The sequence below is a fragment of the Haliotis cracherodii genome, unplaced genomic scaffold (genome assembly GCF_022045235.1).
Source record: "Haliotis cracherodii isolate W230 unplaced genomic scaffold, xgHalCrac1.p SCAF_1, whole genome shotgun sequence".
NCBI classification, from domain to species: Eukaryota; Metazoa; Mollusca; class Gastropoda; order Lepetellida; family Haliotidae; genus Haliotis; species Haliotis cracherodii.
The window spans coordinates 38,841,886-38,959,927 of NW_027266264.1; the positions used below are offsets into that span (position 1 = coordinate 38,841,886).

At 41.5% G+C, this 118,042-nt stretch overlaps 1 protein-coding gene and 1 pseudogene across 1 annotated transcript; one reads left to right on the plus strand and one right to left on the minus strand.

The window, feature by feature from the left end:
• Window positions 1-13,112: 13,112 nt before the first annotated feature.
• On the plus strand, window positions 13,113-103,974 carry LOC139477672 (sacsin-like). Its single transcript, XM_071260051.1, has 9 exons — window positions 13,113-13,193; window positions 22,550-22,599; window positions 40,992-41,098; window positions 43,325-43,438; window positions 47,728-47,875; window positions 68,994-70,514; window positions 71,277-82,237; window positions 83,043-83,331; window positions 90,772-103,974. Exons 2-8 carry the CDS (start codon window positions 22,590-22,592, stop codon window positions 83,328-83,330), a joined length of 13,149 nt encoding a protein of 4,382 aa, XP_071116152.1. The 5' UTR covers window positions 13,113-13,193; window positions 22,550-22,589; the 3' UTR covers window position 83,331; window positions 90,772-103,974.
• Window positions 88,059-88,790, minus strand: LOC139464380 (uncharacterized; annotated as a pseudogene).
• Window positions 103,975-118,042: the final 14,068 nt, after the last annotated feature.

A 118,042-nucleotide genomic window follows, 5' to 3' on the forward strand; every position in this document is an offset into this window, starting at 1 on the left:
ATCATATAATGGGTAGGTTTCTCAGCAGAATAAAGCCAATGGATAAAAACAATATCCGTTGGGGTCATATGCGGATAGAGATGCAAATATCAAAGGTCAAGTTGGGACTACTTTCACTGTTTATAAACAAACATGGCATCGCCCTTGTCATTTGGCGATCAAGTCGGAATTAACCATCGGGAATCTGGAGAAATATCAATTACTATGTATTTAACAAGCCAAGGCTCGCTTAATACAATGTTTATTCCTAATACAGGATATTTACCATCCCAAAACACACTCGCGTGATAACCTCTATTTATCACTCATATCACCTCAACCAGAAGTGGGGGCGGTCGGGTAGCCTAGAGGTTAAAACATTGGCTCGTGACGCCGAAGACCTGGGTTGATGACATGGGTACAATGAGTGAAGCCCATTTCTGGTGTCCCCCAGTGATATTGCTGGAATATTGATAAAAGCAGCATAAAACCATAGTCACTCACTCGCTCAACCATAAATGTTAATGGCATCTTAAGATTTGTTCTCGGCTGATGATAATTAATAACATTTCACACTTGTGAGCAGAATGTGAATGCAATGGGTTAATACTGTTAATTTTACAAGATTTTTGACTATATTAAGACTCATATTGCCTCGACGATAAATGGAATAATGCCTTTAAAATCTACAATTAATGGAATCTTAAGATTTCTCCACGACTACTGATAGTAAATTCTTGTGAGCATAATCTGAATGCAATGGGTCAATATTTCTAATTTTAAGAGATTTTTTTTACTATGACTCGGATCACCTTGACCGGAAATGGGATAATGCCTTTAAAATCTACAATTAATGGAATCTTAAGATTTCTTCTCGGTTGATGATAGTAAATAACATTTCAAACCTATGAACAAAGGTCTAAATGTAATGGGTCAGTATTTCTAATTTTAAGAGATTTTTGACTATATTATGATGCATATCACCTTGACCAGAAGTGTGATAATGCCCTCAAAATCTACAATTAATGGAATCTAAAGATTTCTTCTCGGTTGATGATAGTAAATAATATTTCACACTTGTGGACTGAATCTTAATGTAATAGGACAATATTTCTAATTTTAAGAGATTTTCTACTATATTAATACTCATATCACCATGACCAGAAATGGGATAACACCTATAAAATCTACACTTAATGGAATCTTAAGATTTCTTCTTGGATGATGATAGTAAATCACATTTCAAAACTGTGTGCAAAGCCTGAAGGCTATGAGTCAAGATTTCTAATTTTAAGAGATTTTTTATTAAAGTTTATATTATCATTCATATAACCTTGACCGGAAATGGGATAAAACCTACAAACATGACAAATAATAGAATCTTAAGATTTTCTTTTGGCTGATGATAGTAAATCATATTTCAAACTTGTGAGCAGAATTTGAGTGCTTTGGGTCAATATTTCTAATTTTAAGAGATTTTTACATGGATCGGAGGTTCAACGTCTTCCGGGGGCGATCGGGTAGCCTAGTGGTTAAAGCGTTCGCTCGTCACGCCGAAGACCCGGGTTCGATTCCCGACATGGGTACAATGTGTGAAGCTCATTTCTGGTGTCCCCTGCCGTGATATTGCTGGAATATTGCTAAAAGCGGCGTAAAACCATATTCACTCACTCACTCACTCATAGTCCTCCGACGTGCTGGATGTTTGCTTATAATATCAATCACTATTTTGCTCTCTGCCCATGTGGACCAACATTTTACTGCAAGAACCAGTAACAGCAAAGCTGACCATGCAGGTAATATTCCCTTGATCGGATGGGGAGTCCGGCTTAGAATCTTATAATGAGAGGCGACTAACGAGCCTCGGGTAGTCAGGTTCGTTATTTGGTTGATTGCGAGACATCGTACATGTCGGCGTGGGACGTTGTTCATACTTAAACCAATCGTTTACTTACATGTATTTATATCGGGGTACATGACACACAATTAACGAAGTCACTGTACAAGCATGCCCACCCGGTCCATCGATTGTGGTGCCCGTGAAGACCCGGGGTAGAATAGGTCTTTTCAGCAATCCATGCTTGCCCTAAAAGGCGACTATGCTTCTCGTAAAAGGCAACTAACGGGATAGGGTGGTCTGGCTCACTGACTTGGTTGATGCATGTCATCGTATCCCAAATGCATGGATCGATGCTCATGATGTCTATCACTGGATTGTCCGTGTTGTCTGGTCCAGACTCGATTATTTACAGACCGCCGTCATATAGCTGGAATATTGCTCAGTGCGGCGTTAAACAACGAACCAACCAACCATCGATTGTCGCCTAACATGACAAGCGAAGCGGTGGGTATATTTTAAGCAATGCCCAACATAGACATACACAATGCACTGTCCATGGATTTTAGGCTAGATATATAAATATATTATTTCGACTTGCTTCAATATATCTTTCCTTTATTTCAAATTGGAGCTGCCTGGTTCCTAAAACACTATGGAGTAACTATATACTCCTTTCTGTTAGGCCCGTCTTACCGCTTTATATCTGTTAGTTATACATTTATATTTATACATTTATTATAAATTTGCACACCAAACTTCTGAGCTTGCATTACCTGCATCATGTATATGTGATAGGGTTAAGTTAAGGAGGTATTTGAGGTTACCACTAACTTGTATATGTGGGTAGAATGCCATTCTGAAACAATCGTCAATATCCAGCTTTGATACTTCTTAGCATGTTTCAAAGCTTACATTGGTCTGCATCTACAGCATTCTGAAGTATGTATAATATAATACATCCGATACAAACCCTCTATCGTTATCCATCGTTCGAGTGATGTATAGTTTATATCCGACATACATACTCCCCCGCGTCTTTCATTTATAATGATGTATATAACATGTCTGATATACAACACCCCGCGTTTCATTCTGAGTAATGTATATTTTATGTCCGATGTACCTGTGTACTTCCCCGTAACTTTGTAAAGAAGAATTATAAAACACTTTCATCTTGTGTAATTTTCGCCTCAATCTTCTGGCAAACCATATACAATTAACCCATCGAACTAATTAAAAGAAGTGGAAAGAGCTTGTCTAAATGCAGAGGCAAGTGAAATAATTGTTTTGAAATTATATAAATATGATTTCTCACATCTACTCATGTGTGAATTACAAGGATTCCCTTCAACACAGTTACATTAAATAAATTAATGAGGATACATGTTTTGCATTTCTATTCACATCGTGGGATTGGAGGAGACCGCACGTTAAATTGGGCCACAAACAACAGAATACGGAAAATTGTTTACAGTTACAAACAAAACAAAATCTAAATGGAATGCATAATGTGTCGGGGCTCTTTTATTTAACGGCCACAATCCGAAATATTTCAGAAACCCCTCGAGTTACCGCTTTTACTTTTGTAATATGGCCGATTCCATTACATGCTATACACTATTGTGACCACAATGTGATGTAGAAACACATCCTTGATTTCAATTATTGATCTAATTATAACATAATTTGTTAAAAGAAATATCGCACAGACACTGTGACATTTGTGCATAAATGTGAATTGCCGCACAGAAAGGCGTGTGAATATTTGTCAAGTACAAAATAACAAAATAATAATAATAACTAAAGATGTTTCCAATTTATAGTGAAGAATTTAATGTGCGTTATTTATTTGGAATGGGACATGGAAATATACAAAAGATCATATTCAGTACGGTCCCCCCCCAAAAAATATAAACTAAATCATATTCCGCATATATATCGCCATGTGTTTTAGAGCTAACCGAAAGCATTACCGTAGTAAATGGGGTTTTGCGAAATTATGGACTGTTTATCCCAGTTCTGGTCGTATCCCAGTTCTGTTCGCTACATACGTTGACTATACATAAGTGGTGTGTGCATTGAATTGGGTTCAGTACAAGCGTAACCATGCCAGCAGACGGTTGGAAAGTGTATTTGTCTAACATCTATTATGACCCGAAACACCCAGGCTCCTTTTCCGGACCGACTAAGCTTTATCATATTGTCAAGAAAGAGGGAAAATTTGATATCAGCTTACAGCACATTAAGAAGTATCTTGCTTCTCAAGACGCTTACACGTTACATCGACCATTGTGATATAAATTCAAAAGGAATAGCGTCGTGGCTACTGGAATGAATGACAGATGGGATATAGACTGAGCAGATGTATCTAATATCGCTGCAGACAATGGTGGGTTTAAATATTTACTCATTGTAATTAACATTTTTACTCGGTATTTGTAGGTTGAACCATTGGAAAATAAAACTCCTGATAGTGTCATCAAAGCTTTGAAAAAGATATTTGTTCAGGCAGATTTACCTAATATTATTCGATCAGATAAAGGGGGTGAGTTTAACAACAGGAAAGTGAAATCCTTTTTTAAACAAAAAGGCATCGCTTATTATGTGACACAGAATGAAACCAAAGCTTCTTATGCTGAGCGGGTTATTCGAACTCTTAAGACAACCATGTATAGGTATTTTACTTACCAACAGACCTATCATTATTTAAACATTTTACAAGATTTGGTAAACGACTACAACAATAGACCTCATAGATCATTGAAAGAGCGTGCGCCTACTGACATAACACCAGAGAATGAAGCTAAGGTATGGACAGAACAATATATTGACCTATGAAAAAATCTGTAAAACCTAAATATCACCCAAGGCAAAGAAAGAAACCATTCAAGTTCAAACTAGGTGATCAAGTGAGACTGTCTCATTTGAAACATGTATTTCAAAGGGATTATCAAGAGAAATGGACAGAGGAGATTTTTATTGTTTACAGACACTATTATAGAGGGGGTATACCTGTATATCGTGTGAAATATGGCAGATGAGCCTGAGACAGGGAGTTTCAATGGAAATGAGTTACAAAAGTGCATAAACCTGAAGATGCTATGTGGCGGGTAGAGAAAGTATTGAAAAAGAGGAAGAGAACGGGCAGAAAGGGGGTATTAGTCAAATGGATGGGCTACCCAAAAAGGTTTAACAGCTGGATCCCAGAGGCTGACCTGCAAGCTATATAAGGAACAGACAATGCCATACGTCACTCATTTGGAGCAAGACCATCGTTCCGTCAATGAGCTGGAGATCCAGCTGCCCCCAATATTAATGTGGATAACCGTCCCATCTTGTACAAAACAAACAGAAGAACTACAATGATAGTGTACATATTCTCTGCAGCAGATTAACCTGTTATATAAAACAAAATTTTGTATAATAACAGTGTCAGTTGGATATAGACTGTCATGGAGTCAACATCATGTTCAGAATGTGACAAGACATTTTCAAGAAGAGATGTCTTACTTCGTCATAAGAGACATATTCATGGTTTGTCACCTGTGACACCGCCGCCGCCGCAGCAGCGAAGTTCAAATGAAGCGTTCACGTTTACAATCCCGTCTAATGCAGTGATCGTTGGTCCAAGTGGGAGTGGCAAGAGTGTATTTGTATATAATACGTTATTGCAAGGGTTAATTCAACCTAAGCTTACCAATATCATCTGGTGTTATACTCAATGGCAACCCCTCTATCAACTAATCAGTGAACAGTTACCTCATGTCAAGTTTGTGAAGGGAATTCCATACAATATTACCGACGATGACCTCTTGGATTCTAGAAACAACAATATGATTGTTTTGGATGACCTAATGGCTGAGGCTAAATATGACAAACGTATCTCACACGAAACTCTCATCACAAGAATGTTATTATCTTCTTGTTATTACAAAATTTGTTTCCTAGAGGGAAGGAATCACATGACATTGCTCTAAATTCTCATTACGTGACTTTATTTAACTCTCCTGTGGATCGATATCAAGTTCACTTGTTTGCCAGACGCATCTATCCTAATAATTCTGATAGGTTCATGTCAGCATATGAATCAGCTGTCCAAAAGCCATATGGAAATCTAACCATTGACTTACGTCCTATCACGCTGGAAGCAAACAGGTTACAGTCAAATATATTAGCCAGGTTAGATCAAGAGAAGCCTATACCAACATTGAGCTGGAATGAGAACAAGCCTGTAGTCGAGAGGTCGCCTAACACAAGCCAACAATTCATACCAGAGACTGAACCTATAAGTCAGAGAACACCACATAGCACAGCTATATAAGGGAAGCAGCCTGAACCTCCGCACCTCCCATGTGCGAAATACGCATCAGTCGGAAAGCGCACGTTAAATCTCCAAAGTAAGTAAGTAAGTACCTCCGCACCATTTCACACCAGAAACTCCAACGGAGCACATCTCCGAACTAGCTGAGAACACTGTGGAGTCAAAAGACGAGACCATGCCTTCCTGTGACGAGTTTGGTATTATGTTTGAAATCAATCATGACCTTCAACGTCATGTGAGAACCTGGTGCCCAGAGATTGAAGGGCAACCCTTGAAGAAACGAGCTAAAGTGGATAACGCAAATAATGCAAATCACCATGATGATATTATGAGTCCAGTTGACGCACATAAATCTAATGAAGCTGATAAAGAGAGGGAAGCCAAAGGACTGGAATATATGTGGGAACAAACACTAAAAACGTGCAGGGAAGAAATCTGGAAAAAGAAAGAAGAGTATGAAGATGAAGGAAAGAGTGAGAGATGGATTGAAAAGAAATTGACGAAGTGCTGGAAAGCTACTTTCCTTGAAAGGCTCGTGAAAGCTATCAGATATATTGGCTACTTTGGAAATGGACCCCTCTTCAAACCAATTCTAGAGAAAGTGAGGACACAGCTGGATCCTGTCACAGAAACAGAAGAATTGGATCGTAAAATCTCTCTGTGGATGAAACCAGTGGTCAAAGATATCCTCTCACATGTGGACTTGTCACTGGCCGAAGATTTAGAACTGGTCAACCAATCTGATGATGACCAAGATAATGATAATGATGATGAGGATATTTAATAATAATTAAGCTCTTGTACATTAAAAAACGGTTCTGTAATTATGCGACTCTACAAATCATATTGTTATATGTATTGTACATATGTAATAAAGTCATGTATATAAAAAAACAAACTAGTTGGGTTATGATTTGAATGATACAATCTTTAAGTATTTTATTTGAATTTACCTATCAGTTGAAATGTTAAGTCTCCGAATCATATCATATTCTATTAGCATATGGGTCGAATCATCACATCACACTATTATCAACTGTGTACTCTAAATATGGATAAAACACACAAACGCACCAGATACAGTTCAAACATTTATTCAACAATCATATTTTAATAGCAGTACATTTTATATCCATTGATTACAGCACAATATATTCCAACACAATGCATTTTATATATCATTTTCAATGCAATAAGACATATATAGCTGTATAATACATAATGAACAAACATAAATCATTGAGATGATATATTTGGGTATTTTCAAGAGTAATGTAGCATCATATTCAAACAGAAGCTTTTACATCATAACATGTACATGGCTGTGTCAATTTATCTTAATACATCATACACACAAGGAACGAAACGGTTTCTAAGACTTGATTCTATAGTGTCCATGAGCGAATGTGTTTAACCCATCTTCCAAGACATACCTTTTGTCATCAAAGGGGGAAAGGCTAATTTTATTGATTTGAACAGTATAAAGCTGATGGTTACGACTTTGAATTTGGGTCATCTGGTGTCTAAATTGAGTATGCTTCATGAGACAATGTGTGTACAGTTCATTTCTTAATTGTCTCTTAATCACAGTTTTAGAAATTCCCTTGGCTCTTTGTTCCTCATTGATGACATAATCTATTATTTCATCAGTTTTCTCATCTTTCTCTGGGGTTTCAACATCATAAGAATATAATTTAGGTCGAAGGCCGCAAAATGAAACCATGGGGGAACCTTCAGCTTCATCTTTAAACTTGCCTAGGACTTTTTTGTTAGACTCTGAGTAGAGAGGGTGGGTTTTGTGATAGTTTGAAGTATCGAACAACTCCATATGTTCTCCAATGTCAGAATAAACATTCTCTGTCTCAATGTGGTAACACAATGAGTCTGTGTCAGTGAAACAGAGTTGGGCCTTGTCCCCGTACTTTGGTATGATAAAGTTATAATGAAAATCATACATGTGTATTTTTGAGAGGTCCAAAATAGAAAAGCCTGCATACAGTGGTTGATTCAATTTTAATGTAGCCTTTTTCAAATGCACAGCAGCCAAATCAGAGTTGAAAATTTTGAAAGCCTCAAAAGTAGGTTTAGCACACAGTTTCTTGAGACGCTTGGCCGAGTTCACCAGCTCAACATTGACATGTTTGCGCACATTCATCATGCTACGGTCAAAACAAGAATTGTTGAGCAGTTTAAAAAATGCTTTATCCGTTTCATTCTTAGCTTCTTTTCTTTTCTGTGTATTAAACTCAATCAACGGTTTCAACCAGGGAGATTGAGTGAATTGAATGGCTCTGTGAATTTTGACGAGCTTTAATCCTTGAGATATATAAAACTGTAAATTTCTATAGTGAATGACATACTTTTCTTTATCAAATAAATTGGGGACTAGGTTTTTGCAAGGTTTCCCTTTGATTTTCAATTCCTTTTTGAAGTTTTGAGAGATCATTTCATGACTGACCCCCATGGGTTCAGGGGCAAGGGGATAATCACTATGAGTGTCATGGAGGTTTTGGGAAAATAACCGTGGGTATAGACCATACAGTATCGTACCAGTGTCCCCCAGAAAATGGCACTCCCCAGGGCAGCATCCTCAGCCCAACCCTCTTCAATATGATGATAAATGATCTACACTTCAAAATTCGCGGATGACGGAGCCCTATGGATCCGCACTAAAAGCATTAAAATGGCAGAAAACTTAATCCAAAAATCTCTAAATAAAATACAACAATGGGCAGACAAATGGGGCTTCTCCCTTAACTCAGATAAAACAACAGGAGTAGTATTCAAACATAAAAACACGAAACCTGCCTACCCAATCCTCCAGCTAAACAACCAAACAATCAAATTCCAAAAACAAACCAAATTCTCAGGACTCATTTTCGATCAACACCTCACCTGGGAGGCTCACGTCAAAAACCTAAACACTAGATGCAGCAAAGACCTTAACACACTAAGATGTCTCACCGGCTCTAACTGGGGAGCCTCCAAAGATACCCTCCTCTCACTCTATACAGCACTAATTAGATCAAAACTAGACTACACCTGCGCCATATATAATACCTTAAACAACTCTCTATCTAAAAAACTTGACTCAATACAATATCAAGCCCTTAAACTAATTACACGCACCCAACATGGCACCTCCTACACCTCACTTCAGGCACTTACAGGGGAAATGCCACTAAATCTACGCAGGGATCATCTAAGCCTTAATTTCTGGGCCGCGTCCCAAACAAACCCTCTCATCGAAAACTTAATTAACCAAAACATTAGCCCAAGAAACCAAGCTCTAGCTCGCAAACACCCCTTACTCACCCCTATATCCCAAAGAATAAATAACTACCTCAATGAACACCAAACTCAAAAACTCAAATATCTTCACCCCTAAACTCAAAATACCCAAAATAGACACAACGCTAGCTAACCAAATAAATAAACAAACCGACCCAAACATAGCTAAAACCACCACACTTGCATACATACACGAATATTGGCCAAATTGGTGTCACATATACACTGACGGATCTTCAGACCCGATCTCCAACCACACAGGCTTCGGAGTCCATACCACACAACCAGTTAAATCCACACAATCTTACCGACTCCCTAACAACCAATCTATATTCACGGCCGAACTTATGGGCATGGCCTCAGCCCTGCATAACCAACAATCTAAAAACAACAATAAAATCCTAAATCTCACCGACTCCCTTAGTGGATTACAAGCCCTCCAAAACAAAAATACAAAAAAACTACCTAAATTAATAAACCAAATACTTAAAAGCTCCAACGATCTAACAAAAGCAGGCAAACAAATAACCTTCTTGTGGATCCCCGCCCACGTAGGAATTTACGGCAACGAAAGCGCCGATAAAGCAGCTAAATTATCTCTTAAAATACCAGAAATAAGCCTAAACCTACCCACCTCAAAATCAGAAATTAAATGTGTAAACAAACAAAAAATAACCAAACAAATGGCATAATCAATATCAAAACTCATATAGCCAAATCAAAAAAGTGCTCAGAAAACCACTAGCCAAACCTAAAATCCTACACCCCTCTAAAAAAATTGACAGATTAATTACAAAACTCCAAACAGGACACACGAACCTAAATAACCACCTAAAGCAACTTAAAAGACACAACACAGGCAACTGCCCCCACTGCAAACAACCCGAAACCACAGAACACGCACTCATCCACTGCACCCACTATCAAACACACAGAACCACACTACAAACCACCCTCAATCTAAATAAGGTTCCTACTCTAGATGAAATACTAAACCCTCAAAATAAACTAGAAAACTTCAAGGCCCTAGGCGTATTCCTAATCAAAACAGACCTAATTAAGCGCATCTAAAAACTAATTAATCTACCAATCCAAAATCCAATAAACATACAAACACCCACCTCACCCGGCTCCCTTAGTTCCCTCCTCCACCCACCTCGGCATTTATTCCAAATTTAAAAATTTCAAAAAATCAATATAAGCAACCCCTAAAAGCCCCCTCTTGGGTTGCACACACCACTTTCACCCTTCTCGGAATACACTAAATGGTCCGGCCAGGCCCGTGTGCGAAATACGCTGCAGTCGGAAAGCGCACGTTAAATCTGCTATATCAGTCAGTCAGTTCATTCATTAAACCCACAAAATAAACTAGAAAACTTCAAGGCCTTAGGCGTATTCTTAATCAAAACGGAACTAATAAAACGCATCTAAAAACATAATAACCTACCAAATCAAAATCACATAAACAAACAAACATCCACCATACCCAGCTCCCTTAGTTCTCCTCCCCAACCCCATCGGCATCTATTCCAAATCTCAAAATTCCCAAATTATATATAAGCAACCCCTAAAGCCCCCTCTTGGGTTGCACAGACCACCTTCGCCCCTTTCGGAAACACATAAAATGGCCTGGCCGGGCCCGTGTGCGAAATACGTATCAGTCGGAAAGCGCACGTTAAATCTCCAAAGTAAGTAAGTAAGCAGATCATTCACTGCAAAATGGCAAATGCACATGTGGATATTCAGTTTATTCCCAACAGTCGTGGTGGCAGAAGCCTTGTGTATCAAGGTTATAAGTATCGTGTGAAGAGGACTAGAGCTACCAGCATCCACTGGAAGTGTTGCTTATCAACATGCCCAGCTACCATCAACGTCCAAAATGTCCAACGGTTTGGTCTACAAACCAGTTTCTCTTCAGATCCTGCTGTGAATCTTTTTGTTCGCCGCGCCTGTGCCCTGCCTCTCCTGAGACTTTGTGACATTCACGATGTGTGGCTAAACGCTCTTCAAGGTGCCGACTTGTTCAACCCTGCCATCCTCCAGTTTGCAGATTACATGACAGAAACTTGGGTGGAGGTTCCTGGCCGATCCATGTGGAAACACTTCAACAACGACGGTGCCAGAACAACTAATCACGTTGACGGCTGGCATGCCCAAATGAATAAAACTAGACATTCCCACCCCAACAAGTTCATCAACATCATACAGAAAGAACAATCCAATACTGAAATGATCATCAGCCCACTCCGAGCAGGTGGACGTCAGCCTCCACGTAAGAAGAAATACAGAGAACTAGACCACCGTCTTCAAAGAGAAAAGGACTTTCTTCTAGCTGGCACCAGAACATCCACTGAGTATGCCGATTCAGTGTCACATCTCATTGGACTGCAAATATGTGTATGAATGTATCAAAATGCTAAATGTAATGTTATTTAATGCTATGATATGAAGTGCTATATAGAATAAAATAATGAAATACACTGTAAATATGTGTATGAATGTATCAAAATGCTAAATGTAATGTTATTTAATGCTATGATATGAAGTGCTATATAGAATAAAATAATGAATTTTTTGTGCATATCATATATCAAAATTTTGAGATGACCCCTGGTGCCTTCTATTGTTTAACCAATTAGCATGCCTGACTGATTTTCATACTGGTAACAATAGGTGGTGGCAAGGTGAGGAGATCCCTCCCTATGCCAGCACTCGGAATACCAAGCCTGACTAACACCCAAGTAACAGTGTAATGGTAGCACATATATAGTAATGAACAACAATGGACAGACAAAGAGACAACGACGTTGCTTTGGACATTAGACATGTGGGCGTGATTAACCAACACAGTTCATGGGATGATCAATTAGGGCAATAAATGCCATACTATAAAAAGCAGTAGTTAAAGGGAAGTGACATGGTAGTCCAGGCTGACTGACAAGTCAAAATATAATGCAATGTTGGTGAGGATTAACAACGGGGATTAGTGTCTTATTAAAAATGACTATTAAGTTACGGAGACATATACATGTACATATACAGGGTAAATAGCCTTTGCAATCAAATATACTTCAGACAATGGTAGTCGTAAATCAGTCGCTATGACAATATGTTTGAACTTGTAATTACCTTCATATCACTGACAGAAGCACAAGTAATGATCAATCATGTCAATTTTGTAACTGCACAATTAACACCGCTAGAAATATCACTGTGCCATTAGTGTCAATAATGAACAGTAATAAAAGTAATGTTGATTATTTATTTCATTTTCACGTTGTATGTTCGTCGGCACGGTGTTCTATGGACCCCCACCCCACCTTCCACACACCACACACGTGGTTCGGAGTAGCCTACATAGCTAGGGCCTAGACAGATTGAAATGTATATAACCAGCTAGCCCTTCATGTATGAATACTTATCGGCCTACACATAGGCATACTAAAGGAATGCATCAATCCACATACTTGTATATAGGTCCGTGATCACAGCGTAACTATGATTGACGTACGTCCCCGATTTCAGACTTAATGATAGCGTATGCCTGTATAAGGTATTTGCAACTCACTCCCCGTACCGAGTACAATTAAACTGTACCTTCCATGTTTGGCAACTGTTCCAGGAAATGCATTGCGTGAGGTTGTCACGTGATCGTAGTCAATATAGCGGACATTCTCCCCTTCAGAAGTTGTTATGTAAGACTCAGGTCGACGTCATGCAGTTGGTTTAAAACCGACAGTGTCTATATATAGACGGTAGACGGTGAGTATTATATGCCTATATATTCATTGATTTGCAAGATACATGGATGATTAGTATTTGATTCGAATGGCTCTTCTAGTGTAGCATGTATAGCAGGCGCTATGATCATCATGATCTTTTCATCAGGCCCGGGCGTTTTTTCTCTCCCCTCACCGCCACCCCCACACCCCCACCCCACAAGCGTGGAAAGAGCGGTAATTCTTCAGTCGTAGTCCTCATACTTTGTCGGCAAATTTGCCTTGAGTTTTAATGATGATTCGAAAGATACATATGGTCATATGGTCATAAAAATCATATGTGCCCTAGGGTCACACCCGCACAGGATATTTTTTTTCTGGAAGTGCATATTTCCAAATGTCATGACACCTGTTAAAGGGGCACTGATCTAAAGCAATTCCCCAGGACTGGTTGCCTTTGTTATTGTTTTTCCCCGTGAGTACCCAGATTATACGCAACGCAAATGAGCGTGACAAGAGACTGGGCGACCGTCTGCAAGGATAGCTAAATCTAAATCTAAATCCTGGTTTGAAGTGAGGTGAAATGTGTGTTATGTAATATGCACGTGGCAGCCCAGCAAGAGATGAATGATCAGTTGATTTACTTTTTTGTAAATCAACGGATTGTTCCTAGTCATCAAAGGATTAACAGAAAATATGTTGATTGATTAATCACTGTTATCTTGCACAGTGGATATGTCAAAAGTGAGTGATTACATGTCAAGGTTTACTAAAACAAAGAGAATACACTCATATCATGGCGTGAAGTGCCGATGTAAAAACAACATACTTTGTTCAAATAATAGGTTGATTGATTGCTTATTGTTATCTAACTCAATGGATTTTTAGGATCTGTGGATGTTGTGAAAATAGGTGTCACGTGGGCTTTCTCAGCCGACCTTTGAGACTTGACACCTATGTGAAACACCTGAAACAATCTAAGAGATCAGTTGAGAAATGAACAGGGGTTATAATATCCCGAAACGATATATATTTTAAAATATTTGATTTATACAGAGACACGTGACATCGAATAAATTTCTTTGTACAGCTTTGTAGTGTTCCTTTGTGTGGATATTCAAGGATACATTCCTCGAACAAGGAAGCTGCCAAAAATTATACACATAAATTTGGTAGGTTGTAATTATGATATTCGCATTTTGTTTTCCTTCATTTGCTGTAGCATTGAACAGATTCATTCTTGTTCCTCTACGTCTTGGTTGGGAAATTCTTCGATGTGCGATAGACGTTGTTTTCACAAGTCTTTTCCTTTGTAAGCATGTATGTATTACAGTCAGTTTGTAAAATGTGATTTTCTCGGGCAATTTATAAAATGTGTAAATATTTCGGTCATTTTGACTGTAAAAACTGTCCATTTCTTTAACAGATTGACTAAAATTGATTAAGACAATCAAAAGAGCCTAAAAACATCACAGTAGATTATCATGTATGATGGATTAGAAGCCAAACAATATAGAAATGTACTTTTCATCGTAACATTTACAGTCTCTTGGTGATGATATTAAACATAAAGATCTTTGGAATTTGTTTTATAATAATACAGATGGACATATTTTTCAGTCAATTTGTAAAATAACTGAATATTTAAGCATTTAATAAATCTCCTAAGTGAAAATTTTGCACATTTCTTACTGTAAAAATATAAACAAGATAAAATAAGCAATGCTCAGGTGAAATATTTACTTTGTGTTGCAAGTCAAAATAGTGTAAACGAATATCGCACAATTACCAAGCAAGTGACTTTTCAAAACTTCATCACCATTACCGATGCTTCCTTCAAAGATACCTGCATTTCCTTATTATTTCCAAACCTGTATCTCATTTTGTTGATCATTGGGACCATACACCCTTATACTATCAATAAAAGTGACAAATGTGCCTACGAATTGCGCAGCACAGGTCGCGAACTAGTCTAGATTTCTGTTTTATCATCTGGGTACTCACGGGAAAAAACAATAACAAAGGCAACAACCAGTCCTGGGAAATTGCTTTAGATCAGTGCCCCTTTAACAACTCAAGCACCTCCAGCACTGTTAAAGTTACTAAAAATATAAATAAAAAGAAATGTGCATTCTTAAAAGTGTCTATATACATAATAAATTTTCACCATAAAACTCAAGTGTCTACAAACTCACAATTCAAGCATGTATTTTAAGATAATCAACTAATGAGTTTTACATGCTTCAACAAATGTGTCACTATGATGCTATATTCTTTATAATGTTACAATAAATACTCTTGACAATGCATCCATTAAAGTGAAGCTTTTCATGTTTGCAAAACACTAAACACTGTATAATCAGAAATATGTTTGTACAGGATTGAACCAACAAGCAAAACAAACTAAAACATCACAGGTGTATCAGAATGCGTTTAGATTGATAGAATAGTGTTATATGTACCTACCTACCACTTCACATCACATCACATTGTAAATTAAAAATATGTTACACTAGAGACATTTTCCACTCTATCGTAAGCTTTTGGTTGGGCTTGACCTGGGTTTTCAAAAGAACAGGGCACACTCCATACATCCTTCACCTGCAGCATACAGAGGGCACACTCCATACATCCTACACCTGCAGCATACATATGACACACTCCATACATCCTTCACCTGCAGCATACATATATGACACACTCCATACATCCTTCACCTGCAGCATACAGAGGGTACACTCCATACATCCTTCACCTGCAGCATACATAGGACACACTCCATACATCCTACACTTGCAGCATACATAGGACACACTCCATACATCCTTCACCTGCAGCATACAGAGGGCACACTCCATACATCCTACACCTGCAGCATACATAGGACACACTCCATACATACTACACCTGCAGCATACATAGGACACACTCCATACATCCTACACTTGCAGCATACATAGGACACACTCCATACATCCTTCACCTGCAGCATACAGAGGGCACACTCCATACATCCTTCACCTGCAGCATACATAGGACACACTCCATACATCCTTCACCTGCAGCATACATAGGACACACTCCATACATCCTACACCTGCAGCATACAGAGGGCACACTCCATACATCCTTCACCTGCAGCATACATAGGACACACTCCATACATACTACACTTGCAGCATACATAGGACACACTCCATACATCCTTCACCTGCAGCATACAGAGGGCACACTCCATACATCCTACACCTGCAGCATACATATGACACACTCCATACATCCTTCACCTGCAGCATACATAGGACACACTCCATACATACTACACTTGCAGCATACATAGGACACACTCCATACATCCTACACTTGCAGCATACATAGGACACACTCCATACATCCTTCACCTGCAGCATACAGAGGGCACACTCCATACATCCTACACCTGCAGCATACATATGACACACTCCATACATCCTTCACCTGCAGCATACATAGGACACACTCCATACATACTACACTTGCAGCATACATAGGACACACTCCATACATCCTACACTTGCAGCATACATAGGACACACTCCATACATCCTTCACCTGCAGCATACAGAGGGCACACTCCATACATCCTACACCTGCAGCATACATATGACACACTCCATACATCCTTCACCTGCAGCATACATATATGACACACTCCATACATCCTTCACCTGCAGCATACAGAGGGTACACTCCATACATCCTTCACCTGCAGCATACATAGGACACACTCCATACATACTACACTTGCAGCATACATAGGACACACTCCATACATCCTTCACCTGCAGCATACAGAGGGCACACTCCATACATCCTACACCTGCAGCATACATATGACACACTCCATACATCCTTCACCTGCAGCATACATAGGACACACTCCATACATACTACACTTGCAGCATACATAGGACACACTCCATACATCCTACACTTGCAGCATACATAGGACACACTCCATACATCCTTCACCTGCAGCATACAGAGGGCACACTCCATACATCCTACACCTGCAGCATACATATGACACACTCCATACATCCTTCACCTGCAGCATACATATATGACACACTCCATACATCCTTCACCTGCAGCATACAGAGGGTACACTCCATACATCCTTCACCTGCAGCATACATAGGACACACTCCATACATCCTACACCTGCAGCATACATAGGACACACTCCATACATCCTACACTTGCAGACCTCAGGGGACATCCTTCCCCTGCACCATACAGAGGGCACACTCCATACATCCTACACTTGCAGACTACAGAGGGCACACTCCATACATCCTACACTTGCAGACAACAGAGGGCACACTCCATACAACCTACACTTGCAGACCTCAGGGGACATCCTTCCCCTGCACCATACAGAGGGCACACTCCATACATCCTACACTTGCAGAAAACAGAGGGCACACTCCATACATCCTACACTTGCAGACCTCAGGGGACATCCTTCCCCTGCACCATACAGAGGGCACACTCCATACATCCTACACTTGCAGACCTCAGGGGACATTCTTCACCTGCAGCATACAGAGGGCACACTCCATACATCCTACACTTGCAGACTACAGAGGGCACACTCCATACATCCTACACTTGCAGACCTCAGGGGACGTCCTTCACCTGCAGCATACAGAGGGCACACTCCATTCATCCTACACCTGCAGCATACAGAGAGCACACTCCATACATCCTTCACCTGCAGCATACAGAGGGCACACTCCATACATCCTTCACCTGCAGCATACAGAGGGCACACTCCATACATCCTTCAACTGCAGCATACAGAGGGCACACTCCATACATCCTACACTTGCAGACGTCAGGGGACATTCTTCACCTGCAGCATACAGAGGGCACACTCCATACATCCTACACTTGCAGACTACAGAGGGCACACTCCATACATCCTACACTTGCAGAACTCAGGGGACGTCCTTCACCTGCAGCATACAGAGGGCACACTCCATTCATCCTACACCTGCAGCATACAGAGGGCACACTCCATACATCCTTCACCTGCAGCATACATAGGACACACTCCATACATACTACACTTGCAGACTACAGAGGGCACACTCCATACATGCTACACTTGCAGACCTCAGGGGACATTCTTCACCTGTCACCATACAGAGGGCACACTCCATACATCCTACACTTGCAGACTACAGAGGGCACACTCCATACATCCTACACTTGCAGACCTAAGGGGATGTCCTTCACCTGCAGCATACAGAGGGCACACTCCATACATGCTACACTTGCAGACTACAGAGGGCACACTCCATACATCCTTCACCTGCAGCATACAAAGGGCACACTCCATACATCCTACACTTGCAGATTACAGAGGGCACACTCCATACATCCTACACTTGCAGACTACAGAGGGCACACTCCATACATCCTACACTTGCAGACTACAGAGGGCACACTCCATACATCCTTCACCTGCAGCATACAAAGGGCACACTCCATACAACCTACACTTGCAGATTACAGAGGGCACACTCCATACATCCTACACTTGCAGGCTACAGAGGGCACACTCCATACATCTTACACTTGCAGACCTCAGGGGACATCCTTCACTTGCAGCATAGAGAGAGCACACTCCATACATCCTACACCTGAGGACTACAGAGGGCACACTCCATACATCATACACCTGCAGCATACAGAGAGCACACTCCATACATGCTACACCTGCAGACTACAAAGGGCACATTCCATACATCCTAAACCTGAGGACTACAAAGGGTACACTCCATACATCCTACACTTGCAGCATAAAGAGGGCACACTCCATAAATCCTACACCTGAGGACTACAGAGAGCACACTCCATACATGCTACACCTGCAGAGTACAAAGGGCACACTCCATACATCCTACACCTGCAGAGTACAAAGGGCACACTCCATACATCCTACACCTGCAGAGTACAAAGGGCACACTCCATACATCCTACACCTGCAGAGTACAAAGGGCACACTCCATACATCCTACACCTGCAGAGTACAAAGGGTACACTCCATTCATCCTACACCTGCAGAGTACAAAGGGTACACTCCATACATCCTACACCTGCAGAGTACAAAGGGCACACTCCATACATCCTACACCTGCAGAGTACAAAGGGTACACTCCATACATCCTACACCTGCAGAGTACAAAGGGTACACTCCATTCATCCTACACCTGCAGAGTACAAAGGGTACACTCCATACATCCTACACCTGCAGAGTACAAAGGGCACACTCCATACATCCTACACCTGCAGAGTACAAAGGGTACACTCCATACATCCTACACCTGCAGAGTACAAAGGGCACACTCCATACATCCTACACCTGCAGAGTACAAAGGGTACACTCCATACATCCTACACCTGCAGAGTACAAAGGGCACACTCCATTCATCCTACACCTGCAGAGTACAAAGGGTACACTCCATACATCCTACACCTGCAGAGTACAAAGGGTACACTCCATACATCCTACACCTGCAGAGTACAAAGGGTACACTCCATACATCCTACACCTGAGGACTACAGAGGGCACACTCCATACATCCTACACCTGCAGCATAAAGAGGGCACACTCCATACATCCTACACCTGAGGACTACAGAGGGCACACTCCATACATCCTACACCTGCAGAGTACAAAGGGTACACTCCATACATCCTACACCTGAGGACTACAAAGGGCACACTCCATACATCCTACACCTGCAGCATAAAGAGGGCACACTCCATACATCCTACACCTGAGGACTACAGAGAGCACACTCCATACATCATACACCTGCAACATACAGAGGGCACACTCCATACATCCTTCACCTGAGGACTACAAAGGGCACACTCCATACATCCTACACCTGCAGCATAAAGAGGGCACACTCCATACATCCTACACCTGAGGACTACAGAGAGCACACTCCATACATCATACACCTGCAACATACAGAGGGCACACTCCATACATCCTTCACCTGAGGACTACAAAGGGCACACTCCATACATCATACACCTGCAACATACAGAGGGCACACTCCATACATCCTACACTTGCAGACTACAGAGGGCACACATCCTACATCCTACACCTGCAGACCACAGGGGACATCCTTCACCTGCAGCATACAGAGAGCACACTCTATACATCCTACACCTGCAGCATACAGAGAGCACACTCTATACATCCTACACCTGAGGACTACAGAGGGCACACTCCATACATCCTACACCTCCAGCATACAGAGAGCACACTCTATACATCCTACACCTGAGGACTACAGAGGGCACACTCCATACATGCTGGGGCGGTCGGGTAGTCTAGTGGTTAAAGCGTTCGCTCGTCACGCCAAAGATCCGGGTTCGACGCCGTGATATTGCTGGAATATTGCTAAAAGCGGCGTAAAACCATACTCACTCACTCACTCACTCACTCCATACATGCTACACCTGCAGACTACAAAGGGCACACACCATACATCCTACACCTCCAGCATACAGAGGGCACACTCCATACATCCTACACATGGAGCATACAGAGGGCACACTCTATACATCCTACACCTGACGACTACAGAGGGAACACTCCATACAACCTACACCTGAGGACTACAGAGGGCACACTCCATACATCCTACACCTGAGGACTACAGAGGGCACACTCCATACATCCTACACCTGACGACTACAGAGGGAACACTCCATACATCCTACACCTGAGCACTACAGAGGGCACACTCCATACATCCTACACCTGCAGCATACAGAGGGCACACTCTATACATCCTACACCTGAGGACTACAGAGGGCACACTTCATACATGCTACATCTGCACCATACAGAGGGCACACTCCATACATCCTACACCTGAAGACTACAGAGGGCACACTTCATACATGCTACACCTGCAGACTACAAAGGGCACGCTCCATACCTCCTACACCTGAGGACTACAAAGGGCACACTCCATACATCCTACACCTGAGGACTACAAAGGGCACGCTCCATACCTCCTACACCTGAGGACTACAAAGGGCACACTCCATACACCGCACAGGAATATGTATTTTGTCTATTTGTAAACTTTTACAAGGCTCACTTGTCAGAAGGCTCTATCGTTAGATAGGAAGTCTATGATGTGAATTAACTGAAGACCAAAACAACTGACCCATCTTTGATTTTGTAGATCATTGTTGATACTAGAAATCAGGACAGGTTGCATTGTGAAATTATTGCGAATGGCTAACAATAGCCTTAACTGCATCTGGAAAGTTTTGCAAAACCCTGTTGATGAGATTACTGAAGATCATAGCTGGTTTTGCATGTATTATGGTTTATGAGTAGGATGAGGCATGATGAAAAGGTAGCTCAGTATCAGCCAATGTTTTTTTTAACTATAGATGCATGTGCTGTTGTGGTTGACAAGGAATGTTGGAGTAGCCTGTTAATCTCACAGTAGTTTTATATAAGACTGGCATATGTCGGCACCACTGTTATGTAAGCAACTTGATGAGTTGAGTCAGGTTAGTGAACTTTTCTGATTAGACGATTGACACCAAGTGACAATGTGAAATTTAGGAAACTGGATGTGAGGGATTATCTATTTAATCATGTTCTGACTGGTTTGACAATGTGTGGAAGTAAATAAATTTTGTTGTTGTTAGTCTGCAAAAGTAGCTCCTTCGTGAAATTATTGCGAGTAAGTGTCACTTGCAGTTTTTGCAGTGCTTCCATGCTACAAGACTCCTCAGAATTATAGTATACAGCAATATAGATCATCAATGGTTTTTGTGTGTCAACTGGACATTCAACAATCATGGCTGAATTTTGTAGTTTTGATGTCTGCAGTCCACCACATAACACTTTTGGTTTCTTTGTGATATCTTGATTAAGTATTGAGAGATTATTCAGATGACACATACCTGCAATGGAGCAGAAATCTTTAAAGGATCTTTCCAGTGTCATTTATCTATACCAGTGTTGTTATACTGTGTGCAAAACTTGAAGAGCGACAAAGGAGGTCAAACATTAAACTGAATTCATTATTCCCAAAAGTGAGCCACAGGACATTCATAAGATGGTTAGATGTGCCCTTTGCAGTTAGAGTGTGCCAACTAGAAGGATAATCACGGAACTCAGTGAATGTCACCAAGGCTGATAATGAGCAGATGTAATTTAGAAAGTTTGCCCCTTACCTTTTCATTGATATTGACAATTGTCTTTTATTCTTTTAGGAATACCCAAATCTATTTTGTGAATGAATCAAACCGTGCATTATATATGTTGCCATGTTCTTCAAACTTACTTCAATATTTCAGTGGTGAGAAGTGAACCAGTCTGAGGGAGTCAAACATCACCATGAGTCAGGGTAAGTAGACAGATACCAAATGGTATACATGTTCATCTAGGCTGTGCACATATTCCAGAAGGTATACATGTTCAACTAGGCTGTGAACATATTCCAGAAGGTATACATGTTCATCTAGGCTGTGCACATATTCCAGAAGGTATACATGTTCATCTAGGCTGTGCACATATTCCAGAAGGTATACATGTTCATCTAGGCTGTGCATATATTCCAAAAGGTATACATGTTCATCTGGGCTGTGCACAGATTCCAGAAGGTATACATGTTCATCTAGGCTGTGCATATATTCCAAAAGGTATACATGTTCATCTGGGCTGTGCACAGATTCCAGAAGGTATACATGCTCATCTAGGCTGTGCACATATTCCAAAAGGTATACATGTTCATCTAGGCTGTGCACAGATTCCAGAAGGTATACATGTTCATCTAGGCTGTGCACAGATTCCAGAAGGTATACATGTTCATCTGGGCTGTGCACAGATACCAAGTGGTTTACATGTTCATCTAGGCTGTGCACATATTCCAAAAGGTATACATGTTCATCTAGGCTGTGCACAGATACCAAGTGGTATACATGTTCATCTAGGCTGTGCACATATTCCAGAAGGTATACATGTTCATCTAGGCTGTGCACATATTCCAGAAGGTATACATGTTCATCTAGGCTGTGCACATATTTCAGAAGGTATACATGTTCATCTTGGCTGTGCACAGATTCCAGAAGGTATACATGTTCATCTAGGCTGTGCACAGATAACAAGTAGTATACATATTCATCTAGGCTGTGCACAGATTCCAGAAGGTATACATGTTCATCTAGGCTGTGCACAGATAAGAAGTAGTATACATATTCATCTAGGCTGTGCACATATTCCAGAAGGTATACATGTTCATCTAGGCTGTGCACATATTTCAGAAGGTATACATGTTCATCTAGGCTGTGCACATATTCCAGAAGGTATACATGTTCATCTGGGCTGTGCACAGATACCAAGTAGTATACATGTTCATCTAGGCTGTGCACATATTCCAGAAGGTATACATGTTCATCTGGGCTGTGCACATATTCCAGAAGATATACATGTTCATCTAGGCTGTGCACATATTCCAAAAGGTATACATGTTCATCTAGGCTGTGCACATATTTCAGAAGGTATACATGTTCATCTAGGCTGTGCACAGATTCCAGAAGGTATACATGTTCATCTAGGCTGTGCACAGATACCAAGTACTATACATGTTCATCTAGGCTGTGCACAGATACCAAGTAGTATACATGTTCATCTGGGCTGTGCACAGATACCAAGTAGTATACATGTTCATCTGGGCTGTGCACATATTCCAGAAGGTATACATGTTCATCTAGGCTGTGCACATATTTCAGAAGGTATACATGTTCATCTAGGCTGTGCACAGATACCAAGTAGTATACATGTTCATCTGGGCTGTGCACAGATACCAAGTAGTATACATGTTCATCTAGGCTGTGCACATATTCCAGAAGGTATACATGTTCATCTAGGCTGTGCACATATTCCAGAAGGTATACATGTTCATCTAGGCTGTGCACATATTTCAGAAGGTATACATGTTCATCTAGGCTGTGCACAGATTCCAGAAGGTATACATGTTCATCTAGGCTGTGCACAGATACCAAGTAGTATACATGTTCATCTAGGCTGTGCACATATTCCAGAAGGTATACATGTTCATCTAGGCTGTGCACATATTCCAAAAGGTATACATGTTCATCTAGGCTGTGCACAGATACCAAGTAGTATACATGTTCATCCGGGCTGTGCACATATTTCAGAAGGTATACATGTTCATCTAGGCTGTGCACAGATTCCAGAAGGTATACATGTTCATCTGGGCTGTGCACAGATACCAAGTACTATACATGTTCATCTGGGCTGTGCACATATTCCAGAAGGTATACATGTTCATCTAGGCTGTGCACATATTCCAGAAGGTATACATGTTCATCTAGGCTGTGCACAGATACCAAGTAGTATACATGTTCATCTAGGCTGTGCACATATTCCAGAAGGTATACATGTTCATCTGGGCTGTGCACATATTCCAGAAGGTATACATGCTCATCTGGGCTGTGCACATATTCTAAAAGGTATACAAGTCCCCAGACACCATAAGCGGGTTAAACGGCCAAGCCGTAGTCACGTCAAAATAGTATATATTTTTATGGACCTTTCCTGTAATATCATTCATTTATTAAATCTATCACATTTCACAATGTCTGAAATACGTATTCCTTTTGAATTTATAATTTTTTATCGATAAATTAAAAACTTATTCACTATTTCCCCGCGATGTTATTGAAAATAAAATTCTCGGACACACTTTTCGACAACGGGTCCACATCGAACATGTCAAAGAGCAAAATAAAGACGTTTTAAACAAATCTTTAAATATATTATACAAAGTAATAAATAAAATCAACAAAAATATATCTAAAAGTAATCAAGCTTACATCTAAGTTATTATTTCCATCTTTTCGTGCGATCGCGTGTAATATAAGACATCTCGGCTTTCGTCGCCTTGAATTCTCTGCTCGGACACAATGTTTAATGGAAAAATATATGCATGAAAAAGCTCGTAACCTAGCACGATATATTCACGAAGTTCCATATTTTTAATATATATCGTGATTTCCTGCTTAAAATGTTCAGAATAACACAATTTAACAAAAACCTTTTGCCAACTTCTGAAATTTATCAAACACGAGCTTGGTATCACAGCTGTAATTTGATTGGCTGCCTTAGGTCACGTGCTCAAAATTGACCAATCACGAAACTTGTAGCAGATTTCGGCAAGAAAGCGTAATTGGAAACCAATTTTAATCCAATGAATTCGCTTGTTATAACTACGAAAAAAAACAGCCGATGTTACGAGCATGTAGATAAAGGAATAACCTTTCCAGCGATGTGTCATTTGCCATTCTTCGACGAACGTGTTATTCATACGAAGCCTCGAAAACGGGGGTATTTCTTCATGTTACAGAGCGGACAGCCGCTGTTATCGGGAAATGGGTATAATTCTTTTTAAAATGATTTTCCAATTACATAAACAATGAAAATAAAACAGAAAAAGGTAAGTAGTAGTATAGGTAATGGGGGTTCTGGACCACTTCCACTGGAGCAGGATTCATATACCTATACTGCTACTACAGGTGGAATTTTTTATGCGTAAATGATTATGCGATTCAACGATAGTCATGAGATTCAGCTAAATTGACCACCACCTGGAGTCTATGATATAAATTTTTATAGGTAATGGGGGTTCTGGCTCACTTCCACTGGAGCAGGATTCATATACCTATACTGCTACTACAGGGGGGATTTTTTATGTGTAAATGACTATGCGATTCAACGATAGTCATGATTTGTATTAAACGAAACATCAATATTAATTAATAATGAATAAAATTTACTATAGCCCACGAGGATATTGGAAAGGTGTAGGAGCAATAAAAAAATTAGCCACCGCGGCTAAGGTATCTAAAGATGTGGCCAAGGATTGGTTAAAGAAACAAGCGTTGTGGCAAATATATTTACCGGCACCGCGTTATATACCGAGGAAGAAGTTTGATATTTCTACGACGAATGAAGTTCATCAAGAAGGCGTCTTTTTCTTGTTCGGCACCCCTGATTTCGGCACCCCTACAATATTTTTTTCCACTAGAGCAATAGGATGTGTCCAAAGCATACATCTGTGCCCAACGGATTTCCAATTGAACATTTGTGCCCAACTACAGTATAGAACAAAAATGGAAGAAGCGAAATATACAACTATGGAGAGCATGGGAATACGCGCAGAAATGTCTATATTCCAACATATTCTAGTGGAGAATGCATACGAAGACAACTTGCTACCAGATATATACAAGGTAGACTATTTGGAAGGAAATCTGGGTAGAACACATCTAGAACCTTTGGATGGCCTGCCAACATTTGTAGACGATATGTATGTATTTGGCTATCTAGAAGAAAACGATATAGTATCTCTACGGGGATCTGTGTCTTGTACAACTGGAGAAAGTGGATCTGCAAAACGTATACTACAAGAAATACAAATAGCAACGCAGAAAGTATACGGATGTCGCGTGCATGCTACTATTGCAAATACAATTTCCTATATAGGAGGCTCTGGGAGCAAAATACGAGACACAATACAACAAATACAAAAACAGAATACAAAGCAAAGAAAAAATGGATGGAAAGATTTTCCAACGAAGAACCCAAAGGTATATTTGTGTGCAAAATAGATGTCTCCGAGTTGTGAGGAAACACAAAAAGGGTTGGATGCACTACACACTACATATGGAAAAACTCGGAGAACCCTGTAGAAAGCACGACACAGGTGGAACCATACAACCCTATAGAGCGTGTGTCTCGCGAAGATATATTGGGAGATATATATAGAGTATTGTTGGATATACGAAACAATATTGCGAAGGAGAAAGAAGAATTGGAGACCTTGGGGAAGGATGTGGAGGATATAGAAGAAGAAGTAGAGTCCTTGGAAAAGAATGTACAGAAAGCGCAATGGTTTGCCAAATACACAAATATAGCGGGATATATTCTCCTTCCAATTGTTGTACTATGGAAGCTACGGAGAAAAAAGGAAGCTCCCATTGTTCCACCGCAGGTCCCTCCCACAAAACAGGATGCTTTTTGAATGCTATAGATTTTCCATTTGGATATATGCTATATATAGTATAGTATAGAAACAACGATGGAATATGTCCAAGAAAATGGTATGCCCAGAAGATTTTGTGTAGAAGATTGGAAGAAATACGATTTTGGAAATGCCAAACATGTATATACTGCAAAAGAATACATAGAGAAAAATAGAAAGCATCCTTGTGGAGAAGGGGGATGGGAAATAGATGGATACCTTGGAGAAGGAGAGGAAGAGAAAGTTTGGGGTAGGGAAAAATATGGAGGAAAGTTGTATATTGCTACAAATAGAATAGGGCACTCTAGACTTGTTTTGCCTTGTGGTATGTTTGCGTACTAGTGTTTTGCAAATATAGATACCAATCTATCTTTCTTCCTATGTATTGTTCTCTTTTCTCTTCCTATTTTGCATAGTATTGGTGCTGTATATGTATCCAAGGGATCCAATTTTGCAACTTCTTCTTGCAAAAATGTTCCATATACTGGAATTTCCGATCCATCTGTTGTTGTAGAAACAGAATAGTCCTTTCCAATCCTCGAAATATACCTTTGGCAAATTTTCTACATGTATATTCTCCTTCCAAATCCAATGCTTTTGTACATTTTTTCCATGCTGGCGCTTTTTCTGTATATTGTATGGAAGAATATTCCACTTCTTCTTCGAATTTGTCTATCTTTGTATTTGCTGCTAGTAGTTCTTGGTTTGGTGTTTTTTCTACAACTAGTGGATTGTATTCTATTTTTTTGTTCTCGTTGTTGTAGAACATTTTTGTTTCTTCCACGTGCAAAGACAATTCGTCTCCTTCTACCATTGGGATCCAATACATAGACTTTCCATATCTATCCGGTTTTGTGTGTTGTGCAGCTGTTTCTAGCAATTCTAGTATCTTTCGCAGTCTTTTTGTTTGCCAAATAGCGGGAAAACAATATACATCTACATTTTCGATACATCTAGCTACAACACGTTCTCCTTTCCATCCGAGTATAGAAATAGTTTTTCCCGAAAATTCGGACACCTTTCTACACCAGCTTCCCAAATTTTGTTCTACAATATTTTTGGTATCTGTAGATCTAGTTCTATATTCTTCTATATTCTTGTATGTTTTTTGTATTTCTTCTATTTCTTGTTCTCTCTTTTTCCTTTCCTCCTTTTCTTTTTGTATTCTTTGTTCGTGTATTTTTGCAATATTTTCTTTCCATAGATTGCTATCCAACCAGTCTTCTATGTCTTGCAATCTTTGTTCTCTAGTGGATCTGGAAAGAGTGGATATTTGTCTTTTGGTTTCCATTTCTATTGCTTGGAATTGGGAAACTTCTTTTCCTATTCTCTGGGATTTGTTTTTCCGGAATATCCATTCTATGTGTTCTGTGCTTGGGAGAAGCATGGAAGGGTTTGTATCTGCCTTGGATATTTTTGTTGGTTGTTTGGATGGCGCAAGAATAGTTTTGGAATCTTTTGCTTTTGTATAGCATCGAAGTGGTCCAAACTCTACACCTTCGTTTGTGGAAGATAGGATGTCTATACGAAATATTGGACAAGCGCGAAACCCAAAGTCTCCAATTGCAAATTCTACTGCTCTTTCCCATTTCTTCGTATCTTCTACTGTCTCTTTTTTCGGATGTATATGTATCCCTGCTATTCTCCTAGTTTTTGTGTGTGCATACCATGCTACAAATATCTTCCCAAGAGGTCTAGAGGCGGCTATACAACATCTATCCAGTTTCTTTGCCAAGTTTCTCCATTGGTTTTCTGGTGGTTGTTCGAGAAATAGTGGTTCTTCTTTGGGGGATACCAACTCTAGAATTTCGTCTACAACCCAAGGTCCTATGTCTTCGTCTGGTGCATATACAGATACTTCTATTCGAGAACAACCTCTTTTCTGTACGTCTGGATGCAAAAATGTTTTTCGTAGGTGTCTATTTGGACAATCTACATATTCGCAAAGATGTGCTCCTATTGGATTCCGAACGTCCCCCGCTTCGAAATTGGAAACAACTTTGTTGTATATCTTCGCGGAAAATGTTCTATTGTTCCTACTGTATACCCAAGTACATACATGTTCTCCTACAGACGCTGTATTGTCTAGAATTGTTCCTTCTCTTTCTCCACAATCGTATTGTATACCTTGTAGAAAGTATCCCTCGCTTTGTAGGTATTCCAATAGTTTTTTCCTATCTAGTACACCAGAAAAGTCTCTAGTATAGTCTATGGAATATATCTCGTATCCAAAAGAATATAGTTGCGTGTGTAGTGCATCCAACCCTTTTTGTGTTTCCTTTAGGGACAACTCGGAGACATCTATTTTGCACACAAATATACCTTTGGGTTCTTCGTTGGAAAATCTTTCCATCCATTTTTTCTTTGCTTTGTATTCTGTTTTTGTATTTGTTGTATTGTGTCTCGTATTTTGCTCCCAGAGCCTCCTATATAGGAAATTGTATTTGCAATAGTAGCATGCACGCGACATCCGTATACTTTCTGCGTTGCTATTTGTATTTCTTGTAGTATACGTTTTGCAGATCCACTTTCTCCAGTTGTACAAGACACAGATCCCCGTAGAGATACTATATCGTTTTCTTCTAGATAGCCAAATACATACATATCGTCTACAAATGTTGGCAGGCCATCCAAAGGTTCTAGATGTGTTCTACCCAGATTTCCTTCCAAATAGTCTACCTTGGATATATCTGGTAGCAAGTTGTCTTCGTATGCATTCTCCACTAGTATATGTTGGAATATAGACATTTCTGCGCGTATTCCCATGCTCTCCATAGTTGTATATTTCACTTCTTCCATTTTTGTTCTATACTGTAGTTGGGCACAAATGTTCAATTGGAAATTCGTTGGGCACAGATGTATGCTTTGGACACATCCTATTGCTCTAGTGGAAAAAAATATTGTAGGGGTGCCGAAATCGGGGGTGCCGAACAAGAAAAAGACGCCTTCTTGAATTGCATAATCATTTACGCATAAAAAATTCCACCTGTAGTAGCAGTATAGGTATATGAATCCTGCTCCAGTGGAAGTGGTCCAGAACCCCCATTACCTATACTACTTAAGTGGATTTTATGAAATCTTATATTTGCCGAAAATCGTAAAGTTTTCGCTTCCTTGGTTCTTAATCTGGATGTTAACAACGTGTTAGCTTACATTTTTATTTACAACGAACTTAATTAAGTTGTAAATGCATTATTTTATATAATGTGAAAAACATAACTTTCATATTCATAAACCATAGGCTCAAACCTTTCAAATGGTGTATAACATGTAGAGCGCTCTAGTGGCAAATATATTTTACAAGCAGGTATTTTCTTTGATAAATGTTGGCTTCATCTATCACACAAGAGTCTCTGGGAACTCGGTGTCCGAGCAGTAAACACTTCTGGTTGACTGGTGTTGAAAGAGTTAACGAAGGTGGTAGACGACCAACACAACAGTATACATGCTCTGCCTAGTACCTATCACGATCTACGTTGCACTTTTCACAGTTTCCAAAAAGATTAGAATAGAAGTTATTTTTGTCTAGGTGCCCCGGAGCACCCAGCCTAACCCTAGCTAGGCTAAGGGTAAGACCTTTTTTTCTTCTCTCTGGACCAAGGCTTATATAGCCAAGGTCACCTGACATTTAGTAAGTAATAAATATAAATGTAAACAGTAGGATTAGCATCTAATAAATAACAGCAATTAAGTGTTTCAAGGCATATAGATGTCATGGCTCCAGGGTAATGAGCCTTTGCAATCAAATGTTCTTCAGACAATGGATGTCGTAAATCAGTCGCTATGACAACTTCCCTCCGTTACGTGAAGCTTGGACCCCAAGCTTACATGAGTCCAAATTGATATGTGTGAACTTTTTCACCAAGGAAAACAACCATGCAAATGTTATCAAAATCAGTTATATGAAATCCTTATGCAACAAATATATCTATGCAATGACGGTATGAAAGTGATCATCTAGCCAATTTGAATTAGTGCCAGTTTGAAAACTAACCAAGTGATCTTTATAATGTGCAATTTCACTACAAGGTAATTACTGCTTTGCACAGATTCAATAAATATATATCACTGAAGGTTCTTTGAATTCAGGAGTCTGGCTTGGCGGTGCGACTCAGTACCGAATAGTGATAATGAGTAATGTCATAAAAAGTACAAATTAAACATCTCAGCAAATACTTCGCATAAAGAAATTTGGCTGTGCACAGATTCCAAAAGGTATACATGTTCATCTAGGCTGTGCACAGATACCAAGTGGTATACGTGTTCATCTGGACTGTGCACATATTCCAGAAGGTATACATGTTCATTTGGAATGTGCACATATTCCAGAATGTATACATGTTCATCTGGACTGTGCAGACATTCCAGAAGGTATACATGTTCATCTAGGCTGTGCAGATATTCCAGAAGGTATACATGTTCATCTAGGCTGTGCATATTTTCCAAAAGGTATACATGTTCATCTGGACTGTGCACATATACCAAAAGGTATACATGTTCATCTACGCTGTGCACAGATTCCAGAAGGTATACATGTTCCTCTAAGCTGTGCACATATTCCAAAAGGTATTCATGTTCATCTACGGTGTGCACATATACCAGAATACCAGATCTGGTTGTGATGATGTAAGTTCTCATTGTGATGACGTAACTTCCGGTTGTGATGATGTAAGTTCTGGTTATGGTGACGTCACTTCCGGTTGTGATGATGTAAGTTCTGGTTATGGTGACGTAACTTCCGGTTGTGATGATGTAAGTTCTGGTTATGGTGACGTAACTTCCGGTTGTGATGATGTAAGTTCTAGTTATGGTGACGTCACTTCCGGTTGTGATGATGTAAGTTCTAGTTATGGTGACGTCACTTCCGGTTGTGATGATGTAAGTTCTGGTTATGGTGACGTCACTTCCGGTTGTGATGATGTAAGTTCTCATTGTGATGACGTAACTTCCGGTTGTGATGATGTAAGTTCTGGTTATGGTGACGTCACTTCCGGTTGTGATGATGTAAGTTCTGGTTATGGTGACGTAACTTCCGGTTGTGATGATGTAAGTTCTGGTTATGGTGACGTCACTTCCGGTTGTGATGATGTAAGTTCTAGTTATGGTGACGTCACTTCCGGTTGTGATGATGTAAGTTCTGGTTATGGTGACGTCACTTCCGGTTGTGATGATGTAAGTTCTCATTGTGATGACGTAACTTCCGGTTGTGATGATGTAAGTTCTGGTTATGGTGACGTCACTTCCGGTTGTGATGATGTAAGTTCTGGTTATGGTGACGTCACTTCCGGTTGTGATGATGTAAGTTCTGGTTATGGTGACATAACTTCCGGTTGTGATGATGTAAGTTCTGGTTATGGTGATGTCACTTCCGGTTGTGATGATGTAAGTTCTGGTTATGGTGACGTCACTTCCTTGTAGTGGTGTAACGATACGGCGATACAGTATTGTATCCCGATGCACAGCCCACGATACGATGCATCGATTTGGAAAGCATGTATCGCGATACATACGATATTTTCATAACACAGTTTTACCTACCGTATTTTCGCACTTTACTGCGCACTTTTTTCCAAAAAAAACACAGCTGTGTAGAAGGGGTTGCGCATTATACACGAATTAATGAGTTTTGATGTTTTTCCCCCATGGAAAGACATTACCTTGAGCACGTAACACCGGAAATACCATGTCAACAAATCCATACTGAAGTTCGCAAATTATTCATGTAATTACACTGTCTGGCTATAAAAAAGTGTTCTTTGTATATATGGACTCATGTTTGTAACTTATTTGATTAATTTTATTCAAAATTCCTTTTAATATTGTTTTAATTAATTTCCGCGAAATCATGTGTGAAGTGATCGGAAGATCGCACAACTCACCGTTATTAACAGCAACCACGGTCAGATTACCGCTATTGACGCCTTGAAAGGAATTTTAGTTGACAGAGAATGGATACATATATCATAAATGCCATACTTTGATTCGTTAAAAGTCAGATTTGTTTTTGTTGGACGATTCTATGTAGACACGTAATTCTCGCGATCACGTGCACGGGAGCCTTGACGGTGACTGGTCAGACTGGTTCCATGTAAAAAATAATACCCGGAATAGCGATCAGCTGCTTCGCTTAGGGTTATTATTATTTTAAATATGTTTAGTAAAGGCTGCATATAATTAAGAAAATAATGAAATATATTATTCCTGATAAAAAAAATAGTTTCAGATACAATTTTTGCCGATCCTTGCATTAAAAAATCCTATAAAGTTATATCATTGGGTGTGTCTTGACCGAATCACCGGTCGATTCCAAGAAAACGTGTGTACAGCTGATTGCTGTTTCCGGCTTAGTTTACGAGAAAATACACAAGGTAATCTTTATCCCGGGATATAAAACAATGCCTAGCAGAACAATAAATACTATTTAAACGGTTAAGAAACATGTCTGGTGATTTTTTCTCTCAAATTTCGAATTTGTACTGACAAAGTTTTTCATCACCCATTCGTTTGCCGGACTTCGCTGAAAGGGTACGGTGTAAATTTTTTCTGCGTATAATATACAATTTTTTTTTTTTTCCCAAAATATTGAACCCGCTAGAGGGGGGTGCGCATTATACATGGGTGCGCACTATACTCAAGAAAATACGGTATATAGAATATATAAATGCTACACAACAATGTCAACAGGTCACGCCATTGGTGGATGTCTTGTCTAGGTATGCTTACATCTCTCCAGGATCTTACCTTAGCCAGTTACACCATTTACAAGCTTGTTTGAACACAACAAGAAAAAGGGCGAATGAGGTCAAAACAATTTGGTTGATGAGACTTTTTGCCTTGGCAGACTTGGTGAATTGTTGAATAGAAGCATGTCGCATACTTTTCAAACAACACAGACTAGCAGACTATGTCTCCAAGGAATTCAAATGGATCACCACCACACCCCACATCTCAATCTCTTCACCACCTGCCTCGGGTGAGCCAAGAACTAGACCTAGTTGCTCTACAGGTGTGGTTTCCAAGATTGTTACCACTGCTCAGGGAAGAACCTCTCAACGTAACTGAGCCTCCCGATCTATTGTGCCAGTGGTAGCACTATCATGGAGACCCCCTTTGTGAACCATCCACGACAACCGATAGAACAAATTCTGTCAGTGGTGAAGAGGAAGAGGTTTACAAGATGTGGCTATAAATATTCCTATAGATGCAAAATTTCTGACTCCATCTTTGAGAGGAGAACTTCTGGCATGTCACTATTGACAGGTACTGGTCAGTATTGACCTCTGTACTCACCCGATAAGTCTTCTACCCATATCTCCCCATAAAAAATAATATAAGCATAAGGATGAAATGGCAATGCATACATACAGTTCTTCCTGGTAATAATGTCATGTTTATCTCAGGACGCATTTCTGCTGTACAAAATTCTCTGGTTATAATGCCATCCAGGTTATAATGCCACCCAGGTTATGATGCCATCCAGGTTATGATGCCACCAAGGTTATATTGCCACCCAGGTTATGATGCCACCCAGGTTAGGATGCCACCCAGGTTATGATACCACCCAGGTTATAATACCACCCAGGTTACTGCCACCCAGGTTATGATGCCACCCTGGTTATAATGCCATCCAGGTTATAATGCCACCCAGGTTATGATGCCACCCAGCTTCAATGCCATCCAGATTATAATGCCACCCAGGTTATGATGCCACCCAGGTTATAATGCCACCCAGATTATGATGCCACCCAAGGTTATAATGCCATCCAGCTTTAATGCCACCCAGGTTATAATGCCACAAAGGTTATAATGCCACCCAGCTTTAATGCCACCCAGGTTATGATGCCACCCAGGTTATAATGCCACCAAGCTTTAATGCCACCCAGGTTATGATGCCACCCAGGTTATGATGCCATCCAGGTTATAATGCCACCCAGGTTATGATGCCACCCAGGTTATAATGCCATCCCAGGTTATAATGCCACCAAGGTTATGATGCCATCCAGGTTATGATGCCACCCAGGTTATGATGCCACCCAGGTTATGATGCCACCCAGGTTATAATGCCATCCAGGTTATAATGCCACCCAGGTTATGATGCCATCCAGGTTATGATGCCACCCAGGTTATAATGCCACCCAGGTTATGATGCCACCCAGGTTATAATGCCACCAAGGTTATGATGCCATCCAGGTTATGATACCACCCAGGTTAATGCCACCCAGGTTATGATGCCACCCTGGTTATAATGCCACCCAGGTTATGATGCCACCCAGGTTATAATGCCACCCAGGTTATGATGCCATCCAGGTTATGATGCCACCCAGGTTATAATGCCACCCAGGTTATGATGCCACCCAGGTTATAATGCCACCCAGGTTATGATGCCACCCAGGTTCTAATGCCACCAAAGTTATGATGCCATCCAGGTTATGATCCCACCAAGGTTATAAAGCCACCCAGCTTTAATGCCACCAAGGTTATGATGCCACCTAGCTTCAATGCCATCCAGATTATAATGCCACCCAGGTTATGATGCCACCCAGGTTATGATGCCACCCAAGGTTATAATGCCACCCAGCTTTAATGGCACCCAGGTTATAATGGCATCCAGGTTATAATGCCACCCAGGTTTTGATGCCACCCAGGTTATAATGCAACCAAGCTTTAATGCCACCCAGGTTTTAATGCCACCAGATTATAATGCCATCTGGATTATGATGCCACCCAGGTTATGATGCCTCCCATGTTATGATGCCACCCAGGTTATAATGCCACCCAGGTTATAATGCCACCCAGGTTATGATGCCACCCAGGGTATGATGCCACCCAGGTTATGATGCCACCCAGGTTATAATGCCACCCAGGTTATGATGCCATCCAGCTTTAATGCCACCCAGGTTATGATGCCACTCAGGTTATAATGCCACCAAGGTTATAATGCCACCCAGCTTTAATGCCACCCAGATAATGATGCCACCCAGGTTATAATGCCACCCAGCTTTAATGCCACCCAGGTTATGATGCCACCCAGGTTATGATGCCACCCTGGTTATAATGCCACCCAGGTTATGATACCACCCAGGTTACAATGCCACCCAGGTTAATGCCACCCAGGTTATGATGCCACCCTGGTTATAATGCCACCCAGCTTTAATGCCAACCAGGTTATGATGCCACCCAAGGTTATAATGCCATCCAGGTTATGATGCCATCCAGGTTATGATGCCACCCAGGTTATGATGCCACCCTGGTTATAATGCCACCCAGGCTAAGATGCCACCCAGGTTATAAAGCCACCAAGGTTATGATGCCACCCAGGTTATAATGCCACCATGGTTATAATCCCACCAAGGTTATAATGCCACCCAGCTTTAATGCCACCAAGGTTATGATGCCACCCTGGTTATAATGCCACCCAGCTTTAATGCCACCCAGGTTATGATGCCACCCTGGTTATAATGCTACCCAGGTTATGATGCCATCCAGGTTATAATGCCACCCAGGTTTTGATGCCACCCACGTTATGATGCCACCCAGGTTATAATGCCACCCAGGTTATGATGCCATCCAGCTTCAATGCCATCCAGATTATAATGCCACCCAGGTTATGATGCCATCCAGATTATAATGCCACCCAGGTTATGATGCCATCCAGCTTCAATGCCATCCAGATTATAATGCCACCCAGGTTATGATGCCATCCAGGTTATAATGCCACCCAGCTTTAATGGCACCCAGGTTATAATGGCATCCAGGTTATAATGCCACCCAGATTATGATGCCACCCAGGTTATAATGCCACCAAGCTTAAATGCCACCCAGGTTATAATGCCACCCAGGTTATGATGCCACCTAGGTTATAATACCACCCAGGTTATGATGCCACCCAGGTTATGATGCCACCCAGGTTATAATGCCACCCAGGTTATAATGCCACCCAGGTTAGGATGCCACCCAGGTTATGATGCCACCCAGGTTATAATGCCACCAAGGTTATGATGCCACCCAGGTTATAATGCCACCCAGGTTATGATGCCACCCAGGTTATGATGCCACCCAGGTTATGATGCCACCCAGGTTATAATGCCACCCAGGTTATGATGCCACCCAGGTTATAATGCCACCAAGGTTATGATGCCATCCAGGTTATAATGCCACCCAGCTTTAATGGCACCCAGGTTATAATGGCATCCAGGTTATAATGCCACCCAGGTTATAATGCCACCCAGGTTATGATGCCACCTAGGTTATAATACCACCCAGGTTATGATGCCACCCAGGTTATGATGCCACCCAGGTTATAATGCCACCCAGGTTAATGCCACCCTGGTTATAATGCCATCCAGGTTATAATGCCACCCAGGTTATAATGCCACCAAGCTTTAATGCCACCCAGGTTATGATGCCACCCAGGTTATGATGCCACCCAGGTTATAATGCCACCAAGCTTTAATGCCACCCAGGTTATAATGCCACCCAGCTTTAATGCCACCCAGGTTATGATGCCACCCAGCTTTAATGCCACCCAGCTTTAATGCCACCCAGGTTATGATGCCATCCAGGTTATAATGCCACCCAGCTTTAATGCCACCCAGGTTACAATGCCACCCAGGTTATGATGCCATCCAGGTTATAATGCCACCCAGCTTTAATGCCACCCAGGTTATAATGCCACCCAGGTTGTAATGCCACCCAGGTTATGATGCCACCCAGGTTATGATGCCATCCAGGTTATAATGCCACCCAGCTTTAATGCCACCCAGGTTATAATGCCACCAAGCTTTAATGCCACCCAGGTTATAATGCCACCCAGGTTATGATGCCATCCAGGTTATGATGCCACCCAGGTTATGATGCCACCTAGGTTATGATGCCACCCTGGTTATAATGCCACCCAGGTTATGATGCCATCCAGGTTATGATGCCACCCAGGTTATGATGCCACCCAGGTTATAATGCCACCCAGGTTATGATGCCACCCAGGTTATGATGCCACCCAGGTTATAATGCCACCAAGGTTATGATGCCACCCAGGTTATGATGCCACCCAGGTTATGATGCCACCTAGGTTATGATGCCACCCTGGTTATAATGCCACCCAGGTTATGATGCCATCCAGGTTATGATGCCACCCAGGTTATGATGCCACCCAGGTTATAATGCCACCCAGGTTATGATGCCACCCAGGTTATAATGCCACCAAGGTTATGATGCCACCCAGGTTATGATGCCACCCAGGTTATGATGCCACCCAGGTTATGATGCCACCCAGGTTATAATGCCACCAAGGTTATGATGCCACCCAGGTTATGATGCCACCCACTCTTTAGTTTTGACAACAAATTGGTAATGTAATTAATCTTTTGGTAGATAATTCCCTTTTATAAATCAAGACACTAATTGCATTGATCTTAGTTGTTTTCACCGATAATCCTCACACAGAGAGTCTTATCCCATAGTAGATTCATGTTAAGATTCATGTCCTGCCCCCTACAACCCTTGATGCTTTTATCACCTAGTCATTTAAGTCCCAATACCCTGAACTCCAGCTTAATCATTTGATAGACTGTCTTGACAATAAACTACCCCCAAAGTAGATGTTGTATTGCCTACACTCTACCATATACCAAAAGACTGGTCTCCTCAACCCCCTATTCTTTATAGGGAATGCAGTCAGGTGTACTGATTGGATAGACAATAGACAAGGTGGCGTGGGTCATGTCAAAACTTTTATTTCCATTGTGCATTTAAACATTTCATTTTTATATCAGTTTTCATATAGATATTTGTATCTCATATTTGATAACTTTTTGTACATCTTCTGGACATCATATAGATTTCTACACAATAAATAATTCATATGTACATCACACAAGACGTTACAGTCCAACTAGATGGGAAATAAAGTCACACTGGATGGCAGTCTGCGTTCCAGTCATCAGGTCTTCCTTCTCTCCGTGGCTGATCACAATTTTGCTGTCCATCTGCTCTTCTTTCAAAATGTCCATAAACCTACATAAGTTTGAGTGAGAATGTCCATTTTATTCAACCTTCCGTGCCACCTTTCAACATGGTTTGTGGTTTGAGAGCCTGCTGTTTCAAAATGGTTCCACACATTTCTTCTGGGCCTGTCAACCCACTGCTCAGTCAGTGAAAGCCAGCACTGCAACATCGGTATAGTCCGTTTCTTCAAGGGCATGAACCCAAGCATTGTCAATATCAGTAGGCCAAATGTTCTAAGTTACTACTGATTGCAAATATCAACAACTAGTCATCGGAATGCAGGAGGAAATCGTCATCACTTGAAGTCTGTGAAGGACAGGGAAGATGGGTCTCAGATCGGTGACGGAGTAGGGGCAGCAGGCTCTGGAACGGTAGAGGCTGGCCTGGATACTGTCTCTGCAACTTCGAAAACTTCCCATGCTCAAAGGCCTACAAAATTCAAGACACCCTCAATATAAAACATAGTTTGATATTGTAATTCCATTGTCACGCATACATATTTATAATTACAAAAGATTTCATTTCCCAAGCAAAATATCAAACCAGTTATCCAAACTGTACATCATAATTACATTGTTCTAATTTATCTGACAACTCTTCATCATATAGTGTTGTGATAGGTCTCCTGTCACTCTTCACTTAATCCTTCACACCCACCAGGAAAATCATTGGTTAATGTCTGGAGTCATAATTCTAAAGGTGATGTATGGTCCTACATTGTTAGTCAAGGGTGCAACATGTACGGCTCACCAGAAGTGATGTCAAAGGAGACCTCAGAACCGGAGGTTACGTCAAAAGTAACTTCACCAAAAGCAGAGGTGAATGACAGCATCATATGAAATGATGTCAAGATTTAAGATGATATTGGATTCTTTTTATTGTTGGAGTGAGCCCAACATGTACAATCAACCAAAAGTGGTATCAAAAAGGACCTCAGATCCAGAAGTTAAATCAGAAGTAACATCATCAGAAAGGTAGTGACGTCATCAGTTAATGAGGTCATAGAACCAAATATGACGTCATAAATGTCCCAAACCGGGAATGAGTATGAGGAGAAATCTGAACATGAGGCATTATACTTCTGACTATCCTACATTCCTACTTTACACCTGCCATTAACTGTCTGGGATTACAAGATGAGGTGATTTTTGCAGTAGATCAGGCAGTTACAAAAGTTGCCATAGTTGCAACTGCTTGTGATAACATCTTTGTTCTTGGCAATCTCTGACCACCATGTAATCAACAACAGTCCCAACACTGCTCATCCAGCAACAGCAGATGTGGTGTTGCATAATGGATATGGAACATTGCTTAGTTACATAAAAAGGAACATTCTAATGTGTGTATTTACACACAGGAAATTTTTACAATTTTCATTCTGTGAGCTATGTTTGTGAGAAAACAAGAGTCTATAATTCAGTTGAACTGCTAATACCCTTGTTAAGTCATGGTATTCTAAGTTTTCATTCCTGGTGTTGTCTGTTTCTGATAATTACTATATTGTTTTTAAATGTCAAAGCTAGTTGCATTAATTTAATGATGCATTGTAGGCAATGGACTGACACTTCCATGAATTTAGTGACACAGTAATATCATTAATGATTAACAGTGTGTTATTGGTTGTCCTTTGACAAAGCTTCCATGTCCTACCACTCTCCTGCTGCTCATCATGATGCCATTGTACTGTTCAGACACTGACTTGGAGGAGGATGGCTACACCTGCATGGAGCTGCCCACCCTCATCAAGCAGCTCAAATCTGTGCTGGACCAGTATCCTGATGATGGGCAGATACTTAAGGTGAGTCCGTGCTGGACCAGTACCCCGATGATGGGCAGATACTGAAGGTGAGTCCATGCTGGACCAGTACCCCAATGATGGGCAGATACTGAAGGTGAGTCCATGCTGGACCAGTACCCCGATGATGGGCAAATACTTAAGGTGAGTCCATGCTGGACCAGTACCCCAATGATGGGCAGATACTGAAGGTGAGTCCATGCTGGCCCAGTATCCTGATGATGGGCAGATACTTAAGGTGAGTCAGTGCTGGACCAGTATCCTGATGATGGGCAGATACTTAAGGTGAGTCCGTGCTGGACCAGTACCCCGATGATGGGCAGATACTGAAGGTGAGTCCATGCTGGACCAGCACCCCAATGATGGGCAAATACTTAAGGTGAGTCCATGCTGGACCAGTACCCCAATGATGGGCAGATACTGAAGGTGAGTCCATGCTGGCCCAGTATCCTGATGATGGGCAGAAACTTAAGGTGAGTCAGTGCTGGACCAGTATCCTGATGATGGGCAGATACTTAAGGTGAGTCAGTGCTGGACCAGTATCCTGATGATGGGCAGATACTGAAGGTGAGTCCGTGCTGGACCAGTACCCGGATGATGGGCAGAAACTTAAGGTGCGTCCGTGCTGGACCAGTACCCGGATGATGGGCAGAAACTTAAGGTGCGTCCATGCTGGACCAGTACCCAGTGATGGGCAGATACTGAAGGTGAGTCCGTGCTGGACCAGTACCCCGATGATGGGCAGATACTGAAGGTGAGTCCGTGCTGGACCAGTATCCTGATGATGGGCAGATACTTAAGGTGAGTCCGTGCTGGACCAGTATCCTGATGATGGGCAGATACTTAAGGTGAGTCAGTGCTGGACCAGTATCCTGATGATGGGCAGATACTTAAGGTGAGTCCGTGCTGGACCAGTACCCTGATGATGGGCAGAAACTTAAGGTGCGTCCGTGCTGGACCAGTACCCGTATGATGGGCAGAAACTTAAGGTGCGTCCATGCTGGACCAGTACCCAGTGATGGGCAGATACTGAAGGTGAGTCCGTGCTGGACCAGTACCCCGATGATGGGCAGATACTTAAGGTGAGTCCATGCTGGACCAGTACCCCAATGATGGGCAAATACTTAAGGTGAGTCCATGCTGGACCAGTACCCCAATGATGGGCAGATACTGAAGGTGAGTCCATGCTGGCCGAGTACCCCGATGATGGGCAGAAACTTAAGGTGCGTCCATGCTGGACCAGTACCCGGATGATTGGCAGATAATGAAGGTGAGTCAGTGCTGGACCAGTACCCCGATGATTGGCAGATATTCAAGGTGAGTCGGTGCTGTAAATTACCCTTATGATGGGCAGATACTCAAGGTGGGGACTTACAGTACTTTTGCTTCCTGCATGGACCCCAGCCCAGGACCTTCTGCATATTTTAACGGCTGCAGAGATAAACTTGCTTAACAATAAACAGTTTCAATCAAAACAGGATTAATCACATGCCTAGATTGCCTCAATCTCATTAAAATTGGATACAAGTTCTTGCCACCGCTGAGGACAACCTTTTGTGAACTTTGCCCGACCAATGACATTACTAACAGGAAGTCGACATTAGCCACTAAAAAAGCAGCCTTCTTAAGCATTGCGGCACTAGTTTCAAATTAGCGACTTCCATGCCAGACTATGCTTTAATAAGTATTTTAAATCAGTCATACAATCCGTAACTGTTGTTGTGTGTTAAACTTTAGAGGTTGCATGATTAGAAAACATATTCCGTTAACAATGTAACACTACAATATGAATATTTCTTTTTTCCTTTTTTTAATTACATGTTCGTATCATTATCTATCGTGTAGTTGTCCGATTTTCGATCACAAACGTCGATACTACCTAATTTCGTTTATACGACATACTCGTTAATCCGACATAATCATATGCAACCAACAATGTCGGATTAACGGGACTTGATTGTATTGAGATGTTGGCAATTATTGACACATTTAGCCTAATATTAAACATATTCTAAAACATGGTTGTAATAAAAATACTTTGAATGATGTGGTCTTACATACCCTTTGTTAGGGATGTTACAATGGTGATATGATAACTACAAATAAACTGTAACAGGTTGATGGACAAATTTTAATGGAATCATCTCAAATATACAGACATGTCTATTGACATTCCAATGTTATCGCCAGTGTTTAAATTCACATGCCTTTAGCTTTTCTATTCACCAGGAGCTGATCCAGAATGCTGAAGATGCTGATGCCAGTGAGATGCGAATCCTGTATGATGCACGAGATATCAAGCCTCCAGTTGATCCAAATAGGCAGTACCTGGCATCTCTACAGGTTCCTATTTACCTTTTTCTAAACCCACATGTGTCACCCAGTTGCCTGCACACCTGAACTGAATGATCAAGTGATCTTATGTTGTTAATGGCTTGTGTTTATATAGAGGATTAACCACTGTGTTCAGTTGTTACCGAAAAATCTACACACGAGTGATTAATCTGTCACGATTAGAACGAGGCTTTGCCGAGTTCTAATTGTGGCAGATTAATCACGAGTATTTTTTCTCCCATAACAATACGCCATAAAAAGTCGAGCTCGTAGTTTAAGATTTCCCGTGTTTAGTAAGCACTCGGGATTCCCCCCAGCCTCGTTTTCGAATATGCTCACTAAGACAACTGCACCATAAAAAGGAAAAAAGGATCTAGCGAAGACAACTCACACGAGTTTTCCGTGACAGGCAAGCCACTTGTTAGCATTCATGTTATGTTTTTTGTTAACTATTAAAAGCTGATGGGAGTAACGTTTTGAGAATTAGTAATGTGATTTGGTATTTGTTAATGGTTTTGGATTACTCGGCCCATATCTTTATTTGCATTCGTCTCGACGTGACTATCATTCTCAATGCTCAACACTAAATAGGCCCACTTTTTAGTGTATGTAAATACGTTATTCGTATATTTGTTCGCTAGAAACAAATTTTATAAACCCAATTAAGAGGAAATTAAATATTGTCTTGTATATTGTGACATATTGTTAACGAAAAACAAGGGCCCAAAGGAACTGTCAGCAGGATTGATGAGGCAAGATTCTATAAATACCAACTCAGGCAACTAATCAACTGATTACATCTTCTCAAATCCATCAATGGATTGTAATATTTTTTGATGAAATTTCCTCTTTAAAACTAATTTTACAGTGAATAATTTGATATGTAAAATGATGATTATTTCAGGTCATCTTTTTTTTTTTTTTCTCTTATTTCCTGAACATGGTGAGCACGTGTTTTTATTATATAAAAAAAACATTCAGTGGGCAATTTTTCTTTTGAACATAAAATTTAACATCATGACACCAAAAATGTTACTAAATGAGTCATCTAATTTCCCCATATTTGTGAATGACAAGAAACAATGTGAATTTGACAAGCACAATACTTTATTGTGTGTGAAAAACATAAATACATAGGATATATGTAGACAATAAATTACCATTTCAGTAGTTCTACAAATATTTGCATTTTAATACCCTTGTAATTTTACATTGCTATTTTACTGCAACAGTTACCTCCAAACTTTATTCTTTTGTTATTTTATCAGATTAGAAGTTAAGACTTACTGATAATAGGTAATTTAAAATTAACATTTTCTTCTTTTTAATCTTCATGAAAACAAGACATAATAATAAATATGTATTTTAGTGACCTGTTCATATGTTGTTTTTTTTGGTAAAAAGTATTAAGATTAAAATTAGACATTGCTAATATAAAGAAATGAGGTTTATGGTAAAATTTTATAAGAGGACCTCTTGTTGGTCACTTCATCAGCCATAAATTTGAGTTTTTCTTTATTTACCATGTTCTGAAAATTTACACATTAGAATAATTTAAGGTCTCTGAACAAAATAGCGACACAGCTTTCCACTCCCAGGCAGCCAATTAGATTATCTGAAAAAAAATAAACCATGGGAGAATAATAAATAAAAATATTTTTTTATTTTGTCATATGTCCAGTTTATCATCCCAAGAAATGCTAAATACTTATCATTAAAATTAAGCTAGCTATGCATATTGGGGCTCTTTATCTGCTATGATTCTAATTCTACATGTCTTAATTCTCTGTATTGTCTGTTAATTCTGAATATGATTAACTGTAATATTGAGTTTCTACCTAAAACTAATAATATAAAATTAATTTTGAGATTATTTCATCCTATCTAAAATACAAAATATATTTTAAGATGTATACATGTACATCATTGTTGCAAAAAAATATATATATATTTAAAAAAAAATATACATAATAAGGTTGATTGGTGCCCACCATCTTTATCTTCATCATTTTGTCTGCTCCCTATAACAAATCAAAATAGTTAAGAAAAAATATAAAGACATATATTACCTTCTGGAGTTTATTTAGATTTAGGTATGACTTAATACATTCAAGTTTAAACGGGGTAATGTTGTTTTTTCATATTAACGATTTTCTTAATTTCCTGAGATAGTATGTTCAAATAATTGAAGTCTTCATGTTTAAAAAAACCCAAATAATTATAGGCCAAAATACATTAATTATAACTCCACCTGTTGAAAGGGGAAACAACTGCTGTGGTTGCAAAACATCTTGGTCGTGAGGTGTACGGTCCGTCCGGCAAAGATTGATCGTTTCCTGCATTAAAATTGAGTATTGCTTTAGATCCAAATTATCTGAGTGTATATTTTCTTAAAATATGAAATTTAAGTCTCTATTATTTTAATATAACTATGAAATATGTTTTTGACCGATCGGCTCTAGATCAACACTTCGTTATAACGTGACATTTCTTATGTGGTTGACAGTTGTTTTTAGAAAAAATACCAAACAATATGGTTTTGTTTCACTATTTCATCGGTATTTTTACATGAATTAATTAACTGTTTCATTAGCTTTGTTATTAGCCTTCAAAACGCCAAGTAAAGAATGTACAGGAGTTGCTCACCTGGTCCCGTAATATCGATGTGGTATCTCGCTTTGGTTACCGTCTGCAACTGAATCTGGTACGTTGGGAAGCCGAAATTCTCTGATATATCTCCACATATCACACCCCTTCTTCCCCCACAAATTTTCTCTCATTCACCAACTTTCGGCAATGGAAACATTGTCACTACGGTAATGTTTTGCCAGCTGGGGATTTCCTGTACTGGACGACCTCGGGTATCCCCGATCCGAAAATAGTGCCATCAATTATTTTTAGCCAGCCAATCAAAACGCGATGACACACTCTCCACTCTCAGCCAGCCAATCAGATTGGGTGAAAAAAAATAAACCACTGCGAATAAACCACTGCTGGCGATTGAAGATCAAGCCCTGTTATGGGAGAAATATCAGAACAACAACTTTTAAAACACACACATTGACATAAAACACACGCTAACACACTGTGTCAGGGCCACACAGATATCAGTCACAAAAATGGGCAATCTGTCTCCTATTGCGCAATGCCGACTTGTCTGCTGGTACATAATTACAACTTCAAAATAACTACAACATTGTGATTTAATAAGTTATTTGAGAAATGAATTAGTTCAGTGTTTTTTGTCACTATTGCTATAACCTGCCACCACTACAATGGAAGATGTCTTGTTGATTTCAAAGAAATGCCTGTTGAGACTAAGCAGTGCAAGTATGCAACAACATGCGATTAAATTCAATATATATCTATCGAGGGATATTTCATCAATTCTGTTTGAAAAAGTTAGATTACTTCAAATTTGAAAACACAGAATGTTTATCTCCTAACTCAAAGCATTTACAGGAACCCAGATGTATCTATTGTGGATGTGGACCTAGTGTCGCAAACATACATGCACTTTAGATTGAGGGACATGTTTCCTCGCTCAGAAGTGTCAAGTATCACTTTGCAATAGTCACTCACACTACCCAGTATCAAATGCTTTGCCCTGTGTGTACAACAATGCCTTGTTCACAAGTAATGTATTGAGCTCTGTTTTAGGCCCCAGCCCTGTGTGTACAAGAATGCCTTGTTCACAAGTAATGTACTGAGCTATGTTTCAGGCCCCAGCCCTGTGTGTGTGCAAGAATGCCTTGTTCACAAGTAATGTACTGAGCTATGTTTCAGGCCCCAGCCCTGTGTGTGTGCAAGAATGCCTTGTTCACAAGTAATGTACTGAGCTCTGTTTCAGGCCCCAGCCCTGTGTGTGTACAACAATGCCATGTTCACAAGTAATGTACTGAGCTCTGTTTTAGGCCCCAGCCCTGTGTGTGTACAACAATGCCATGTTCACAAGTAATGTACTGAGCTATGTTTCAGGCCCCAGCCCTGTGTGTGTGCAAGAATGCCTTGTTCACAAGTAATGTACTGAGCTATGTTTCAGGCCCCAGCCCTGTGTGTGTGCAAGAATGCCTTGTTCACAAGTAATGTACTGAGCTATGTTTCAGGCCCCAGCCCTGTGTGTGTACAACAATGCCATGTTCACAAGTAATGTACTGAGCTATGTTTCAGGCCCCAGCCCTGTGTGTGTGCAAGAATGCCTTGTTCACAAGTAATGTACTGAGCTATGTTTCAGGCCCCAGCCCTGTGTGTGTGCAAGAATGCCTTGTTCACAAGTAATGTACTGAGCTCTGTTTCAGGCCCCAGCCCTGTGTGTGTACAACAATGCCTTGTTCACAGAAAAGGACTGGGAAGGAATCAAGATGCTACACAACAGCATAAAGGAGGAGGACCCACTCAAAGTTGGTCGCTTCGGTCTGGGGTTTAAGTCAGTGTTCCATATAACAGGTGAATCTGAAAAAGCTTATTGTATTGTTGTAATATATACAGGGGACTGACTATTCCTTGTAACTTTGCACAGATGATAAGGATGATGAGTATTTTCAGAGAACATATTGACAAGGGAATGGTAACTTTGCACAGATGATAAGGATGATGAGTATTTTCAGAGAACATATTGACAAGGGAAAGGTAACTTTGCACAGATGATAAGGATAATGAGTATTTTCAAGCATGTTTGAGGCACTATGATTAGCATTCAGTCTTCAGCCACAGTTAGCAATTTTACTATTGTTGCACAGGGAGCAGGAAAATTACATACCCACCTTCAGCAGGGGGCTGTCCTTTACCATAGGATCTGAAGTCCCAACAAAAGACATATTCTGATTGAAAGCATCACATGCTTTACGTTATTGTTTTACATAAATTGGATGGATTATTACTCTGAGGTATCACTGATTGAAAATTACTGTCTCTTATGAAAGTACGGCTTATTGAAAATGTCGTCAGCTTTGTGCAACATGCAGAGGTCAGGCCAAAGCTATAAGACTGTGGATGTAGTTATGTAAAAAGCATGTTGAAAATATGGTTAACCAAGACAATATGCTGAAGTTTGCATATATAGAGCACAAACCTGGATTTTGAGAGAATTTGATATTTTAACTTTCAAAGAATTCAAAGAATTGGCTACAATCCAACCCGTCACAAAACATACTTCCAACTTTCAGTCAAGCAAATAGTGCTGCAAAGTCATCTGGACAGAAATGATAGGGAGCATGGGTTCTCCCAGAATTGATCTTTGAGTGTTTTTTCATAATTTCATTATTAATAACAGCTTACTCCTCAATAACTTTGAGGACAGCCTTTGATCCTTAGAACTCTGAGTTGGTTGCAAAATGTGAACAAACTGTTTGTTCACATAATTTTTAAGATGTTCAAAGAAAACCGATTGCTGAAACTGCCATCCCGATCTTGGTCAAAATTGCAGCGCAGATAGCTCTATACTAGGTCATGCTAGTTGCGTTATAATCCCCCCTAAAAGGTAATGAAACCCTGGATTATAACATCAATAAATAGGGTTATAGCTTAAAAGGCACATCAGCAAAACGGCACCGAGCAAAAATGGCACCGATTGGCGAAAACGGCACCTCGCCTAAAGTGATAACAACTACTATTTCCTGGCGAAAATGGCACCTTATTATTTTTTTTTACCTTGGTACTGAAATACATGAAATTAAACTCACATGGTCACTTGCAAACACAAATAATTGTTAAAAAAAGTTTACATTAGAAACTAGCCTCTACTTGCCGACTCTGATTTGGAGGAGCAACTAAACTTATTGTGACAACATCACTTGCTTTGAAGCAAAATGAAATCAAACTCACATGGTCAATTGCAAATGCAAATAATTGTGAAATGTTAATTGCCTTAAAACAAGTTAGACTTAGAAATTAGCCTCTACTCGAATTTACTCACCGACTCTGATTGGGAGGCGCAACTAAGCTTATCGATGAAACATCACATGCTTTGAAGTTTTAAGTACCTTTACCCAAATTAACTCAATGTCAAGCTGAAACTGAGTCTGGCGGATATGTCATGACATTGGGCTACAGGTTTACTATATATTGATATTTATTTTAGTAAGTAGGAAATAAAATGAAATTTTATAGATATTTCATATATCATTAAAAGGTTCCTTGCTGAAACTACGATGCCAATCTTGGTCAAAACTAATATGTATATGGACCTGCCCAAGGTCGTGCCAATAATAATGTAAGCACTAATTATTGCATCACTTAAGTACAGTGATGAGTTAGACATTGTAACATGTATATTGTTTAAAGTGACATTTCTTGCTGAAACTTCCATTCCGATCATGGTCAAAATTACAATGTATATGGTCCTGCCTAAGGTCGTGCTTCGTCTTAAATTGTGTTATAGTTCCTCAAAAAATGATAATGTAACCCTCGATTATAGCATCACTAAAGTACAGAGACGATTTAGACATTGTCACATGTATATTGTTTAAAGTGACATTTCTTGCTGAAACTTCCATTCCAATCATGGTCAAAATTAAAATGTATATGGACCTGCCCAAGGTTGTGCCAATAATAATGTAAGCCCTAATCATTGCATCACTAAAGTACAGAGACGATTTAGACATTGTAACGTGTATATTGTTTAAAGTGACATTTCTTGCTGAAACTTCCATTCCAATCATGGTCAAAATTAAAATGTATATGGACCTGCCCAAGGTTGTGCCAATAATAATGTAAGCCCTAATTATTGCATCACTAAAGTACAGAGACGATTTAGACATTGTCACATGTATATTGTTTAAAGTGACATTTCTTGCTGAAACTTCCATGATTTTATCCCCAAAATTATGTTGAGCCGAAAATGTTTGAAAAGAATTATGCTTCAGTTTGTTACAAGAAAGAAATTGTCTAATCGTTCTAAGATGCTTTAAAAGAAAAAGATATATAGGTGAGCTTGGCAAAGCAAAATCCTTCATTTTGTGTACGCATTTAGAAATCTTTTGAAACATTATTAAAGTAAGATCAGATGATTATTAAGATCTTGATTTGAATAATTAATGACATCTCAGTGAAAGGTTTTATCTCAGTTTAAGTTAACCCTGTATAACAATTAATTTTGTAATTATAATGATTGTTATTCATTTTTTGTGCTTTTATCGAAGGATAACAGTTATAAATATGGTATCATTACACTAAACAATTTTATGCAATTTGTGACTGTTATCCTTCAATAAGTGTACAAATTTACGAGGGTTGGTAAAAAAGTTAGAAGCCTGACTAACTTTCAACTATTGATGATACCAAAGTGAACCGGTATATGTAGTACATTGTTTGAGGAGTTCATAGAAAGTGTATTTTTCTTCTGTTGAGGCCGTTTGTATATTAGTGACAGCCAGTTGAACATCATAGGGGTCTAAATGGACACAGGAAAAGAGCAAGTACTGAGCCGTCATCAAGTTTTTAACTTAAGAGAAAAGTACTCCCCAAGAAATCCATGACACAAGTGTATTTGGATAAGTGCCCTAGCTATTCCACTGTTAAACATTGGGGCAGCTATGTTTAAGGCTGGGAGAACAAGCCAACTTCATTCAAAGAAGATTCAATCAAGGAGAACTTTATCTTGTCAGATAGACGTATTACCATTGCTGAACTTAAGGAAGACACAGGTCTAAGCCACGGATACACTGAAATTATTATTCATGAACATTTACAGATGAATAAGATATCTGCTTATTGGGTGCCAAAGTTTCTAAATTTGGATCTTAAGTAAAAAAGAACTGACATTGCCAGAGAAAACAGAGAGCTAATTGAGGAGGATTTTGTCAAATTCAAAAAGAGATAAGTAACAGGTGATGAAACATAGGGCTACCACTCTGATCCCCAGTCAAAATGACAATCCATGGAATGGCACCATTCCACTTCTCCAGCACCAAAGAAATTCAAGTCTTCAAATCAGTGAAGAAAGTTATGGCTACTGTATTTAGGGCTGCAAAGAATGTGATCCTTGTTGATTACCTAGAATGTCAAAAGACGATTACCAGTGCCATCTATACTGATTTGCTTCATCACCTGAGAGATTCTATCAAAGAAAAGTGGACTCCTGGACTCCTGGAGTTCTTCTGCCTCTTCTCAAACCTCTCGACTTGCAAAGGCTGCTGTTTGACAATGTGGGTTCGAAGAGCTTCCTCACCCTCCATACTAGCCAGACCTGCCACCAAGTGATTTCCACAACTGAAAGAACACCTTCGTGGAAAGCGCTATGACAACGACAACAATGACATCAAAGCTGCCGTGAATGGGTTTTTCATGGTGGCTTCAGAGACTTCATCCTGACTGAAATTGAAAAGCTTCACTATCAATATGGGAAGTGTATTGAAAAGCAGGGAGATTATGTTGAAAATTAAATTTAAAACATTTTCACAATTGTTGGTTTTGTTTGTAAGGCTTAGAACTCTTTGACCAGCCCTCGTAAAAAGACAAAAGTATTCCTTTCATCAATCCTGACACCACAATTTGGTCTACATGGGCTACAGAGCTAGGGGACAATTTTTACAACCATATATCACAAACGTTCACATTCATATTGACGATGAAGTGTATATCCTCACTCTCAGGTTAGTAATCAGACTAATATGTTAATACAGCAACAATATGTTTCTTCTTTACTCTTGCGTCAAAAGACATCTGTTTTTGTCAACCAACCAATCAGATCTGAGTATTCGCTAAATGTGGGTAGAGCAGGGAGTCTTACAAGGGGTGATTGATAAACTCTGAGCTTCACATAGAAAGACCTGACCTAAACAAATCCCCTTCCATATGAAGAGGCTGCCAACCCCCTTATGGTACAAGGGTTTTGGAGTCAGTTTAGAGGGTATTCGGGACTCAGCAGTGTGGTACGCTGAACGCAAATAAAATTGTATTTGTTACGCAGATTCAACAATAATGGTGTTAAGATTTTCTTTATATATTTGGGTGGTTTTTTAAAATATTTATTTCGGTAATTTTACTTCAAAGCATACCCTTTTCTCAATGCTTTTGAAATTTGTGTTAAATAGGATTCGGAATTCAGGGGTTGAGAGAGTTGGCACTCTCATTGATGTTGGAGGGATGATATCTCAAGCTTCTTAGAAGTACTACTCTTGACTGTCCAAAATGTTCTCTGTAGTTTGAGTGGAAATAGGTTTCAGCTTAAGCTTTCTACATGTATGGAAACAGATGGAAATCTGACCCAGTTCAAGAGAATAAGGAGTTCAAAGACACAATCACTAATTTGTGCCTTGGCAAATAGTCCTGATGGAACTGGAAGCGCACACCTTTTCTCATCTTCCCACATCTCTTCGACTTAATTTTATCCCAAAATTGCCTCAAAGGTGCAACATAATAAGCTCTGTTGATTGTCTGGCCTTTGGAAGAGAGTCCACCATGATGACCCCCTCAACATCCCATGACACGAAGGTCATAAGCTTTCAAGTTGATGGGACAGTCTTTGTCATCTTTTGTGCTGCTCATGTCCAATGCTCTGACTGTTTTCATTGTTGTTTGAACTCAGGCTGGAAGTGCTGTGCACAGGTTTCATCCTCAGTCACAAATCTTTGCAAGAAACTTTCTGGATCAGCTTTAAACAGAGTTCTATCATTACAAGACATTTTGTGCCTGCTGCGTTTTTTATCGGATGTGTTCCATGTTCCCATTTCACGAATAATTCTTTGTTTTTTTATTTATGCAGCTGCAAAGACCGGCGATCAAAGTCTAAAGACATGGAGCTTGGCCCTTCCATTGTTAAGATGCCCAAGACCAAGCCAGCTGCCCTCAACCGATCCCATTGTAAAGTCATCTACAGCTTCTACTTTACTTTACCCTTACTTATGGGGGGATGGAGACATAGTCTCTGACAACTTCCTCACTGATGACGTTCCCACAGTATCAGTCCAGCCATCTGTCTCCAGTACGTCCATATTGACGCTTCTGTTGGAGCAACCAGCAGCCTTAGTTGTTCGCATGGTTCTCTCCAAAGACGTTTCATCCACACCAGCCTCGACAGTGCAGACCTTCTAGTGCTCCCAGATCATCAGCCGATAACCCGCTCCTTCACCTGATGTTCCTGTCATCGTTGATTCTTTCACTTTGGCTTAGGACACAGTCGCTCCATTTCGACTTGACATCTATGCATGCGCCCCAGATCAATTGTCTGCTTTCATCCGCTACTGCAGATACAGATCCATAGAGCCTAGTATGGTGCTCACGCGCACCCTTTTGACTAGAATCGCCATTCTTCATCCAAAAATCGCCGTTCCTAGGATTGATTTTTCTCGTGATGGATGCCTGAAGGATCAACCATCTGAGGGCGATTACTATACAGATTTGGCTGATTGATAGTCTACCTAATATCATTACCTTTCAACAAGGTACACGGATTGTCAGCGTTGTCGGGATCAATCCCGCTCTAATGACTCATCCCTCATCAACAAGTTTTTGTCTGTCAGCCAGGGATTTCCTTGATACAGCAACCTTAGGGATCATCAACGCAGCTGGTTTCAATTCCCTCCACATTGTGTCCGTATCAGCACAGAATACTTCATTGCACCTTAGTTGAGATTATAGTTGCTCTCAAGTCGACATTGGTGATTTCAACTTCTGATTGCTCACACAAGTTCGTTCTCGATTTCTCTAAATAACAACGGAGCCAGACTCAATCTCGAAGATCGGCTCTACCGGCTTTTACAGACGTGCAGAAGTGCTCTCTCTTTCTCTAGAACAGGCCATTCCTACCTTCCCTTCACTGTCGTTTGTGCCCTTTCTCACTCCATGGTGGAGTCCTTTTAAAGATCGGCATTTCTCCTAGGCTTTCCAAGAATCGGCTTTTTTACAGTTCAGCGTATTCCACGATCGACAAACCTCTCCAGATTGGTGCACCTCCGAGGTTTCGGCGAACTTTTCAGGTTTGACGCACCTCCACGAATCGGCGAGCCTCTCAAGATCGGTGCACCTTCTAGGTTCGGCGAACCTCCCAGGATTGACGCAATACCATGGATTGGCAAACCTGAGGTTTGGCGCACCTCCATGGATAGGTACACATCCCAGGGTTAGCCAAACCTCTCAGGAACGGTGCACAACCACAGATCAGCGAAACCTCTCAGGATCGGCGCACATCCACGGTTTGTCGGTCCTCCACTGAATGAGCCTCATGTATCGGCGATCAAGGGATCGGTTATTTACACATCATCAAATTCTTCGCGTAACGTTTCTGAGGATGACTTACTGAAAGGATGGGACATTTGTCAAACTTAGATTGCTCCTCGTCCTCTAGTTATTTGGAACAGCGCCAACAAGATTGGTCTTGCTCTTATGACTACATCAACACCAAGATTTCCCTTGGAACCATTAGTGCTTACACGAACCCTCCTCATAATTGGGAATGCTACACCTAGTGCATGGAGTACCCTCTTTTGCGTGGATACTCTTATGATTTTCTTTATCTGGATTTCCGCTCTGGGCTTGGATTATCTCACTCTCCTCACAGAGATTTATCTGATCATTGTCGCTGGGCTAACCCTCGCTCTGTTACAACATTGTGTTAGTCACCTGCTGGCACCCACTCGTGACATTTTGACCTACTTGTTGGTTCCTGCACAGGTCGTTCCTGCACAGGTCGTTCCTCCCAGATCCGCAGCTCCTGTTTAATCTGACAAGCATTCATGCATCTTTGAAGAATTTTGTAATATCTTCAACCTTGAAACCTAAGTGAACAGGTTCTCCCTCATTATTGTCCCTCCCTCCATCATCAACCATCATTTCCCTTTGATAAAGGAGGACGCACAATCAGTTTCATTCTTCACAGCCAATATTTCCCACCTGTACGATGATCCACCCGTACCATATAATCCTGTTGCTTATTATCACCCGCCCAACAAAGTTGGCGGGTGATATAGAAACGGGCTCCGTCCATCTGTCCGTACGTCTTAGGTTCTGTGAGGGTGAGGGTAGGGTTCGTTTCCGGAGCATAACTCATAAACTGTTCAATATTTTTTCATCAAACTTTGCAGGTCTGTCAGGTACATGCTGAACTGGTGCCTTTTGCTATTTAGAAATTTTAGAAATTTTTGTTTTTTACGTTTCCATGGCAACAAGATGGACTTCGGTTCTGTGAGGGTAGGGTTCGTTTCTGGGGCATAACTCATAAAGTGTTCAATATTTTTTCATCAAACTTTGCAGGTTTGTCAGGTACATGCTGAACTGGTTCCTTTTGCTATTTATTTCTATTGCATTGACAAAATCAATGTGTTCCCGTTGGAATATTGCTGTATCCCCATTATATAAATCACTCACTCATTTACCCAAGCATTGCTTGGATTTGATAAATTATGTGGGTTTGGAGGCATTTTGACAGTCTACATTGGCATAACCCTCCCTTACCTACTTCACAGTTTCACCGGACTCTGTGTTTTCCTTCCATCTGCTGCTCAGGGAGATTGACTACTTATTAATGATCAACATCGGTAATTTTACCCCTTTTAAGATAGACCTTATCAAGGGAATGCTGATAATTTGGGTTTTGTGTCGCATTGACAGAGATTTCCCATTTCCAAATTATTTACATTCGTCATAATTAAGATGTATCAGATATCACGGCGATATCTTTGCTAGTGCACCGGTTGTTGATCATTCGACCGGGGAATTATATGATCAGCTATGGCTACATGCAAATTCTATGTTTACAGTGTTTTCTGCGACTGTTCGCAGAAATTACAAGACCAAGGAGTGATGTGAGATTGTTCCCACCATTGCATGACCCAACCAAATACCTTTTTGTTGATGCCTCAACTGTGGGTTGGGGAGTTCATTATCAGGATCTACAAGTGGCAGGGCCGTGGTCCCCTGAAGACAGCCATCTTCACATCAACAACTTAGAGTTCAAAGCAGTGATCTTGGCTGTGTCTCATTGGGCGACACGTCTTCACGACTCCAATCTGATGATTCAGTGAACCTATCCGTTATCTGGTACATACACAAGATTTTTTGTTCAACTAATTGATTCGCTCAACATTCCAGTTCAAGGGAGATGCATCCCCAACGTCTTCAACGTCATAGGCGACTCCCTGTCCTGGCCCAACAAACCTCTGATGGAATGGTGCCTACATCCAATGATTTTCAAGTGGATTTGCCAATTTTTTCTGTGCCCAGACGTCGATCTCTTCACAACCCGTTTCAACATTCTATCCCAGCTCATATCTCCCATTCTCAACCCTCAGGTTTGGGACCACAATGCGTTGCGGGAGGGCCTACACGCTTACCCTTTTCCCTCAAACGGTGTTCTATCTCGACGATAGCATCTACAAGTCACCTCACACTGTTTGGGGTCGTGCCTTATTGGCCAGCTCAGAGTTGGCTCACCACGCTCATCCAACTTGCAGACAGAAGATTGTAGTGTCTACCTCTAAGGATCGACCTTCTCCTTCCTTACTCTCAGTTGCTTCACCCGTCACTTGACACCCTCGCTCTGCGTGTTTGGCACATTTACAGGAATGCCTTGTTGCGAAGGGTTACTCTAGATGGGTAGCCAAATCATCCCTGAGGCGCACTGTTCCTCAACCATGTCATTATACGACCATAAGTGGAAGGCTTTTGAGGCCTACTGTCACACGAGTTGTATTTCTGCACCTGCTACTGCTTCTCAGACAACAGATAGCTGAATATCACTTCAACTGATTACGAACCACTTGCCGAGAATGAGTTTCATATTGAAAACAGTCTTTCTCCTGGTCCTGCGACGCCTGCTCGAGTGAGCGAGATTCATGTGTCAGTTGTCAACAGAATTTATCCCGCGATATGCCAAGGAGAGGCACGGGCCACCGAGCCGTGGATGCCCGTGCCTATAATAAAACGCAAGATGAGATTGGATTAAATGGCCGAGGATGTGCAGGTACTAGTGGGCTACTAAGCTGCTAGTTGGGTATACCCAAATGCTACCATGGCCATTAGCGTGGCCAACGGCGATTCGCAGCTAACTCTGCTGGCCTGAGACCGCTACCACTGTCCGGCCCCCACGGTAGCATATTTAAATGCTACCATTGCTTGGCAACTACCACGCTGCCAAAAGCAGCTACCGCTGCCTGGCCACAGGTAGCCGGCCAAAGCAGATCCCACTGCCTGGCCCAATTAGTAGAATCATTGTGAGACTTCCGCCGCCAGGCCCATATACGTGGCAATTGTTTGCCCCAACGTATGTTATTTTACGATTTCCCTGGCTGAAAAGTCGGGAAAGACAAGGTTCCCACCGAGAAGCAGGTAACCCCGGAAAGGTTCCTGCTGAAAAGCAGGTAGCCTTAAGCACGAGTATTAATTTGTAAGCAAGTTAATTTGTTACTAGCAGTGTACCCCACAGACGATGAGATTGGGTTAAATGGCCGAGGGTGTGCAGGTACTAGTGGGCTACTTAGCTGCTAATTGTGTATACCAAAATGCTACCGTGGCCAACGGCGATTGCAGCTAGCGCTGCTGGCCTGAGACTGCTACCGCTGTCCGGCCCCCATGGTAGCATATTTAAACGCTACCATTGCTTGGCAACTCCCACGCTGCCAAAAGCAGCTCCACGCTGCTGGCCTAAGTCAGACTACCGCTGCACGGCCCCAGGTAGCCGGCCAAGCCAGATCCCACTGCCCGGCCCCATTAGCAAAACCATTGTGCGGCTACCGCCGCGGACCCAACTGTCAGCTACCGCTTGACAAGATGACTTCCGCCGCAGGGCCCATATACGTGGCAATTGTTTGCCCCAACTTATGTTATTTTACGATTCCCCGGTTGAAAAGTCGGAAAAGACAAGGTTCCCCCTGAGAAGCAGGTAACCCCGGAAAGGTTCCCGCTGAAAAGCAGGTAGCCTTAAGCACGAGTATTAATTTGGAAGCAAGTTAATTTGTTACCCCGCCACAAAGCACCAGAGTGCTACCCCACACCCACGGCAACGCGATACGCGGAGATAGCATTGTTGCCCGGCTTGCCTATGTACTGAAAGGAAACACTAACCTGTGGAGATAATATCCTTACTGGCGCAAAACAAGCGCCAGGGCATGCAATAAATTGTCCGTAAACACACACAGTCCTTTGTCACTGAGGTTGATGCCCTCTCAGGCGTACCATGTCTTGTCTGATGCCAGGATCTGGGGATGTGGCACCATTGTACCGCCGAGCTCTTTGACTCGGTTGGCCAGTCGGCGGTTGATATTCTTCCGCATCCCCTCGATCTTTAGTGGGTACCTGGCATCGTGCCAGTAGCGCCTGGGCAGCATTGAGGATACGATGATCTTGGTGTCAGGAAGCTGGAGTTGTATCCGAAGGATTGATGCCACTATGTCAAGGTAGAGTTGGCTGCCCTTGACCGAGCACAGGTCGATGGAGCCAAGGTGAATGATGAGGGCCCTGGGGCTGCGCCGTGTCGCCTTGACCTGTGCATCCAGAATGGTGTCCACCTCATCCCCCCTCGTGTCAGCCATAGCATCCTCGGTTGGTTCGGACTGGTGCCCTTCAGGAGCAAGTACTGCCGTGCCCTGCCCATGTAGCTGGATCCCACCATCCAAACTGTAAACAATAAGAAGTGTAGTAAGTACCATCAAAGACTATTTGAATTAATTGTGCAACATTGAATTTGTTGGTAAGCGTATGTAAGCATTGTAGCAATCTGATTTCAACCTGCCGTATTGTTGTATGAGGTGTTCGGGCACCCCGTTCATGGTTGCTGATGTGGCTGCCCCAATGTGGAAGGAGTGCGAAAAATAGCAGGCTGTGTTTATGTTGCTGTGTGCTAAGGCCTTTTTTAGGAGTGCCTGGAATTGGTACCTTGTAACGGGGGAATGGTCGAAGTGAACGAATGCATGTTGTGGGCCGGAGGGGTGCGCCTCCAGGTAGTGCTTGATGGCGACTACCGGACATAGCGGATTACCTGGTATAGATGACATTGTAACTGTTGTCCCCATCCTGTACTGATCAGACTTTGAGTGTGGTAAATGGATTGAAAGCTGCTGGGGGTTGCCCGAGAAGCTTAAATTCTGGATGGCGCAACCTGTTTTTGAGGGTCCAGTTTGGACCAGTTCGCTAACCCTAAAGAAACCGAAGAGGGCTGTGCAGTAGACTGCCTTGAACAGCCTGGCTTCATATGCTGAAGAGCATACGTGAGGCAGATTTTTGGTTACTACATGCTGCAGATCTGCAGTGATCGGTTTTCTGGTGTCTGGTCGGCCCGCTGATTTGTGTAAGCCGGTTAAAATCTTGCCTACCAGGAAATGGTTTGTACAGTCGGTGAGCCCGTGGAATTTGTGGTGTGAAGACAGCGCTGCAATGTAAGTCTTGACTGTGTTAGGGGAGTGGTGAGTGACTGACAGATAAGCAATAAAGTTTACGACCTGATCCAGCGGGACTGGCCACACCTCTTGTAGCTGGTGTGCGGACCGGAACTGGTGCAAGGCATTGATGCCTGTTTGGTAAGTGGCCCATGTATTAGTAGACAGAGATTGTTGTAGGAGTCTGCCGGCTTCCTGCCTCAGATCAGCCATATGTTGCACGGGATAGGTGTGGGGTTCTGGTCCGCGGCTGGTGCTGCCTCTCGGAGCGCGTTTGAGCTGAAACCTCGAGAGAGCATCGGCAATAGTGTTAGCAGTGGAACATACATACTTTGCCTTAAACATAATATTATATCGGAGGCACTGCAGGATTAGGCGACGGAGTAGGCTCATCACTCTGGGGGCCTTGGTTGACTGCTTGTTGATTATTGTTACGACGGCTTGGTTGTCGCAGTAAAAGAGGACCTTTTTGTTTGCGAGTTGCTTGCCCCAGATTTGGATGGCCAGTGTGATGGGGAACAGCTCCAGGAGCGTCAAGTCCCGTGTAGTTCCATCCGTCACCCACTGTGTTGGCCATGCGCCGTTAAACCATTTGCCCTGCATGTAGGCCCCAAAGCTGGCGCCACCCGCTGCGTCTGAAAACAGCTGGAGGAAATCGCTGTCCACCCATAGTTGGTCCTGAAACACTGAAATGCCGTTATAACTCGTAAGAAATGTTAACCACATTTGTAGGTCTTCCTTGACCCAGCTGGTAATCCTAATGTGGTGAAATGGTTGCTTACCTTTGCTAAGCAGATCGATTAGCCTGCGGCTGAATGCCCTTGCCATTGGTATAGCCCTGCACATAAAGTTAAGCTTGCCTTTGAGGGACTGGAGGGCCCTTTTTGTGACCTTGATGTTATCTGTTGACAGGATGTCTTGGATTTCCCTTGTTGCCTCCTTGATCTTGGACTCTGGGATTCTGATCTGCATTGCAATGGTGTCGATTTCCAGCCCTAGGAATGTCAGTTTGGTTATGGGGCCCACCGTCTTGTCGTGTGCAATAGGAACCCCAAGCTGTTCTAGTGTATTCACGCATCCGTTGAGGTTGTCTGAGCAGTGGCTGGTGCCTGCTGTGCCCCCCGTTAGGAAGTCATCCAGGTAATGCATGATCGGACACGTTGGAAGATGCGATTGCATGTACCATTGCAAAAAGGTACTAAATGTTTCAAATATGGCGCAAGATATGGAGCAGCCAAATGGTAAGCATTTATCGAAATAGAACTCACCTTCGAATCTGATGCCTAGCAGCTCGAAATCGGATGGGTGGACTGGTATAATTCTAAAGGCCGACTGAATGTCGAATTTTGCTAGTAGTGCTCCCTTTCCCAGTTGTTGAACCATATGGGTAGCTTCATCAAATCTGGCGTACACAACGGAGCAGGCCTCTGTGTCTATGAAGTCATTTATAGATTTACCCCTGGGATAGGATAGATGGTGAATTAGACGGAATTCCTCTGCATGCTTACCCAGGTGCTGACCATATCCTGGCTGCTTCTTGGGCACCAGGCCTATTGGGGATACTTGGAGGTTGTCCAGGGGGTGTCCTTGAAGGGGCCCGCCATCCTGCCAAGGTCGACTTCCTTGTGTAGTTTTTGTTTCACGTAGCCTGCTGTGTCTTGGTGCGTGGCTGATCGCAAGTTTCGTGCCAGGCGATCTGTGCGGCTTTCCTGGAACTCGAGCTTAAAGCCAAAGCTAAAACCTACCCATAAATAATTTGCATCTCTGTAATTGACCCTAGCATATTGGCGTAACAAGGGTGCCATTTCATTGAGATCCACGGGGGAAGGGGCCATTGACTTTACCTGCCTTGATGGCTGGTTTTCTGTTAGGAAAAGGCTGATTGGGCTTGTATGGGGTCGGTTGGACCCCATTCCCTCGAAAGCAGGTCCTAGAGCTATGGGAATGTTTGCCACACTTACCGCATTTGTGAGTGTACTTACAGTTGACCCTGCTACAGCCAAATTTATCGAAATCCCAGCATACCTGACAGGCGATGTCCCCCTGTACGCATGTCATTGCTCCCCGTCCGCCTGATTCTGGTTGTAGTACTGGCTGTGTTACCATGTACTTCAGCCACAACTCCCCGTCGATGTTGTCCCAGCGTCGTGAGGGGTCCCTTGACATTCTGTGTCAGAATTGTTGGTCGTAGGTTGACCAGGCATCCCCCCCAAATCGAAGTGCCGCCGTTCTTATGGTTTCCATATAGGACAGCAACCCCTGGGTTGTGCGGACCTCGGAGTGCCTACTAACATATATACACATGAAAATGTGGAAAGCTGAAGTCCAGCTTGCCAGGGACAGGCGCTTTGGTTGCTGCTTTATTGGTTTAAAAATTACCTTACCTGAGGAGTCGTACGCCATGGTAATCGTACCGTCCTCGTGACTTCCCTCGGTGTTTGGTAGGATTGTGCCGAGGTCGACATACTCGCCACGCCAGATTTTTTCCCTCACCTGTTGTTTGATGTGCGCGTCTATTCCATCCGCACGGAAGGAAAGGGAATCCCCGTATTGAAAGGGAAAGGGAGTATTTTTTCCAGTTGCTCGTTTACCTGGGTAGCCGAGTTGGCAGCCTGCACGGCATTTACAAGCTGCGCCGATTGCACGTTAATTCTGTTGCCACCTTCGATATTTCCGTAATTGGCAGACTCACCATCAGCTGTTGCCTCCTGCCGAATGTGTACTCCGGGGGTTTGTCTTCTGGTTGTCCTGGCCTGCTTGGCTCCCCTCACAAGCTTGTGGTTGACGGCTGCTCTTCTCTTGGGAGGCATCACGAAAGGTCGAGGTGGTGAGTTGGTATTCCACAAGCGTAAAAAATTGTCCCGAGGGTGAAGCTCGGGAGTAGAACAGAATAAATGCGATATGGCGAGTGCTGAAATAGGTGGTATTCAAAGCGTAATCGGCGAAACGGTCGCGATTGTGTAAATGCGATACGGCGAGTGTTGGAATAGATGGTATTCAAAGCGTAATCGGCGAAACGGTCGTGACTGGGTACAAAGGAAACGTACAAAGCGAAAGCGATTAGATACAGTGACACACGTGTGTACTTGGGGAAGGGCTGTTCGCGAATGGCGGACTAACAAAGGACGGGATGATGCTTGCGCGGGATTATTCCCCAGGCACGGTGCCGAGTGGTGACCCGGGGGTGATTGAGTTACGAGGGGTGATTGGGTTACAGACGTAATTAGCCCATGGTTTGGATACGCGCGATAAAGTCATTTAGTAGTTAGTACTAAATGTAATTATTTTCAACGTATTCTGCATGGGAAAGTTTCCCTTGGCTTAAGATGGGATTTCATCGCTAAAATCAAATTAACAGACAACCTGATTGGTCATTTACTATTCTGCCTTTGACGGAGGATAACGAAGACGTATCTTTGTGTCCTGTACATGCTCTTCAGATCTATCTTGATGTGACGAAACCTCTTCAACGTTCCAGGAAGAGGCTTTTTATCCCGCTCTCAGCAGTAACGGAGAGGTCCCATACTACCATTTTGTTTTGAATTCGTTTGGCCTTTCTCTTAGCAAATACCTTTGTTGGCCTCCCTGCTCCAGTTGCTTCCAACCCGCAGTAAACTCATGCTGTTGCCTCTATTATGGCTTTTCACAGTAATTGTACTTTGGCTGCAATTATGAAAGGACATCTCTGTGACTGACGTCCAAGGTCTGCACAAATTTGGGCCTTTGGTTCCCGCACAACAGACCTCCAGGACACAAGTGCAGATAGGGTGAAATGTGTACACGATCCCGTTCCTTCTCTTCTTTGATGTAATAAACTGTGACACGAGTGGTTTGAGTTGATCATATATTTTTTGCCAATACAGTGATTGAGGGTTTCAGCAAAGCATAAAAATAGATGTAAAACGCTGGTTGGTCCTATCGTCCATGAGAGATAGTGACACTCCTATCTTGTAGAATCGATTGGCTATATACATTCCGAATCAGTTATAAGTCGTACACTGTATTGTTCAGCTTTACAATTATGCTCATTCACATATGAACATGTTTATACACGTATTGTACCCGACTTAATGTGTTTTCCTCAGTTCAGTATCCACGTCACAACGTCACAACGTCACAGCTTCCTTGTGTATATCCTTTGGTTCTTGTCTTTCTAGGCTACAGAGTTGCGGCTCATCTTCCAGCTGTGTGATAATGCATAGTGGGAGAAAGGATAAGTTTTAAAATGTGTCAATTTTACAATAAATTGTATATTTTTTATACTTATCCTATCTCACATGCTATATGCCTACCCGTCTATCCCCACATTACAATTCCTCTAGCCGATAAGCTCTAGAAAGAGAATGAGTTGGCTGCGGAAACCACATGTTCAGCATGTGTAGGTCAACCGATATTAAGAGCGTGCATGACCCAGTCTGTTGTGTTCGGGTGAATTGTTTTTCAGAAGCTGGAAACCTTTGTTTTAGCACTTTTCCACTTAGGATAAAAAAGGAGAAATGTATAGTGTGAGATAGGATAAGTATTATTAATATACAATTTATTGTAAAATTTACAGTTTTCTGCAAGTACTCTACCACCTTATGTTCCCAAAGTTTGTCCATTTTTCCAAAGGTCACAGACCCTTGCTGATTTTTCAGATTTGTCATCCCTAGACAACATTTGATTAATTTACTTAAGTATTTATGGACATACTTCGGTGACATCATGTTATGTCCACAACAGCAGGTTTCTGTGTGAGGCTCACAACTTATTAGTCTACCCTCGTATTTTGATTTCCTTGATCTTGTCATGTCAAGCTGAAACCCCAAATTGATATTGTGGAATACGTAAGGATTTTTAATGAGATGTTATTATCGATTTGCGCCCTTGATGTTATTTGAATAGCTCACAGAAGAGCCAATGCTATGTTTTACATTGATGAAGGTGTTTGTAGCATCACTTATTTTTGGAAACTTTTGTTCTATTAGACACTGTCATCACCAAGATAATAAAAAGTTGATATTCAGATTGACATTATTTTGTGTTTGTGTTTGTTGAGTAGTTGGGTTTAAGGTTGATTCCATTGTATACCTATAATGTATTTCATTGTAAACGTATAATTAAAGGGACTATATGTCAATGGTTCTGTGTGTTTTTAAATCATGCATAAAATAATTTCCAAGTGTGATGTCACATGCCCAATTCAATTCTCAAACCAAAACAAGCGAGCTATGCACAGTGAAGCCGACAACGCAAGCGCTGGGTGCAGTAAACTGGCTTCATATATTTTATTAGAGGCAAATTGAAGAGAAAGCATGTGTGATTTTCTTATGGATGAGCTACAAAATACTAATTGCTAGCTAGATTATATTAGAAGCCAGTGTTTATCAAAGCCTAGATTACAATGTAAACATGCCTCGGCCGTATGAAGCCAATCACTCTCCTACCCAGAGTTCCTTGTGGCCAACCACATCGTCACATCTTACACAGTCCAAGCATTTTGTACGAATCTATACATTTAGATAAACATAACTTCTATTCAGAAAATATCCTAAAAAAAAAAAAATATGTCCAATGCATATTTATCCTCCATGTACAGTTGCTTTGATGCGTAAAGCTATATTGTCGTGCACTTCACTGTCGCAGTTGTAGTACTATGTCTAAATGATAATGCAAAACAATATGTAAAGGGCACCAAAATGCTTTCATTAGGCCTGCCTGTTCTGTTTTCAGAATAAGGGTTGGCCATATTCAGAATACCATGATAATACAGATCGAGATGCTGCCCTTAACTTTATTGGTTAGGGGTTATACTTATGATGAGTTCATCTGAATGTTGCTGCAGTTGTCATCACATTCTTACATTCCATTAAGAATAAATGAGATGGGTTATTGTAAAACATACAAATAAATGGAAGCAATTTGTAAAATATTAGGTTTTGTTTGATTCTACATGTGTGGTACCAAGAAGACCAATCTGTAAGTTGGTGGCAAACATTCGCTCTGTGTTAATGGGACTGATAGCGCTTGTTGTAGTGTGCGCTGTGCTGTTTAAAATGGTGTCCTCGACATATGGTCGAATGGAAATGCAGACTGGATTGAGTATATTGAAAGACTTAATCAGTATTTCGTCGCTAATGATGTTGAAGATGCCGGGAAGAGGAAAGCAATATTGCTTACCGTAGTAGGTAAGGAAACCTACTCCCTTTAGTCTCAGCGGCAAAACCCGCTGACAAGCCATATGCAGAATTGGTTGATGTCGTTAAAAGCCATGTGAATCCCAAACCATTAGTTATCGCTGAAAGATTCAAGTTTTATCAATGAAAACAATGTGGTGGCCTAATTTGGATACAGACATAGAGCAGCTAGTTAGAAACTGTGCATCTTGTCAAAGTGTACAACCGGTCCCACCTACAACCAGACAGAATCCCTGGATCTGGCCTTCCCGTCCTTATCAACGGATTCACGTATACTTTGCTGGCCCCTTTATGGGTGAGAACTTTCCTATTGTGGTGGATGCTATGTCCAAATGGCCTGAAGTAGTTCAGATGAAATCAACAATAAGTACCATAAATGTTTTGAGAAAGCTCTTTTCTTCTTATGGCCTTCCCGATCATCTAATCTCTGACAATGGACCTCAGTTTACCTCTCACGAGTTCAAGACATTTCTGAAGAAAAATGGAGTTAAACATATTCTGTCCTCGACGTACCACCCAAGCTCTAATGGTGAGGCAGAACGATTCGTCAGAACGTTTAAGACTACTATAAAATCCATGAGGGCATCTACGTCTACTCTTCAACAGCGACTGTGCAGATTTCTGCTGTCCTAAAGAACCACACCTCACAGTACAACGAAAACGACCCCTGCAGAACTGTTCATGGGGAGGCGTATTCATACTCGACTCGACTTACTGAGACCAGATCTTGCTTCTTCAGTTCAAAGAAAAGTGTCTCCGAAAGTGGATGCTGTGAGGCATTTTGAAGTTGGCGATCCAGTCCTGGTGAGAGACTACAGGGGTCGTACCGAACAATGGCTCCAGGGGGTTGTACTAAAAGCATTAGGTCCTGTGACTTACAAGGTTCAGGTAGAGAACTTTGAGTGGAAGCGCCATGTTCATCAACTGATAACTATGCCAGGTACGCCTGATCTATCAGTAACATACACTACTGAGGACATAATCTGGGGTAGAGAAGATTCCAGTTGAAAGTACCTAGGGGTCATTTCCTGGGGAAATCGGGGTGGAGAGTGTTCCACCTGGGACAAGGCCCCCAGAGACTGAAATTGTACCTGTGACAGAAACAGCGACTCGAAGATATCCTGTTAGGAAGAGGAAGAAACCAGATAGACTGTCTTATTGAACTGTTAGTGTCACATTAACACTGCTGGGATCTTAAATACCTGGGTCACAGACCTTGTAACATTCCTGTCATAGTGACCTCGTTAAGTGTATTCATGTGTTGACACTGGATTGAGGTATTGACCTACTGACCACATTTTTGGTCAGTGTGACATTTGTGTTTCAACGATAAACAATGATTTGGATACTTTGCTTATTAAAAGGCAGTAAGATCGTACTATTATTTCAGGTTACGTTTTTTTTGTATATTTTTAAGGGGGAAAAGTGTAAAATATTAGGTTTTGTTTGATAAATTCTGATGGTAAACAGAAGTCGTTCATGTAATGTTATCAGTGGTTCGGAAAACGTTGTTATGTAACGCACGTGCAATGCGTGCTCGGGCTTGGCTACTGATTGTCACTTGTCGTCCCATGATAACATGAAAATATCTTGTCCCATGATAACATTGTTGATCCATGTGGATATTGTTGACCCCAAACTTGCTCAACTCTGTTGCTTGTTCTTTCATGTCAGAGAAAAAGTGCCTGCCCTCATTGTTACATTAATTGCTACATTGCTATACAACAAACCAGATCAATGATGAGCGATGTCACAAACTAAGAGCTCCAGAACAATGCCGTGTTTGTGCACATTAGCTATTGCAGAGATAAGGAGTTTTTACTCATATGTACTTCAAAAACATTTTTTGAAATATGGTTCTTCTGGAAACATGAAGCTTTTTGGACCGAGTCTGAGGAGTGAGATAGCAATTTAAATTTTCCTTTCATTTGAGTATGAGTTTGGCTTTTGTTGGACCTTGGGTGGAATTTTGTATAGCCATCTCCCGATCTTACTTGTGTCCCATTGGGCTTGCCATCTTTCTGCTATGGAGGCTTTGATTTTGCTTTTTATCTCTAGTTTACTAAAAGGAATAGGCTGTATATCCGCATTGTCTAGAGCTAGTTCGCCAGTGAGTCTGCTTTTTCATTTCCATGAATATCTATGTGAGAGGGGATCCAACACAGCTCCACCTGTTGCCCTTGGTCTGATAGTTTTGTATATTCGTATAGAATATTGTTGACTGTGTTTGGCCTGGAGTTTGAGTTTCTGCCACTGATGGCTTGAAGTGCACTTAGCGAGTCTGATAGGACGACTGCCTTTGCTTCCGGAAGTTCCGGTATGAGTTTGAGTGCATGATGAATTGCCTCCAATTCAGCCATGAATACTGACTGATCATCAGGCAAGCGACCAGGAGAGATCACGACTGAGTTAGATGCATACCCCAAAAGAAAACTTCAAGTACATTCATGAAATAAAAATGCTTAAATCAAATAGGGCTGCAGTAGATTCTTGGAGCTCCTAGATTATAGCTATAACCCGGGGTAGATTCTGGGAGGAGCTCCCAGATTATACCCCGGGGTAGATTCTGGGAAAGGGGGGTAGATTCTGGGAAGTCCCCATAATCTACCCCGGGGTATATTCTGGGAAAGGAGGGTAGATTTTGGCACCTTACACTGGGTTTGATTCCCGACATGGGTACAATGTGTGAAGCTCATTTTTGGTGTCCCCAGCCATGATATTGCTGGAATATTGCTAAAAGCTGCGTAAAACCTCACTCACTCACAGTATCTACTGCTCTCGTTAAAGTTTTGTACAGGTGGACAGCCCCATCATCCAGTTGTACAGGTATAGTCTATTTGATATTTTCATGTACCTTAACTTACGTTTGGTGGCAGTCATTAAAGCAGTCAGTTCTTTTATAGAATCACTCACATATTGCCTAGCATCCCAAAATCAATTATTTATTGTGCCTGTTATTGTAAATAAGATAAAATTGTCATTCCCTGATGTGCCAGTGTTAGTTGACTACAAATATGGGTGAATATCAACACCATGGCGACACTGAATTCTACAATTATTGTTATTGTCGTCTATTTTCAGATTTCCCCTGTATCCTAAGTGGGGACACTGTGTTATTCATCAACCCCCATGTGAAGAATCTGGACAGAGTCTGCTACAAGAAGAAACTCTGCAGTCTTCCTAGAGAGACCACGCAGACCATCCTACAGATCCTAAGTGGGACGTTCGGCTTCACAGCTGATGTAGCTGAAAGAGGTTATTACAAAGGAACTATCTTTTGGTTCCCCCTCAGAGTTAAGACGTCAGATCTGTCAGACAACTGTTACAATGAGAAGAAGGTGACAGATCTCTTTCAGGCCTTCAAAACAGAAGCTTCCATTACCCTCTTGTTTCTGAAGACCATGGAGAAGATACAGTTGTACCAGAGACTGTCAGAAACTGTGAACATTGACTTCACTCTTCAACTGTCCCCTGCCTGTCTCCAGCTGGTCAGGCAACAGAAACTCCGGTTCATCAGTGAAGTGAAGCAGTTAAATGGAAGAATACCACCATCATCAATAGAGAGCAAGCTTAACTTGACTGTCGAAATGCAGGATGTTGCAAGGGATAAATCGGCCCAGGATTGGATTGTGATAAACTTTTACAAAGGAGGAGACATGAGTGATCAGTTCAGACAACTGTGCAGTGATTCCAGTCTTTCCTACTCCCCCTATGTGGGTCTGGCTGTTCCTGTAGGTAAAACATGTGAAGGTCATGTGTTCTGTTTCCTCCCTCTTCCCCTGGAGAGTCACAGTCCCACAGGGCTGCAGGTTCATGTGAATGGCTTCTTTGCCTTGAGTCAGAACCGGAGACATGTCAAGTGGCCAACAGCAGATCAACTGCAGAATCAGTCCCATACAGACAAGGCTATTGAGTGGAACAAGTGTCTTGTGAGTGAAGTGCTGCCAGAGGTGTATTGTAACTTACTGAGACATGTTATTAAATACTCTACTGAAAATGGAAATTCAGACAAAATGAGGCAGGATGTTTATAGAATGATACCAGCAGTTGTTGATGTTGATGTTAACTGGAGGCCACTTCTCTCCCTGTTCCATGACCAGCTGTACCGCAGTATACCATTCCTGTTTACTCCTATCAACAATGGGATGTGGATAAACCTGCAGCAAGGCTTCCTGGTGGATGAGGACAGTGAGATTAGGTCATTGATTGCTGATATATTTACTTTGTACAACAGGAACTTTGTACCAGTACCATCAGCACTATCGAGGGCTTTACAAACTCATTTTAGCAGAGAGACAAACTTTGTCACAGCTAAAACTATCTGCGAAACACTGAGATCAGATGATAATTATACATCCCTTCCAAGACAGAAGAAGCTCGCTCTTGTACAACATCTCCTCGAGTCAGATCAGTATGAGCTTCTGAATGGCCTTTATCTGCTACCAGTTGCTGATGGAAACTTTGCACAATTTGGGACATGTGATACAGTGTTTTGTGACAACCCAGTTGAAGTTGAACTCTTTCCATGTCTTAATCATCAGTTCGCTTCAACATGCCTCCCTAGCGATTTACACCAACTCCTGAAGAGGCGAGCATCTGATGGTAGGTGTAGCTGAGTATATATTTAAGCCTATTATTATTATGGGTGCCGTCCTTCCGTCCGGCCGTCCTTTCGTCCTTCCATCCGGCCGTCACATTTCGTTTTCCGGAGCAGATCTTGAAAACCGTACCATATTTCTTCACCAAACTTGGCACATAGATAGCTCTAGTGGTGAACTGGTGCCTTTTGATAGTTTGGGATTTTTAAAAAAGTTATTTTTTGAGTTTCCATGGCAATGACTTTGATTTAGACTGAAAATGGCGGTAGTCCACGTTTCTGGAGCAGATCTTGAAAACCGTACCATATTTCTTAACCATACTTGGCACAGAGATAGGTCTAGTGGTGAACTGGTGCCTTTTGATAGTTTGGGATTTAAAAGAAAATTATTTTTCGAGTTTCCATGGCACCGACTTTGATTTAGACTGAAAATGGCGGTAGTCCACGTTTCCGGAGCAGACCTTGAAAACCATACCATATTTCTTAACCATACTTGGCACATAGATAGGTCTAGTGGTGAACTGGTGCCTTTTGATAGTTCCTTTTCACTGGTTTCCAGATTGTGCAGATCCTGAATGAATAGTTTCAAAATAATGAATCTGTCAATAATAATTGTATTCATTTTGAATGTAAATAATACCAAAACAACTTAATTCACAGTGAATATTTCTGAGAGATAAATAATTAATTTGTCATGATGAACTTAAATGGAAAAATAAAATTTGTGAATAGAATATTTACCATTAATCTGTTATGCTTTCTTATAGGGGTCCTTGGGCTGTCACTGATGACTCCAGGCATGTTTCCAGAGGTACTACGCAAATGTCTACTCCTGCATTTTCCTGGAGGTAATGCTGAGCTTCCTTCACAGTATTTGAACCTCAGCTGGCTGAAACAAGTGTGGAACTATATTACAGGGCATGGGCTCAATGTTCAGTCCACATTCAGAGAACTCCAGATCTTGCCTGATGTTGACATCTGTGGGAGAGGAAAACTACACTGCTTTGATAATGTGTTCATAGCTCAGTCCATCAGCAACATGGAATCACTGCCATCAAATGTCGGTAGTGCACTGCAGAAGTTAGATATTATCTATCTAAAGCATGTGCCTGACTTTGTTCTTCAGAATCCACATGTCCTTGGGAAGGTGATCCAATACCCAACACAAGCTGGTGTTATGAGAGCCTTTGAGAAAGTTTGTGAACACACTAGCCTACACACAGCTGTACAGAGATTCAACGCCTGGGCCCAGAGACAGGAAAGAAAGGCCTTGGTGGACTACATGGGCCACTGTCAGATATCACACAAGACCATGGTGGTGTTGAAGAAGTTGGCAATATTTCCTACTACAGACAACAGTGACTGTGCTGTGGAATCTCAGTTGACTCTTGCACCGGATGAAAACATACCAGTACCATATCCAGAGAGATACATGCAGTGTTCATCTCATACAGTGAAGAGCCTTGCACAGAAGCTAGGTGTATCACAAGAACCTCTTCTTAATGTCTGTCAGCAGATTCTTAGCATGATGTTGCAAAGAAAATATTTATATACAGATAATCAAATCACAGATTTTATAGAGTTTCTTATGGAAAGTCGTTCAACCATCTTGGAAAACACAAAAGAGGTTGTTTCAGAGATTGATTTTTTGTCATCTAGAGGTGGGTGTGTTGGCTTGAGAGCGTGTGATCTCTTTAGCCATGAAAATGATTTCCTTAGAAAGCTGTTTTCTAAAGAGGACAAATTCCCACACCAGCGACATACAAGGACAGAAACACTGAAGAAAGGTCTCAAGATTATTGGTCTTAAAACAGAGAAAGAAATTTCAGAAAGTGACATTGTGACATCTGCAAAGAAAATAGAAGAATTGGTTCACACTGGTATGAATTCTGATGCAAAGTTGAAAGCATCAGCACTGATTGACTGCCTAGAAAGGAACTTGAAGCGATTCTCTAAAGGGTTGCTTTCTGACCTTAAAGTGCGAAAGTGCATTCCATGTATGCAGCGAAAACCAGCCACATATCCACCTTCTTTGACATGGAAAGGAGATTCAAGTGGTGCCCTTTTGTGTTCAAATGATGTGTACAGTTCCAAATATTCATCTGTTATTGGATCTGTTAGTCCTGTTGCAAGTGCCATGCCTGAAACTGTTCAGCATTTTTGGGGACTGAGCAGACATCCTGAAACATATGAAGTAATACAGCATCTGAAAAATATGGGAAGCGTCTACACAAGTAGAGAACATAACCACTTCATAGAATTGTTGAATAGCATTTACATCTTCCTACACTCCCAGAGTTTGTCAAACACAGACCAGGAGATGATGGCATCTACACGATCTGTCTGGGTAGGAATAGAAGAAGGATTCCAGTATCCTAAATCAGTCTACATACCGGGGTTCACTGACTTGGATCTGAAACCATACAGATATCCTCTGCCATCTCTGCTGGGTGACTGGAGTTCATTATTTCAAGACTGTGGGTGCCACCCGAGTCAGACACCTCACGTGTTAACTGGTGTCCTGGAAGAAATAAAAGAAAAGCATGATGGCTTTAAAACTTCTAGCACAAAGAGACCAATTGATGTACAGAATGACTTGAAACTTATTCTGCAGATACTAAATGAAGTGAAAAAGTTCCAACCACTGCCTGACACAGTATACCTTCCAGTCCATCAGAAAAGTGATGAGCTCCTCTGCCTGCTTCCAGCAGGACAGTGTACCTACTGCAATGCAGATTGGCTCAAGGATCAGACTTCTGATGAAACAGAGGATGATGATGATGAAATATTCTTTGTCCATCCCAACATATCTGAGAATACAGCACAACAGCTTGGTGTTTGTTCCTTGACTGAGCGTGTAATGGACGACACTGATGACTTTGATATGGAGTATCATCAGTCAGAACCCTTGCCTCGCAGACTTAAGAATTTGCTTCGGGAATACACTGATGGGTTTTCAGTCCCAAAGGAATTGATACAGAATGCAGATGATGCTGGGGCTACAGAAGTTTGCTTCATGCATGATGAGAGACAGAATCAAGATTCAAGAACATCTCTTATGAATGAGAATATGGCTGCACTTCAGGGCCCTGCATTTTGGGCCTATAATAATTCAAGCTTCAAAGAGAGTGACTTTAATAACATAAAGAAACTCAGTGGAGCAACAAAAGAAGAGGACACAACCAAAGTAGGCAAGTTTGGATTAGGATTCAACTCTGTTTACAATCTAACAGATGTCCCAAGTTTCATCAGCGAGAACAATATGGTGATTTTTGACCCACAAAAGAAGCATTTGGGGAAACCTGGATTGAGAGCCAACTTGAAGAGTGTCAAAAACCGTAGAATGTTAAGAAAAATGAGTGGCCAGTTCAAGCCATTCGAGGGGATATTTGGTTGCCAGTTCAGAAGACAAACACCCGGTGAGGCAATATGTAATGGCACACTATTTAGGTTCCCATTGAGAACACAAGATCAAGCATTAGTAAGTGAAATAAAGGACTTGTCATATTCAGCACATGAGATGGGGGAATTTTTCAAAAAGTTTGCAGAAAGTTCTGGAAATCTTCTTCTTTTCACACAGAATGTCTCATCTGTCAAGTTTTATCATCTACCACCCAATGGAGACCCAAAGCATCCTGAACTACTTCTCCATGTGAAGAGAGCAGTTCAAAACCAAACAGTCCTGTCCCCTTTTGGCTCATCATTGACTGGACACAGTGTCCTATCATATGCAGCAGAGGAGTGGAAAAAACAAACTGGTGTGGGTCTCAAGATCAGAGAGAGAACTGACATCCATCTCCAAACATTGGATGCTGGTATGACAAGGAAGCTCAAGTGTGTGGCCAGTGTGAACATTATTCCATGGCTCATTATGTGGGTTACAGGTCAGAGAGAGTCTGAAAGCTTTGCTCGGTCTGGAAAACTGAAAGGATTGCTCCCATTAGCAGCTGTTGCCCTGCCACTGAAGGTGGAAGATGGAAGAAATGGAGTTTATGAGATGAATGAATGCCCAGCAGGATTCTACAGACAAGGACATTATTTCTGTTTTTTGCCGTTACCAGTGCATATTCCATTTCCAGTCCACATCAATGCAACATTTGCTCTAACATCAGACAGAAGACAGCTATGTACTAAGACTGACGACGACAAGGTGCTCCATGAAGCTGATTGGAACCATGCATTGAATCAGGATGCAGTTTGCAGATCGTATGTGTCTGCACTAGTTGAGATGCCAGTTGACCTCACATCTCATATATCATCTTTCTATCAGCTATGGCCACATACATTTCAAACTGAAGAGCCCATGGTGAGAAGTTTCTACAAAGTAGTTGCTCAGGAAGATGAGCAGGTGTTTCTTTTCTCTCATAATGACATAGTCAAGAGAACAAGTTTTCACAGAATCAGATTTCTTGACCCCAAGCTTCACTCTGATGCAGTTGCAGGGAACATAGCATTCAAAGCAGCTGTGCACTTCTGGAATAGTTCAGATGAAGATGTAGTTGATATCCCAAGCAGAATTTTAGAAAGCTTCAAAGCTTCAGATCTCTCGAATATTTTAGGATCCAGATGTATATCAACTTTTGATTTTTTTTCAACTGTTTTCTTCCCAAACGTTAGTGATGTGTATTGGACAACAGAAGACAGGGATAAACTAACAATATTTGCTTTGAACTCAGAAGATTCTAATATCTATGACCTGATCAAATCAACAATGTGTATTCCATCACGTCCGCATGGTGTGCTCAAACTACCGAGGCAACTTGTGCACCCACATGGACAGTGTGCTGTCATGTTTTTGGATGGAGATGGATGTTTTCCAACTGGAACTAGTTTGCAAGGTTTCGCCGAGCCACATCTATTAGTAAAACTCTGTGAACTAGGAATGGTAAGGGATGATCTCCCAGGTGAGTCTCTGCTTGAGAGAGCTCAGTCAGTGGCTAGTCTTCACCAGATACAACCACAAGATGCAGTGAAAAGATGCTGGAAGATAGTTGACTACATTTCATGGACTGATTATTCCAGTAGAGAGTTATCAAAGAAGCAGCGTATCACCAAGTACCCAGATGAAGCAATACAAAAGCTGAAAGAAATTCCCTTCTTGCCTATTATGCAGCACCCTGAAACATGGCCATTGTCATGGAAAGCAGATGAAATTCCAAACCAGGTCTTTGCTAAAGCAAGTGAAATGTTTGTCAGCAAGGTTTTGAATTTGGTGGGCTGTTCAGAACTTGTCATTGATTGCAGTTACCGTGACTCCTTGAAACATGAAAAGGATGTGTTAGCTCTGCTTGGACTCCAGCACAAAGATAAAATTGATGTTGATGTAGCAGCAAGACAACTGTTAAATGTTGCTGAGAAGTTCAACAGTACAAAATGCCCATCATTGCTCAAGAAATTAAGTGACATGTGTTTTGACATATATACTTACTTGCAACGTTGCTGTGAAGAAACAGAAAGTGCAGATAATATCAAACACAGAGACACAACATTGGAAACACTGAGAAAGGAGTGTGTCATATTGGTTGGAGAACAAATGGTGAGACCTCATCAGGTTGCCTTTCAGTTGTCCCAGGATCTGTCCCCTCATCTGTATCAAGTTAACACAACTCATAAGATATTTAGACAGTTATTTGAAGTTTTAGGAGTGAAAAAGAACTTTGATGTGCCGGACATTTTACATGTTGTTCGATCTATCTCTGATGATACTGTCCAGGAGAAGCTGTCAAATGAAAATCTGACTTGTATTGAGAGACTGATGAATGTTTTGATTGACATTTTACCAGATTGCTGTGATCAAAGTGATATACCAGACATAATGCTTCCAGACAGACATGGTTTTCTATGCAAGGCATCATCACTTTGCTTTGATGACTGTGATTGGGTTGATGAAGATGATTCCATGAAGTTTCTTAACCCTAAAATACATCCAATGGCAGCAAAATGGTTTGGAGTGAAGGGTAAAAGAGAGGCTGACCTCAGTGACCATATTTCGTCAATTGAATCTTTTGGGCAAAGTGAAAAACTCACTTCAAGAATAAGGCGAATCCTATCTGGCTACCCCTGTGACAATTCTATAATGAAGGAGTTGCTACAGAATGCTGATGATGCTGATGCCACAGTACTGATGTTCATCAAAGATTTTAGATCTCTCCCAACAATGCAGGTATTTGGTGAAAATTGGCCATCTCTACAGGGTCCTGCCCTGTGTGTCTACAATGACAGCTTTTTTACAGATAAAGATTTTTCTGGCATTAAGCTTCTTGGAGAAGGTAGTAAAGGGGATGACCCATTGAAAACAGGGCAGTATGGGGTTGGTTTCAATGCAGTTTACCACCTGACTGATGTACCTTCCTTCATGACAGTTGGTCCTGAAACAGGCAAAACTATCTGCGCCCTGGATCCACATGTCAAGTATGTTCCATGGGCCACATCCAAAAATCCAGGTGTGAAAATAAAAGATCTAGATAAATTAAGAGTGAAGTATAAAGATGTTTTTGAAGGATATCTTGAAGGATGTGTCCCACTACAAGAAAAAGGGACAATCTTCCGCTTTCCTCTGAGAACTGAAGCTATGGCTGAGGATTCTTTAATTTCAAAGAAGGAAATAACAACAGACATGATAAAAAATCTTCTAGAGGAGTTCAAAAAAGATATGTTTCATTCACTTCTATTTCTTCACAATGTGAAAAAAATAGTGATTGCAAGCATATCAGCAGATGGAGAATTGTCAAGTGAATATTCAGTTCAATTGAAAATGACAGAAACAGATGCACAAAACCAAAAGAAATTTATGGAAGACATAAAAAGTCAAGCTGAAGAAAACAAAAAGGATGGTCAAATTTGGCTTCCTGGATTATCACCCAAGGAAGTGAAGCTTTCACTCCAGGTAGAAGATTCTGCAGGCAAGGAGCAGCAATGGCTAGTTGTTCATCAAAGTGGATTCATCAGTGACAAAGATATTCCTGTCTCTGTCTCTTCATCCTGGGCAAGAGGTGACATTGGTCTTCTTCCAAGAGGAGGCATTGCAGTGCCGATACCACCTAAATCAGCCCATTCCAGATCAACTATTGAAGGAAAAGCATTTTGTATTCTACCTCTACCAGTGTCAACTGGCTTACCTGTACATGTGAATGGCCACTTTGCTCTGGACCATGAAGCAAGAAGGAACCTGTGGAATGGGGCACAAGACTATAGGTCTGACTGGAACAAACACATCGTGGAGGCTATAGTCATTCCAGCATATCTATCAGCAATGGAAACAATGAAAACTAAGATGTACTGCACACAAGAACTTAAAGTAAAGGATCTTCAACAAAATCTGAATGATTATTATCTGTTTTTACCAGATATCTCAGAAGCAACAGATATTTTCTGGAAGTCTATGTCCATGAGTTTCTACACAAACATTGTAGAAAGACAGAGTGATTTATTTGGTGTTATAAACCCAGTAGATGGGAAATTCTGTGATTATCATAAAGGCAGAACAGGTGAAATTAAAGCTAGTGTGATGTGGGTACCGGTAACTAAACATGTGGGGTTTGCAGGATATTTTAATAACTTGGAGTCTTACTACGAGATTGACAGGTCACATATCTTTAGACAGTCACATTCTCCAGCAGCATCCCAGGAGAAATATGAAAGAGAACTGGCAGCAGCAAGGAGAAACACCCAACAACTAAGTGAAATTTTGCGGGATCTCAACATGAAGGTCATTGAAGCCCCATATCGAATCTATGTTCATTTTCAAGAAGCTGAACAGTCAGACAAAGTTAGCTGTGTAACACCCGAGCAAGCGCTGCACTTTTTGAAATCACATGCTGATGAAAGCCATGATAAATGCACACTCGGAATTTTGCCAAGAAGGGTAGATGAAACACCATATAAATCAGTATCGACTGTGAAACTGCTAACTGGGTTCATCGAAAGAGCAGATTCTTTTGCCTCAGAAATCAGTGGTCTTCCTCTAGCAATGACAATCTCAACGAAGGTGGGAGTGTTCTGTAGCAGTGAACCACTGATTGTGACACATTTTGCTGACTTACTAACATCTATACCCGATGTTGCACTTCATCCTGAAATAGCAAAATTCTATTTGAAACATGCCACACAATCATCTTCTCTGAAGGAAATGCAGATTGGAACATTTGCCTCAATGCTTCCAGACATCCTGGTTCCCGAAATATTTTCTTGCAAATCGTGGATACCATGGGAACAGAATCCTGATTTTCCCTCACGTCATTGGATAGCTCAATTATGGAAATACCTAAAAGAAGAGGTCAGTAAAAGTTCAGAAAACAAACAAAGTGAAGGATGGTTAAGAAATCAGTTGGAACCAATATCACTGTGGTGTTTATTGCCTTCAACAAGTGAGAACTTGAGGTTCTTTCTCTACACCATCAAAGATTCCTCTAAACTTATTGACCTGAACAGTATCACAGATAGGACATGCGCTGAAGCATTGCGAAAAATGAAAATTAATCATTTTGATCAATTGATGTTTTATGGTGAGAAGTTGCTTGAAGCTGCTGAACTTTGTCAAAAATTGGTGGCAAACTGGAAAAATCCTGATGCAGTTCTCTTTGCTCTCTCCACAGTGCACTTTTCAGAATGTGAATCAGTTTCAGAAATGGAAGCAGAGTCATTCTTGTACTATTTTTGTAAGAATTTAGACAGTTTGAACCAATCACAAAACTTTCCCAACCCAATGGCAAGGTTAAAGAGTCTGCCATTTTTCCCTACAGTGACAAGTAAACTGGTTCCAGTAGTGGTGGATGTGTATGCAGTGAAATCCTCATCCATGCTACCTAAGGAAGGCCTGGACCACTGGAGTGCACTAACTGGGAGAACTCTCATCAAGTACAATGAAATGCTAAATGAGCTGTTCAAGTACATGAGTGTACCAACACTGACACTGACACAAGTGTACTCTGATTTATTGATACCAGGCTTCCATCACTTTCCAAGCAGTGTTAAACCTGTCCATCTCAAATTCATCAAAGAAAACCTACTTAAGAAATCTGAAAACTACAGTGTTGAGCAACAGCAGTTGATAAAACAGTTGAAAGATTTGCCGTTCATTGAAACAAGTGATGGAAAGCTTCACAGAGCAATAGAATTTTACAGTAGAAAAGAGGTTGTATTTGCCACAATGTGTCCTGATTCTGCCTTCCCGCCTCATCCATACGACATAGATAACTGGCATAATTTTCTTGTCCTCATCGGGCTTCAAGCAGTTGTCAGTGTTGAACACTTTGTAACATTTGCAGAACAAGTGGAGAGATTAGGGTTAGAAGGAATTTCTAAAGATGTTGCAAAAAAATCTCAAATTCTTGTGAAGCATCTTTGTAGGAGACCACACAAGATAAACGAAGGTATCCTTTATAGAGTGCTGGCCATCAAATTTCTTCTGCCATATATAGTAGACAAAGAGCATGAAACTGGAATTGTCTTGACAAAACTCCACCCCCAGTTTCAAGCCGCAAAGTCCCTAGTGTGCTATTCTGAATCACTTGGACCACAGCACTGCTATTGTGTCTGGACCAGTTGCACAATGTTCCGCACGGAAGATGATCCATCTCAATTCGAACATGGAGACCAAAAGAAGATTGTACTTTCACAGCTTGGGATACCAGATACACCTCCAGCAAACACAGTTGTTCAACATGTACTAAATATCTGCACCTCGGTGACAAAGATGCAGAAAAAACTACCAATCCAAAGTGAAGATATTGTGGAATCACTGAAAAAAGTGATGAAAGCTGTGTATGAATATTTACAAAAGCATGGAATTTCAGATATAATGAAGGGAAGACTGACTGCAAGCTGCACAGTATTTTTACCAGAAGAAAAAATCTTTGTAGCTGCAGATACAGTAGTTACCTGCCTTAGCAAGGATGAAGTTATAGATGGTTATGTCTACGCAGGTCCACTTTGTTTTGGTGAGTTTTTCCCTGTGTTTCAAGAATTGGGAGCTGCAGAAACTGCTTCAGCAAAAACATTTGCCTGTGCGTTGCAGAAACTCAAAGGCCATGTTGGAAACAAGGAATTAAACCCAAATGAGTTACATGTTGCCAAAACTGCAATGGACTTGTTATTCAGGTATCTTCGTAATAACACTCGAACTAGTCTTGATCTCTGTTCACTGTTTCTGCCAAATTATGACAAAATCATGACTCTGTCAACAAAACTAGTATTTTCTGACAATAGATTGTTGAGGCAAAGGGTGACAAAGTTAAAACTGAACTTCTTTGTAGGATTTAAAGACATGGAAATTAAGGTGGTAAATCCTTTGCAAACCATTTCACTACTTCCACCAGAACATAGACCTAAAATACTAAGTGAAATCATGAAAGAAAATCTGACAGATGCATGTATTGGATCAGCATGTGAAGGCGATATTTCATCTAAGGTTCTGAATGTGCTTCAGACACCAGAATTCATATCAGGACTTGTACGTCTTGTCAACCATGAGAAAACCCTGGGGGAATTGGGACCACTGGCAAAAGCAGACTGTGAGACACTTGAACAGAGTTTGTCAAATATTGAGCTGTTTGAAGTTGAGGATCTTGAAACCATGATCATGTACAACGGAAGTATTGTTGAAGGCAGTGAATGTTCCCAGACATGTGTACCTGATAAGAGGGAAAATCAAGTGTCCCTATACATTTCTACAGAAGCTCTGATTACAGATGAAGATTCTGTTTATTCCAATTTGGCCTTTGAAATCAATGCCCTAACAGGGTACCTTCTTGGACAAAGTGTTGCAACACTTGTGAGAATGCTGAAATGTGAGCCACAGATGATACATGAATTATTAGATAAGTGCAAAATCCTTGCTTTTGATTATTCCTCTTCTCAGCTGTACAGAACTGTATTTCCACCACCAGGTACAATCGTCCCTGAGAAATTCCACTTCATGTTAGACAACAGTTTTTCCTATTTCAAGGAAAGGGAGTATGCTGGATATGAAGTGTATGACCCTCTGATCGATGATGAAGTGGATGACCTTCCTGGAGATGTGGCAGCTGGCGTTGGAGATGTCTTCCTGGTGTATGTGATTATAAGGAAAGTTGTGACATTGGGAGATGCTCCTTTCCTAGCGAGATACATTATTGAAGGAAAAGATGGGACTACAGAGGAGGTATGTGCCACTCAGCTCTACAAGTTTTTCAGAGATAAAGAGGATATGCAAATTGAAAAGAGCAATGCATCACCAGACTCACCCCCTGAAGCTCCAGTGGCCTTGGAGGTTGTTTTGAGAGAGATTCGAAACACTTTGAGAGAAGCCTGGGCTATGCTTGGTGAGAGAGAGAGGAACAGGGTGAAGAAACGATTGTATATCAAATGGCATCCTGACAAGAATCCAGATCGAAGTGATTTCTGCAACGAGGTGTGCAAGTATATTGGTATTTATGTTGTAAGACTGGAGAAGGGACTAAGCATTGATGATATTCATGATGAAACAGATGGAGGTACTTCTACAGATTATTCCTGGTTCCACCAGTTTCATGCGAGAACTACAAGAGATAGATCATATCAGGAGCAATATCAACATTCTCACCAATATCACTCTGAAGGAGGCAGCTATCGATACCATCAGTCTACAGGAGATTCTCATCCAGCAGAAGCTAGGAGGTGGCTGCGTCAGGCCAAGGCAGATCTGGACGCTGGTAGAGAAGCCTTGGGTTTGTCAAGGGCATACAACTGGATCTGTTTCATGGGTCAACAGGTAGGTTACACATTGTCTAGATTATAATTCTATGCATTTTTGACATCAGGGGTTTCTTGTAGTGTTCTTTTTTCGCCTGTTGGTAGGCAGGACTTCGGTGGCTTCCCACATGATGTTATGGCCTTGGTTCTTGAGGATATGTGTTCAGAAATAGCGGATGGTGTGTTGTTTGTGAGGCAAATAAAAAACATTATATAAGATCAGAACCCCCCTCGGACAACTGGCAACTATTTACAAAACTATGCAAGCAAACAGATACAGACCAAATCTACGACACAAACATAGACACATTCAATATTCAAAATTTTTAATGCTAAAGTCACTAACAAATTTTAGAACCTCCTAAACAAACATTTTCCCATTTCCGATCGGGATCAAAATATCCAGCGCGGAATGTCTTCTACAACGTCCGCACACAAAATCTCTCGTATCCATACTACTAAAAGAGAACATTGTTTATATAGCAAACTGCAAACATCAAGGTCACATCAACACATCACTGCCACTGCCAACCTGGACCTCCCCACCCCAGCCATTATAGAAAGATTTATTACTACCCTTAAGATGATATGACACTTACATCAATGTCAGTTCAATTCATTTTTATTGCTCAGATTCTACTTGAAATAAACATAACTGCTATTTCATGTATTGTTTCATGGCCCAACAATTGAGCTAATCTCATGTCATGACACGTGTATCATAACAGACTTAATGACCAAACAGTTCTCAATATGGGAATTACATGACACTGTGGTATTCTTTTACAAAACACTTTCCAACACATCTACTTCTTTATCTGCAGGCTGCTGAAAAGGCCATCAAGTCCCTGTTGTACAATAGGGACTCAAGGCAAGCTGATGCGATTAGAACTCATGACATATCCAGCCTGTCTGGATACTTAGGTAACCCTTCCCTGACATCCCTTGCCTCCCGGCTGCAGAGTGTTATACAGGACTTCAACCGCCTGCGCTACCCAGACAGACTTGCATACCCCCGGATCCCGGCTGACGTATACACTCACGCTGATGCTACACAAGCATGTGCGTTGGCTGGCCAGATTGTGTCTCTGGTGGAACAGCAGCTTCGCTAAGGTGAGCATTGGAAGCTTACATCTACGTGACAATGTCATCTCCCTGTCACTTCTTTAAGTGGCATGTAGAAGTTGGTATGACAGACAAGGGAGATAGTTCTATGAATGCGATGTTTTGGTGTAGATACTAACACTGTTATCAAGAAAGTGATGTGTTGTGGGATATTGTGTTAGTATCTACACCTAACGTCGCATTCATTATAATGAAGAAGTAAATATCCATAGAACTATCTCCTTTGTTTGTCTCTTTGTCAGTTTGATAACCAGGAAGACATACAAATACAGACTGATATTGTTCATGCTAATCATGTATAACAGAAATGCTTATACCTATGTGATTTGAAACATATAAGATCATATGTTAGATAGTGTATTTACAGTACATGTGACAGTTAGTTCCAGTAGTGGGGACAATGCATGGTAGTAATACACAGACACTCAGACATCAAACAATAGTTATCATTGTTAGTAATTCTAAGAATACTACCTCTGATATATCATTGTCATAATCCTGTGTTTTGGCTGTCATCAGACTATAAAAATATTGTAGCTTTTCGACATAAGTCCTCTTCACTGTCAGCTGACCCTAATTAGTTGTGTAGATATTATCCCGCGATATGCCAAGTAGAGGCACGGGCCACCGCGCTATGGATGCCCATGCCTATAATAAAACGCAAGATGAGATTGGATTAAATGGCCGAGGGTGTGCAGGTACTAGTGGGCTACTAAGCTGCTAGTTGGGTATACCCAAATGCTACCATGGCCATTAGCGTGGCCAACGGCAATTCGCAGCTAACTTTGCTGGCCTGAGACCGCTACCACTGTCCGGCCCCCATGGTAGCATATTTAAATGCTACCATTGCTTGGCAACTACCACGCTGCCAAAAGCAGCTACCGCTGCCCGGCCCCAGGTAGCCGGCCAAAGCAGATCCCACTGCCTGGCCCAATTAGTAAAACCATTGTGCGACTTCCGCTGCCGGGCCCATATACGTGGCAATTGCTTGCCCCATGTTATTTTACGATTCCCCGGCTGAAAAGTCGGGAAAGACAAGGTTCCCACCGAGAAGCAGGTAACCCCGGAAAGGTTCCTGCTGAAAAGCAGGAAGCCTTAAGCACGAGTATTAATTTGGAAGCAAGTTAATTTGTTACTAGCAGTGTAGCCCACAAGAACCCTGCCACAAAGCACCAGAGTGCTACCCCACACCCACGGCCACGCGATACGCGGAGATAGCATTGTTGCCCGGCTTGCCTATGTACTGAAAGGAAACACTAACCTGTGGAGATAATATCCTTACTGGCGCAAAACAAGCGCCAGGGCATGCAATAAATTGTCCGTAACACACACAGTCCGTTGTCACTGAGGTGGACGCCCTCCCAGGGGTACCATGTCTTGTCTGATGCCAGGATCTGGGGATGTGGCAGGTGTACCGCCGAGCTCTTTGACTCGGTTGGCCAGTCGGCAGTTGATATTCTTCCGCATTCCCTCGATCTTTAGTGGGTCCCTGGCATCGTGCCAGTAGCGCCTGGGCAGCATTGAGGATACGATGATCTTGGTGTCAGGAAGCTGGAGTTGTATCCGAAGGATTGATGCCATGTCAAGGTAGAGTTGGCTGCCCTTGACCGAGCACAGGTCATTGGAGCCCAGGTGAATGATGAGGGCTCTGGGGCTGCGCCGTGTCGCCTTGACCTGTGCATCCAAAATGGTGTCCAGCTCCTTCCACCTCATCCCCCCTCGTGCCAGCCATATCATCCTCGGTTGGTTCGGACTGGTGCCCTTCAGGAGCAAGTACTGCCATGTAGCTGGATCCCACCATCCAAACTGTAAACAATAAGAAGTGTAGTAAGTACCATGAAAGACTATTTGAATTAATTGTGCAACATTGAATTTGTTGGTAAGCGTATGTAAGCATTGTAGCAATCTGATTTCCACCTGCCGTATTGTTGTATGAGGTGTTCGGGCACCCCGTTCATGGCTGCTGATGTGGCTGCCCCAATGTGGAAGGAGTGCGAAAAATAGCAGGCTGTGTTTATGTTGCTGTGTGCTAAGGCCTTTTTTAGGAGTGCCTGGAATTGGTACCTTGTAACGGGGGAATGGTCGAAGTAAACGAATGCATGTTGTGGGCCGGAGGGGTGCGCCTCCAGGTAGTGCTTGATGGCGACTACCGGACATAGCGGATTACCTGGTATAGATGACATTGTAACTGTTGTCCCCATCCCCTGTACTGATCAGACTTTGAGTGTGGTAAATGGATTGAAAGCTGCTGGGGGTTGCCCGAGAAGCTTAAATTCTGGATGGCGCAACCTGTTTTTGAGGGTCCAGTTTGGACCAGTTCGCTAACCCTAAAGAAACCGAAGAAGGCTGTGCAGTAGACTGCCTTGAACAGTCTGGCTTCATATGCTGATGAGCATACGTGAGGCAAATTGTTGGTTACTACCTGCAGCAGATTTGCAGTGATCGGTTTTCTGGTGTCTGGTCGGCCTGCTGATTTGTGTAAGCCGGTTAAAATCTTGCCTACCAGGAAATGGTTTGTACAGTCGGTAAGCCCGTGGAATTTGTGGTGTGAAGACAGCGCTGCAATGTAAGTCTTGACTGTGTTAGGGGACTGGTGAGTGACTGACAGATAAGCAATAAAGTTTACGACCTGATCCAGCGGGACTGGCCACACCTCTTGTAGCTGGTGTGCGGACCGGAACTGGTGCAAGGCATTGATGCCTGTTTGGTAAGTGGCTCATGTATTAGTAGACAGAGATTGTTGTAGGAGTCTGCCGGCTTCCTGCATCAGATAGGCCATATGTTGCACGGGATAGGTGTGGGGTTCTGGTCCGCGGCTGGTGCTGCCTCTCGGAAGTGTTTGAGCTGAAACCTCGAGAGAGCATCGGCAGTAGTGTTAGCAGTAGAACATACATACTTTGCATTAAACATAATATTATATCGGAGGCACTGCAGGATTAGGCGACGGAGTAGGCTCATCACTCTGGGGGCCTTGGTTGACTGCTTGTTGATTATTGTTACGACGGCTTGATTGTCGCAGTAAAAGAGGACCTTTTTGTTTGCGAGTTGCTTGCCCCAGATTTGGATGGCCAGTGTGATGGGGAACAGCTCCAGGAGCGTCAAGTCCCGTGTAGTTCCATCCGTCAACCACTGGGGTGGCCATGCGCCGTTAAACCATTTGCCCTGCATGTAGGCCCCAAAGCCGGCGCCACCCGCTGCGTCTGAAAACAGCTGGAGGAAATCGCTGTCCACCCATAGTTGGTCCTGAAACACTGAAATGCCGTTAAAACTCGTAAGAAATGTTAACCACATATGTAGGTCTTCCTTGACCCAGCTGGTAATCCTAATGTGGTGAAATGGTTGCTTACCTTTGCTAAGCAGATCGATTAGCCTGCGGCTGAATGCCCTTGCCATTGGTATAGCCCTGCACATAAAGTTAAGCTTGCCTTTGAGGGATTGAAGGGCCCTTTTTGTGACCTTGATGTTACCTGTTGACAGGATGTCTTGGATTTCCCTTGTTGCCTCCTTGATCTTGGACTCTGGGATTCTGATCTGCATTGCAATGGTGTCGATTTCCAGCCCTAGGAATGTCAGTTTGGTTGTGGGGCCCACCGTCTTGTCGTGCGCAATAGGAACCCCAAGCTGTTCTAGTGTATTCACGCATCCGTTGAGGTTGTCTGAGCAGTGGCTGGTGCCTGCTGTGCCCCCCGTTAGGAAGTCATCCAGGTAATGCATGATCGGACACGTTGGAAGATGCGATTGCATGCACCATTGCAAGAAGGTACTAAACGTTTCAAATATGGCGCAAGATATGGAGCAGCCAAATGGTAAGCATTTATCGAAATAGAACTCACCTTCGAATCTGATGCCTAGCAGCTCGAAATCGGATGGGTGGACTGGTATAATTCTAAAGGGCGACTGAATGTCGAATTTTGCTAGTAGTGCTCCCTTTCCCAGTTGTTGAACCATATGGGTAGCTTCATCAAATCTGGCGTACACAACGGAGGAGGCCTCTGTGTCTATGAAGTCATTTATAGATTTACCCCTGGGATAAGATAGTTGGTGAATTAGACGGAATTCCTCCGCATGCTTACCCAGGTGCTGACCATATCCTGGCTGCTTCTTGGGCACCAGGCCTATTGGGGATACTTGGAGGTTGTCTAGGGGGCGTCCTTGAAGGGGCCCGCCATCCTGCCAAGGTCGACTTCCTTTTGTAGTTTTTGTTTCGAGCTTAAAGCCAAAGCTAAAACCTACCCATAAATAATTTGCATCTCTGTAATTGACCCTAGCATATTGGCGTAACCAGGGTGCCATTTCATTGAGATCCACGGGGGAAGGGGCCATTGAATTTACCTGCCTTGACGGCTGGTTTTCTGTTAGGAAAAGGCTGATTGGGCTTGTATGGGGTCGGTTGGACCCCATTCCCTCGAAAGCAGGTCCTAGAGCTATGGGAATGTTTGCCACACTTACCGCATTTGTGAGTGTACTTACAGTTGACCCTGCTATAGCCAAATTTATTGAAATCCCAGCATACCTGACTGGCGATGTCCCCCTGTACGCGTGTCATTGCGCCCCGTCCGCCTGATTCTGGTTGTAGTACTGGCTGTATTACCATGTACTTCAGCCACAACTCCCCGTCGATGTTGTCCCAGCGTTGTGAGGGGTCCCTTGACATTCTGTGTTGGAATTGTTGGTCGTAGGTTGACCAGGCATCCCCCCCCCCGAATCAAAGTGCCGCCGTTCTTATGGTTTCCATGTAGGACAGCAACCCCTGGGTTGTGCGGACCTCGGAGTGCCTACTTACATATATACACATGAAAATGTGGAAAGCTGAAGTCCAGCTTGCCAGGGACAGGCGCTTTGGTTGCTGCTTTATTGGTTTAAAAATTACCTTACCTGAGGAGTCGTACGCCATGGTAATCGTACCGTCCTCGTGACTTCCCTCGGTGTTTGGTAGGATTGTGCCGAGGTCGACATACTCGCCACGCCAGATTTTTTCCCTCACCTGTTGTTTGACGTGCGCGTCTATTCCATCCGCACGGAAGGAAAGGGAATCCCCGTATCCTGCGATGTGATTGGCTGGCCAAGCCGCGTCACCGTCGGCCTCGTTGTGAGCATTGGGGATTCTCCCTATGTTGGGCAAAATGGCGGGAGAACTAAAACCAAGCCTTACCTGTTGGTTTGCGCTAACCGGGCCGGGCGCTGAATGTTTCAGCAACTGGAGTATTTTTTCCAGTTGCTCGTTTACCTGGGTAGCCAAGTTGGCAGCCTGCACGGCATTTACCAAGCTGCGCCGATTGCACGTTAATTCTGTTGCCACCTTCGATATTTCCGTAATTGGCAGACTCACCATCAGCTGTTGCCTCCTGTACAATGTGTATTCCCGGGGTTTGTCTTCTGGTTGTCCTGGCCTGCTTGTCTCCCCGCACAAGCTTGTGGTTGACGGCTGCTCTTCTCTTGGGAGGCATCACGAAAGGTCGAGGTGGTGAGTTGGTATTCCACAAGCGGAAAAATCTCCCGAGGGTGAAGTTCGTGAGTAGAACGGAATAAATGCGATACGGCGAGTGCTGAAATAGATGGTATTCAAAGTGTAATCGGCGAAACGGTCGCGGTTGTGTAAATGCGATACGGCGAGTGTTGGAATAGATGGTATTCAAAGCGTAATCGGCGAAACGGTCGCAACTGGGTACAAAGGAAACGTACAAAGTGAAAGCGATTAGATACAGTGACACACGTGTGTACTTGGAGAAGGGCTGTTCGCGAATAACGGACTAACAAAGGGCGGGATGATGCTTGCGCGGGATTATTCCCTGGGCACGGTGCCGAGTGGTGACCCGGGGGTGATTGAGTTACGAGGGGTGATTGGGTTACAGACGTAATTAGCCCATGGTTTGGATACGCGCGATAAAGTCATTTAGTAGTTAGTACTCAATGTAATTATAGCAGTCTTTATAGCCATCCTGCATCTATAGCTTTAGTCATGTCTTTTGGCCAGAGCATTTTGCAGGATACATAGAGACATCTTTTTTGTCTTCTGATTTAAGTGGCTCTGTTGCCTCCAGATAAAAATTTAATGTGTGTACAGGACATAGAAGTCTAGCAGAATGATATACCATTTTGTTCAGAGCAGGGATGGAATAGTGTCTGTGTCTGATATGTCCTGGAGCCGTTGATTGGTTCTTGGCCACTTACTCTGATTTTGTCAGAGAAGAACTTGTGTCTCAATATTAGAGATCATGCAGCACTGTGAAAGGAACTACTAGAAGATACATACCTAACTGCATGTGCCATACATGCCAACCTGTCACATCACTGGTCTTGGTCTTGAATAAGGTTAGAATCCAACAGTTACCAACTTTTTAACCGTAACCGTACACGGATCGTCAGTGATCAGGAAAGTCGGATCACAGGTCCATATCAGGGAAGTGAAGACACAGATACAAGAGTACCACAGACGCCATACCGTAGACAAGTGGTCACCACCAAGTGTACAAATTACCTACATCGGGACCAGATACCATGCAAATCAGCAAATGAATCTTATGTCCACTGCTGGCCTCTTGCCTCTTGACCGGGGAATACCTCTGGCCTCTTGCCTCTTGACCGGGGAATACCTCTGGGTCATATCGTGTTGTTGCTTCTTAAGTCTAATGTAGGACAATGACCTGTCAATCAGGGCTTGCAGTGGTCTTTTGAAAATTGCTGAAGGTGATAATAGAGGCGCTTTGAAGCTGACGTGCTGCCTGAAATTCCATCGAAGTAGAGGTAGCCTTTCCCTTCATACTTGCTTATTTTTGTGATAATGTAGTAGATGACATAGAAGCCATCTCACTGGCTATCTTAGAAGACGTCTTTCTTTATTCCATGTGCCCACCATTTTATTGAACAACGCCTCTGGGAGAGAGTAACAGATTTGGACATCTCTTTTGAGCATGAAAAGAGCATCTCTGCACCTTCTGTGCCGGACCTCAGAGATCTTGTACTTGCAGCACTCAATTAAAAAAATATACACCAGTGGAGAGGGAGACTCCATTGTCCCAACTACATGTAACTAAATACTAAGTTCAACTTAACAAACGGAAAAGAGATTCTTAAGAATCTCTCAGAATCAATTTTGTTTCAGATGTTGTCTTAGATTTTCCTGTGTGGTGCATGTACAGAACAATGGTGGAAGAAAACTAAAGATTATCCACACAACTAATTAATGTCAGCTGACGGTGAAGAAGATATTGAAAATCTGAAGGAATTTTTGTGTAAATGATACAAAAATACTGGATTATGGCAATGATGTAATCGCAGGAATTTCTGCTTGTATGGTTAAAATACACACACACTGAGACGCTGGTTGTGTTTGCACAGTACATGTGACAGTATGTTCCACCAGCAGCATGATGGCTAGTAGTAATACACAGACATTCAGACAGGGGTTGTGTTTCTTTGTGTTGACAGAGTGACTGGATGGTACACTGATGATCCAGTCGTTTCAGACAGCAGAACAGTGTCGACTTTGTGTAGGGTGGCAGTTTCCTTCAGACAGCAGGACACCTTACAGCCGACCTTCATACGCTCTACTGCATATAACATTGTCAATTCACACACTGTAGTTTGTTGTTTTATATATATTGCTATGTTCAGCGCTCTCCCTGCAATTTCAAAGTAAATGTTTGATCCTTTATTTTTTGTAAAGCTTGCGAAAGATATGGCTGTTTTTTACTGATTTCCAAGAATGGATACTTCGTATTGCTCTTTTGTTGATGATACATGTATTATTATATTCATTTTTAGTACAGGAGTATTGTATTTTACAGGAGTAAATAGTAATGTTGTGGTTCAATTTGATCTGTTAATCAGATTTTAGACAGTATTTATGTATATTTCCCCTTTACGGAATATTCATGGGAAAACTATATGTACAACAGTGTCTTTTCGTGAGTGCGTGCGTGTGTGCGTGCATGTGTGTGTGCGTGCGTGCGTGTGTGCATGCATGGTCTGACTAATGCCAATTTCAAAATACATGTACCCCAATTTTAGTCCCTTAATGCTGAGTGCCAGGCAGGGTAACAAGAAGTGTGTTTGGGGGACTAGGTAGCCTTGTGGTTAAAGCATTTGCTCAACCGGGCTTGGATTCCAGACATGGGTACAATGTCTGATGCCTATTTCTGGTGTTCCCCTACCCCTGTGATATTGCTGGAATATTGCTAAAAGAGGTGTAAAACCATACTCACTCATTCTCCTTTTTAATATGGTATCATTTGTTCTTCTTCAAATTGTCTCTACAAATAGATATGATTTGATTGGTTGGATCTATCATTAACTTAAAATCTTTATCATAACCTTTTAGTATCATTACAGATTGTAATTTGCATCACTGTTTTGCTGAATCCTGATATTGTTAAAGTGTCATAAATCTATTTTTCTTTTCCCAAAACCTGTGTAGTTTAAAGTATCAAAATACCTTGTAAAAGTAGTATTTTATTTCTACTCGAAATTCTGTAGTTCTAGTGTCATAATAGCTTCTAAATAAATATTACTTGTTTTTTGTTTATCTTATACCTTTGTAGTTCTAGAATCATAATATCTTGTAGAAATGGTTGCATTGTTTCTTTTCACACTACAACTTGCTGTGTAGTAATAGTTTTATTATGGCTTGTAAATATGGCCTCTTGAGATTTATGATTATAAAAACCTACCGGTATATAGTTCTTGTGTCATTATTGCTTGTAAATATGGCCTCTTGGGATTTATTATTATAAAAACCTACTGGTATATAGTTCTTGTGTCATTATTACTTGTAAATATGGCCTCTTGGGATTTATTATTATAAAAACCTACCGGTATATAGTTTTTGTGTTATTATGACTTGTAAATATGGCCTCATGGCATTTATGATTATAAAAACCTACCAGTATATAGTTCTTGTGTTATTATGACTTGTAAATATGGCCTCTTGGAATTTATGATTATAAAAACCTACCGGTATATAGTTCTTGTGTTATTATGACTTGTAAATAAGGCCTCTTGGGATTTATGGTTATAAAAACCTTCCGGTATATAGTTCTTGTGTTATTATGACTTGTAAATATGGCCTCTTGGGATTTATGATGACAAAACCTACCAGTATATAGGTCTTGTGTTATTATGACTTGTAAATATGGCCTCTTGGGATTTATGATAACAAAACCTATATAGTTCTTGTGTTATGCCTGCATGTAAATAGGGCCTTTTGGGATTTAGGATGATAAAACCTATACATTATTGTGTTATAATGGCTTGTTCATATAGCCTTACAGGATTTGGGATGATAAAACATCCACAATTCTTGTGTTATAATGGCTGGTAAATATGACTTTTGGGGATTTGGGATGAAAAAATGTGTATAGTTCTTGTGTTATAATGGCTTGTAAATATGGCCATTTGGGATGATAAAACCTATATATAGATTTAAGGCCTCTGGGATTTTAGGACAAAAGAGCTATATAATTCTTGTGTTTTATGGCATTTAAATATGGCCTCTTGGGATTTATGATGACAAAAACTATATAGTTCTTGTTATAATGGCTTATGAATATGGCCTCTTGGTATTAGGATAATAAAACCTGTATAATTCTTGTGTTATAATGGCTTGTAAATAGGGCCTTTTGGGATTTTGGATGATAAAACCTCTACAATTCTTGTGATGTAACGGCTTGTTCATAGGAACTCTTTGATAAAACCTATATAGTTATTGTGTTATAATGGCTTTTAGGGATTATAATGGCTTTAATATGGCTTTTAGGGATTTAGGATGATAAAATCTGTATAGTTATAGATTATAATGGCTTTTAAGGATTTTGGATGATAAAACCTTTTTAGTTCTTGTGTTATAATGGCTTCTTCATATGGCCTTATGGGTTTTAGGATGATAAAACTTCTACAATTCTTGTGTTATAATGACTTGTAAATATGGCCCTTGGGTATTTAGGATGATAAAACCTATGTAGTTCTTGTGTTATAAGGTCTTGTAAATATGATCTTTTGTGATTAGGGATGATACAACGTCTACAATTCTTGTGATATAACAGCTTGTTCATAGGAACTCTTGGATTAAACCTGTATAGTTATTGTGTTCTAATGGCTTTGGTATGGCTTTAATATGGCTTTTAGGGATTTAGGATGATAAAATCTGTATAGTTATAGATTATAATGGCTTTTAGGGATTTTGGATGATAAAACCTGTATAGTTCTTGTGTTATAATGGCTTCTTCATATGGCCTTATGGGATTTAGGATGATAAAACCACTACAATTCTTGTGTTATAATGACTTGTAAATATGGCCCTTGGGGATTAAGGATGATAAAACCTATGTAGTTCTTGTGCTATAATGGCTTCTAAATATGGCCTCTTGGGATTGGGATGATAAAACCTTTAGTTCTTGTGTTAAAATGACTTGTAAATATGACCTTTGGGGATTTAGGATGATGGAACCTATATATACTTGTGTTATAATGGTTTTTAGATATGGCCTTTTGGGATTCAGGATGATGAACCATTAGATTCTTGTGTCATACTGGCTTGTAACTGTGGGATTTGGGATGATAAAACTTGTATAGTTTTTGTGTTATACTGTCTTGTATATATGGCCTTGGGATTGAGGATAATGAAAGCTAAATAATTCTTGTGTTATAATGGCTTATATATAAAAGGCCTCTTTGGTTTTAGGAGAAAAGAACTACAGGATTTGGGATGATAAAACCTCTACAATTCTTGTGTTATAATGACCTCTAAATATGGCTTTTGGGTGTCTAGGATGATGAAACCTATATAATTCTTGTGTTTTAATTGCTTGTAAATATGGCCTCTTGGGATTGGGATGATAAAACCTTTAGTTATTGTGTTAAAACGACTTGTAAATATGTCATTTGGGGATTTAGGATGATGGAACCTATATATACTTGTGTTATAATGGTTTTTAGATATGGCCTTTTTTGGATTCAGGATGATGAACCATTAGATTCTTGTGTCATACTGGCTTGTAACTGTGGGATTTGGGATGATAAAACTTGTATAGTTTTTGTGTTATACTGTCTTGTATATATGGCCTTGGGATTAAGGATAATGAAACCTAAATACCGTATTTTCTTGAGTATAGTGCGCACCCATGTATAATGCGCACCCCCCTCTAGCGGGTTCAATATTTTGGAAAAAAAGAAATTTGAATATTATGCGCAGAAAAAAATTACACCGTACCCTTTCAGCGAAGTCCGGCAAACGAACGAGTGCTGAGAAACTTCGTCAGTACAAATTCGAAATTTGAGATAAAAAATCACCAGACATGTTTATTTACCGTTTAAATAGTATTTATTGTTCTGCTAGGCATTGTTTTATATCCAGGGATTAAGATTACCTTGTGTATTTTCTCGTAAACTAAGCCGGAAACAGCAATCAGCTGTACACACGTTTTCTTGGAATCGACCGGTGATTCGGTCAAGACACACCCAGTGATATAACTTTATAGGATTTTTAATGCAAGGATCGGCAACAATTGTATCTGAAACTATTTTATTTATCAGGAATAATATATTCCATTATTTTCTTAATTATATGCAGCCTTTACTAAACATATTTAAAATAATAATAACCCTAAACGAAGCAGCTGATCGCTATTCCGGGTATTATTTTTTACATGGAACATGTCTGACCAGTCACCGTCAAGGCTCACGCGCACGTGAGCACGTGAGCGCGAGAATTTCATGTTGACATAGAATCGTCAAACAAAAACAAATATGACTTTAAACGAGTCAAAGTATGTCATTTATGATATATGTATCCATTCTCTGTCAACTAAAGTTCGTTTCAAGGCGTCAATAGCGGTATTCTGACCGTGGTTGCTGTTAATAACGGTGAGTTGTGCGATCTTCCGATCGCTTCACACACGATTTCGCCGAAATTAATAAAAACAATATTATAAGGAATTTTGAATAAAATTAATGAAGTAAGTTACAAACATAAGTCCAGAAATACAAAGAACACTTTTTATAGACAGACAGTGTAATTACATAATTATTTTGCGTACTTCAGTATGGATTTGTTGACATGGTATTTCCGGTGTTTCGTGCTCACGGTACGTAATGTCTTTCCATGGGAGGAAAAAACATCCAAACTCATAATTCGTGTATAATGCGCACCCCCTTCTACACAGCTGGGTTTTTCCAAAAAAAGTGCGCACTATACTCAAGAAAATACGGTAATTCTTGTGTTATAATGGCTTATATATAAAAGGCCTCTTTCATTTTAGGAGAAAAGAACTACAGGATTTGGGATGATAAAACCTCTACAATTCTTGTGTTATAATGACCTCTAAATATGGCTTTTGGGTGTCTAGGATGATGAAACCTATATAATTCTTGTGTTTTAATTGCTTGTAAATGTGGCCTTTTGGGGATTTAGGATGATGGAACCATTAGATTCTTGTGTAATAATGGCTTGTAAATGTGGTCTTTTGGGATTGGAATGATAAAACCTATATAGTTCTTGTGTTATAATAGCTTGTAAATATGACCTTTTGGTATTTAAGATTTTGGATGATAAAACCCATATAGTTCTTGTGTTATAATGGCTTGTAAATATGGCCCTTGGGGATTTAGGATGATAAAACCTAAGTAGTTCTTGTGTTATAAGGTCTTGTAAATATGATCTTTTGGGATTAGGGATGATACAACGTCTACAATTCTTGTGATATAACAGCTTGTTCATAGGAACTCTTGGATAAAACCTGTATAGTTATTGTGTTCTAATGGCTTTAATATGGCTTTTAGGGATTTAGGATGATAAAATCTGTATAGTTATAGATTATAATGGCTTTTAAGGATTTTGGATGATAAAACCTTTTTAGTTCTTGTGTTATAATGGCTTCTTCATATGGCCTTATGGGTTTTAGGATGATAAAACTTCTACAATTCTTGTGTTATAATGACTTGTAAATATGGCCCTTGGGGATTAAGGATGATAAAACCTATGTAGTTCTTGTGCTATAATGGCTTCTAAATATGGCCTCTTGGGATTCGGATGATAAAACCTTTAGTTCTTGTGTTAAAATGACTTGTAAATATGTCCTTTGGGGATTAAGGATGATGGAACCTATATATACTTGTGTTATAATGGTTTTTAAGATATGGCCTTTGGGGATTCAGGATGATGAACCATTACATTCTTGTGTCATACTGGCTTGTAACTGAGGGATTTGCGATGATAAAACTTGTATAGTTTTTGTGTTATAATGTCTTGTATATATGGCCTTGGGATTAAGGATAATGAAACCTAAATAATTCTTGTGTTATAATGGCTTATATATAAGGCCTCTTGGGTTTTAGGAGAAAAGAACTACAGGATTTGGGATAATAAAACCTCTACAATTCTTGTGTTATAATGACCTCTAAATATGGCTTTTGGGTGTCTAGGATGATGAAACCTATATAGTTCTTGTGTTTTAATTGCTTGTAAATGTGGCCTTTTGGGGATTTAGGATGATGGAACCATTAGATTCTTGTGTAATAATGGCTTGTAAATGTGGTCTTTTGGGATTGGAATGATAAAACCTATATATTTCTTGTGTTATAATAGCTTGTAAATATGACCTTTTGGTATTTAGGATTTTTGATGTTAAAACCCATATAGTTCTTGTGTTATAATGGCTTGTAAATATGACCTTTTGGTATTTAGGATTTAGGATGATAAAACCCATGCAGTTCTTGTGTTATAATGGCTTGTAAATATGGCCTTTTGAGATGATGATGAAACATAGATTCTTGTGATATAATGGCTTATTCATAGGGACTCTTGGAATTTAGGATGATAAAACCTGTATAGTTCTTGTGTTATAATGACTTGTAAATATTGCCTTTTGGAATTAAGGATGATAAAACCTTTATAGTTCTTGTGTTATAATGGCTTGTAATTATGGCCTTTGGGGATTGAGGATGAAAAAAACCCTTTACAATTCTTGCGTTTTATGGGTAATATGACCTTTGGGGATTTTGGATGATAAAACCTGTATAGTTCTTGTGTTATAGTGTCTTGTAAAAATGACTTTTAGGGATTTAGGAGGGTAAAACCTGTATAGTGCTTGTGTTATAATGGCTTCTTAATATGGCCATTGGGGATTTGGGATGATAAAATCTATATAGTTCTTGAGTTTTAATTGCTTGTAAATATGGCCTTTTGTGGATTAAGGATGATAAAAGCTATATAGTTCTTGTGTTATAATGGCTTGTAAATGTGGTCTTTTGGAATTGGGATAATAAAACCTATATAGTTTTTCTGTTATGTCTTGTAAATTTGGCCTCTTGGGATTTAGGATGAGGACACCTATAGATTCTTGGGTTGGGTTGATAAAACTTCTACAATTCTTGTGTTATTATGACTTGTAAATATGTCTCTTTGGGATTTTGGATGATAAAACTTGTATCGTTCTTGTGTTATATTGGCTTGTATGTATGGCCTTGGGATTCAGGATGATAAAACCTATAAAGTTCTTGTGTTATAATGGCTTGTATGTATGGCCTTGGGATTCAGGATGATAAAACCTATAAAGTTCTTGTGTTATAATGGCTTGTATGTATGGCCTTGGGATTCAAGATGATAAAACCTATAAAGTTCTTGTGTTATAATGGCTTGTAAATATGGACTTTTCGGATTTGGGATGATAAAACTTGTATAGTTCTTGTGTTATAATGGCTTATATATAAGGCCTTGTGGGATTATGGATAATAAAATCTACATACATTGTAATTATTGTGTTATAATGGCATGTAAATTTAGCCTTTTTGGATTCAGGATGATAAAACCTATGTAGTTCTTGTGTTATAATGGCTTGTAAATATGGCATCAATGGGTTTTGTCTGATGTGTTGTAATAGCTTGTAAATCTTGAAAAGAGGGTAAGTTTAAAATGCATCCTGTAGTGAACGCAAGGAAAAGTTGCAATTGTATTCTGTGTGTGTATTGGGGACACGGGTGTACTGTTGAGTGAAACGGCATGAGTTTCGTCCACTGCTGTTGATCTGAATTAAGGAAACACTGATGGTAGCTTTTCAACAAAGTCTGGTGCTGCATGTATATGCTTGAAACAGTGTCATTTCACATCATCATACACTTTACTTGTACTTTACTTTCATGTATGACAGGCAATGATCATTTCAGCTACTTCATAAAGCCAACATGATGGGGACACCCAAGAGAAAATTTAGCAAGCCCCGACACTTATTGTGACAAAGATGACATCAAGTCTCACATATAGAAAAGCGTTAAGTTTAGAGCTCTGTGTATTCCCTAAAACTTAAAATATGTTTGCTTAGTCAATTTCTACCAACCTTTCTGCTGAAAATGTATTGCAACAGCAACTGTTAAATCAGCAATCAGAGGTGGTTATTTTGATTTGAAACCTCTGATTTCCCATTCAGAAAAAAATGTTTCCCAAATTTGTAGTAAAATAGGTCATTTGTTAATTGGTGTTCAAGTTTATCTTTAAAATGTAAGAATGTCCATCAGATACACATCCTTCCTTTAAACTCAAACCGAGCAGCTAATATGATTAAAACTTGTTTTAATAAAATTGGTATTAAACGGAAGCTTGTTTGATATTCAATATATATTACAGTGAATATCATTTGTCTTTGTCTATATTGCAGTGAATATCATTTGTCTATATTAAACTGAATACCATCTGTCTATATTACACTGAATACCATTTATCTATATTACAGTGGATACCAACTGTCTATATTACAGTGGATACCATTTGTCTATATCACACTGAATACCATTTATCTATATTACAATGGATACCAACTGTCTATATTACAGTGGATACCATTTGTCTATATCACACTGAATACCATCTGTCTATATTACACTGAATAACAGTTGACCAGGTTGCAGTGAACATTTGTCAAGATTATAATTAACACTGCTAATCTATATTAAAATTGAATATCACTGGTCTGTATTAATATAAAGACTAATACAAATGTTGTGTGAGACACACTGGGTGTAGAAGACTTGAATTGTGATGTTTGATCATCACTTGACCTGTGACCCTGTAGTTAACCATGATGGAGAAGTCCACACTATCAATTGTGATGAGAAATTTGTTGCCCATTGGTATAGTGATAGATATACTTAGAACAAACTACGGTTATAACGAACACAAAGGGACTTGTAATAACCATAGTTTGTTCTAAGTATATATACAGCATATATACAACAAATGGCTGAGACTAAAAAATAACTTGTTATATCGGTCAGTTCGTTTTAAGCATGTTTGTTATAAATGTAGTTTACTGTAGATATGCATTGACAATATGTTATGTTGATATTTGACATCACATGAGAAGGGTGTAATGTGAATGTAAGATTATTGTACACCTTGATTCAAGCTGAGCACCTCCCCGCTATGTTCATATGTACCCACCTTCAGAACTTGCTACATATGGCATTGATCTCATCCTACTAAGTGCCCAGGAACAATACCTCAGGCAGTTGGTACCGACCACAGTCCTCCACTAAGTCCTATTGTCCGATGCCAAGAAGCACAGACAGCAACTGAAGGCAAGTCATACAACTAATGCTTTGGAGCAGCTACAAAAAGGGTCATTAGGTGATCAGTTTCAGTTATTGGTTTTCAATATGACTGTGTCACTTTGTAATAAAAAAAAAAACTGGATAAGATTTTATTGAAATTGCTATTTTATATGGGGATATACAGTAAAGAGTGGTGAATTGGTTTCTAGGTGTATAGTGTCATGGCAGTGCACAGTGTACCATCTCGCTCTCTCATACAGAACATGCATTGGAGATTTTACCTTGGCAGGCCTGATGGATAATTGGATATAGATATTTTATTGTTAATCACATGACATAGTCACCAATTTCCAAATTGGTGTGTGTAGTACATCTGTAGGACTGACATTGTGTGAGTGATGTATCCACAACCAACATGACGGTGAAGTGGACAGCTGCCTCCCTAGTTTCCTGTAGATATGAGATGTTAGTGAGTGAGTGAGTGAGTATGGTTTTACGCCGCTTTTAGCAATATTCCAGCAACATCACGGCGGGGAACACCAGAAATGGGCTTCACACATTGTACCTATGTCAGGAATTTAACTCGGGTCTTTGGCGTGACGAGCGAACGCTTTAACCACTAAGCTACCCGATCGCCCCTGAGATGTCAGTAAGAATACCCATCTGTGACATCAAATAATGGTGCAAGCTGTGCACATTGTCACGTAAGTGAACGTTTTATGCCGCATGAAAGTAATAAAACTGTGGTTGATATATTAACAATGAATGAAAAATAAATCTGACGGCATACAATTTTCATAATTTTCCATTATTAGCTCAGTTTGTCATGTGCCAGTATCTTGTAAGATTAGAAACAATTTTTATTTTCGAGTTGCCTGTTATGTATGTAAGTTATTTCCGGAGACTGAAGAAGCAGCCAGTTTCTTGTCACATATGGTAAAATTGAGCCAAGTTACAATGCTTAGCCAGTTCGCATATTCATGGAAATTGGCACCAAAGTAAACACAAGAGTATACATTTGAAAACATCTGTTGGATGTTACATTAAGAAGGATAATATGTTATACAATATATGAATATCTTTAGAAACAGTCATTCAAAATGCTGAAAAACATTGCATCTTACTTAAAACGTTTTATTGTTCGCAAAAATATTACCGGTAATAGCTGTTTTTAGGAATGTGTACTTATGTAGGACTCTGATCTGTGGTGGTTACTCAGATCTTTGGCAGATTATCATATAATATTATAATTGGCAATTTCTATAGCACTTAAGTCGTATAGATTCATATATAGCAGCAGACTTTCGATGGTCAATGTTGTGATTTCTCTGGATTATTTTAATCATTTCCACTTTGGAACAGCATTGGTGGTGCTGGGATTTCATATCTGCACTTTTCTAAAAGGTTTCACTGTAGAAATAATTTTCTAAGAGTGAGTGAGTATGGTTTTAGGCTGCTTTTAGCAATATTCCAGCAACAACCACTAGCGAATGTTTAAACCACTAGGCTACCCAACTGCACTAATTTCTACGACCTTCCGTATCATCTCCTTATTTGCCGGAGCTGATAAAAACCTGAGTTTTGTCGCTTTTCCCACTTCAGATTCAGAGCCTTAACACAAAGAACTTCTTGGATTTTTAAAAACCATCTAAAAATACCTGTAGTTCGGCATTAAGGTCTATTTGACTGGAATCGTGAAGTCATCTCAAGCATGACGTCATATAACAATTGAACTGATTGTCCGTTCACAGATAAAACACCACAATCTGACAATGTGAGATTGAATACATCATTGACTACATCATTGCAAGCATGACATCATATAACAATGAGCATCTGCCAGGTATCTGAGAATCCTCCATAGACTGGATTCCATCCATAGATCCGAGTCCTACGTAATATAGAAAATAACATTTTGCAGAAAGTGGAGCATCAGATGCTGAGAGATGTGTTTATTGGTTAGCACAGGAAGGGGCAGCAATTGGGAAATGTAAGTCGCTTGCATCATTCTGTGTCATCATTTAGATATCCCACTTTTCAAACAGTAATGTGTCAGTTGATGCTTTCTGGTGATCTCGTGACAGAAGCATTGCTAGTTACTCGTTACTGCCAATCAGTGTCTGTCTGCGGATTATAGTTCTTCATGCATCACTTACATTATCCTAGATAAATGTGTAAAATTGTATAAATGCCCCCAACATTGTCATATCATTACTGAAATTGCCTTTTGAGTAGGGTTGGAAAAAGGAAGGAAGTTGTTATTTTATTTTAATTTCTTTAAATTTACTGTTCAGTTTTGTTTCATAACGATAGAGATGTATTCTGTTACTTTTTGATGATGTGATGGTAAATTTAGTACCAGAATTGTTTGATCAGAAATGTCCATTCCTTTTTTTGCTGTGAGTATACATTAAGTGTATAGTCTACTCTACCAATGTAATTTCAGCGATTTGTGATTCATTTTGAAAATGTCAAATACCTAACAGTTTGTACAAATGATTCTGTAATTTGTAACGATTATTTGAAAGAAAATCAGTATTTTTAGCTCACCTGGCCTGAAAGGACATGAGAGCTTATATTGTTGGCCGTCAACGTCTATTAGCCTTTCAGATTTTTATCCCCCGGCATATAATGTGGGGGGATATAGTCGTCAGCTTGTCTGTCTGTCTGTCCGTCCATCTGTAATCATTTTGTTCCTGGACCACGACTTGAAAACCCTTCAGTATTTTTCTACAAAAGTTGACAGATGTATTTACAAATTTGGGGCATTTTTCTTTTTCTTGATTTTATTGGAAATAATTTGAACTAATTCTTCAAAATTTGATTTTCCCTAGTTTACCTGGAAACAAGTTAGACTTAGCTGATGAAACGGAGCAGAGCAGAACTAAAAAAGTATTAATATTTTTCATCTAAACTTGGTATATGTACTATTCAGGGGTTGAAGTGGTGCCTTTTGCTATTGAGGAATGTTAAAAAATAAATTTTGTCCTTTTGTCCAGTTTGACTGACTCATAGTGGTGTGGTTGCTGGGCCATATCTCTAAAACTAGTTCAGTAAGTACCCTTGTATACGGACAGACAGATCAAATATAAATTCTCTAATCAAGTTGGACTTAAAGTAACAGTCAGATGAATTGTTAAACCGTTAAAAAAAATTCAACAGAAATTGGTAGATATATCAAATTTTTTTCTCGATTTCCATGGAAATTATTTGGACTTAAATCCCAAAAGGGGGTGGTTGATATTGTTTCCGCTGCACCACTTGAAAAGTGTGAAAGACTTTCAATCCAAACTTGGTACATGTATTAATCAAGGACCAGGTTGTCAAATGGTGCCTTTTGCGACTTAGTGGTTTTTGGAATACATGTATATATATTTTTCTGTTTGCATGACACCACGTTTGATTTTGACTCTGTTTATAGTGGTGTGTACCTGACATAGAAATACAAAGTTCTGAATCCCAAATCCATGGTATTGTTTTGATAGTTCAATAACTACTCTTGTATACAGACAGACAGATTATATAGAAATCCTCTCATCAAGTTGGGACTTAAAGTAAGTCAGATGAATTGTTCTTTTGAATTTGTAGGGGCTGGGGGATTTGTCATCTACTGATGACTTGTTTCCTATAGTTGAAACTTGTACTTTGTTTGACCTTTGCACTTCAACCATGCTATAAACTGAAGCTGAAGCTCTTTAATTACTGTGTAGATTTATGGGATTCAACATGTTTCGCAAAATTTAATAATTTGATTTTGATTTTTACCATGTTTCTAAATTTTCTCTAAATTTTTTGGCAGTAAACTTCTCTGAAATTGTTAGAATGCGGGAGCTGAACTTTGTTTATGATGACATTTTTGTTGTTGAAATCATTTTATTTTTATGCAAGTTTTTAGTCCTTTAGTATTAAGGCACAAAATATTTGAATACCAAAGCTCACAGCAACTTTTGTTATGTGGTTGTCATTGATGACATTTTAAATTGTTGACTACATATTCAGGTGAAATACTGTGCCCTGGCACAATTAATAAAAAAACATTTGTCTGATACAAGTATAGGAAAATTACGGATGTCAATAAATACTTTTTAAAAATGAGGTCGTGTCATGTTTTCATTTTACAACTATGAATGTTTAATTCTTTCATTATCAGCTTAAGACATGAATGTGCAGTGGTTCAGTCAAATTTATTATGACGGATAATCTATCTCAATAACACAACTGTACAAAAGAGCAACAAGGCTCTAAAACTCAACCTGAATGTTTAGTTGACTTGACTCGTCTTTTACATTTTTGACATCTCCTCTAATACTCCTGTGAAAGCTGCAACAATAATCTTAGCTGATGTTCCTGAAAACTGCTCACATATTTGCATACTTTGATTTTTATCTGCGTAATGGCGGGAAACCTCTTTTCTTTCCAACATCTATTACACCTTTGCCAGAATGTCCCAGAGGGATCCGGTCGAACCTGCCTCTAGTAACTCCCTGTGTAATTGACAGTAATCCTCTTCTGGAAATCTGACTTGAGTTAATTTCCTCTGAAATTCCTCCTGAGGACTTGAAAATCAGACTGCATCAAGAATCAGTCAAATATGTGTTACCTTCACTGGAATTACCATTATATTTGCTGACCTTGTTAGTAATAATGATGTCATTTCTGGTCTATTTCTACCCAATGACATCATTCTTGTTCAAAATGGATTTGTGACACTATTTCCGGTGCTGACATTGCTTCCAGTTCTGTCATTTCTTCCGGTTTTGACGTCACTTCCGGTTTGTTACTTTCCTTTTATTGGATAATGACGCCTCTTATGGTCAGGGACGTGTAAAATGGGTTTTTCAGAATAAAAACGATGTTTTATTGGTCTGTTTTCAGTCGTACAAATGGGTATCTCTCATACCCTCACTTCTAGTCGAACGTTTAAAAGGAAGCCAGAAGCTGGAATGTAAACATTAAACTTGTTTCTGTCTGGTTGCGCACGCACCTCCCTATGACATGTCACAAATCTCTCAGAGCGCCTCTGAGACTGGTCGCTCGAGAAAGATTCACGGTAGACTGCTAGTTTGTATTCTACTAGTACTTATCGTTTGTCTACAGTTGTTGTTCTAATAAAGTAATAATAATATGTCTTACCTGTAGACTCCTGGAATGTAATCCTTGGTAATCCATTGTTTGTGTTCAACAAGTGTTTCGCTGTTTGACTTGATTATACACGTGGCAACATGTCGGGCATTTGTGCCTCTTGTCAAAGAAAACTGTCTAAAGTAGATCCTCACAAGTATTGTCCTTCCTGCATCATTCAGGACGGGTTTTCAACGTATTCGTGGGATAAACGTTGTAAAGAATGTGAGCACTTGTCTTCTATAAACTTTAACTTGTATCTTCGTGTGTTGCACGCATCTCCCTATGACATGTCACAAATCTCGAAGAATAAGCCATCATTCAGGACTGGACTGGATTACTTCCCTGTGGGGATGGCTGGGTAGGAACATATGACTGAAAACAGACCAATAAAACATCGTTTTTATTCTGAAAAACCCATGTTTTAGTCTGTTTTCAGTCGTACAAATGGGTAGAATTCGATGGAACACTGGAAGGAGGGTCGGGAAAGTAATCAGGAAGTGACCTCTTTCACGTCGAATGTACCAAGTTCCTCACCCCTGTAGTGACTATAGAACATTCGACCAGATGCATGGACGAGACAAGTTGTTTATCACGAATGCACAGCATGGTTAATGCTCTTCGACACACAACAAAGTATCGATGCGACAGGACAACTGCACACGTCAGTTGAACTGCAATTGAAGTGTGGTCGGCGCATAATTTAGTTACAGAGCAACTCGCAGTATACAAGGTAACTAAAAAATACGAGCAGTACTATAAAGTATGGGAAGACGATGCATACACCGAATAACCATAATAAAAAAGCCGAAGTACTCCACGCAACAAAAATTCACAAATTCACTGTCTTTTCTAGGAGATCTGTTGTGCCACCACGAGTGGACCAAACTGTTTGAGTCCTTCAACATCTTCTGTTGAGATATCTCTGAGATAATGCGAAGCAAACACTGAAGTAGATCTCCAAAAGCAGCCCTCCATAATAGCTTGCAGCAAACAATTACTGTGGAGTGCTAATGTTGAAGCTATGGCTCGAACTTCTTGCGGATGAGAGGAGGTGGGAGGTGCGAGTCCTTGCGCCTCGTAAGCTCTGAGAATGACCGCTCTCAACCAAAAGGAGAGAGTATTATGTGTAATCTCTTTTTTTGCATTGGTTGAGAGCGGTATGAACAGCTGTCGAAAATGTTATCGTCGCTGTTCAGATTGCTGCAGGTAAATATACGAAGCGCACAAACTGGGCACAGGGTGAGATCAGCGTGATCATGAGGGCCCATAATGGCAGACAAGGAAGGAATGTGGAACATTCTTGAATCTTGGCCAGGAAGTTGATTTTTCGCTAAAAAATCCCATCTGAGACCAAGATGGACGTTGCCATGGTTACGCTGATCAAACGTAATCCGACCAATCTCATTAAATTCAGACCTTATTTCTCACTACCACTAAACAAAGATCTGAAGACATTCCATTAGGGGTCACGTCAGAACGACCTTTCATCCGACCAATGAGAGCGTCCCTTACCAGATCATGAAAGTGATAGTCGGAATGTGATTTCTAATCATACAACCTCGAAAACTTTAACACGGGGTACCGGTATTCCAAACGATTTTAACGAGTTACAGGTTTAATGACTGAATCCATACAATCTAGACCATCTATTAGCCATTCCAGAATGTTCTTTTGTTTAGGTTTCAAATTTGTAATCGAGAATTTGTCAAAATATGTTTTGAAGCGTTGTCGCCAATTTGAAATTAGTGCTGTAAAGCACGAGAAAGCTGCCTTTTGATTGGTCATTCTATTGGTTGGTCAAAGTTCGGGCAAGGTCGGTCTGACGTGACCCGTAATAGGATGTCCTCAGATCTTTGTTTAGCGGTAGCGAGAACCAAGGTCTGATTTTAATGAGATTGTAATCTGACCGACGTCAATGGCATGTATTTCCGATACTCTCGCTGCCATAGCCAATGAGAAAAGGAAAGCCGTTTTCTGAGACAATAAGTCGAATGCGACCTGATCTAGAGGCTCGTAAGTCTGACTAGACAGGTTGCGCAGAACGACATCGAGGTCCCAGGCCGGCGGTCGGAATTTACATGACTGATCTTCAACCATGAAGGCACGTAGAATCTTCTGCAGCTCCCGTACTTTAGTGAGCTTGTCGCCCGTAGGAGACGGCACCACTGAAGCCAAAGCTGCCAGATAAGTTGAGATCATCGACCCTTTCAGACGCCGAGATGACCAGAGATAGACTAGGAACTCCGCCACCTGTGGTGGGGTTGCTACCGCCGGGTAGAGTGAGTGAGTGAGTATGGTTTTACACCGCTTTTAGCAATATTTCAGCAATATCACGGCGGGGGACACCAGAAATGGGCTTCACACATTGTACCCATGTCAGGAATCGGACCCGGGTCTTCGGCGTGACGAGCGAACGCTTTAACCACCAGGCTACCTGAGACCTGGCGAAAATGGAGAAAGTGGTCCACTTGTCATCATACAACTTACGAGTCGTAACTCGATGTGCTGACGAGACAAGCGCTGCCGCTTTAGCCGAATATCCTTTCTTCATTAACGAGGTCTTAAGCAAACCCAGGCGTGAAGCTGGAAGTTCTTTATCCCCGGATGCTAGTCGTCGTTTTGAGGATGAAGAAGGAGGACGTCTCGATCTGGCAACGGGAACGGTTGCTGATCGATGATCTTAAGATGTTCCGGGAACCACGTTCTGGACGGCCAATAAGGCGCGACCAAAAGCAGATGTAGGTTGGCCGTTTGACGAACTTTCTCCAGTATCGATGGTAACAGCACCATTGGCGGAAACGCGTAAGCGTCTAGACCCTCCCACGATATCGCTAGAGCGTCGTGGTCCCATGCCCGTGGGTCTGGAACCGGCGACACGAATCGAGGGAGGTTGTTGTTATACCGGGTTGCGAAGAAATCTACTTGGAGCAACCAGAGTCAATCTGTCAGCAGATGAAAGACTGTCGGATGGATCATCTATAGTCTTGACAGGGCATCGGCTATCACATTCTTGGCCCCCGGGATGTGACGGGCTCTTACACATATGTCCAAGTCGTCGACGACGGCGAAGAACCTGAATGTCCGGTCCAGAAGGGCGGCCGACCAAGTCGTTCCCTGTTTGTTGATGCAGTGGACGACTGTGGAGTTGTCCGACTGTATCATCAGCCGTTTCCGACTTGACCGCCCGAATCTCTGCTTCCATCTTGAGGCAGTTGATGTGGAGGACCTTTTCTTCTGGCGACCACAGCCCGGCCGCTTGGTCGTCCCTGAAGTGCGCTCCCCAGCCTTCCAATGACGCGTCTACGAATAGGTGTAGTATGAACGGAGGCTCGCTCATAAAGACGCCTTCGCAAACGTTCAACGGCTGGAGCCACCACTCCAGATGACAACGTAGCTGCGCCGGAAGTGGAACCAGGAGATTGCTGTACCCCCACCTGGAGTTTCTCAATCTCTGCAGCGGACGAAGTTGAAAACGACCACGGCAAGTCAGGTCTTGGGCCGATGTCAACAGACCGAGGACTTCCTGCCACGTGTGCACCGACTCCGGGGCATGTAGAAGTCTTGGAACGCTGCTGACAATCTTGTCCCAACGGTCTTGAGGTACCTTGACCAGATTGACCCCTGTGTGGAAGCGACTTTTGAAGGTTGACGATCCACCCGAGGTACCGTAGTAGACTCAGGGTGGTCGCTAACTCTCCTTGAAGGGCTTCTGTGAACTGGTGAGCTTGGAGCCCATCGTCTAGGTAGAAGGCGACCCTGATCGCCTGCCGATGAGGACATTCTACGACCGTCTTCATGATCCACGTGAAAATGCACGGGGCAATAGAAATTCCAAACGGGAGCGCCACCCACTGGTAATGAATACCTTGGTAGGCGAATTGGAGGTATTTCTGGAACTCGGAAGATATTGGTACATGGAGATACGCGTCCTGAAGGTCTGTCGAGACGAGGAAGTCGTTCGGTAATATCATCCGACGCAGAGAGCTGAGGGATATCATGGTGAATGTGTCGGGTTGTTGGAGGTATGTTGCGTTGAACTTTTTGAGATTGAAAATAAGCCACATCTTTGTGGATTTTTTCTTGGGTACTAGAAAGATGGGCGAGTAGTACCCCGGCGATGGTGCCGATGCCCACCTCAGGGCATAGTGATGAAGTCTCCCCCCTACCGGTAGCTCGTAGTGTCACCGGGGAAGACTCGAAAGACGGTGACAGGGATAAAGAGCCAGCGGGGGAAGAAGTGAGGACCCTTCCCCCGCCGGCTCTTTATCCCTCTGGGATACTTGGAAAAGGAGACCTGGCAACCCTTCCTGTCCGAAGCTCTCTTGCGGGACGGCTGTTGAGGCATGTCCCTACGAAAGGCCCGTTGCACATTCACGTTTCTCTAACGTTCTCGTGGGGCGTTCGAAACCGGTGGCATCTGGACAGGTTGTGTGAAGCCGAAATGATGATGTCACGCTCGGCTTCCCTTGAGTACTTATCCAGATCTTCGTTGGTACAACCATCAAACAACTGTTGCGATGACCACGGGGCCCGTAAGAGTGTCCTGCCATGACGATCAGGTAGTTCAACTCAATGTCTTTGGGAGGCCTAGGAGGGTTGTCGACGTCGATTGTGTAGGCGTAGATGAAGGATTTGGTGTACTGGTTGACGGTCCATGGAACTTTGACGTAGTCGAATCCTTCTTGGTCGATGCCGTCGAGGTGAGTACCGCCGCCGTGATCTGGGCTATCAAAGCCGGGTCGATATGGAAGTGAGACGAGGGTGTCATTCTGTCATTATCTCTATGACGCTGATCTCCCAGAAAACCCCTGGAGAACGTCGCACGTCCTCGTGGGGACGAGGGCTACGATCTCACAAAGTAGAAGTACTACAATCCCCATCGTAGTTATCGAACGAATCGTACTCCCGACGACCACGAAGGCGATAAAGGTCCTCGTGTCATTTACTGTCTCTCAATGAGACACTCGACCTGTCGTCCCGGGAACGGGAACGACTTCTAGAGAGGGATCTGTTTTTCACTGTCGTCCCGCACGACGTCCCTATCGTCGTTGGTAGAACGAGATACGAACCAACTGGGGACCGTAGTCCCCTCATGGTCCTCGTCACCCCCCAGTCTCGTCATAACGGGGGTGGCTGAGTGACGCTCTTGATCAACCGATTGACGGAGATCAGTCGTGCTGGTAGTATCATCAGCAGGCGAACAGTCACGTGTCTTGTCGAAAACAGAAGTTGACTGAGGTCTGTCTTTATCAACTGATTTCTTAGGTGTGGCTGACTCGCCACCCCCAGGGCCGGATGTGGAGGGTGCAGAGTCCAAGGATCCACCTAAGGACCTTCTCCACTTGTAGCACTGGTCAGTAGCCCGCTTCGCCAACACACGAAGATACAAGTTAAAGTTTATGATGACATTTTTGTTGTTGAAATCATTTTATTTTTATGCAAGTTTTTAGTCCTTTAGTATTAAGGCACAAAATATTTGAATACCAAAGCTCACAGCAACTTTTGTTATGTGGTTGTCATTGATGACATTTTAAATTGTTGACTACATATTCAGGTGAAATACTGTGCCCTGGCACAATTAATAAAAAAACATTTGTCTGATACAAGTATAGGAAAATTACGGATGTCAATAAATACTTTTTAAAAATGAGGTCGTGTCATGTTTTCATTTTACAACTATGAATGTTTAATTCTTTCATTATCAGCTTAAGACATGAATGTGCAGTGGTTCAGTCAAATTTATTATGACGGATAATCTATCTCAATAACACAACTGTACAAAAGAGCAACAAGGCTCTAAAACTCAACCTGAATGTTTAGTTGACTTGACTCGTCTTTTACATTTTTGACATCTCCTCTAATACTCCTGTGAAAGCTGCAACAATAATCTTAGCTGATGTTCCTGAAAACTGCTCACATATTTGCATACTTTGATTTTTATCTGCGTAATGGCGGGAAACCTCTTTTCTTTCCAACATCTATTACACCTTTGCCAGAATGTCCCAGAGGGATCCGGTCGAACCTGCCTCTAGTAACTCCCTGTGTAATTGACAGTAATCCTCTTCTGGAAATCTGACTTGAGTTAATTTCCTCTGAAATTCCTCCTGAGGACTTGAAAATCAGACTGCATCAAGAATCAGTCAAATATGTGTTACCTTCACTGGAATTACCATTATATTTGCTGACCTTGTTAGTAATAATGATGTCATTTCTGGTCTATTTCTACCCAATGACATCATTCTTGTTCAAAATGGATTTGTGACACTATTTCCGGTGCTGACATTGCTTCCAGTTCTGTCATTTCTTCCGGTTTTGACGTCACTTCCGGTTTGTTACTTTCCTTTTATTGGATAATGACGCCTCTTATGGTCAGGGACGTGTAAAATGGGTTTTTCAGAATAAAAACGATGTTTTATTGGTCTGTTTTCAGTCGTACAAATGGGTATCTCTCATACCCTCACTTCTAGTCGAACGTTTAAAAGGAAGCCAGAAGCTGGAATGTAAACATTAAACTTGTTTCTGTCTGGTTGCGCACGCACCTCCCTATGACATGTCACAAATCTCTCAGAGCGCCTCTGAGACTGGTCGCTCGAGAAAGATTCACGGTAGACTGCTAGTTTGTATTCTACTAGTACTTATCGTTTGTCTACAGTTGTTGTTCTAATAAAGTAATAATAATATGTCTTACCTGTAGACTCCTGGAATGTAATCCTTGGTAATCCATTGTTTGTGTTCAACAAGTGTTTCGCTGTTTGACTTGATTATACACGTGGCAACATGTCGGGCATTTGTGCCTCTTGTCAAAGAAAACTGTCTAAAGTAGATCCTCACAAGTATTGTCCTTCCTGCATCATTCAGGACGGGTTTTCAACGTATTCGTGGGATAAACGTTGTAAAGAATGTGAGCACTTGTCTTCTATAAACTTTAACTTGTATCTTCGTGTGTTGCACGCATCTCCCTATGACATGTCACAAATCTCGAAGAATAAGCCATCATTCAGGACTGGACTGGATTACTTCCCTGTGGGGATGGCTGGGTAGGAACATATGACTGAAAACAGACCAATAAAACATCGTTTTTATTCTGAAAAACCCATGTTTTAGTCTGTTTTCAGTCGTACAAATGGGTAGAATTCGATGGAACACTGGAAGGAGGGTCGGGAAAGTAATCAGGAAGTGACCTCTTTCACGTCGAATGTACCAAGTTCCTCACCCCTGTAGTGACTATAGAACATTCGACCAGATGCATGGACGAGACAAGTTGTTTATCACGAATGCACAGCATGGTTAATGCTCTTCGACACACAACAAAGTATCGATGCGACAGGACAACTGCACACGTCAGTTGAACTGCAATTGAAGTGTGGTCGGCGCATAATTTAGTTACAGAGCAACTCGCAGTATACAAGGTAACTAAAAAATACGAGCAGTACTATAAAGTATGGGAAGACGATGCATACACCGAATAACCATAATAAAAAAGCCGAAGTACTCCACGCAACAAAAATTCACAAATTCACTGTCTTTTCTAGGAGATCTGTTGTGCCACCACGAGTGGACCAAACTGTTTGAGTCCTTCAACATCTTCTGTTGAGATATCTCTGAGATAATGCGAAGCAAACACTGAAGTAGATCTCCAAAAGCAGCCCTCCATAATAGCTTGCAGCAAACAATTACTGTGGAGTGCTAATGTTGAAGCTATGGCTCGAACTTCTTGCGGATGAGAGGAGGTGGGAGGTGCGAGTCCTTGCGCCTCGTAAGCTCTGAGAATGACCGCTCTCAACCAAAAGGAGAGAGTATTATGTGTAATCTCTTTCTTTGCATTGGTTGAGAGCGGTATGAACAGCTGTCGAAAATGTTATCGTCGCTGTTCAGATTGCTGCAGGTAAATATACGAAGCGCACAAACTGGGCACAGGGTGAGATCAGCGTGATCATGAGGGCCCATAATGGCAGACAAGGAAGGAATGTGGAACATTCTTGAATCTTGGCCAGGAAGTTGATTTTTCGCTAAAAAATCCCATCTGAGACCAAGATGGACGTTGCCATGGTTACGCTGATCAAACGTAATCCGACCAATCTCATTAAATTCAGACCTTATTTCTCACTACCACTAAACAAAGATCTGAAGACATTCCATTAGGGGTCACGTCAGAACGACCTTTCATCCGACCAATGAGAGCGTCCCTTACCAGATCATGAAAGTGATAGTCGGAATGTGATTTCTAATCATACAACCTCGAAAACTTTAACACGGGGTACCGGTATTCCAAACGATTTTAACGAGTTACAGGTTTAATGACTGAATCCATACAATCTAGACCATCTATTAGCCATTCCAGAATGTTCTTTTGTTTAGGTTTCAAATTTGTAATCGAGAATTTGTCAAAATATGTTTTGAAGCGTTGTCGCCAATTTGAAATTAGTGCTGTAAAGCACGAGAAAGCTGCCTTTTGATTGGTCATTCTATTGGTTGGTCAAAGTTCGGGCAAGGTCGGTCTGACGTGACCCGTAATAGGATGTCCTCAGATCTTTGTTTAGCGGTAGCGAGAACCAAGGTCTGATTTTAATGAGATTGTAATCTGACCGACGTCAATGGCATGTATTTCCGATACTCTCGCTGCCATAGCCAATGAGAAAAGGAAAGCCGTTTTCTGAGACAATAAGTCGAATGCGACCTGATCTAGAGGCTCGTAAGTCTGACTAGACAGGTTGCGCAGAACGACATCGAGGTCCCAGGCCGGCGGTCGGAATTTACATGACTGATCTTCAACCATGAAGGCACGTAGAATCTTCTGCAGCTCCCGTACTTTAGTGAGCTTGTCGCCCGTAGGAGACGGCACCACTGAAGCCAAAGCTGCCAGATAAGTTGAGATCATCGACCCTTTCAGACGCCGAGATGACCAGAGATAGACTAGGAACTCCGCCACCTGTGGTGGGGTTGCTACCGCCGGGTAGAGTGAGTGAGTGAGTATGGTTTTACACCGCTTTTAGCAATATTTCAGCAATATCACGGCGGGGGACACCAGAAATGGGCTTCACACATTGTACCCATGTCAGGAATCGGACCCGGGTCTTCGGCGTGACGAGCGAACGCTTTAACCACCAGGCTACCTGAGACCTGGCGAAAATGGAGAAAGTGGTCCACTTGTCATCATACAACTTACGAGTCGTAACTCGATGTGCTGACGAGACAAGCGCTGCCGCTTTAGCCGAATATCCTTTCTTCATTAACGAGGTCTTAAGCAAACCCAGGCGTGAAGCTGGAAGTTCTTTATCCCCGGATGCTAGTCGTCGTTTTGAGGATGAAGAAGGAGGACGTCTCGATCTGGCAACGGGAACGGTTGCTGATCGATGATCTTAAGATGTTCCGGGAACCACGTTCTGGACGGCCAATAAGGCGCGACCAAAAGCAGATGTAGGTTGGCCGTTTGACGAACTTTCTCCAGTATCGATGGTAACAGCACCATTGGCGGAAACGCGTAAGCGTCTAGACCCTCCCACGATATCGCTAGAGCGTCGTGGTCCCATGCCCGTGGGTCTGGAACCGGCGACACGAATCGAGGGAGGTTGTTGTTATACCGGGTTGCGAAGAAATCTACTTGGAGCAACCAGAGTCAATCTGTCAGCAGATGAAAGACTGTCGGATGGATCATCTATAGTCTTGACAGGGCATCGGCTATCACATTCTTGGCCCCCGGGATGTGACGGGCTCTTACACATATGTCCAAGTCGTCGACGACGGCGAAGAACCTGAATGTCCGGTCCAGAAGGGCGGCCGACCAAGTCGTTCCCTGTTTGTTGATGCAGTGGACGACTGTGGAGTTGTCCGACTGTATCATCAGCCGTTTCCGACTTGACCGCCCGAATCTCTGCTTCCATCTTGAGGCAGTTGATGTGGAGGACCTTTTCTTCTGGCGACCACAGCCCGGCCGCTTGGTCGTCCCTGAAGTGCGCTCCCCAGCCTTCCAATGACGCGTCTACGAATAGGTGTAGTATGAACGGAGGCTCGCTCATAAAGACGCCTTCGCAAACGTTCAACGGCTGGAGCCACCACTCCAGATGACAACGTAGCTGCGCCGGAAGTGGAACCAGGAGATTGCTGTACCCCCACCTGGAGTTTCTCAATCTCTGCAGCGGACGAAGTTGAAAACGACCACGGCAAGTCAGGTCTTGGGCCGATGTCAACAGACCGAGGACTTCCTGCCACGTGTGCACCGACTCCGGGGCATGTAGAAGTCTTGGAACGCTGCTGACAATCTTGTCCCAACGGTCTTGAGGTACCTTGACCAGATTGACCCCTGTGTGGAAGCGACTTTTGAAGGTTGACGATCCACCCGAGGTACCGTAGTAGACTCAGGGTGGTCGCTAACTCTCCTTGAAGGGCTTCTGTGAACTGGTGAGCTTGGAGCCCATCGTCTAGGTAGAAGGCGACCCTGATCGCCTGCCGATGAGGACATTCTACGACCGTCTTCATGATCCACGTGAAAATGCACGGGGCAATAGAAATTCCAAACGGGAGCGCCACCCACTGGTAATGAATACCTTGGTAGGCGAATTGGAGGTATTTCTGGAACTCGGAAGATATTGGTACATGGAGATACGCGTCCTGAAGGTCTGTCGAGACGAGGAAGTCGTTCGGTAATATCATCCGACGCAGAGAGCTGAGGGATATCATGGTGAATGTGTCGGGTTGTTGGAGGTATGTTGCGTTGAACTTTTTGAGATTGAAAATAAGCCACATCTTTGTGGATTTTTTCTTGGGTACTAGAAAGATGGGCGAGTAGTACCCCGGCGATGGTGCCGATGCCCACCTCAGGGCATAGTGATGAAGTCTCCCCCCTACCGGTAGCTCGTAGTGTCACCGGGGAAGACTCGAAAGACGGTGACAGGGATAAAGAGCCAGCGGGGGAAGAAGTGAGGACCCTTCCCCCGCCGGCTCTTTATCCCTCTGGGATACTTGGAAAAGGAGACCTGGCAACCCTTCCTGTCCGAAGCTCTCTTGCGGGACGGCTGTTGAGGCATGTCCCTACGAAAGGCCCGTTGCACATTCACGTTTCTCTAACGTTCTCGTGGGGCGTTCGAAACCGGTGGCATCTGGACAGGTTGTGTGAAGCCGAAATGATGATGTCACGCTCGGCTTCCCTTGAGTACTTATCCAGATCTTCGTTGGTACAACCATCAAACAACTGTTGCGATGACCACGGGGCCCGTAAGAGTGTCCTGCCATGACGATCAGGTAGTTCAACTCAATGTCTTTGGGAGGCCTAGGAGGGTTGTCGACGTCGATTGTGTAGGCGTAGATGAAGGATTTGGTGTACTGGTTGACGGTCCATGGAACTTTGACGTAGTCGAATCCTTCTTGGTCGATGCCGTCGAGGTGAGTACCGCCGCCGTGATCTGGGCTATCAAAGCCGGGTCGATATGGAAGTGAGACGAGGGTGTCATTCTGTCATTATCTCTATGACGCTGATCTCCCAGAAAACCCCTGGAGAACGTCGCACGTCCTCGTGGGGACGAGGGCTACGATCTCACAAAGTAGAAGTACTACAATCCCCATCGTAGTTATCGAACGAATCGTACTCCCGACGACCACGAAGGCGATAAAGGTCCTCGTGTCATTTACTGTCTCTCAATGAGACACTCGACCTGTCGTCCCGGGAACGGGAACGACTTCTAGAGAGGGATCTGTTTTTCACTGTCGTCCCGCACGACGTCCCTATCGTCGTTGGTAGAACGAGATACGAACCAACTGGGGACCGTAGTCCCCTCATGGTCCTCGTCACCCCCCAGTCTCGTCATAACGGGGGTGGCTGAGTGACGCTCTTGATCAACCGATTGACGGAGATCAGTCGTGCTGGTAGTATCATCAGCAGGCGAACAGTCACGTGTCTTGTCGAAAACAGAAGTTGACTGAGGTCTGTCTTTATCAACTGATTTCTTAGGTGTGGCTGACTCGCCACCCCCAGGGCCGGATGTGGAGGGTGCAGAGTCCAAGGATCCACCTAAGGACCTTCTCCACTTGTAGCACTGGTCAGTAGCCCGCTTCGCCAACACACGAAGATACAAGTTAAAGTTTATGATGACATTTTTGTTGTTGAAATCATTTTATTTTTATGCAAGTTTTTAGTCCTTTAGTATTAAGGCACAAAATATTTGAATACCAAAGCTCACAGCAACTTTTGTTATGTGGTTGTCATTGATGACATTTTAAATTGTTGACTACATATTCAGGTGAAATACTGTGCCCTGGCACAATTAATAAAAAAACATTTGTCTGATACAAGTATAGGAAAATTACGGATGTCAATAAATACTTTTTAAAAATGAGGTCGTGTCATGTTTTCATTTTACAACTATGAATGTTTAATTCTTTCATTATCAGCTTAAGACATGAATGTGCAGTGGTTCAGTCAAATTTATTATGACGGATAATCTATCTCAATAACACAACTGTACAAAAGAGCAACAAGGCTCTAAAACTCAACCTGAATGTTTAGTTGACTTGACTCGTCTTTTACATTTTTGACATCTCCTCTAATACTCCTGTGAAAGCTGCAACAATAATCTTAGCTGATGTTCCTGAAAACTGCTCACATATTTGCATACTTTGATTTTTATCTGCGTAATGGCGGGAAACCTCTTTTCTTTCCAACATCTATTACACCTTTGCCAGAATGTCCCAGAGGGATCCGGTCGAACCTGCCTCTAGTAACTCCCTGTGTAATTGACAGTAATCCTCTTCTGGAAATCTGACTTGAGTTAATTTCCTCTGAAATTCCTCCTGAGGACTTGAAAATCAGACTGCATCAAGAATCAGTCAAATATGTGTTACCTTCACTGGAATTACCATTATATTTGCTGACCTTGTTAGTAATAATGATGTCATTTCTGGTCTATTTCTACCCAATGACATCATTCTTGTTCAAAATGGATTTGTGACACTATTTCCGGTGCTGACATTGCTTCCAGTTCTGTCATTTCTTCCGGTTTTGACGTCACTTCCGGTTTGTTACTTTCCTTTTATTGGATAATGACGC

Coding starts and splice junctions, on each gene's coding strand:
- LOC139477672 (XM_071260051.1), top strand. Junction 43,439..47,727: donor AGTACCTGGCATCTCTACAG/GTTCCTATTTAC, acceptor GCTCTGTTTCAG/GCCCCAGCCCTGTGTGTGTA. Junction 70,515..71,276: donor GAAGAGGCGAGCATCTGATG/GTAGGTGTAGCT, acceptor GCTTTCTTATAG/GGGTCCTTGGGCTGTCACTG.